Raw genomic sequence first — 139,728 nt, forward strand, 5'->3', positions numbered from 1 at the left:
ACTACTTTAAGATTAACTATCACTAGGGACATCATTAGTGGTGGAGAAACTTCAAAAGCTTTGGAATTTTGGTTCCTTTTGCAACCACAATCTCACTTGCGTTTATGAACTTCATTTGAATTTCCAGTCTGTAAACTTAAGCTGGGATAACAATATCAGCAAACTGGGATTTTGGATGCATCCTCAATAAGATGGAAAAGAAAATCATGCTCATAATATCTCAGCACTTCCAAGCCTGCCCAGTTGTTTGAACTATATGGAAAAGAAGAACCAAAACATACAGTCGAGTCAGATTCAGCAGGATTGTCTGAAGTAAAGGAATGAAAAGGAGTTTGAAGAGGACTGTACCTTCTGTGCGTATTCATTAGCCACGAATCTGACCATTAGCCTGTAGTGATGTGAAAGGAGAGATCCCTCTGCAGATCTCCCATTCTGGGAGTATGAGCAGGTAACAAACAGCTGCCTATACAAGGCGGATTCCTTTTATACTTCTAGCTCACAGGCAGAATCCCAAATCCCAGTGACTGTCTTGCACCTCGTACAAATATTTACACTGGTGCAAAGCTGGTGTCAGTTGCTGATGTGGTAAGAGTTACACCAATGGAAAGTTCTTCTGTAAGGAACCACAAGATGATTAATATCAGTCTAATATAAATTATGTTTTACAGGAGCGATGTAGAGACTTCAAGTTTTCAGTTTAGTAGGTTGCAGTGCATGTGAAAACATTTCTACAGGGAAGTGGAGAGTGAAAGAAAAGCTTTGAAAAACCATCACAGAGTTTCTGTGGGGGGGTCTCTTTTCACCCCACCTCATTTATAAGGTGTTGATCATGCCATTTAGCAAGGTTTTCATTGTGACAGAGAATGTATCTGTAATAGGTGAGCCTTTGTGACTTACCTGCATTATAATTCCCCACAACTGAGCTACTCAAATCTAACAGGAGCAACCAGCGCTTCTCAGCTCTGATAACGAAATATGGCCAAGCACCAAGGTACAAGAGTGCAGGGAGTCCAGACACCCACACCCTGGCTCAGCCCACCAAACCCCACTGCTTCCACAGAAGCTACTAGAGGCACTTCAGTCAACAGGCATTACAGCCCCATCAGGACTAACTGGGAGATTTAATGAGCACAGACATTTGTTCATCTTGCTGCACAAGCAAGGAAAATAGGGGGACTTTAATCACCTTTTTGCAGATGCATCAAGTGAAAAAGAGAAGTGCATTCAATCCCTTGAAAAGGCTTATTTTTGAGCAGTTGTTGTCTGAAACCTGATACTCAAATGCTGTCCTCAAAGAATAAATGAAAGAGGAGGTGGCTCCTCTGGAGCTGCCTGCTTCCCAAAGATAAAGGAAGATGGAGTGCAGCACTCTGCCCATGCTGTACAGGAGGGTGAGAGTCATTGAGATAACTGTGAGAATTACTGTGGTGGGGGCATCTTGTTTGATGTAAGGGGAGAACTGGGAACAGCAGTGGGTTTCTGTGTATATGAGAGTTTTCCCAGTCCTGTTTAGAGAGGCTTCTCTGTGATCATAATTGGAATGAACTCATGAATAGTGCATGTGAGCAGAAAGCAAATCTGAAGCTGCAAGCTGTTAGCTCACCCTGCTGCATGGTAAGTAAGGAGACGTGTTGCATACTCAAGATATAGGGCAGGGAAGGACAAGTTCATCTTACCAAACAGGCAGAGCACTCACTAGAAAATTCTCAAGGTTTTTGAGACCTCAGTTTGCCCCAGGTAGCTCTGTTTTCCAGGCAGGTGGAGGTATGTAGGTGTCTATTGTTGGTCAGGAGGCAAATATCTACCCCAAGAAACTGGTGGCAACCCAAGACAGCTGTGTGCATGTCATGACTGGTGAAAAATGGACAGCAACAGCAGGGTAAAACCTACAGTTCCCCACTGGCTGATTTTATCCCGCATCCTGAACTAAAAGGTATTTATTTCTCTTTTACTGAGAGAGGGATTCCAAATGACAGAAGTGAATACCGTCTATCAGGAAGGCAGAGGGACACACTGCTACAGGCCGTACTCCCCTTTTAGTCAGACAGCTGTAGCCAGTACTAACAAGAAATGCTCAGAGATGTCAAACTGAGGCTTGGGGCCTGTCACAAGACATTTCTTCCTGCTTGAAGAAAGAGCTCAGGAACAAGTGGGTGTGGAGAAAGGCATCTCTCAAGCACAGTCTTGGAGGAGAGGTAGACAGAACCTCAGCCCCACGTCTGCCCTGGGAACACAGCCCTTTGCCTGCACTCTTGCAGCTCCCAGGGAGAAGTGTCAAAGAGATGTCATCTTGTCAGATCATTACTTGAAGTTAAAGAAATACTTTTCTGATTGCTAAAAAGACTCCTAGATTATCTTGATTGCATTGCTGTGCTATTATCTGTTCTTTATAATACCATGAAATTAAACACAGAGAGTTTTATATTTTTAAAGGTTTTACAAGATTTTCGGAAAGCATAGCAATGTTAGCCAGTGACTATTAGCTTCTTCTTTGAATCATGACCCACATCAGTACATCCTGCATACACTCAAGCTCGACAGCTCTCTACATGCACCTGTTAGATTCCTCCCCCTATGCTTGCCTTTATGAGCTTCTGGGCTCCCATCACTATTCTCCTAAAACTCCAGACCCCACCTCTGGGCACCAAAATACACCTATGGGTAAGAATTCAAAGGAGGAAATGTCAGTTGAAGTAACTGTGGTAACTTGTGGAGGAATTGCAATATGTTTACCTAATTCCCTGCTCAGGCTTCGGGCTGTGTCCATGCCCAATTTCCCTGGGCTCTCAGCAGCTCGTCTGCTGCTGAGCTCTTAACCCCCAGCTTCTGCGGGCACTTGGCATAGCCAAAGTGGACAATTGGCTAGTAATGGAGATAGTCAGAGCAGCAACACAAATTTTGGCCACACTTTGAGTGTGGGCTTCTCTCTGTGAAGCACATGCTGGATATTGCTATCAGCAGAGATCCCTTCCTGGATTTTGAACTCTGCTGAATTTCGATGCACAGTTCGAAGTCAAATCAAAGCTGTCTGGGCCAATCTGTGGTAAGTCAGAATTTGTGACAGTTCAGCATGAAAAAAAAAAAAAAGTAAAGGAGGTTAGGATTAGGTTTGTTTTATTTATTGGTTTGGGTTTTTGTTCAAGAGTGCATTTACTTTCTAACTGACAGGAGATCACTTCATTTTTAGTGGGCTTAAAAATAACTTGCCAGTAATAAAAAACAAGTTTCTGTCTCTGCTTTCCGTAACAAGGAGAAGTCAAAGTAGTGATTCTGCATTCAGAGGTCTCTGCTGAATTCATTGATCGTAGTTCAAACCAAGGTGCAGCACAGCCACTGCGGGAGAAGCAGAACAAGAAGTCAGACCATCTGGAATGTCCATAGGGTGCCACCAGGGCACTCCACAATGGCTCTGGGAGAACAAGCTTGGAAAGACTGTCACCGTGTTGTAATCTGCTTTATGTTAAGGGTCCATCTGCTCTCGAACTTCATGGAAATTCTTTGCCAGGATTGGCTTCAGACAATGCAAGTGGGGCCTCTTTCAAGGCAGGACCTGTTCTGCAGGGCAAGCTGCATGGTCTTTGAAAAATTCTAGATTATGCAATGTACACTTTCAGCTAGACTTAACTAACTGTGACTGAAGGTCACGGGGCTTCCTAGCCATCTTCTTCCCTTTGAGTCAGTCCTCATCTGGAAGGATTAATTGTATAGACCTCCTGGGGTCTCTTCCAGCTGTTTCCTGAGATATATTTGTATTCTGCAAAGGGAAGACTCAAGCTGATTGTTTTTATAAAAGCTTCAACAGGAGAAATTTACATGAAAAATAAGAGGGAAAAAAGAGACCTGGAATCTTAAAAGGTCTCTTCTAGTTCTGGCAGGTTGTTCAGTTCATTCTCTGCCAGACAAGAATATTTTCTTGCTGTGTGTTTTCTGATGAGTTGACCGCTGCCCTCCAAAGCAGACAGTGAAACATACTGTGTAAGCACCTTCTCAAGAAACCTTAGGTATTTTGAGTATATAAGGTAAATGTTCATTCTACTAATTCAGACAGGTCTTCTGAGCTGAAGAGCCTTGCTACATAAAGAGATGTTTCCCTTTGAATCATTGTCATGTTTACTACTTGATTTTAAAGAAATATTCTACTCCAGTCCATTACTGTAGCTTAAAAAACATGGTATTTTAATCTGACCAACCTCACCTCTGCTAAAGAGAGCTGGACAACCCCACTCTTTTCTTTATCTAGGAGACGGAACACTTCTGAAAAGGAGAAGAGAGTAAAAAAAAAATTAGATGTAAAACACAGAGTTTGGCATGTCTGACAAAATGTAGAGGACTGGCCTTTTGCCACAATCTAGACTGGTTCTGTGAGAGAATATTACAGCTGTTCTTTCTCCTTACAAGTAATTTGTATACCACTTCATGGGGTAGAACAATTAGATTTACAGCAGCAAACTGAGAGTTTGGCAGCAGGACAAGGACAGCATCCGACGCAGTAGCATCTGATATGATACAGTAACAAACCTGTAAATCAGGTCTGAGTAAGGACTATAAATGATAAATGGTACCATTTGTAGGAGATGGGACAACTTGGTGGCCAGAGCACTGAACATAAAGTGGAGATGACTGTAAAGCAGAAGATCATGGTAGGTTATGAAAACATGTAGCCTCACACTCCATGATCATTCAGTCGGTAAAGCTTTTGCTATTTCTCTTCTGATTTGTCAGACAGATGCATTTATTCTGGCACTCTCCCATTTCCATGCAATCTGTTACATTCACAGTTAAAAAAATCAAAAACTTAATGAACCCAAAATTGTCAGGAATCCCCCTTGACTGACAAACAGAGGCACTTACTGAACAGGGTCTCCAAGCGGATCATACAGGCCACAAACCCATCAAAGTCAATGGTCAACTTGCTGCAGGCGTAGCGGATGACAATGCTGTGCTGCACCTGACTGTTAAGCGTGAAACCTGAAGACATGAGAAGGAAAAAAAATCACTGACACAGCATATTAATATGCTGTCTTTGATGTGACTTATCCATGAACTACTGCAGCTGCGGGCAGAGCTGGATTGAGGACTGTTCCTCCCAGAAGATCTGCTGGACTCCATCACTCACCTCTGCTGTGGGTCCTTTCCAAAGCCCATTGTGCTGGGTGAAGAGAGGCATGAATTTCTTCCACAGCATTTTGTCAGACTGCATATTTCACATTGTTTCACAGCATAAACAGTCCTACGTTCCCCAGATAAACCCCTAATTAGTCAGTCTTGGTGCAGCAGTGATTGCAGTAGAGCCAATTGCTCACATAGCACATTGGGTTGTATTCAGGCCCCGGGTAGAGATATTTCTGTCACTGGATCTTTCATATAGACTCCACTGAGCATGAAAGATCAAAAAATAGTGGTTCTGTAGATACCCCTGAGCTGGCAAGCACTGCTCCAAAAAAGAGGATCTGGCTGGGTCATGACTTGATCACTCTTGCACCTTCTCTATGTAGAGAAAGATGGTGGGAGGAAATGAAGTAAAAGGAAGGCTTGGGCATAGTTCTGAAAAGGAAGAACTATGTTAGGAAATAATGAGGCCAAAAATAGAACAAGCCATAATCAGATGCATAAGCAATGATCACAGCATGGACAAAAATATCAATGGTTCCGAATGCAGAACAGAGGATGGGTTTTGATGTCTATAACAGCAAAAGGACATGGCAGTGTGTGACCGTCGGGACAAGAGAATGGCAGTTGCAGTGCTGTGATCTAAGAGATGGGAGAGAAGCAAAGCCATGAAGAGTCTCTACTGTTCTGCTGGTGCTTGTTTTTAGTGGGGGACTGCATTGATCTGATGGTGTTTGTAAGCAGTGCACTCACCTGCCTCACTGAGGGCATTTTGCATCTCGTGGGCGTCGATGGTACCAGAGTAGTCACTGTCCACCTTCTTATAGATTGCCTGCAGCAGAGGAATGAGGGAATTTGGATATAGCTCTTCAATTACTTTCAGATAAAACCTCAGGTTCCTGATGTCTGGGGCGAGGGGCTGCCCCTACCAGTCAAAGCTCTTTGAAATGTTAATGAGCAAAGGAAACGTTTCAAGTAGCTACTGGCAAGTAAGGCAGACTGGGAAACACATTCCCATGGGCTGGCAGGCTGCCTGCCTCCATGTTACATGGTGGCAGGCCATTGAGGAAAATATCCTATCATTTGGCAAACACTGCAACAGACAACATCCATTTTGCTTAATATTTCAGACAAGATGACAGATGCTTCACACTGCCAGCAGGTTTATTGTCCAGAATTAGAAACTACCCAGACCTACAGCTCAGATTGGAATTGGCTCTCAAGGCTCACTCTGCAAACACCAGCCCCAGGACAAAGGAGGGATGAATGTCTCTTTGTGAGCCTCCAGGACAGATGCTCTGTGCTGACCAGCATCAAGCATGATAGCAGCAGACTTGTCTGAAAAGGATGTTATTAAACAAAGCAGGTCCAAATCTGATGTTCCTTTAGACTGCCTGATTCTGGGTGAACTTCTTGGGATATTATATCTTTTGTCAGAAAAAATAATTCTGCATTTGTGCAAGGTTTTAAAAATACAAAGACAGGTTTTTGATAGGTCCTAAAAATATGTTTCTTGTGCATGCTAGGGCTCAGCTGGCAATGTAACATACCTCAGCAGCAGAGACATGTTCATATGAGCTTTAATACAGCAGGCAGCAGAGAGAGCTGTCTTTGCCAACAACAAAAGAGCATTAATCTGGTTTTCCAGAAGGTACTGTGGATTATGGAGAACCGTGAGGCGAAAGTGAAAGAAGATCTGCTGGTGCCCTCTTAAATCAGAGATGTTTCTGAGCCCTGGAACAAACTTCAGCTATGAGAAGGAAAACTTCCATATATATATCTTAACCCTTCTCATAGTTCTGCATCTGCACTTCAGAGTTTCACGAGAAGAGGAAACAGTCAGAAATATTATGTTACCAAATACTTTTGAATCTTCATCCAAAGAGTCTTGAATTCTACAAGTCCCAAGGAGCCAGTCCCATTAGTCTGGGTACGTTAAGGAATGGTTCAAAAGTCAGGATTCGTCTATCCTTAGCAAAACAGGAGAGCAACCAGTTTAGATAAAAGTAGATCACCCATGCCCAGAGCTTTACATTTGCTTAGCTACAGGTATGCCAATAATTTCCAGGCTATCTGCAGTCTCAAAGAATGATATATGGATTGTTAAATATACAAGCACAATTTTGTATGGTTAACAGTAGGTTTAAGTCCTCTGGAAAACAAAGGACTTTGGAAAAAAAAAAAAAAAAGGATTGGCTTAGTAGTGGACAAGTGTTAGAAACCAGAGGAAGGAACTGCAGAGAGAGTCAACAGTAGGCTACACAGTGCTTCCCCATGTCTTTGAACTTCCCTTCCTACGGGAAACTACACAGAAACAGGGAGTTGGCCCCCATGATGTTGTACTTTTTGAGCTGCTCTTTTGGTTTTGGGAGGCTGTGGAGTGTAGGGCAGAGCCATCAGTTCTCCTAATAGCCAGTGCTACACAGCTGATCCCTTCTGACCTTCGCACGAACACATCACGAGAACGCTAGAGCAATCCTGGTGGCATGGCTCTTGACTCTCCCAGTGCACTAGCTGCCTTCCCCATGCATCAAAGTCGCACTGTTCAGGCAGGCTGACCTCCCCTTTCCCTCTGGCTACTCACAGCTCATTAGCTCCCATGTGTCCCACAAACTTTACAGAAGGGGGAGAGCTCTCCAGCCTGTCTCTGCTGCTTTGAGCTCTGTGGTCTGTAAGCAGTAGCTGATTTAGAGACGGAAGCTGAGGGTGTGCTTAAAACCTGTCTCCAGCCAAGCATGCTGTGCACGTATCTGAAGCTGTACCAGTGGTGCCTCCAGGCAGAAGGTTCCTGCTTCTCTTCCTCTATTTTTTTGGGAAAAGTTTAAGCAATGAGAGACACAGAGCAGGTGAGAGAAACAGCTGATGATGAAATGGTTCAGGTTTCTGACACCCTGAGCAGACAGAGCTGCTTGGCTCAATTTTACGTTCCCAGACAATAGAAGTATAAACTTAGCCTTATCTTGTTAAGAAGTTTTGCTAAGGAATTCCAGAAACTTTGAAGAAGATGAAATGACATTCAAAGGATACATCTAAAAGGCTGATCATCTCCCTGCAAGTATTAATGTTGAATCCATCACTTTTAATATCCTTTCCTGTACAAAACAGAAGTCAAAGTCAGAAATACTTTTAGACAAATACTTTTCTGCAGGCCATCCAGGCGCCAGCTGCCTTAAAATCTTGCTAGTAAAGCAAGTGCTCTGACATTTCTTCCACTATTTCCTTCCAACTGATTTAAATGGATTTTTAAACAAAGAAGCAAGAGATGCTCTTGGTTTTGGGGGTGGTAAGAGTCTATCACCCATATTAGAAGTTCAACAAGCCGGGAGAAGCCCAGGTGGGATGAAAACCTCATTTTTTACATTGTCCTCAGCTGACAGAGCTGGGTTTTGTAAGCATAGACCCCATTTGTGTGCTGAGATACTGACATGAAGATGTTCACTCTGGACCAAAGAACAAATTTATGTCTCATCACTTCAGCCCCTGCCTCTGAGCTCCACTCAATGCAAAGCACATAATAATACTCACTCTTCGCCAAAACCCTATTTAGAATAGTTTGAAGTTCAATTGCAGTCACTTCGCAGTCCTGGACAGAAAATATGTTTTAGGTGTTAACATGAAAAGCATCTGAAGCAAACTAAATTCATTCACTGTCAGACATCTGGGCATTATTTTACTTCCATCCCTACCCGAGGGCAAAACCTTCATTTTTTTTTTAACACCACCATTACCAGCTGACATCACACGGATGTTCCGCAGAAGCCGGGAATATTTCCTACCCTTTCAAATGGGAAATACAAGGTTTTTTAGGTGCCACAGGGACATGACTGAATAAATGTTAACTTTTTAGCAGGTTTGACTGAGTTGAGGATTTTTTTTCAGCTATAAAAGCTCAGAAGAGCATTTGAGATTTTCCAGGCTTATGGAAACTACAATCAAAAAATAAAATTCCCCTCTCAAAACTCACAAAAGCCTTTCTAACTAACAAGGTGTTTTCCCTCTTCATTGCCACTGGCCACTTGTTCATTAAGAGCAAATCTGAAGTGGCAGCCACAGGCTAGCACAGCAGCCTGTGGATACTGAGGTTTATCAAATACAGTGAGAGAGAGAACATTCAGCTGACAGCTTTCTGATTCCTGGACTTCTAAACCAAAAGGAAGAAATTGGCCAAATAGCCAATTGCCAGAATTATATGCTAGCTCCAAGGGCAATTTATTTCACTATGCAATAATATTTTCACAGTCCTCACTCCCATCACCCATATTTTCAGTCATTCCATGCCAGAATTACTATGGGAACAAATCACATTTTGCACCAATAAGAGGGAAAATGTAGTAGAGCTATTCTATTGTAAAATAAATTGAACTGAAGCTGTGAGTTAATAAAAGGGGAGAACTGCCTGGTTTTTGAAGACAAGACAGTAGGAGGAATTGGCAGGCCAAATATTTGCATAATCATAACAGTGAGAGGTCTCATTTTTTTAATTCCATTTTAATCCACTTACCTCTCCAGAGAGCTTTTGAAACAGAGTCTTGAACTCATCATCTATATCTTTGTTATCGACATGAGGCTACAGGAAGAAGATGACCAAGAGTGTAATTTACAACATGGTTCTAGAAAGCAAGACGGGCATATGGTAAAGCGCCTTTACTGGGAACAATCTACAGCAAGGGAAAATGAGCACTTGCTTTGTAGAAATGGCAAGACAGAAGCAAAATCAAGAACAGTCAGGGGCTGGCTTTGTTTGGGAGTAAATACTTTCTAAGGTTGATGAAAAATTTTTCTTCTGTTACCAAGATAGTCTTATAAAATAGCTGCAGATAAAATGTTCCTGCACATGTCCATGGCAATAATGTGACTGTCTTAATTCAGTACTTTCTTGGAAGTCTGCTTTTGCAGTTTCTCTCAGGCTTTGGGAATACTATTTGTTTCTATGAAAAGGATCATTCAATGCCCTCCTCACCTTCTTCTACCTGTATGGGATGAAAGGACAGTTTAATGTATTTCAACCAAGTCTACAAGGGTGCAGTTTCTGTGCCATGTGATCCTAGGTACATGAAAATACATGTGAAACTAAGCCATAGAGATAAGTAAAGAATCTCTGGAACCAAAATATATTTTTCCTGAGCATAAACACCTACTGTGATCTCAGCTCAGAAGAGAAATAAAAATCCTGCATTCATTTTGCCCCCACTATCTGAAAGAAATGTCCATTACAAAAAAACAGTCTGCCCAGTTAAGGTGTTTACCTCATACGGTTTTGCAGCCACCATATCACCAATCATCCTAAGAAAAAAGAAATAAAACAACCAGAAATGATTACTGTACCTTTTGCACTTAAAATCGTCATTAAAACAAGCTGTTTTAATAGAAGGTGTTACCAAACACACAGAACAATCCTCTAGGTTCCCTGTTTCCTGCATTCCCCATCCTTCCTCTGTCTCCGACTTTTTTGCCAATATTTTCCTTGGCAAATCCAGTCTTGTTGTTCTTATCTTGGATCCCGGCTCCTGTTTTTTTCACTCAGCAGCTGCTGCTGAAACAATCCTTCTTAAAACCATTATCCTACTCCCAAATCTTTCCTCTGCACTCTTTAATTGTGGGAACTTCTATTATACAGACCTGAGGTATCTAGTTACCACACCAGTATATGCTGTAGGCCACTTGAAGGACCATGACTTTGTAACATGGATGTGTGTGTCACATATGGTAGGCCACAGAAGAAAACAGGTCCTAAAAATGGGCCTATTTTGCTGCTTACTTGCTGGTAGATAGAGCACAGGATGCGGGTCTCTCACACAGAGTGCAACATCTGACCTTTCCATTCATGTGTCTCACCAGCAGAAGAGGAGGCTTTACAAAGAAAATACTCACTGAGTTTTAGCCTGTTTCTCAGAAAAAACTCGAAGGCAGAACTCTCCATTTTTATAAGGTTCAAATGTGGACGGCACAATGAGGTACTCTCCCTTGGGCAATTTAATACGGCTGGAGACTTCACGTAGGTTGACATAAGTCCCAGACTGGGCTATTGGTTGGTTCCTTGCGAAGAAAGCACGGTTCAGATGAATATCTGTGCTATTTTCCAGCTGTGGGAAATGCGTTTATGTTAGAAACCATTTGACAATTCACTTGCAAGCCAGACACCCCATTTAAATTTCAATGCTTAAAAGCTATCTCAAGTTTTTCTTAGCATAAAATAATAAACCCTCAAGTGATGGCATAAAAGATATCCACCAGGGTTCTGTCATGGGAAACAGTCAGGCAGATAATTAGAAGAGATACGTATTTTTCTCTATAAAGATTATCTTTTCATGTGTCTTTATAATGTGTGATATAGAATAACTAAAAAAATCATAATGTGCACTCAAACTGGTCAAACCAATACCTACTCTTACTTAAGTTGTTCATCTATTGAGCATTTTTTGCTTCCAAAGGCTTCAGGTAAAAAAGTTTAAATTGCTGAATGCCTTTAAACCATTTATGGTAAGGGGTAGATGTTCTAATTGCATAGGAGTTGTAGTCTCTAATTTCTTTAAACAGACAGAAAAGAACAGAAAACAGGACAAACTAGTAATCATAAGCGTGAGACTTTTGGAGCTAAATTAGAAGATATACCCTACTTCTGTTAGCAATACTAAAGTTACTGCTTTGGATTATACGGAAAATAGTACTTAACTTCTCCTTGATATCAATATATTATTAAATGTGAAACACTGAATAGCTCACAAAACAAAAAACTGATATAGCAAGAAACAGTAGTGTATGAATAACATCTTTGCTTTAAATCTCCTATTCATTACTTTAGCTCCACGGGGATGTCTTTCAAAAAGCGTGATTCAGTGATCCACAATAACTGCTACATTGTTGACACAGTGCATAAAACATTACATACAGATAAGATTTCTGGCTGTGTAAGATCAGAGCATAGAAAGGTGTTATCAAACATTTTAAAATAATTCAGTATTTCTGTTGTAAACTGTAGAATAATATGCCCTTTTCCCCCTCTTTTGTTCCATAGATAAGATTGGATTTGGTATTTATTCAACTTCCCACTCTACCTTAAGCTAAGTGGGGATTGCAAAGATTAAGAAGTCAGATCCCATATCTTTTTCAACATATACAGCTCATTTTCTCTTTGCATCTGCAAGGCTGTTAAAAGAACACACTTAATTGCTACAAAACCACACATTCATTAACTGAGAGGGAAGAATAGGGTTGAAAAGCCTAGGAGAAATTGGCAGTACAGAGTGCTGGACCTCAGTAATGAGTACAGACTATTCCTACTGCCAGACATCCCCGGGGTCTCTTTCTTCAGGAATGAAAAGTCTCTTTAACTTGGTATTGACATTTGGGAGGATTAGGGAAGGTTGAGCTGGTTTGTTTTTTGGTTTTTCATTACTAGGAGCCCCAGCTCGGAACTATAAAAGGAATGGATCCACAGAGTCCGGCATTTCTTCTAAACAACATCAGCTACATTTTCTCAATTTTAGAGTGCAGAGACCCTGCCTTCACCTCTCCTAAACAGGCAAATTATGACCTCTGTTGTACACAATTAGTGGAAGCCAAATTTCAACAAGTATAAATGAGATCAGGATTAGGACTTGGATGCGTGTAATAAAGCCTCATGCCCCACAGTCCCTTGGAAATGGTTATGCAGAACACGAAATAGTTATCCTGTGATAAAAGAGCAAAGCTCTCCAGAAGAACTGTCATTAGTAAGGAAGAAATCCTCCTGGTAGCTACATAGACACAGGAGGTGCTCATCCATAGGCTAGAAGTCTTCCACAGCGATCACATACCTCCTGAGGAATCTGAAAGGAAGAGAATGAGCTGATGTTAAAGGATTGGTACACAGGCACTTCTATCATTAGAAAGAAAATATCAGATAAAGTCTCCTTCAGACACTTATTTTTCATTTCCACTTAAAAACACGTTGTATAGTATCAGTTATATGTGAAGTTCTGGCTTGCACTAACTAGAGCTGTTCCAAAAGAAAAATGTGATTTTCATCCAGAGGATTCTATACAATTGCTTTTCTCCAGACACGGTATCGTGAATGATACTATCAGTTGGATATATTTCGGTAAGCCTTGAAATGTTCAGTCAGGAGAGTCAACAGGTTAGCCCTACTTTGCTAAATGAAAACAAACAGAATTTATTACAGCAGACTCTGCTAGCCTGCTGTTACTGGAATGCTGATGAAAATATAAGGCTACTGTCACCAGTAGTTAGCCTGAGGATGACTAGATTGTTATAAGGCAAATAAAACAAGTAACAAATTTCAAGATTTGGCCCTTCCTATATTAACTAAATATGTACAAATTTGTACCTTTGAATGTTAGCTTTTTCAAAATCAGTTAGTGGTCTTGGAAGCAAAGATTCCAGTGAAAGCCAAAGAGAGTGTGCACCTAAGTCTGAGAAGCTCACACAATGCTTCTGAACTGCCTGAGATGGCCCCTGGGGACCATGGGTCTTGTTCCTTTTATCCAACATACTAGAAGGCCAGAAGCTCACTGATGGGAACACCTACAGTAATTATTACTATGTAGTTTGAGCTACATAACTTACAAAATCTTTGCAGGGCAGGTAGGATTAAGCACACGCATTTTCACCTTCTCTTATACAAAGATCTGCTTTAGATCACCATCCAAGTTGTTCTAATTGGACCTTCTCAGACACAGCATCAACTGCAATGATATAAATCTGCAGCAGCGCATGGCCTGAGGAACTTGGATGATAGCTGTGTGTCTACATGAGATGATTTGGCAGCTATTTCTTTCAAAAGAAATGCTTCATCTTGTTAAGAGTCACTTAAGTCCATCCTACTATGGAAAAGGTCCCAGAGGGGGCAGATGGGATGAAATAGATGTAAAGCAGAAATGCTCTGCTATCTTCTCCAGGGTTGTACTCAGTAGTATGGGCAGGCAAACATCCTTAATGTGCAAATTCTAGGATGCCAATAGGCTGGGGTGCTTGACGTCATGCAGATAGCAACTCAGAAATGTACACAGTGAGAACCATTTCCTTCAGAAACTAGGAAAAACCCTTCCTAGTTTAGAACCATCCTTCACAAGATTTATTAATAAAAGTCAGCCATTCCCATCTGCGCCCACCTGTGATGTTTAATAATCTTTATCCAGAGGAATCTATACAACATTTAATTGCTTTTCTCCATATATGATGTTGGGAATGATAATACTGTTTGGAAATTCTTACATTTATTTCTCTGCCCTCACATCACAGAAGTTAGAGGTGGCACTGCAGATTTTTTCCCTACATTACATTTATGGAGACAGAAGCAACACTGTGAAAATCAAAATAGAAAAAAAAAAAAAAAAAGAAAACCAAAAACCTACTGAAAGAAAACCAAAAACCTACTGAAACAGAACAATAGCATCATAGACAATGAATCAAAACAATTTTCAAATAAAAGGGGAAAGAAATAAAGAAAGCGACTACTGAGCAGTAATGATAAGCTGTAATCAGAACCACTTATCTGGAATTGCCAGGCACCCTGAGCCTGTCCCCATTCAGATGCTGAAAAGAGAAGTCTCTCAATGAGACTGTTGCTAAATTAATTGCCTCCAGTTTTACACCTCTCTCCTGTTAAAATGGGACAAAAATTGAACCAATTTTTTTCTGAATCTTCCCATATTATGTGGGTCAGGAAGAAATGAGAGGTTTTCAACCATCTTGTAAAACCCAGTTCTTATTGCAGTGTAGTGCTGAATTTCAAGATGTAGCACATGGCTAATTTTTTCCAGGGTAACAGAACAGAGAATAAAACCTGAGAAATGAAAAAATGAGAAAAAAAAAAAAAAAAAACACTATACCTGGTAGAGTGAATAACCAATACTAAGTAGACCTTCTCCCATTTTCTTCTGTCTCCTGCGGTTCTTCTGCATCAAGCCCACCAGTATAGTACAGCATGGCTCATTCAAACTCCCGTCGTGGTCATCATCTGGTTCATCCAGACGGATTTTAAACTGGGGATTGATCCAGTATGTTGCTAAAAATCCCCAAGACAAGACAAAAAGGGTAAGATTTTGTTATTGTAGCCAAAGTGGTTGTCACTAGAATTACAGATACTGTTTGGAAAGACTTTTGCCTGGATTATATCCAAACCTTTACAGTACATATGTAACATATGGTTTTATGTTTTTACAGCTATGCTGAATATCAATTGGAGCCATGGCAAATCAAAGCACCAAGGTATTTCCTGGGGTGTAATGACAAAGAGGGAGGAACTGATACCATTAATTCCAGCCAGCCATTTATCTAGAGGAAATATCCTTGGCTAAGGCTGATATTGTTGCAAGAGAACCAAATGCCAGGCAGCATCTCTAGAGGTCTAACCCAAAAGCGAACGTGAAACAACACTGCCACAAATCTGTGCCACTTTCCTGGCCTTCCTTTCTCTTTGGAGGATTGCTCCAGTCAGTAGCAAAAGCTATGAAAGCAAAGAGAGCAAACAGAGGAAAAAAAAAAGAAAGGAATTATGTCATGAACTAAATGCTCAGTGAGCTGACAATCCCTGATGAGGAAATAAGTGTGAATTAGATCTTGGTTTCAATTGCCAAACTTCTGCTTGCTATCTAAACCCCACAGAAAGCACTGAACCTCCAAACCTTTCCCACCTATGGCAACCCCCTGGTTCACAAGCAGTAATTTTCATGGGTTTGTTGGTTGTTTCACCAAACTACTACTTAGCTGGGTCTCCACCTGGGTAGTTCTGGCAACCCCCAGCAGTTGAACCCCGTCTCCACTGTCCATTGAACATGGTCAGGTCCCATTTGTTGACTTGGTTGCCTGTCAGTGTGTCAGGAGTCAAATTACAGATCTCCAGTCGCGTGAACTGCCTTTGAAAATCGGAAAACGCCATCCTGGTGCATGGAAAGATCAGGGTTAGTTCATCAGCCTGTTACAGTCAAAGCAACTGCAGGTGGATGTCTCTCCCAGTGGGACAGCAAACATTGGCACTACAGAGCTGCCCAAATCCCCATTTAAGTGAACTGTTAAACTTATGATAGGCTTTTGGGAAGTGAAATTTCCCACTCCCTGAATGAGCTGTATCTTGTGAAGACAACCGTTCTCAACAGCTGTTACACATTATGGGCTCAGTTGTACCATTTTCTGTCATCCCTGGTCACGGGCAATCCCTCATGGATTTGTAAGTAAACTTAAACTCACTAAAACCAGTAGACCAAAACATGCAGTAAGATGCTACTTAGTGTGAGCAAGATTTGGTCCTTAAGAGTCACTCTGCAAAAAAATCAGCTCAGTTTGGTATTTTGTTTTAATTCACTTGTTGATGTTTGTTTTTACCATTCCTAGTAGGTCTGCATGAGTGGTAGACATTGATCACCCCATGCTGCAAGGAGAGGTCTGTTCTCCATTTTCACTGCCTTATGTCTCACACTGCTGATTGCACTGAAAGATGATGAGCAATTATCTTTCTGGTCTAGGACAGAGTGACGTGGGCTCAGTACTGACCCACAATAATCATCTAGCTGGGATGGGCTTTCCATTAGGTCTGGGTAAACAGACTCTTCCCCTGCTGACAATCTAAACTTTTTCATCAGTGTGTAGCATTTAGGAAAAAAAAAGCCTCAAAATATAGAGCATCTGAGGTTCATTCTTGCCACATCATTAATTTTATTACCATCTGGTCTCTATATTTTGGGTAAGCACTGAGTTATGCAAGCTCTAATAAAAGGTAATGTTTGAATGGGAAGGGAGATAAACAAGAGGCTAACAAACAACTCAAGCATGACACTATTAACTCTTTTGGTGCTGGCAGTTTCCCTCTATACAACCGAAAGGACTGCTTAAAAACCATACAAGCATATAAAATGTCCAAAAGAATCAGCTAACTAAATGATTCTCACCAAAACTCTCCATCATCTATTTGCTTATCCAGAGCCTGCTTTTGTTTGGGATCAATATAGTTCCATTCGGGAGCGCTGCAGACAAAAGACAAAAGCAGTATTGCTCAGCTGTATTTCATTTTGCAACAAGATCAGACAGTTTCTGCTTTCAGTCACAGCTGACAAAGGACTATGTATTTCTGCAACAACTAGACCTTCTGCTCCTTCCAGGGGAGGTACACGCTGCAACATAGCGAACAGGGCTGGAATCAGACTGCAACCATATTTTCAACAAATAAGCCTTGAATTGAATCGTCACTGTCAGGTGCCAAAATGTACATATCACAGACTGTCTGGATTAAGTAACATGCAGCCTGAAAGTTGGGTAGAGCTTCTCAATTGTAAGAGCTATTGGGTTGCCTGATATTCTCCCTAGGGAAATGATAAAAATCTCCACTGCTGGGATCACCAATGAACAAGAAAGCAAAAAAATGGAATTTGAAAATATGAAAAAAAAAAAAAAAACAGTATTGTCTCTTTCCCACTCCAATGTTACTGTGCAACAAGCCAGATTCTGATTCGATCTGCTCCCACGTGGCTGTGCAGTTTGGTGTCTGTCTCAGCAGGGTTGTCCCATGGTTAAACAGGTGCAGCAAAATCAGGGTATGGCATGTGTGTGCTGGAGGCACATTATCTTGGAATCATGGAATGGTTCGGGTTGGAAGTGACCTTAAAAATCTTCTAATTCCAACCCCTCCTTGGCATGGGCAGGGGCTGAGCAAAGCAGCTCTGATAAAGATATAAATAATTCTGGTGTTTATCTGTATTTCCTACATCAGCACCTGCACTGTGGTCAGGACGGGAATATGAGATCTCAAAATAAGTGCTTGCAAAAAATACATCTTGGCCCAAATTATAGTAAAATCCATGCCATTCTAAAAATAAAAATAAATGAGGTGGTGTCACTGCCACTCCCATGAGAATCCAAGCCCTGACAGCTTTTGATAGCTATTCAAACTTCTGGTCCTTAGCTGAGTCAACATCCCCATTTCTTTCATGATTCTCGAGTAGAAATCAAATATTTGGCAGATTTAGAGCCTAGCAAACTCAGAGCTGAAGCAGAAGTACAATGTTGTAGCCCTGCTGTATTTTTCAGCAATGGAATTAATTTGCCTGTCCTGTTAAGGTCTTGGCAGTATCAATAGGATCAGTCTGAGAAAAGTCATCTTGCAAAATGGCATGGGTATGGCTTGCATTAGACTGCTTGCAGTTAAAACTTGGACTGTTCTCTCTTATTAGAAAGCTCTGCCTGAGGCAGAACGGATCAATACCTAACTTTCCTAACAAATTAATAGTGTTTTATTCCAACTGATTTACTATCTTTCCTAAACATGCTTTGTGATTTGATTAAACTGCATACTCCTAATTTAATTTTTAAAAGATACCAAAATATACTAAAGAGGGAGAGGCAAGAGCATATAAACACCTACTTATCACTCCAGGCTCCAGTCCATTCCACTTCACCCCAGGGATTTCTAAGCCTCACAAGTTTCTCTGGCCGTCCTCGGTAATGTACCTAAAAGATCCACAACAAACAGAACCTGAGCACTCCCATTATTCCAATCATCATGGAGCAATTGCTTTTCAGAAAGGATAAAACATGATTTGTCCTTGAGTGATACAGTCCATTACAGTTTGCAATAGTTAAAAGACACCTAGAAGTCTTCCACCCTAATTTTTACATTACCCTGTACCACCAAGTGAGCCATTAGCTGCAGCACTCACCATTTCATATAATGAGAGCAACCTTCAAGGAAAAATATCAGCTACAAAACAGTAGAATATCTACATCCTTAAAAGATACTGTACAACACAGCAAGGTTGGAAAAAGATTACTTGGCACGGACATCTCTGTAATGACTCCAGTTTCAGAGAAATGTGAATATCTGTGGCAGGCTGGGCAGGTGAGACTGCTGAGGTTGTTCACTAGAGGCTTTGACTCCTTTCCCATTAGAGCTGATTGGCAAAGTACACGCTCCCACCTTATGCAGCATGAATACATGAAGCATTTTTATTTGGTCAGTCACAGAAAGACATCACAAAGTTGAAGGCACCGCAGTGTTGCAAGCTGTTTTGTATAATGGCAGGTACAAACACTTCAGCCAGTCTGGATGAGCTGCAGAAAAGCTGGCTTACCTCTTCTGCTCCAGTGACAGAATAAGCGTGTCCCTTTACCAGCTTCAGACTTGTGATTGCTTCTGTTTCAGATGCACGAGTTACCTGGGGCATTAAAAATATTCACACTTAGGGCCATGTATTGTGTACTAACACAGCTTTCATGAGCAGATTAATATGGGGGAAGATATACAAAGTGGTATGCACAACAAGTATCAATATTCCTGATGCAATGTATATTAAATAGAAGTGAGATTCACAGCAAGAGTTCACCTCCAGAGTTTCATGCCCTCAAATATGCAGTCAGAGAGTCTGCACAGCAGAGACTTCATGAAATTTAAATCTAGAACCAATTCCCTTCTTAGGTAACAGATCCAGTCACCTGCAGAGACATGTACGTGTGAACTCGGCTCAAACCCACCTTGGTTAGGATCCAGCATATCAAAATCAGAGCACTGGTAATCCTACATGCTATAAACCAGGATTCAAAACAAGATTATGAAACAGTATATGAAAGGTGTGGATTTTCCAAAACACATACATACATCATCTGTAACTTGAGAGAGTTTGTAGGTATAAATTATTTTTTTGATTGAAAAACAAAGCCAGAATCAGAGTACAAGCTACAGCAAAGTACCCGAGTCAGGTACAAATCAAAGAGTGTCTGGAGCTGACATTACACATAATTTGAATGAGAAAAGATACTCAGAGAATGAGAACAGAGTTCAGGAAGACCAGTCCCCAGCTCATTATTCTAAGCATTATAACAGGCTGTCTTGTAAAAAGGGAGGCATGTTGGGAGCTCTTTTTTTTAGAACCTTGTCCAAAGTTTTTATAACTGAAATCAATTAAGTGTCCCACTGATTTCTGTTTGCATTTAATTCAGACCTTCCTACTTATGCCTAACATTGGTTCAAGCCTTCATTACGATATGTACCTGAGCGAAGAGCAGAACAGAAGAGCAGAGCAGAGCAGAGAGCAATGGCAGTTTCTTACATCAATGGAACAGCCAAGCAGTGACCCAGCTCTCAGAGCCTTCTGGATGATTTGGTACAAGTTTGAAGGAGCCCTCCGCAGATTATAGGACTCAGAGATGCCTCCAGTAAAATCCTCAAACCCTTCTATAGTGGACCCTCCAGTGAGAGCTTCGTAAGAGCCATTTAGCCTGTGGGGGAAATGACAGAGCCATGTAAGGGGCCATCTCCACTTGTAAGCATGTGCGCTGCAGAAAGAAAGAATTATCTGTAGGTCTGTCTGATCATCAGTGTGATCAGTCAACTCCTGAACACCCAGGAGTGCTTCCTCCCAGCCAGCCACCATACTTGGCATAGGCCTTCTCCAGCAGTGCGCTCCAGAACTCGTTGCCTTCCTCCGAGTGCACGAAGAGCAGCTTCCCGTTCTTGGTGGGCAGCCGGTCATCCACCACGACATCCACCCACTCCCCGTACTGCCAGAACTAACAAAAAGAAGAGAGGAAGTTGATGATTAGGGCTGGTTGGAAAAATAATGGCTCTGCACTACCACCTTCCTCTTCCTTGTAATTGAGGCAAATCCCTGTGAAATGCTGAGCAGGCTCCTTAAACACTATTAAAGAGTTGCTGATAGGTACCATTAACAGCAACTTCTTCCACATAACATCTGGAATAGCCCATTCCCCATGCATAGATTACATAGTGAAGGGTTCAGAAAGCTAGCGAGTTGACAGGAGTCTCAGAAGTCCTATTTTCTTGTCTACTCTTTTAAGACCCAATCCACGGGGGAAAAAAATTAAAAAAAATCATGCCTCTAAAAACGCTGCAAGGAGATGTCACCCAAAAGGGGAAGCACTCAATAGTGCCAATGCCTTCTGAAAATATTGGGAAATGTGTGAAACTTTACTAAAACTAATTTTTTGCATGAGCACTTGAACCATTCAGTTCATTTACAGAATCTGATACAGTCCTGGAGGGAAAGGAAAGAGGATAATAAACACAATAACCCCTCTGTTGAGATGAGCAGGAGGAAGGTATAGGTATGGGCTCTATAACATCTGCCCTCACCCAAACACCTCCTTTAGTTTTGTAGGGTGAATCCACACTGCTCACGCTTGAGCCTAACTTCTATGGTCTGCAGACAAGGAAATCCAAACAAAGCAGTGGAGAGGGAAGGGAAGGAGAAGTAACCTCTTCAGCCTAGATTCCCTCTCAACGGTCAGCAGAGACAGAGGTTGGCATGGCTCTCATGGTATGATTGTTTGGCTCAGTTTACAAAAAATGTGTAACTTGCTAGAGCCCTATCAGCTGTAAGACAGCAGAGCCTAGCCAGTGAGTAAATGTCAATTAACATTATTTAGTATTTAACTCTGTTCTTTTCTTCACCCCATCAGTTTCACTTACACACTGTAATTCTTGGACATTCAGCCTGTGTCAATGATTGAAAGACCTGCTTTCAGCTAAATACTATGGTTTTCCTCTTTTATTCTCAATACCCCAATGAGAGAGTTACCTGGAAATGAAAGATGCCAGCATAGTCCTCCTGGAAACTTTGAGCTTTGGGAACAACACGGTACAGAACATCTGGATTCAAAGTCAGAGATGCAATGGCAGCCAGGAGCCAGCAATCACCTAAAAACATACACAATCCAAGGCAGAAAAGTTCATTAAAAAATAACATTTCACTGAGCTGGTCCTTTCACCGGTATATCACACTCCTACGTAGACTAAAATGCCAGCATTATGTGTTTTGCAAAATCCTATCAGATTCTATATTGGTTCAACAAATAATTCTTGTTTTGTTGTGTATTGTAGGGTCTCTGAGGGTGAACACGGTGGTAATTTTAATGGTCTAGTTCAGGCTTTTGCTATTTTGATTTTTTGATGAAGCTGTGAAATCAGGCAGTTTTAGCTAAGCTTTCTAATACCTTCAGGAAACAAAGAGCGTAGCCAGAGAGAGCAAGCATTTGGGTTTGTGGGTTGCAAAGCCCAGCTGGGCGGTGCAGAGTAGATGACCCGTGCTACCTTAACTAGTCCCAAACCCATGCAGCTGGGAGAGGCAGGGGCTTAGAAGGTGAGCAGAGGGCAAAAGCTTAGTGTTGGTTGAAGGAGGGTGTTGGGTTCTTCATTCCCTCTTGCCCCCCCACCCCCCTTTGGAGATTTAATTGATAAGGTGAACTTTTACCTAGCTATTTCATTTTAGTTCTTTCTTTGAAGGTCTGACTTGAACTAGCACCTAGGACTAGCACTAGGACTATTACAGCTCTGCTTGTGAGTCTGATGGAAACTGAAATCTAGCGGGAACTCTGAAAACAGGTGAGTCCTTTCTCTGGCTCACTGGCTGTCCTGAGAAGGGTAGGTATGCCTAGCCTGTGCTGGAGACTAGGTGTCTTATAGCTTGAGCTGTTTGCTGGGTTGCTAGCTTGTTGTGGATCAGAGGTTGGGTAGGTGGAAGCCTTTGCTTGCTACTGGGAAACTCAGAGGCTCATGGATTTCTCGGTGTATTTGCATATTGCAAAGAGTAGGAAGCACTTTTGTGGCTCTGTGTTGCTTTCTGAGGTGTGCACAAAGTCTAGGAAAACAAAATTGCTCTGAAGGTGCTAAAATTACCCTGGTTCCCTGTGGATTATTTGTGCCAAGACATAGTTTCTTTGTGTAGGTGCATATACTGCAGAATGAAGCAGCACAACTCTTGCTGCATTGGAAATAAGCTAATGGAGAAACCAAGGAAAGAGTTCAATACGTAGCAAGATTTAATATCTTAGAGCAATAGATAACAATTTATATTGACTTGGGCTTTATGTTTCAGTACCATGATTACTATGACTGTAAAGATAAGATACTGGGACTTGCATAGTGCTGTGTGCTTTCTGTTGCCTGTACCTCCTGGGAGGTACCTGGATGACTCCTATGAGCTGACCCAGAAACAGCTGATCCCAGCCAGGCATGCAAAAACTTGAGAAACACCTGGGAAAAGTGTCCCTGGTGTGATGGCCTGTAACCACCTGAGCTGGCTGATCTGATAGAGGTACAAAAACGTGACCCACCCAATGTGCATAGCATAGCCATTTCCAATGGGGAGGGAAAACGTATCATCAGCAGGTGAGGTGTTCCTAAGCCTTCCCCAGCACTGCTCTGTGCCATCCTGGCTGCCACATTCAGGGAACAGCATTCAAGCTGGAAGGGCGTAGAAGATGTCTGGGTTACCTGCTTATCCCCATCTATCTGCATTTCCTATTTAAAAAGTCCAAAAAAAAAAAGTGTCTTGCTCCTCCTATACAAGTTTAAAGAGGAAGTGTGAGACAGGACCTTGCAAAAAAAGCTGTTTGAGCCAAGAGCTCTTACCTGAAAGGTAAGGTTTCCCTTGTTTAAAAAAAAAAAAAAAGAAAGAAAGAAAAGAGGGATAAATCACAATAAAAGTGTCATGAGATGTTTAGACTAGAAATAGGAAGAAGTTGCTGCTGTACATATAGAAGAGAGAATCAAAAAGCTTCAGCCTCTAGAGCAGCTATGACCAAAAACCTTCTCAAGCTCACCTTCAACCTAATTATTTTTTAAATTATTATGCATTCAGTGGAACAGGACCTAATTCACTGGCTTGGAAGATTCCTCTTAGCCCTAGACATCCATGTGTGAAGTAAGTAAAACTGGAGAATTCAAGGTGGTGTGAAAAAAAAAAAGAAGAACCTTCTCTCCCAAGAAAACATAGATGCAGGGAAAAAATGAGACTGAGAATGCTCAGACTTGTTTTGTAACTATTTCTTTGAGGCTTTTCTTGGTACAGGTGTATGCCTTATGCTGTTATAATTTCTGCTTTTTCCTTGTAGATGTAGAAATAATGGTGGTAAACCTGGGAAGTGGCCCTTCAGAGGAGGAAGAAGGAAAGTTTCTAAGACCTAATTTTTCCAGCTTCTCCAGACATTCTTGTTGTTCCTGGGTTGCTGTGAAGCACAGAAGGCTGTTTCTGGGGACATGGCAGAGCAGGACTCCTGGTGTCCCTGCCATATCGTCCAGCCCGTGGTGAAACCAGGGAAGATCTGTAGCAGTGAGGAGTTGGTGCTTTCCCAACAAGCAACATCTGTAAAGGGTTCCTCTTTCCTGGTTCAGGCCCGGTTTTTACAACTGGTGAAAGGGGAATTGCTCTGGGCTTTGTTGAGGATGGTGCATGTTTGATGCACAATTAGGCAGAAGAATCAGTGAAATGAGAGGGGTATACTTAGATGTGCTATTTACTTCTCTGACTCAGGACTAAGCAATTTCAGAATCTCGTCCTTGCAAGATGCCAAATGCAGCGTGAAATCCTTTACAGCTCTCTTATGGTATGAATTAACGTCTTAGCATCTGGGAGTGTGAATGACATTGGCACTTCTGCCTCCTGCAAATTCACCGTGCAATCCAACTTCCTGCGGAAGCACTAGGGGTGAATCTGTTTAACGTGTGCTTGGGAAGAATTGTATTGGAAGAGTTGCAGCGGTGAACTTGTCCTTAAAAATATCTTTGCCTGCCTTGAGCAATGCAGAGCACCATCTCTAAACCTTACTTGGGGGCGTAATATCTTTGGTTAAGCTTGTGGCTGAGCAGCTATTAACTCTTCCCTCTGACAGGAATCAGCTGGGAATTGGCTGCTGTGCAGTAGCTTGGTAAAATAGGTTCATGTGGGGTGCCTAGATGCAAATGGTTTGGGGCCACCTTTATATACAAGTAGTGCATTACGTTCAGGTTCCTGTGATGCCAGCATTAACACAAATCACAAAAGATACAGTAAGCTGTCCATATCAAGGAGCTCCCAGAGTGGAGCCTGAATTGTACAGGTTGCCTCTTCTCATAAATCACAGTGGGATCCTGGCTTATTAATAAGGCTTCTCAGCCCTTGATAATGATAAATCCTTATGTTTTTTTTTTGTTTGTTTGTTTGTTTTTTAAGGAATATCTACTGACATCGTGTAGGGTTTATTTTATTTTGTTTTGTTTTCTCAAAGTTCACCATTGCTTTGCTGGCAGCAGCTATTACTGTTTTGTTTAGCACTAATAGTGCTGTGCCTGGAGTACAGTGTGGTAACATAAGCTTTTCGGAAAGGCAGATGATGTAGGACCCCTAAAACTTGTCGCAGTACAGCTAAAGGTTATAAGTCACTTTCCAAATTCTGAGGAAACGATTTGATTTCCTTCCTAAATGAGTGAATTTTGGAGGGAGAGCAAATGAGGCCAATTGGCCAATGAATTATATATATAATTAGACTATATTTCCCATACAATTATAGTCAGAAAAAATGACAAATTTCTGCTCACAACATACATTTGAAATTGTATCCTTTTAGCTTTTAGAAATTTAAAAAAAAAGTCTTCTCAGCATTAGACCTGTGAGGCTAAATCACCTACAGGCACATATGCTGCTTCCTGCTCAGTCTCATATTTCACGAACAAAAGTATTAGACAAGCGCCAATTACAGTGTTTACTGCTGTTACTGCTGAATGTGCTAAAAAGAAGCCAGACCGATTCCTGGATCCAAAGGCATTTGTAATGTTGGTGATGCTTTTTATTATTTTATTTTTTTTTTAAAATTTGAAATGGACAGTTATGACCTTGAGTTTGTGCTAAGGAAGGTAAATGTGAAACCTAGCTGCGCATACGCATAGATACACATACTATTTTGAAGCACTGCTTTGACTGTTAGCCTGCTTGAAATACTCTCTCTGCCTGCACACAGATGCACTGAAATGACCTTCATTCTCAGTGCTATGTAGGTGCTTCCTGGTTTAGAGACAATCAAGTTCCTGCAATGGATATAGAGTCTTTGGTGACATGGGAGCTGTGTGGCTCGTCTATGTTGATGATGTTTACCCAAGTGCACTGCTTGCACAGGAGCCATATATTTAATGAGAAATTTGATTAGTTTCAGTTGCTATAAAGCAGCACTTGGTTTCTGTTTAGCTGCTATCAAAGTGTCTACACTCAGAGCATCTGCACTTTTCAATGACATAGTAACGGAGGAGTTTAAACCAAATGTCCAAGTGTTGGGTTCCACGACCTAAACAGACAGAACAGGAACACTTCTGTACTGCATCCTAGCTTGTTGCTGTTATACCAATGCTAGGTGTTTGGAAGTGATCAAAGTACAATACTATCGCTCTTGCTTCCTGCTTTGTCAAGCAGATTTAACTCTTGACTTTACTCTCTGCTGGAAGGGCTTGTTGAGAGCCCCTAGTACCTGGAGCATGCTACCAGACACCAAAGCACTGACCCACCATCTTTGTAATTTCTGGCAGTGGAGGCTATACCTGATTTGAGGTTTCAAAGAAAGGCTTCCTGTAGTGTTTTATGGAAATTAATTAAGATCTGCAGCTGTGTACTGAACAGTAAGGGAGCACCCAGCAAAGGAACAGGTTTTATTCTCTTTGGGACCTGTAGTTAGCTGTGAATGTATTTTGGAGATCCAGGTGATCAACCCAGTAGAACAAGGATACAAAATACCCCTGGACTCATGGAGCTGAACTTCAGGAGGTACATATGTGAATGTTTATAGCAAAATTAGTGAACAAATCCAGTACTATAAAACGCTTTGCTGCCTACAGGAGCTCCAAAGTCTCCATTAACAAGTATCAGATCTATCGTAGAGCTGCTAAGCTTTGGATTGGTCTCCAATCTACCTATAATCTCCTCAAATCTGCTTTTGAGATAAAAGTAAGACAAAGCACATGGGTTGGGGTCCTCAGCTGAGGTGCACTGGCTGCAGCTGCATTGGCTAAATGGTACTTGTGGTGGCAGCCCAGGTCAAGGAAGCTGCTTCTTGCGCCTTCAAAACAAAGGTGCTCCATGAATACAACCAGTGTGGATCTGCAAAGCTATATTAATCCGAGAGGCTTTTGCATATGTTTTATATTCTTTAAATTAAATTTATGCCACTTCCTTCTTGAGACCCTCTGCAAACAATTCTGTAGTTAACTTATTCAGATAGCTGCAAGGAAACTTCCTAAGTCACCTTTAATAATGAAGACTGTGACTGCATTTCAAGTTGTTACTAGGCTATCAAAAAGATACGGTTCAAAGCACTTTTAAAATATTTCAAGTCTTTCAAGTTCCCATGAAACTTCCCAAGCTGATACTCATCTAGCTTATACTGTTGTCAAAGAAATAAGTTTAATGGAGTGAGACTGACTATGGGTTTTCTTGTTCCTTTTGTTCATATAAACCCTGACCTGCAGTGTTATTTTTAAAAGAAATGAAACATGTCACAGAAGATTATTAAAAATAGGCTCTATTTCCCTAAAGGACTTGTTAACAGGTCACATGCATGGCTTATGTACATACGTAATCAAGGTCTTTTTCAACAGAAGTGTTTCACATGACAGCTTTAATAACAAGTCCTTTGATATTTGAGGTATTGGACCAAATAACAAAAAAGCATAGGATACGCCTCTGAGATGTAAAGCAAACACCTAAACAATAAAAGGTAAGTCCCATGCCTCTATTCTGAAGTTTATTTTGTAAAGGATCAGTTTGTGTAAAAACAATTGTAAACTGCCTTTCAGAAGCAAAAGTAGATTATATTTGTCCCCTCTTTTTTGGTCTTTCTTCCTTTGTGAGAATATAGATAATATTCTTTTTCCACTTTTAGTGACAAAGGGAAGCTTGTAATAAAAGCAGAAGTAGATTATTGGACTTTTCCTCCAGGCCTGGGGGTATTTTTCAGGACCAGCATTCGGGCTTCAGCCCACCAAAGGCTGGTTGGAGAAATCCCAGGAACAGGCACCCTCCCCAGCTGCACAGGAGCCATTTGGGCCCAGATTCATTGCCACCACTATTTGGGTCCCTTGGGCACTGCCCTGTGAAATGAAAGCCCGTTTAGCACAAAGGCCTGGGACTCCAAAGAGATGTTCAGGAAGTGACAGAATTGAAAAGGGGCTGAGGGTATTTGCATTCAGCTTCTAGGCTTAACACAAATAGCGTGTTAACCTCTTCTAGTTGGAGAGCAGGTAGCGTTCTTCAGTCCTTTAACCTGTAAGCTGTCAAGGAAAATGAGGTTTCACTTCAGTTGTATGTTTTTTTTTAATACTGTTACAGAAAATTTATGAATTGGAGATGACAAGAAATGTTGCTTTTATTACTTGTCTGAACAATTCTCCTAGAATACAGTAAGTGATTCCCTGTATTCTGCTCCAGCATCCACTGAATAAATATCCTGGAGCTAGCAGATTGGGCATCTTATTTTTAGCAGCTAGAATACAGGCCCACACACCAGGGAATTTCTTGGTGATTGCTTTAATGGTGCTGTGTTTACAGGAACAGCACTGGTATTATTTATCGTCAATAACTTGCTGAAATTGTTTGAATCTCATTTGCACAACAGATGGGATGGAGGAGCAGTAAGGTCAGGAGTACTGTGGTAAGCAACGAAAAAGGGAGAAAGGCTGATTTCTCTGTTTCTCATCTATTGAATTCTCATTACAAGAGTTTCAGCCTTTTTGGCTCTGTATGCAGTCAGGAGAGGGTGCTGCTGCTGTCTCCTGCAGCTGGATCTTATCAACGAGGCAGGCAGGAAAGAGGCCAATGCATCAGCTCTTGGGAGGCAGTGGGAGGAGGCGGATAAAAACTGTTTGCATAGGAGCTTTGTTTAGATGATGGCAAGAACTGGAGAAAAACAGGTAAGAAAGATGGTTTTGCTGTGGTGGGTCCAGGAGAGGGTGACTGCTGTATGAGAGACATCTTGTCAGCATCAGGCCCCAATTCATAGAGCTGGGCAGCATTGCCTTTTTTTTGTTGTTGTTGTATTTTTGCCCCGTGTGCATGGTTGCTCCTTCCTCTGTTTGCTCACAGCTCTACACACAACACCGTATGAACAGTAGGAGCATTCAACATGAAGGGCTTGGAAAAAATTGCTTGTTGTGGATGACTACAAAGCTGATGTGCTCCATTCATTTTTTATTTTTTTATGGTGTTGTCCATGTTCCTAACTCATGGGCCATCCTGCTTGGCTTGAAATGGCACATTACAGCTCCAGCCCCTGTACTAAACCAGTTCCTACTCTGTTTCTTGGTGATTGTGTATTTTCCTTGTGTGAAACTGTGGCTGGATCTTGTTCTGCCTCCCATATAAAAATCCTCAATGACAAGGCTGAAGGGTGAAATTTCCTCAGTGTCTCTTGAGTTTCTGGAGACTGTTTTCCTAGGACAGGCATGAAACCAAGTCTCTTGCTTCAGGGCAAGTGCTATAATTATAAGGTTAGTGTCCAGCTCTGTCTTAAGAGGTTAAAAAAGCAAGGAAGTCTTGCAGTCCACCAGGGATAATTAGCTTACTACCTGCAGGAGACAGTTTGGTGAGTGCCAGCTTTGACACAGCTCTTAAAAACCTATGTGTACCCTGTCCTAGGCAGCAGTGCTGGTTGTTTAAGCCCCTTGCGGGGAAATGAGCACCCTCGTTGGGTGTCTGCCTTTTTTCATACTACAGCCAGGGCACCTGACTCGGGGCTGTGAACTAGGTGCTGGGACGCTCAGCCTTAACCTGTCTATAAGTAGACAAGAAAATCATCTGTCTATGAGGAATTTTTAAGTTAAGCTTCATGTTTTGGAAGAAGAAGGAAAAAACGTGCTGTACGTACCCAGCTCTCCTTGGCAGACATCTGTTCGAGTAGCTCCTCCAACTATAAACTGAGGGTTGGCACATAACTCCTGAAAAGACACGTTTTCAAAGTATGCATTACCCCTTCTGGTCTGAAAAGTTCCTACTTCTTGTTCATTGTTTCCGTGTAAAGGTTCAATAAATATTAATCACTTTCATCATTCCTGAAAGTATTTATATAACTTTTGTCCTCAGGAAACAAAAGCCTCCCCTTCCTCCTAGGCGTTCCCCATGAGTTTATTTCTAGATGGCAGCAATGGTCAGTCCCCAGGAAGCTTAACTTGGTGTCTTATGTTGAAAGCAGCTCAGGCAGCCACCTAAACTCGCTGAAAGCAATAGTTGTCGGCTATGAGAACAGCACGCCCGTGTGTCTGGGCTGTGGAGGCAGCAACAACCCAGGGCTTCTTTTTTCACGTGCGTGAGGAGGAGTCAGATCGTGAAGTCTACAACGGTGGAGTGTCTGGCACTTGCCGTCTGCAAACCATCAGTCACAACCCACTGGGAGATGACATTAGCAGTAGATGTTTATTTTGCAGGGGGCCATTCCTACAGCAGGTCTCCTCCAGGCCCTGCACAACTGAACAGCGGTCCCACCAGCCTGCAACCACGCGCACTGTTTGCAGAAGGAAAGCTGGGAGGGCTGGGATTCATAACCCTGCTAGAGTTCAGCCCTCAGGCATTCCTAGCCATGCTACGTTTGTAATGGCCTCCACCTGCAGCAGACACAACAATTTTCTTGCATGGGGAGCAAGATAGAATTTAGTGAGTTATCTGAGGTTTCCATTTGCCCAAGACAGGCAAAATCAAGGGGTACGTTCACAGTGCTTGTTGCTGAATCATCTGGTGACGTGTTGAAGTGGGTTTGCAAGGGCGGAAACTTGGAGTTACTGAATCTGCAAATTTCTTTTTCTAACTTTTAGGTAGGGAAAAAAAATTAGGCCATGAACTTTTCCTGTATACTCCTACCTCCTATCCCCCATCAGAGGAAGGTAAGTTATTTTTGTTGTTATTTTTTCCTTCCTCCCTCTTTTCTTACTTTTTCTTGATGTTGCCAGGAGGGGAAAAATGATGGAGGAGGAGCAAAGTACGTACAGAAACAAATAACTGAAAAATGAAAGTGCGTAAAAATCTTTGAAGCCCAGATTTTGTGGCTTAAAAAAAAAGTGTCTTAAAAATTCAGTGCACTTTTTTTTTCCTGATGAAAATTACTATTTTAAATGAAAAGCCATTTAGGGGATGTAAGTGTCTGGGCAATAAGTTTCAGTCAGCTGCTTTTCATCTGTTATAGGTAGCTTAAAGTGGGGCAGATGGCTTTATTGAAGTATTAGTTTAATTTCCTGGGGTGCCCAGCAGAAGGACCATGGTGTGGGTAGTGTTACAACTGATGGTCAGTGGCTCCTGGGCTGCCCTGCACTGCCTGGATATGCAGAGGGAGTTTGCGTCCTTCCTGGATTGCACTCTGAGCGTGTAGCTCTGAGGAGCCAGGATCAAAAGGGAGAAATCAGATTCCCAAGAGGCAGTTATAGGATTCCTTGCTTTACAAAAGGCTTAGAAAATGCTGGGTTTTGTGTTTTGTTTGCTTTCCCCCTTTTCAACCCTGCTTCTGTTTACAACCATGAAGATAAGGCAGGATAGAATAAAACAAAGAAACAAAACATAAAGGAAGAGCAGGGATTCAGCATCAGCTCTGTTCTAGCGTGGATGCGTTCAGGTGAGTGTTGGTTAGACCTGACCCCAACCAAACATGCCATGATAAAGCACTCTTACCGTGGGGCGCTTCCAGATTATCCCCTGGGTCTTGAAGGAGTAGGGTCCCAGGTCACAGTAGCCCAGCGCAGACGGACAGGCTGGGAACTCCTCATCCTTGAAGAGAGCACCAGCCTGAAGGCACCGCTGCTTCAGGACCTCATAGTCCTGGTTCAGATACCTGACCGCCTTCCCATAGGAGCCCAGCCCCTCCGGGGCTGCTCTGTCTTGGCACAGCCTTGCTGCCACCCTGGCCATGTCTGCCTGGCAGGGCTCCCTCCGTCCGTCTCTGCTGGGCAGGAGGAGGACGATGGAAGCAGGTCGCAGGCTGGGGTGGAGCTGGAGCTGGGGCTGCCCCAAGGGAGGAGGCTTAAGAAGTGCAAATATGTACCTGAGGCAAGCAGGCAGCCAGCCTGTGCTGCTGGGGGAACGGGCACTGGTTTGTGTGACTGCTCAACGGTCTGCTTAAAAGCTTGTGAACTCCCGGCTCATTTCTAAAGCACGCTTTTAACAAGGAGCAAGGGAAAATGTTTTTGCAGGCACACCTGTTTGCACATTGAAATAATTGTATGCTGAATGTCAAGCTCCAGGGTCAGGTCTTTAGGTGCCCAGGTGCGGATGCTTCAGACCTCCTTTCCTTCCTTCCAGCATCTGTCTCTAGGCTGTTGGAGGACAGAACAACCACAAAACCTAGGGCTGGATGTCATCTGCATGGCTGTGGAGATGCCAGTGAGTTTTAAAAAACTGAGTAGCAGCAGCACTAGGAACTAGTTTCTGGCTTAGATGATCTTATTCTAAATAACGGTCTTTGGCGCTCTGAAAGTGAAGCATCGGTATGAATGAATTTATTGGCAACAAAAGGTACAGAAGGCTTTTTGGACCTTAAAGAGAAGTGGTTCCTGTTTGTGTCATTCATCTTGTACTGATACATGGGTGCACACCTCCCTGCTAAGGTGGCTTGAAACATATGTAGGCTAGAGAACTGAAGCAGGAGCAACTTTCTGCAGGGCAGAGCACAGCTGCACTCTGCTTTCCTATTCCATGGTCAGTTTTCCCTAGGAAAGCCCACTGCTTGTACAGCTGGGAGCTGGGTAAACTGTTGCTTTGTTTGCAGGAGGACATGGTTGATGACTACCCCTTGGTACATTTAAACAGAAGGTGTGGGGAAGGGAAGAGCAAATTTTTAAGGCAAGAAACTTGTTGAGATAAGAAGTCCAAACATAGGCTAGCCGAGTTACTTGTCTGCAAATATTTGAAGAGCATGAATGCAAGAGAGGAAGTGAAATGACTCGGTCAGTCCCAAGTGGGCACCGGTAGGAAAGACTGGGCTGGGGGAATTATGCTGGATATCAAAAAACTAAATGAGATGCCGTTGAAATTGAGTAAAGAAGAGTGGTCAGGATTTAATTTCTGTTACGTTTCAGTATTTCTACGTCCGTTTGTGTATTGAATCAGAATGAAAAGTCGAATAAGAAAGGGCTGAAAAGGGTGGATTTTTTTCCAGAATGGATTTTTTTCCTGAAAAATAGACTCATTTGGAGTTACCCCCCTTTCTCTGATCATGGGGCAGAATACTTGTCTCATTCCTTCCCTGCACCAAATTCTTACTCTGATATTTCCTCTGTTTCTGTGGCCCAGAGACAAGCTTCCATTTTGCTGTGATTGCTGCAAGCCTTGGCAATGTTGTACATGGAAAAGCAAGGTGCTCTGGTATTTTAAAATTGCCATTTTTGTCAAGAATTCCTTGTTTCCCATGTATGGTTTTGGACATACAGATCATGCAGCATAACAAATATAACTCCAGTTGCCACTGGATGTGAGCGGGCACAGAAGGGATGAAACCTAGAGCATCACCATCACGCTAAAGTGTGATGTGATGCAAATATGATCAAATTTTAATCTTCAGAAATGGCAGTAAAATATGCCATAGGATTTTTCCTATTCTGTATCTCACATCTGGGAAGAGGCTGAGGACAATTATTTTCTCTGATGGAGGCTTGAAGCGGGTAGCCACCCAGCATGTCCACCACAAACCACTGTTCCCAGTAATCTGTAGGAGTGCATTTTAAATCCATTTCCAAGCTTGATTAGTAGCAGCATGACCTACATATGATACACAAGCACCATCTAGAGGATATAAAGAAGAAGAAAAGGTGATGACACAGTACAGTTGGCTTCTCTTAGCAACTAACACTTGTGCTATAGCAGGAGAAAGGTTTTAGGTTTTCCATGATTCAAAATTGCTGCTAGAGTGGTATTAACCCCGAGGGGAAATAGGAACCAGGAAAAAAAAAAAGATAGAAAGATTAAAAATATATATATATTCTAATGTGTTACTTCTGGGACTTACATATTTTTGTCTCTCTTCATGCTTTTCTTCTTCTCCCTTTATTGATAATAGCGAGAGGGTGAGATAAATAGGGAAGAACAGAATGAACCAGGAAAAGGCATCATCTTGGTTTCAAAGAAGAATCTGCAAATTACATTAAATCAAAACTGTTCCATATCTGTGGAAATCCTTAGAAGAAAATAACTGCCAATTCTCTAATGGTTCTAGACATTTTTACTGTAGTGCATTAGAGGGAAATGTCATAGCCCTCCTGCACTGCAGCACTCCGCTAAAGAGAATTAAAGCAGCTTAGCACTATTGTAGACCTTACACTGTGAAAAGGGATTAGCTTGACTTAAAGAGCTTGCATCCTTGTGTTCTGGATATATGGGCTCCTATGAATCATTTTACTCTGAAAATGGAGTGGCTATTAATAGGCAGAAACAGCCTAAACATTTATCTATAAGGTTATTCTTTTAGAGTCATTGCCCAAGGTATGAAGTTCCACAACACAGAGGGGCTGATCCAAGAGTGGAGTTACAGCCCTGTAGGGAGCTGGGAAGTGCATTTCACAAGATGACCCAGGCCTTGCCACCACCTCTTGCTCCCTTGGCTGGTGCTGCAGTCTTGCACTGATGAAGAAACCTCTGGCTCCAGAGGAGAAAGCAATTCTCTTTGTTGTGAAACATCACTGCTGCAAGCCTCCTCCTTTGGGACACCACCCTCATCCTACTGTGCTCCTGGGGGAGGAGAGCGGGAGCCCAGCAGGTGCATAGCCCCGTTTTCCCCTTCCCTGGACCATTGGCTGTATTTTCTCCTCCATCCTCACAATACCTGTATACTGTATAGGGCAGAGAGAGGAACAGGAGGGCAGGTGAGAAGAGGGAGGGAGGCTGTGAGGTGGAGCAGCACTAAACTGCTCACAATTGATGAATGAGGATGAGGACATAAGGAAGGAAGGGCATGCACATCCTGTCTGGGACTCCAGGCTGTGACTGGTAGCTGGATGCCCCTTGTCAGCTTCTGCAGCAACAGCCAAAATCACTTCACTTGGGAAATGAGAGTCAGTTTTGTTTTGTTTTTTTCTTTTTCTTTTGAAGTGCTGCATGTGTGCTGAGATCTTAAGGAAAAAGTCAAATTTCTTTTTCCTTCTAAAGTTGCTAGATGCTGGTGGGTAACTTCTTAGAGCTGCTATCTTGCCTAGGACTATTACAGTGGTCTAACATACAAGTGGAAATTACCCCTTTCTTTAAGGAAAACAGGTGTATTTTGGGGGTATATAGAACACGAAAGGACTGACTCAAGTAGTGCTCAAAAACACTTCCCTTTCCCTAACTGTAGACTCACATAACCACGCCTGCTGCTAGGCTGGGAGCAGTTGACTTGTCAACATAGCTTGTTGCTGAGGGCTTAGTGGGTAGGCTGCTCAGTTGGCTATTTAGACAGTCAGCTTCCCATATAGTGAGTGAAATTCTGCAATACACCAACATGTCCTTGTCTGTCATCAAACCACCTGGGATAGTACAGTCCCTGAATGCTTGGGGCCACCCTAACAAGCCTTGATGGCTAATGTCCTTCTTCTCTGTACCGTCTCAGGGACCTCTCCCACTGCCTCCTGGTTGAGGTCTTGCTGGCTCAGTTTCCTTCTGCCTTTGCTTCCTTCTGTTCTCCTCTCTTTGGTTCTGTCTTAGCCCCTGTCCCACTGCAGAGATTCTAAGAAAACTCTGGTAACTGACCACACAGAGAGGGCATGTAAGTTTCTTGTACACACTTGATCTTCTTAATCATTTTCCAAGCAAAGGCATTGGGCATGCTGTCAGCAGACCCTAGAGTGGTCTGTGAATGTCACCTATGGGGTGCAGAGTAGATGACTAAGAAAAAGAACCATTATGTGACAAATCTTAACCTAACTGAGACTTCTGCATCTACTGGAAACTGGCCAGAGGAGTTCACAAACCAAAACTGGTTTTGTAGGCCAGTGAAAACCACTGCTTTAAACTGACTTTAGTTTGCTTTTGCTGTGGCTCTGGAAAAATCAGAGGTCTGATCTGTGGTAGCTGTACAGATTTGAGCCACTGTGTGGAGCCAAACAAATGCCTTTTGAGCAGCACTATGGTTACTGGATCCCTCGCACTAGGATGCAACTGGCTCGTTGGTTAAATTATAAGGTGGTAAGTTGCTATTGTCTGTTTTTTTTCCGGATTAAGTAAGTGGCCTTCTTGCTTATGAAATAACTAGCAGTGCTTCGATCAAGTTACTGAAGTCCAAAGCCACCAAGCAAGTGGACAGAAAGTGGCATCAAGGAAGCCTGTCTCATCAATGAAGAAAAACAACCGATTTGCAGTTTTCAAGGAACAACTCCCACCACATCTCAGCACATGGTACAGCCAGGTATTTTATGATTCTTTACACATTTTTCAATCAACAGGATTAATTTTAATCCACTAGAATGGCTCTGAACAGTTCTTTAGTGCATACAGGTCTCAGGACGTGCTACACCACATGCCATGCCTGTCCTTCGGAGGCAGACAGCCGCCGGGTGCAGGTGGTGGGTGCAGCTACCAAGTGCTATTAGCCTCGCCACCACTGCCTGGGGAGTGCTCTCCGGCTCTTAAGACGTGAGTCAGACCTGAAATATGAAACAAACAGTTTGAACTCTCCCTCGGAGGAATGCAGTGTTATGCTGGTGCCAGCAGCAGCATTTACAGGCAGCAGCGCGCACCTGAGCTGAAGCCCCCCTCGCAGAGCCCCAGCTGCGCGTGGTTCAGGCTGCACGAAGGGCTGTGGGCGGACGAGCACTGGCAGCGACAGGAAAACCTGCTGCGCTTACTGCCAGCACGGCAGACTGTAACTGATTGATGCTGCGTGCGATATTAGCGATTATCATTTACGTATCGCCAGAGCTTGGTTTGATTTCCACGCGCCCCCCCCCCCCCCCTCCCGTGACGCGAGGTGACGGCCTGGGCCCGGCCCGGGGCGGGGCAGGCCGGGGCGATGGCGGGCATGGCGGAGGCGCTGGCGAAGGAGCGGGCGGCGGCGCTGGGCGCGGGGCGACACGGCCACGCCGTCCCCTACCTGGGCCAGCGCTTCGGGGAGCTGCGGCAGGAGTGCCTGCAGGCGGGGCGCCTCTTCCACGACCCCTCCTTCCCCGCCGGCCCCGCCGCGCTCGGGTACAACGAGCTGGGGCCCAGCTCCTACAAGACGCGGGGCGTCGAGTGGCGCAGACCCACGGTAGGTGCCGGCCCCGGGTGGGTGCCTCCCGGTGGTTCCCCCCCCCCCGGTGCCGCGGGTGCAGTGATGCCGGGCTTGCTGTCGTCCCCAGGAGCTGTGTGCCAGCCCGCAGTTCATAGCCGGCGGAGCCACGCGTACGGACATCTGCCAAGGGGCCCTAGGTAAGGTTGGGGGGAACGCAGAAATCCGAGTTTTCCGCCCGAGTGCTGCCTACGTCTTCCTGCACCCTACCGGATTTCTTCACGTCGGATTCGAGCAGGAGTGCTGCAGAGCGGTTTTCCGGTGCTTCTCTGATTGCTGCCGGCCCTTGGCTGGTGCTCCGCAGCTCAGCGTCTTGTTCTTGCTGTTGAAGCGGCATTTCTGCTGGCAGCACGCTGCTGAGGAGAGCAGCTGTGCCTGTAGCGTGGCGCTTCTTTGCCCAGCGAGAGAGCGTGCTGCGGGGCAGGCAGCAGCCCTGCAAACCCGGCAAGTCGCAGAATGCGGACAAGAAATCACAAGAAGGGATTCCCTGCTGCTTGCCAGCTCTCAGGGACAACAAAACTGGGCTGTTTGGGGAGAAACGGGCGTGCATGCCCAGCCCCACCTGCAAGCTCTCTGCTTTTGCCGTGCATGCTACTGAGTTTGTGCGGCAGCGTTTTATTTATATGAAAGCAGCATTTATTACAGGGAGAGCTTTCAGGATTCTGGATTCGACTGATAGTGCAGTTGAGGAAAGCTCTTGGTCTCTGTGTGAGGAAACGTGAGTAATATGTTCCGTTCATTGTGCTTTCTCAGTGCGAGTGGCAAAAGAATGAAGTTGGCGGGTCTGTCTGTTTGCTTTTCATCAGCATAAAGTTAGGTATGTTGTGGCTGGTTAGTTTTGTGTCCTAGTCCTAGTTCTTGCTGCAGCTATTTGTGTTTTATTGTACAAAACTAGGATAGGGAACCTTATTTCTAATGTTTCATGCTCGTGTTTTCTTTCAGAAGTTATTTGGGTTGGTACTTTAACAGTAAGATCCAATTTGTATAAAAAGCACTGAGACTTAAAGAAACCCTTATGTTGTCAATTCAATTCTCCTCATACCCCAGTATCACCAGTTGCATGGATGAGGCTCCGTTGTGTGTCTCAGGTCCTTAGCGTGTCACTGGCATTCCTATGTCAGAAAAGCAAGCTATGAGCTTTCTGTCAGCCTCCTTCATGTGTTCTTTTTCTGCTTGGTAACACGATGACTGCTTTGGCATAATACATGTTCAGGTGCATAACACACATGCCAGATACCTGTCCTCTATTTTTGTTGTGAAACTTTACAGCTAAGTTACTGTTCAACTTGAAATTGTAGTCTATTGTCATTCCATTTCAACAGCTAGCATTTTGCAGAGATGAGCATTTCCAAAGGCACTTAGTTGCTTTCTGCCTTCTGCAGGCTTCCAGCTTTTCTATTCCAATGCTGTCAAGCGGCAGTACTGCGGGGGGGGGGGGGGGGGGGAAGTAACTTAGTTTTCAAATTGTGGAGTTGCTGTTGCTAATGCTGAGCCTTGCTGTAAGTTGAAGAAAGCATTTGTTGCCATAGTTTGCCAGTCAGACGTTTTCATGAGGTTGTATTGTACCACCGAAGAACATGAACTGAGTCACAGCTTGTATTCCTTTACCTCCTGAAATAATATTTGAATAGGGTATTAGTGTTCGTGTGTGTTTTCCTGTTTTCAGTGTGACTAACTATTGCTGTGACTCACCTCACTATCTTCATATGAATCTAGGCAGAGGAGTTGTCTTCTGTGTCAGCCGTTGATTAAAAATCAGGTGCTATTGATCTTTCCTCTGCATAGCCATCAAGTTACTAAGACCTTGTGCCGAATCTGTGCTTTTTCACGCAGTGAGACTAACAACTGTCCCATGCAAATGCATTTTTTTTGCCACTGCTTCACTCGACAATCACATTTATACTGAGACATTTGCTAGAACTTCGTGTGTTGACACTGATGTCCCATCATGTTTTGGGATATTCCGGAGGACATTGTACTGGAAGACTTCAGGTGCTCTTAGAAACCCATACTTGGTGTTATTATGCTTCTTTTTTCATAGAAAACTTTTGTAGTCTATTTATCACCCGGAAGGCTTGACCACAAAGCAACAGACCTGTGCTCACAGGGAGTTCTACAGCTGTTGCTAAGCCATTCGGAGCATCTGAGAGTATTGAAGGGTCAGATCAGGTGTCCAAAGCACATGTGCCCATCCCTGCTGTGACAGGCTTCTTGGCACAGGCCATGTAACCAAACAGTTTTATCAGTGAGCGGAGGTCATAAATTTTTTTTTTTACCCAAGAGCCTTTGGTCTATGGGCCAGATGCAGCCGACAGATTTGTTTCATTGGTTTTGATGGGTGCTGGATGATGCTCTGACTCAGAAAAGGCATCCTGGATTGCTAACGCAGAGCAATAAGCTCATTACTTTCACTAGACACCGAAGTTCTTCCCCTTCAGCTTTGGGTTATCCTTTATTCTGTTCTTGAATGTTGATTTTTATAAGAAGCTCTTTAAGACAGTTTTGGAATCAGTTTTGCAGTATCAGGTCTGAAGTCAATTATGGTATTTGGCCAAGAACGGCTGCAAATGGGATTGGTGACTCATTACAGCAGAGGGAAGAAGCCAAAGTCACTGCAGAGAGGAAGCTTATTCACCCTTAACCCTGTTCTTTGGAGGGGATGTCACCATGGTATCACAACACTGGGGCGTACAGAGCACAGTATCTCTTAGTTGCTGTTAGACACAGATGTCTCCTCCTTCAATACAAACATGTGGAAAAGATAGTACATTCAGTAGGATGAATTTAGAAAATTATATGCATGTTTTTCCAACACTGGGAACCACTGTACTGCTAGTGTGTTGCCACAGCCTATTGTTTCTAACCAGACAGCTTCCTAGAGTCCCAGGGCGTTAATATAAATACATTCAGCCATTGATGTAGTTGCTAAGCTATAGTATGAGTGTTTTAAAATATTTTTTTTGAGGATGGATGAATGTACGTTTTTCCTTTGACCCCTTGCATGGGGTCCATGGCACCCCTTTGACTCTTTCGTGGGCTACCCTCCCATTGCTCCCTCCAGATGCTTTACTGGGAAGCTTTGCCTCTCGTAGCTCTCCAGAATCGCCTGTTTCAAACCAAACACTTTGTGGCTATGTATGCTTGCTTTGCCATAGCATTTTTTTGTTAACATTGTTTATAGCTGGAGATTAGGTAAATAAATAGGTGAATGTATAGAAATAAGAAATAAAATATTGACAGCAGCACACAGGAAGCAAGCAAGGAAAAAAAATCCTACTTCTCATTAATATAAATAAACTCACAAACTGATAATATTCCCATTTTGATAACTTTGTTCTGCCTGTTTTACTGTGCATTTACACACATTCTCTGTGGTTAGCCTAGCCTGGCTGACAACCCTTTCGAGTACTCCATATGCAGGACCTGTCTGCTAGTTGCCTCTTGGACTTTACTTCTCTAAGGAAAGCCACTGTCAAGAGCCATACGGAAGTACCAGCTCTCATTGCTAGGACTACTTGGTAAAGACCCTACTCAGGCTTGTTTACTGGAGGCTAAAACTCTATGTGCTCTCACAAAATCTGTCCTCATTCAGGCTTTGAATTATCAGGTCTGCTTTTAGTGATGTCTGTTCAGAAAGGCAGAGCTTATGTCCTGACTGCTGAGCACTTTTACATGTGGAAACCAGGGGGTGGTGAGTCTTCTTATACATACTCTATCTGCCTTTTAACCTCAAGAAGCTACTTCCCAAAGTTGTCCAGGATAAGATCTATGGTTGTCTGACTCCAGATCCCTGTTACCAACCAGTATAAAGCTCAACAGAGAGGCTTTACAACAAAATGCCGTTTTCTTCTCTTCTGTCTGTCTTGATGGGACAGCTAGAAAGTAAAGAAAATTCTTCCTAAATTGTGCTTAAGGGCTTAGAAGTCCTCCGTGATTTTTCTGAGATTAGTAACACCAATGTCAGATGCTTTGGAAGCCTCTTGTAGCGGCCAGGTTTGCCTGGCTGAGCAAAGCTCTGCAGTATGGGAAACTCAGGTTTATGCTACAGGTTGAGCAACTGGGAGGAAAGACACCCCCAGCAGGAGGAGCAGCAGCATCTTTGTTCTGCTGTGTAGATATACTCTGGATGCTGCTTATAAAGTTTAGGACTGTCAGCTCAGATAAAGATATGTCTAGCTCCTATATACAGTCCTGCTGATAAACTTTAATCCAGGGACTTGTAACTCTGAGACTGGTAGGTTATTTGGCAGCAGTGCTGAGGTGAGACCAGTTAACCTATCAATTTGTGTTTGTTTTTTTTTTTTTTTTTGATGTGTTTCACGAATGTTCCTAGTGTCCAGGGTGCTTTGAGATTGCCTGTTTGTTAGAAATTAAATGTTGCACTGAGGCTTGCTGACTTTCCCCAGGTATGAATGTGTGTTCCTGCTTGAGGGGCAGCAGCACAAATGAGAGGATGAAGATCCCAGTTCTCTTTCTTCTTTTAGGATTATGTTAGTCTTAAAAACACCCTAATTTGTAGCTGTTCCTGCAGCGCTTTGCTGTGCTTAGGCTGCTGGTCTGGTGTACGTGTATATATGTACATCCAACCCCTTCTCCCACTGCCCACAGTGTCTCTGGTGTATAACATTTCTACTGTAAGTCCATAATAACCCGCTGTTCTCTTGTGGTAACCTCCTTTAACTCAGTAAGCCAACAGAAGGACTTTTTTGTCTGAGTTAATGAATTGACTTGTTGTGCAGTGAGTGCCAGTGGGATGAAAAAAATGTTAAGGAGGAAGGGGAGGAGACAATAAGGTATTAATTCAGAGGTGGTAAGGTGTTCATACAGAGGTGGTAAGGAATTAATTCAGTTCAGCCACGCAAGAGCTCCACAGTGCCAGGGTTGTTCTCTGGCAGCAAGTTGTCTCTAGGACTCTGTTTCTGTACAAGTGCTGAAGTTCACAATCTGTTTCGGAGATTTAATAAAACAGGGATCCTTGGTACCGAACAGGTCTCTGGGCATCGTCTCCCAGGTGCTTACTGTGTTGCCAGGTTTGTTTGAAAACACCTTTGTCGAAACAAACAAAACCCAGCAATCCTTCACTTTGTGTGGGCAGGCCGTGCACGGGAGAGCACGGGCCTGGGCTGCAGTTGAAGTCCCGTTCCCTTTTGATCCAAGAGTGTGCTTGCAGAGCCCTGTAACATCCTCCTCTGTAAGAACTGCCATGAAGGGTCACTACTAAGGCCCTCGTGCAGCTGCAGGAAAGAGGGTCATGCCCATGGCTGAACTGAAAGGTAGCCGCTTTGTTAAAATAACGTTTGTTTCTGAAAATAATTACAGAAAAACAGAGGTAATGTTTATACAGTTGCAGTCTCCTGCTCCGTAAGAGATGGTGTGGAAAAGTACTGTCCAGGCAACCGGGACCCTGGGGTTCTGGCCTGCGGGCTTGGTGTATGTTGGCTCCATCCCAAGAAGGACGAAGAGGTGTGTAAGACTGGCAAACAGTGCCTGCCTTCAGAGCTCTCCTGATTCTCTGGTGGCCAGCGCCAGAGTTGGATGTTGGACTAGACGAAGAGGTCTCTAGCAAGAGCCTCCAGAGGTGTATAAAATCAAAGGAGCTCCTGTTTGGTAGGAGGCTGGCAAGGAGCTCATCCCTAGGGTAGACTTCTAGATGGCAAGTGAATAAGCATTTATGAAGCATGGAGGACGGAAAAGAAAGCAGCCTATGCTTGAGAAAACACTGGTCTTTTGAGGAAAAAACTGTACCTCAGAGTACCTGTGTGTGCCCACAGTCCCTGCTCTTCGCCTTTTTAGCATGCTGCTTCCTAACCTGCAGGTACTCTGTTGAATATTAAATCTTCTTTTGAATAGTCCCAGCATGGGTGCTGATTGCCTGTTTGTTTGTTTGTTTTGGTCTTGATGAAATACCACATTTGCCTGGAAATGGCATGTATTTGTGTACGTACTGTTTCAGAGGTAAACTGATGGAAGAGATCGTCTCATCACGGCTGCAGCGATTCATCTTCTGAGTGGTGATCAATCACCTCAGCAGTCATGGTGATCCTCATGCTAGTTAAAATGATCAATCCCTATGCAGTACGTAAGTTAGAGAATAATTTTGAATAATGAGTTGTCGATTCTGTTTTTTTCTTACAGGGGACTGCTGGCTCTTGGCAGCTATTGCCTCTCTCACCCTGAATGAGGAAATTCTGGCCCGTGTTGTTCCCAACGACCAAAGCTTCCAGGATGAATATGCAGGAATCTTCCACTTCCAGGTATGAAGAAAATGGGGTCTTGCCTTCCCCCAGGTGCTGCTGGCTAGGAACCTGTGTGGTTGGCCAGGTCTGTTTGTGGGGCACCTCTTGCAACATGTTAAGGAATGTTGAAAAGACAGGCTGAAAAACAGAGAAACCCTAGGAGAGCGACAATGGTGGAAGGAAAAAGGCCACTGATCAAAGAGCCAGGGGAGCAGAATCTCTCTCTGGGGTCTGTCCTCTATTGCAGATCCAGCTTTTAGGACATGTACAGCATTGGCAAAATTACTGCCAGGAGGCTTGCTTTTCCTCTAGGAAAGTGGTGTTGGTGGACATGGGACAGTGACAAGGTGTCTGCGCTCTCTTCCAGTTCTGGCAGTACGGGGAGTGGGTGGATGTTGTGGTGGATGACCGGCTGCCCACCAAGAACGGGGAGCTGCTCTTCGTGCACTCAGCAGAGGGCAGTGAGTTCTGGAGCGCACTGCTGGAGAAAGCCTATGCCAAGTGAGTAAGGGCCAGGGTGGACATCTTCGGGCAAGGGAGGCTGCTGTGCTCTGCTCGAGAACTCCTCGTGCCTCTATTTCACCATAGCATCTGCCACTGTGCAGATACTACGCATTTGTAGCTGCCACGGTGCTGCTGGAAGCAGAAATGCTGTGACAGTTCGCACAACTGAATGCCTGTCTCCAAGAGAAAAGGAGAATAGAGAACCTGATGTGTGTGCATGTGTTTTCATGCAGGCTGAACGGATCGTATGAGGCTCTCTCTGGTGGCACCACCACTGAAGGCTTTGAGGACTTCACTGGTGGAATTGCAGAATGGTATGAGCTGCAGAAGGCACCACCCAACCTCTTCAAAATCATTCAGAAAGCACTGGAGAAAGGCTCTCTCCTGGGCTGCTCCATCGATGTGAGTTAGTGTGCTTACTGCTGGACGCTTGGCTGCTGTATGAGTGGTTGGCTGGAAGGTGGACCTGCGCTCCATCTGCAGGAGGTGCACAGAGGATGTTTTTCTCCTCTGCCTCTTGAAGACCAGTTCTCTGCTCACCCTTATGCCTGGAGAATTTGACCCATTGTGCATGACACAGGTCAAAGGTTGAACAGAGAATAGGTTGAATCATAGATTTCATTAGTTCATTTGTAAAAGCTCATTGCCTCACTTGTTGTTCTTCCTTGAGACCGAAAGTTACTGCTGTTTCATAGGTTCATGGTGAAGAACCATATGGGTAACTCATTAGGGATCCTGATCGAAGTCTTTGTTCTCAAGAAAGACTGTTGGCAGCAGGTTATCACAGGCTAAGTGGCTTTGGACAGAAAGCTGCTGCTAATGGTTCCTCCAGTTGTGCTCAGATGTAGCAACCTCAGCTCACAGCCTGTTTGTTGCACGGATTGTGCCAAAAGGTTCCAAAAAAACAACCTGGGGTATGTTCTCCAAGCAGGGAGGCTAGGGCTGTTGCCAGCCACTTGAAGGCTTGATCAGAAAACATGTTGCCAAAATCTGAATCTGCACTATAACAGGAGCTTTGGCTATGCCTACAGCAATTGAGCATCACTTTTAGCGTCAGTGAGATGAATTTGAGTATTGTTATGGTAACCAACATGCTCAAAGGAGTTTAGATCTTAGTTATGGCTAAAGGGAAGGTAAACTGTTGACAAGAACTCCATTCATAATGCAAACTCAGGTGTTTCTTCCTGGTTTTTATGTTAAATCCGAGTCATAAGAGAGGAAAACTTCACAGCAGGACAAGCACTTTGTTAATGTCAGCATGTGACTTTACAGGACTTTACAGGCCTGTTTTGCTAGTCTACATTTATACAAGAATCTGACATCTGGATTTTTGCCCCAGAATGGTACAAATCTCTCGCTGGGGGTGGCAGGAAGTAAACATATTCCTTTGTGGGTGATGGCTGACACTTTACATATTGCAAACTGATTATTGGTGACTTTAGTCTTTGAAAAATCCTCTAAAATCTCTTCTTGTCTGTCAGAGAAACACAAGTTAAGCTCTGTGGATCAATAATAGGGCAGGAATTGGCAGCAGGAATCCTGTCTGCTAGATCCCACCCTCTTTTTTATTTTTTTAAGCATCAAGCTTGTTTAAGCATTAAGCTATGCTTGTTTAAAGATCATACATTTTCTGAAAAGGTAGAAGGAGAATTGCAAACGTTTAATAGAGGTTGAAGTGGCTTTAGAGCAGGATATCAAGCAGTCACTTTCTAGCAAGAAGCGATTTTCTCTGCAGTTTTTATAGGCCAGACTGCACAATTATTGCAATAGTCACAAAAAGGAGAGACAGTGATGTGCCTTCAGGTATGAGTGGCATTCAAAGTGCAGCCTTCTCCCTTGTCACTGTGTGTGGCAGGCCCTAGGATGCTGGGGAAGGGAAGGGGAGCTTCCCACCCCACTGTGGAGCTGAAGGAGGTGTTTTGACCTAGAAACAAAGCACTGGGGCTTACTGGATCTGGGTGTGATCCCTGGTGACACCTTGGCAGCCTCAGACTGGTTATCCCCTGTGTTCCTTCTGGTCCCTTGAAAACACTCTGGATTGCTCTCATTGCTCCTGTGCAGCAGCCAAACCACCCCTGCCACATCCCAGTGAGATGAAAGCTCCTGTAGAGGCTGGAGTTTCACCTCATTGAGTCCCCCGGCACCAGGCATGCTGAGTTTCTTTGCTCTTCCAGATCACCAGTGCGGCCGAAACGGAGGCAGTCACATCCCAGAAGCTGGTGAAGGGACACGCGTACTCTGTCACCGGGGCAGAAGAGGTAGGTGCTCTGCCCTGACAGGGTCAAACGCAGCAAGCCCTCAGCATAGTCCTCCCTGGGCTGTAGCAGCAACAGATTTGCCTTCAAAGACACAAATTCTTCAGTCTAACGCTTTTTGCACAACCAGGTTTTTGAGTCTCTTTCTGAAGAAATACGGAGTTAATCTGTGTGTTTTGGAAAAACACAAACTTGACTTCTTGGAGTCTTCGACCAAAAAAATAATATATGTGTATTATATAAAATAATATATACACACTCACACACACACATATATATATTATAATGTAATACATATATGTGTATATATTCCCTGCTGATTCCTAGTAAGCAGGGAGGTGGGAAGCTGTCTGCAGAGGGCACACTACCCTCTGGTGGCAATGTGGTCCTCAACAAGTCTTTGTAGTGGGCAGCCTTAAATATACAGCAAGGTGTGTGAGACAGGTGCCAAGCAAAAAAAAAAAAAAAAATCAATTATTTTTGTCCCTTAAATAATAGCGAGCAGTGTCTTTCAGCAGAGCACAGTGTTTGAAAGGCAGGTACCTATCCAAGAGTAGGTGACTGGTGAAGTTAAGGTGAGCAAAACCAGAAGAAAGCAGACAGGTCATGGCTTCCTTCATATGTGTAAAGGACTTTTGGTCACCTCAGTCATTATTTGCGAAGTCGCTGAAACAGAGTGAGATGCGGTTAGTCAGCAGCCACGATGCTGCGTGGGGGTGACCAGTGTTAGCAGGCAGGTTGGTGTGCTTGTACTAGGTCCTCCTCTCACAGCAGCAGCAGTGAAGAGGGAATTTGGCCTTAATTCACAAATGGACGTGACTTATGCAAGCTTTTCCTTTGGAGATATTTGCAGGCTTTGTAAGGAGACTTCATCTTGGACACTGGAGCCCCATCCCTGGACTTCTGTGCTCTGCCTATTCTCTGCTGTTTGCTTTGCTTCAAGCTCTAGCAGTGCCCCAGCTCCTGCCTCCAGTTGGTGCTGTGTGTTCCCAAAAATAATGGCTGTTCCTATTGAAACTCCTAAAGCTTTGTTTGGCCCGGGCTCTGTGTGCACAGCGATCAGCAGATAACACGCCAGGGCCTCTTCAAAGAGCAAGAAGGTACTGCTGCACTGCGGGTCGCATGAGTGGTCAGAGGGCTTGTGGCTGGTGGCACCAGGGCCACGCTGAGTACCCTGTCCCTTGTAATTGATCAGTTCAGGTCGGGGGGGGAACATTTCAACGTGAGCGGGCAGTTTATAGAAAGACAATGATTATTGAGAAATATCCCCTTGCACGTGCTTTCTGCCAGTCTTGTAGTAGCTTTACTTGACCTCTGCTTGAAATCCTCTAAGAGGTATTTCCTTAGCAGCACAAAATGGATATTTTGGTTGACTTGAGCTTTGATTTGTGCATGCCGTAAACCTTCTCTGGACATGCTTGGGTGCTCATTCAAAATCAGTTTGACTCAGGACTTAGGTCTGTGGACTAGCTGAGTGTGTGCTTGTGTATATACGTTGTCATGTGTAGCACTGAAATATTTACTCTGCCATGTCCTTTAACTCCTGTTAGAAAGATGGAGGGGAGCACAGTGCTGAGTCCCTGGGTAACTCTACATACATTTCTGATCCCCTCAGGTGAACTTCAGAGGAAGTGTCCAAAGGCTGATCAGAATCCGAAATCCCTGGGGGGAAGTGGAGTGGACTGGGAAATGGAATGACAAGTGAGTCAGAGGTTTGCGTGTTGCCTATCAGTGTTGGCTGCAGGGATATGAATCTGTTCCTGCTGGTTGTGATGATCACTTTGAGCTATTTAAAAGAAGCATCCCACCACTGTATCTCCCACCAGTCCAGCACCCTCTGTGCAAACGCCTGCTTTTGTGCTAGCTGCAGTGATTTGGTTGGTGATTCCTGCAAGCGTTTGTGTAGTTTCTGCTTCTTTAACAGCCCAGATTCAGTGGTGAACTTCTGAAAACTTGAGGATATGTAATTGTTGTGCCAGATCAGCTACATTAGGATTTATCCTTTACTAATCTATAGCTAATGTGGGTTTGTCTTTCAGCTGCCCAAACTGGAGTGGCGTTGACCCGGAGGTGCGGGAGCGTCTGACGAGGAGACACGAAGATGGGGAGTTTTGGTAAGTAAGCCTTTTTCCCCACACATAGTACCTTCTCCCACCACACTCTCCAAAATGAGTGAGCAAATTCATCCAAAATCTTAGTGCTAAATTGCAGCAGGAGAGGGGGAAGATGGACAAGGTGGCTGGCTGGAAAAACTGTCCATGCTAAGGAGATGCTCTCTTTGGCATTGCCTCCCACAGGATGGCGTTCAACGACTTCTTGAGGCATTACTCCCGCCTGGAGATCTGCAATTTGACTCCAGATACCCTGGCAAGTGACAGGTACAAGAAGTGGAGCCTGCTGAAGCTGGATGGGAACTGGAGGCGAGGAGCTACTGCAGGGGGCTGCAGGAATTACCCGAGTAAGAATGTGGTGTCACTGCTCTCCTGGAGAAATGCTTGCTCACCTGCTTGTTCTTGCTCTGGGAGCTTCAGTCTCCGGGTGGTTGTTCTCCCAGTGCAAAGGGCTGGGTTAAAGCCATGGTCCTGGTGAAGCAGTGAGAGACCTTTCTGGATCTGACCTGGTGCTGACTTTGTGGCATGGTCAGCCCTGCATGCCTGACATATCCCTCCCGGCCTGTTGCTGCAAATTCCTGTCCTTCGTGTTCACTGGTTTGGGGCGTAGTGTGGATGTGGCTGTGAGGTAGTGGGGACTGATGTCCAAAAAGTGTAAGTTCATGGAAGACATAGCTCCCTGATAAGGGTCTAGCTGTGGTTGCAAGGCTTGGGAGGAGAGTGTTTGTCAGAGCTTGATTTGGAAGCCAGAGCTGCATCTGTCCTAGCTGACATCTTTGAAGGCAGCCGTGCTGATAAACAAGGCTCTGAGCAGTTTGCATAAATCCACTTCCCAGACACTTTCTGGACGAATCCACAGTATTTAATCAAGCTGGAGGAAGAAGATGAGGATCCTGATGATCCTGAGAGGGGCTGCACTTTCCTCATTGGCCTGATTCAGAAGCATCGGAGGAAGCAGAGGAAGATGGGAGAGGACATGCACACTATCGGCTTTGCAATTTATGAGGCAAGTAAGGTACACGGGGAGGAAAAGGAAAAAAAACCTGGGCTTTTCACCCAAACGCAGCAGGGCTGAGTCAGACACCAGCAGACACGAGGAAAATTCCACTTAGATGTTTAGAAAATTAACCTCCACCAAAATACTGGTCAAGCACAGGGACAGGAACCCAGAGAGCGTGGAATTTGTGTTCTTGGAGATATTCAAATCTAGCCTGGCCAAGGTCCAGCCCCATCCAACATCAGTATTGGCCTTGATTTGAGTAGGGGTTTGAACCAGATGACACAGAGACCCCCTCCCACCTATTATTCTGTGCTTCTACATGGAGGAGCAGAAGAATTATTTTTAAAATAAAATTTAAAAAAAACACCTGTAAAGTACAGAAATACAGTTTGAGCTTCATTTGTCAGGCTGTGGTAAAGAGAGGCTGAAGAAGAGCAGTTGTAATAGGGATGTGATGCTCGCTGGGACACCTACACAGGTTGGGAAGTGTGTACCCAACAGCAGAACCAGCTAAAACACCTGCAGAACTGTTTCTGCTGAATAAAGGTTCAGGGGTGTGTCTGTGGTAGCTCCTTAACCAGGACATTTTGTTCAGAAGTACAAAGCAGCACTTACCTGCCACTGGAAGTAGGAATAATGGTCTTGCCTGGGGGTTTGCTCTGTAGCTGTAGGTGATATATGTAATTGCTTGCTTTCTCGGTATCCCAGTTTAGGAAAAGGTTTTCCAAAGTATCTGGTACCCAGAGGCAAATAAGGTTTAATGCAGAAATAGGTTCCCTGGTCCTGTAAGGAAGCAGAAAACTGCAAGGAAACACGGGCTCAGTACTCACCTTCACTCTCAAGCTCTTTTTTTTTTTCTTGTTTGGATGTAGCTGGTAACCAGCAATGAAAAGCAGTAGCCCTGGAGCTGCTGTTCAATGCACAAATAACACCATTCCTTTCTCCTTGCAGGTGCCCCCAGAGGTACGTAGTGTGCATTGGCGTTCAAGGTGTGGAGTTGGGGCTGAATGACTTGTGGGAAGAAACAGTTAAGAGGATCCTCCTTCACTGAAGGACCATATTGGCTATGCAGAGCCTAAAATTAGTGGCCTTTTATTCTGGTGGTGGGCTTGAGCCCATGTTGCATTTTCAAAATGTCCTGGGTTGAGGTAAGAGCTCTCTGTACGGCAGAAACTCACAAAAGCTGCTCTTTTGTGGGTTTTCTCACAATCCAGACCCACACTTGTTCCTGGTTTCAACAGAGTTCACGCCTGACACAAAATTAATGTTCCACAGAGGTGTTTATTCTCATTTCCCTAAGCACTGTCTTTCTTTTCTTCTCTCAGGTTGTACCTTCAGGTGGTTAATAGCATGCCCCAGAGATCAGAGAGGGGTGGTATAGCTGTGCAATACGAGGCAGGGCTGTAGACACCTCTGGGTCATTGCTCCTCAAAAGAATGAATGAGGTTGAGCAAAATGGCAGGGTGACCTCAGGACATGGCTTGCTGCACCTGCGTGGGTGCACACAAATCCCTCTTGAGGCACAGGAACAGCATGTGGCATAAGTGGCTGTTATGTAAAACATGGTTTCACCAGAAAGGAAATGCTGTGCTTTTGGAATGCTTTACCAATATTCTGTCAGCCCCTCAACTCTTAACATAGTGGTTCAAAAACCCGATTTGCATTTAAAAAAAAAAAAAGACTTGAACTACACTACAGTCCCTTAAGTCTCCTCTCCCAACATCACCACAAACAGGTCTGAGGGGTTTTGCATTCTTAAAAATCTGGGCAGAGGGGAAGGGGAGGTTTCTGAGCAGTGCGCATTGCTAGTGTTTACTTCTAGATCTGAGACAGCCAGACATTAAAACCCTGCGTATTCTGCATGTCACACTCCAAATACACTTTTATAATATGCAACATTTATTTTATTCTCCGAGCCCTGCATAACTGGGCTCTCTGCCAGAAGGCAGCCTGACTTTGCAAGTGGAGCAGAGCTGCAGTACCCTGGTGGCACCAGCTCTGGGGCTCGCAGAGACATCAGCCATAAGACATCCAGCCTTCAAGATGTGCTATGGAAGAGTTTGCCAAATGTCTTCACAATCTGCAAAATAAAAGCATGGCCTGAATATCTTAGTGAGATGATCAATGAGATAGATAGTTTGCACCCACAGCTCAGGAGTGTTGTGGTGTGAGACACCTGCTCTCTTCCTCTTTTCTCTTTCATTTTGGAGGAATGGACATCTTTCTTTTCAGACCTAGCTGTCATCTCTATTTTATTTGTCATTTATAAATGCAAATACATGCAAACAGTGTGTTTTCTGGTTTTTTGCTTTTCATAAGTTTTCTGGCCAGACGAATATTCATCTGAGCAAAAACTTTTTCCTGACAAACAAAGCAAGAGAAAAATCCAATACCTTTATCAACCTCCGAGAAGTGCTGAACCGGTTCAAGCTCCCTGCAGGAGAATATATTGTTGTGCCATCTACCTTCGAACCCAACAAAAATGGAGACTTCTGCCTCCGAGTCTTCTCTGAAAAAAATGCGAACTCAAAGTACGTAGCTTTTTACTTCGGATTATTTACTAGGAATGGGATGAATTGTTATTTTTTTATGGTAATTCTTGTCTGGGCAGATGCGTTTAGTCATTGGACTGTAGCCAGCTGGGTCCCAGAGCACAGGTTACAAACAAAAAAGCCCCAGGGAGAGGGAGCAACACATGTGCTTTCTGTTGTTCGTGAGCACACTGACCACAAGAAACAGCTTGCACCTTTGAAATCATGCTGGAAAAAAATTCAAATGAATTGCTCAGTCAGATGCTATCTTTGATAACGCTAAACTGGGTTTCAGTAGGGCTGGTTGAAAGCACACCTTTAGCTGAAGATGTGTCTTATCCTATAGAGCATGTGGGCTGAGGCCCTGGGAAGGGGTATGGGGTCTTCCATAGCAACTTCCCAGCAAGCACTAATCTTTCTACTATTCTATAATCTATCCTTGCATATTTTCCATAGCAGTGAAAAAAATGGGATGCCAGCTGTGTGTCTGTGGTTCATCACTCCAGCTTTGGACATGCATTGTTACTACCATAATTAAAAGAGTTTAAATATTGAAGCAAAGGTATCAGAAAAGTGACTTTTTTGTTTTTAATATCAGTTTCTTTATCTTTCTAGGGTTATAGATGATGAAATTGAGGCCAATTTTGAAGAGGTATATCTTAAATATTTTAAATTGAGATACCTTCGCCATAAATAAATGGGTTTGGACTGTCTTGTTCCCTGCATGGCCCAGTCAGGTGACATTTTTTTGCAGGCATTTTCAAGAACTGTTATCCCACTTTGGAAACAAATCTTTGGATATGCGTAGTTCAATGTCCAAAAAAGAGAGACATAAGCAATAATGGAAACAAATGTTGTCCCTTTTCTGTGATGGTGAACTTGGACCTTCCAGGTGCCCAGGATCAGGTGCTGTCTGCAAACGTAACTGAAGCCATGGAAAATTCCCTTTGCTCTCAGGAACCTGGAAGCACAGGCCTTTAGCCATAGGTGTGCTTTTGCATGGGATTTTGTTTCCATGAATAAGAATTGGATCACTGTTTTTTCAGTCTTGCCAGGGCTGAGAATGTCTTGCCTTGTAATGTGTCTCTGTATGTCTATAGGATTTCTTTTTTTAATGAGAGCTTAAATTTTGCAATCTTTTCTTAAAACGAGGACAGCTAGTCCAACAGTAGTAGCAGCAACAGTAAAGTTCTGTAGTTGGTTGTAATTTTAATTTTTTTTTAGTGAAAGCCACTGCAAAAGTTCTTAGTTCCTGCAGTGTTTGCAACACCAGCATTCTGAAGAACCCCTAAAAAAAAATAATGATTAAAATCAAAGTAAAAGCACTCCATACCTTCAACTTTGCCATTTAAATTGTGTTTTATTGGGGGCAAGGAAATGTGTCAAGTCCTTCTCAGGCAGAAAAGTTCCTCCTTTCCATATTCTGCGTTTGTCTCTCTCTTCTAGACTGAGATCAGTGAAGATGACATTGAACCTAGCTTCAAAAAGCTTTTTGGACAGCTAGCAGGAAGTGTGAGTATTTTGTTATGTCTTAACTGGGGGCACAGCTGAGTGGGTAAGATGAACAGCTCTCAGCCACTTCAGGGCCAGTGGGGTCCAAACTGTCCAATGCACGTGGTGCAGGTGGGTTTCGTGGGAGGTAAAGGTAGACCCACATTACTGACAGAAACTCCAAGAGATGCTAATCTCAACCACCAAACCCAAAGATGTAGGATGCTTATGACATGGTGTCCACAGCTCCTAGTGAAGGCTTCTTCTTTTCCACAGGATGCGGAGATCTCTGCCTTCGAGCTGCGCAGTATCTTGAATAAAATCATGGCTAAACGTAAGTACCTTGCTCCAACAGTGACTTCAGCTGGACACCAGTAGGTCCCTGCTGTGGCCATGAGAGCACCACGTGAGCAGAGATTGTCTATATGGCCAAGGCCACACGTTCCGCTCCTTCAGGGGGTTGCAGAGAAATTTGGACTGTGCCTGAGCTGTTTCACAGGTTGTGCGCTTCAGTGAGGTGTGTTTGGAGACTTAGTGCATATGGGTGCCTTTTATCCCAGTGCCTGCTACAGGGAATTGACTGCCAGCAAGAGGGACTGATTAAGTGATGGGACTTGGTAGGTCAAGCTGGATGGTTGGACTTGAGGATCTTGAAGGTCTTTTCCTACCTAGATGATTCTGTGATTAGAGCTTGATAGTAATCAAGGGATGCTATTGCTGGTACTTGGTATTGAATCATCCAGGACTCAAATCAGACATGAAACATTGCATGATAAGTTGGTACTCGGGCTACCAGCCAAACCAGCTGGTGCCATCTCTACGTCCTTGCAGAATCCTGCTGTGAGAGCACTGTGGGGTGATGGCCACAAGGGCACCTCTTGCTGCTAGTGCCTCAGTGACTGTAGTTAGCATCCCAATTTGTGTAGTTGCAGAGTCCGTCTATGCCTCTGCATAAAGGGTGAAAAAAAAGAGAAGAAAGAAGAAACAATATTAAGAAACAATAATCCTGTCTCTTGCTCTTTCTTTACAGGCCAAGATATTAAATCTGATGGCTTTAGTATCGAGACATGCAAAATAATGGTGGACATGTTAGATGTATCCTTTAAGGCTGTTCCTAGATGCAATTTTTCTGCCTGAAGTAGGTGAGCTGCTGCCTTTGCAGCAGCAGGTCCATACTAATATATCGGTGCCTCCTGAGGCAGCAAAGCTATTTTTGCCCTGGTTCCCCTAAATAAAAATGGTAGCCCTTATTTTAGCTGCTGACCATGGTAAGCGAATCCTTTTGGGTGGTGGAAAAGTCCATTTCCAGACAGGGCCATCTGCTTTAAAGTATTCCCAGCTGTTGCGTGTTATGGTTTATCTGGTGACAGAGTTTGTGCTGGGAGAAGGCACTGGCTTTCAGCGTGGTGCGAATAGCCTTGGCTGATAGAGTTTGAACATGCACTTAACTGCTTTTTTATCTGGCTGGGGTTAGTAAGGGCATTACAACATCAAAAGGACCTGGCAAATAGAAAATGAGGCAAACAAATACCAGGAGCCAGAGAGTATGCTGGCTTTTAGGAGCTTCTGCATCTAAGAATAAGTGCGAAAGTGTAGGATGAAAGTCTCAAGCCTAAGAATAGCTGTGTCTGGCTTCTCTGTACAGCGGGAGTTGAACTGTGTACTCAGGGAAAAAAGGGAAAATTACCAAAACGGATTGATGCCCTGCTACAATTTGGTGTAAAATACAGCATTCAGTAGGGACTCTTCAGTGGTTTTAGGGAGAGAATCAATGAGTGCCCAAGTTCTTTTGTTAGCTGTTTGTGCAAGAAATCTCAAAATAGAAGGCTTGATTGTGGCTTTTCCCATTTATAACCCAGACTTACAAGTCATGCACCTACAACTGCAGATGTTGACCAACTATGCAGAGCAAAATGGCATCATCTCTGCTGCTTTATATGTGTATTGAAGAGATAGAAAATTGCTGGAGGAGCAGGAAGGGCTTTTGAACTGATCATAGTTTAAATTAATCAGTCACCGTATTGGTTTAGAAAGACTAGAAGCCTTGGAGAACAGCTGTGTAGTTACAGGATAAGTTTGTTCAAACAAAGCATACAAACAAAAAATGTACACTTCAGAGAGGACTTGCATCCTTTTCTTAATTGCATTTTTTTTAAATTGTCATGTGTGTCCATGCAAATAAACCCAGCACAGAGAGGGAAAATCCTTTTCCTTCCTTCCAAAGAGATTACCTTGACTCAAACAAGAATGATGGGAGTGGAAAACTGGGACTGAAGGAGTTCCACACACTCTGGACAAAGATTCAGAAATATCAGGTAAGACAGCTTTTTGGGGCGAACATACAATAAAATGTGTAGGTGGTCGTAGATTGCTTTGTCTCGTACAATATATAGGTATTAGAGAGTTTAACTGTGAGTTTCTGTATGCTGCACCTTTGTATATGGTCACTGCAAACTGTGTTTTACTCAATCAAAGCGTCAGTAAATGTCTTTCAGTCTGAGAGAGATGAAGCCTCTCCCCTGCTAGTGATGTTAGTTTCTGAGGATCAGGGCAGAATGGAAAAGGAAACAAGAACAGCAGTTAAATGTATATAGTAAACCCAGAGTTATATAACTCCCACATCGGTCCTACTAATTGACCAAGTCAATTACCTAGCAAAACCAAAAGTGCAACCAAAAACTCCCCCCAAACAGAGTCCACCAAAACACAAGGCAGTAGGAAATAAAAATTAAGTTTTCTTGGGGTGTTTTGCTTGGCAGCCCGCTGTCTGCTTGAGGCCAGAAGTTGGGTGGCAGTCACAGCTCCCAAGGCAGGGACGCTGTTGGGCAGGTTCAGAACTCACCTCCCACCATCCATCGTGTGTCCTCAGTCCCCAAGGTTTTAGCCCTCAGTGCCCATGGCTATGTCCGCTTTGCCTTCAGTCTTCTGACTAAAGCCAAAACACACTCTGAATTGTTGACAACATTTGACTTTGCATTTTGTGTCCTGCAGAAAATTTACAGGGAAATTGATGTGGATAAATCCGGTACCATGAATTCGTATGAGATGAGGAGAGCACTGGAAGCAGCAGGTATTTGTATTCGTAGAATGGATCGGGTTGGAGGGGACCTTAAAGATCGTGTTGCTATGATCCATACAACCATATTGCTATCTCTTTTCAGGGTTTACATCAGTTTCAAGCTGAGTTGACAGATGCTCGCTGGTCTCATATCACTTATGAGCTGAAAAATCTTGTGTTCTCAGACCTGAAAGGCCTCCGTTTAGTCTAGATGCTTAGCTAGGGATACTGTGACCTAGGGAGTGGAAGTGGCTAGTCCAAGGGGTGATGCTCACAGAGCTAGAAGAGTCAGTTTGCTACTGCAAATGGGGGAGCACACACCAGAGGAAGAGCAAACATGACACGGTCACAGTTCATATTGCTCCAAGTGCAGAAGAGGTTGTTGGCAGTTTCCAAAATGGAGTAGATACTCTTCAGAATTAGAGAGTTTAACCCAGAGTAGCTCACTGAATTTCTGGCAGTGTATAAATGTTTGTTTGTTTGTTTGTTTGTTTGTTTGTTTTTCCCCTGGTTTTCATTTGTTTGTTTTGTTTCAAATCCTTGTCATTGTATTTTAGGGTTCAAGTTGAACTGCCAGTTGCATCAAATCATCGTGGCTCGTTTTGCTGACGAAGATCTCATCATTGACTTTGATAACTTTGTCCGGTGTTTGATTCGGCTGGAAACCTTGTTCAGTGCGTACAGGTTTAATAACTAAACAGATTTCTGCTGCTTTGCATTTTCAAGTCCAGGCTATTTTATGCAGAAAGTTTTGTACTGGAACCAAGGCAGCTTCAAAGCTGAGATACAAATCCTGCAGCCCATCCCACATGCTACTTCTAGAACCAGGCATCAGTATTTTAGGCCAGGCTGCAGAATCAGGGCCAGTCTTCCATGCACACAACTAAATGCTGATTTAAAAATATAAATATGCTTCTTAATAGCTTTATGTTGACAAATAGTGTTAATATTACAGACTGAACCATGAAAAACATTCAGTCTCCTTTTCTGCCTGTTTGGCAGGTAGTTCACGTACACTGTCTTGCAGTTACAATACTTCTGTCTGAAGTGAGGTGACTTCATAGTGGCCCTTTCTGGCTTGGGTTGTAGACTGTTGTCATAAACTTGTAATCTGGGAAAAAATTCCTCACAGGGAAGAGAAAATCTTTCCAGTTATTGTTCCTGTATTCATTCTTGTCTGTCATCTCTCTCTACTACCACAGAAATGTTTAGAAAATTGGATACTGAGAAAACTGGAACAATAGAATTGAACCTCGTGACTGTAAGTTCATTTAGCTCTAAAATGTTCTCTTATTTTTGGGGTGGGTGGTGGGGATTAACAGCAGAGACTGTTCTGCTCTATTCTGACTAGTTACGGTTGGTTATGTGTTCACATGTATGACGGATTTATATAGCTTGTGTATTTATGAGCAGCTTGAAGAAAGATTAGCCTTTTTTAAACCGTACCTACATCACATCGTATTCAGGATGGGTTATTTTAACCAGAAGTCACTCGTGATTTACTGGAAGTAACGTTGGCTGAAACGTATGCACGTCTCTTCTCTGCCTTTTCTGTTAGTAACACAGTAAAAATGTAGGCATGGTAGTGACTCATGGTATTGACCACATAAGCTTTCTTCACCATGTGTGACCTGCAGAGGACTGTGCTAGGAGAAAACTACCCTCCTGCATGTGTTTGACTTGCTTATTACCTGAACCTAACTTATTTCTGGACCTAAATGAGGAACGTGCCCATCATTCCAAAATTCCTCTGCCTTAACTGAGATATATAATCAAATCATTCAGGCAATATCCTAAAATTACTCCTGTGATAATATTTATTTGGTCAGCTTGGCTGAACAGGGTTCTTCTAGTGCTTAGGCATGAAAAAAAAGTGTGAGGCCCCCTGGAACTGAGGTTGGGCGATATGGGAGGACTACAGAGATTCTGTTTGCCATTGTAGGGAGAAAATTTGTGTGGCCAAAGTTCAAATAGTTGAAGCTGGCCAGTACTATGGGGGTCAATAAAAAGGGTGGGTTTTAAATATGTTAACTGCAAAAGGAGGACCAGAGATAACATCAGTTTGTTACTTGATGAGGACGGTCACCTCACAAGTAGGACACAGACAAAGCAGAGAAGTTTAATGCCTTCTCTGCTTCTGTTGTCTTCAACACCGATGATAGACTGTGGGACCCCTGAGCAAGAGGACTATGTGGTAATGATAAAACTCCCAACCAACCCCAAACTTGTGCAAGATTTTGCTGCTTCAGCTGGATGCATATGAGTTTGTGTCATTGGTCACAGCCAACATGGGTTCACTAGGGGAAGCTCCTATTTAACGAACTTAATTTCCTTTTATGGCAAGGTCACCCATCTTGGTTGACCAAGAGAAGCCAGTTGTGATCTTTTTGGATTTCAGCAAAGCTTTTGATACCATTTTTCACAGTCTCCTTCTGGACAAAATGTCTAGCATACAGCTAGATGAACACATACCTAATACAACAGGTGAACAAGTGGCTGATGTGATGGGTTGGGCTCAAAACATTATAGTAAATGGGGTTACACTGGGCTGGTAGCCCGTCACTAGTGGGGTTCTGTGGGACTAGAGAAGAGGAGACCTCATCATGGCTGACAGCTTCTTCAGGAGGGCGAGCAGAAGGGCAGGCACTCTTAATGATGACAGCATGAAGCTATGGCAGGGGAGGCTCAGGCTGAGTGTTATGAAAAGGTTCTTCACTGAAAGGGTAGTCGGGCACTGGACCAGGCTCTCCAGGGAACCTGCCAGAGTTCAAGAAGTGTTTGGACAACGCTTTCAAGCATATGGTTTGCTTTTTTGGGAGGTCCTTTGTGGAGCCAGGAGTTGGACTTGATGAGCTCTGTGGGTCCCATCCAATTCAGGCTATTCTATGATTCTCTAACTTAAGACTTTCCTCATTATTCTAAAGGTGGAAACATGCATACTTGCTACAGTTTTTTTGTTTTTTTTTTTTTAACTCACCTTAACTTCATGTCATTTTCCTCTCTCATAGTGGCTGTGCTTCACTGTCATTTGAGCTACTGCCATCAGCCCAAGATGCTTCAAAAAGATCAGGTGGAGGTAATCAAGCAACATACAACATAAAAACAGTAATATCCTAAAGTGAATGTGCCTTAACTTACAAATAGGAGTTTTGCATATCATTAGAAAGAAGAAAGAGGGCTAGTGCAACAGCAGAAGAATCTGCAACCTCATTTTATAGGCTTAACAGTCTTTATTTGCTACTATATATCCTCTGTACAGCTTTAATTCAGTATAAATTCTCAGTGTACCTTTTGAAAATATTGCTTTGCTAATATCTTTATATTTAAAATGTTTTACATGAATTCTGGAAGAAAGCTCAGACTAATGGGCTGGTTGAGTAAGTGCTTTTTGCATAGCAGCACCACAAGGTCCCACCTATCTGAAGTTAGAAAACGGATGGTGTTGTATTATCTCAGCACACAGATAGTTGGACAAGGTCTAGGTCCCCTGTGTGTTTTCTGTTAAGGTCTAGCATTATTTGGGTTATTCTTTGAAGGCTTTGACTAACAAGTACACACTTTAACAAACTGAAGACAAGTCTTTGCATCCTGACCCTTTATGTCCCTGTAGCAGGAGGCTGTTGGCAACCAGACTCTTGCACGATAAAGCATGTGCTCTCAGGTTTTGAGTTCCTGTATCTTATTTATCTTCCTCTGAAATACAAGAAAGTACTTAAATAAAAAAGATAACAGTGGAAATAAGGTTTGCAAGACTGTTATTCCTTCTGAAAAATAAGCGTTTTCCTTAGAGAGAGGCTTACAGAGCATATGCAGAGCTTCAGTTATACAGGACAGTAAGTTTGCTTTTAAGAGGGAAAAACAACAACATTCCAGAGCTGATGAGGCACTAACAAGACACTGAATGTATATCAGTTAATGCAGTGTTAGCCTGACACGTGATCAATGCACAAAAGGTCAATGCTCAAAAAAATGTTTCCAGGAAAGATTATCACTAATATATACCCCATTCCTGACCTATTAAAATTATGAAGTTGTGAACATGAGCAGAGTTCTCACTACAGCTGATATAATTCCTTAAGTGGATGAAATTACATCTTCCTTCCTATGATTTCTTGTATTTAGGGGCACCCTTTCAGAAAGTAGTAAATACCTATTAAGAAAACACGAGCCTGAAGGAAGGTAAATTCTCTACCTTTAAGGAAAGATTAGATCTTCTGTATTAAATAATATTCATTACCAAATGGTTATTTCTGAATAGATAGCTATAAACAATGTTTTTTCTTTTGCATTTGGAAAATACTTGTACCACGTTTTTTTTGTTGGTTTTTGTTTTTTTTTTTTTTTGTAAAATGTGTCCTTTAGAAGCTAAGGTTAACAACGATTACATGCAAGTATCAGCTATGGCTTAATTTTAAATGCAGAAAGACCGTTTTAATGAATGGGAGAGGAGGGGTTCAATTTAATACAGAAAGTAGTCAAATGTTAGCATAATGTAGAACAGCAGTACGACATCGTTAACAGCTTCAGATGATCTAATAAAAACTTAACAGGCAAACACACAGAGTTAAAGAGGAGACAAAAGTTTAATGGTATCACAGTAAAATAAAAACAAGTTGTCAAGGACTACAGAAAATTTCTACATTTAGTTTTAAAAGTAAAAAAAGTAATAAATACATGAGTCTCTGTAAAAAGAGGAATCTAAAACTACATTGTTATAATATTTTGAATACATGGAATTACTAAGATACTACAGTATTTTAAAAGTTATTGCTTAATGGATAGGTCATGTTTTTCACTATTCAGATGCACTTCAATCTTAGCTTCTGTAGCAAATGTTCTGCTTCCGGCAATAAGCATTTGGGTGCTGTGCACGTACTTTCATTTCTCCCATCTGGAAAAAAGCCTCAGGATAGATTTGGACAAAGCTAGTTGTCTGTTTTATGACAATCCCTCCAACAGTAAACTGAAAGGATCCTTGTATTTAATGCAGAAAAATGTGAAATTCTTTTCTGCCATGTTTGAAGAAATCAGAGTGGGTACTTGAACATTAGGTTTGCTTAGGCCAAAGGCAGAAGAATTTCATTCGCTTGTAAGAGCGTTATTTCAGCTTGTAGAATGCCCTCATCCATTTGCTAATGTATCAATCCTTCATTTGTTTTCAAAGCACATTCTTCATAGCTTTCAAATTACATTGTCATTGAAATAAGTCTCATGATACTGGAGCCAACACAAAATGAATTTTTTCTTTGTAAGTCATCCATGATTAGTACTTCAAGAATCTGGCTTCTGTACTATTTCATGCCAAGCTTCTTTGTCTAGGCTTAATCCTCGGGTACAGCTGAGGGTAAAACAGAAATGAGATAAAATTTTAGTGCTTAAAAAGGTTACTTTTTTTACACCTCTCTTTGGGGATACACTACTATAATATAATCTCTAGTGGCAAAAGCATGCTTATAAAAAACACCCAGAACACTAACAAAAGTAAATTCAGCATTCTCAGGCAAGCGGAAAGAAATACTTACCTTGTCAGTACCAATGAAGGCACTGAAAAGTACATATACTTCAGTGCCTTCCTCTCTACGCAGATGGGTGGTCTAGGAAAAGCGTGTGGCTTTGTAAGTTGAGAGATTTTTGTGTTCAATCAGCTATGGGATTTTATCCTGCTCTATAAATGGAAATAGAGAGGTATTAAAGTGTTTTTTTTCTCTCTCTCAGTGCGTACCAGCTTTTATAGATCTATAGCTTTGGGCAAGCTGGAAACAGCTGTCTGCATACAGACCCTGAAATGTAGACGGCATGCTTTAGTGGGCGGCCAGTTGAATTCACTTCGCTGCCTGGCTGTAAATCACTATCTGCCACTCTGTGGCCCTTGAGCTGTGTGCCATTTACATGTTCTGGCTGCACACATGTATGTATGGAGGCTGCCCCTGCTTCAGCTGCAGGATGATGATGATGGAAGATGGCTTGACACAGCACACAGCAGTGTCAGGCGCTTGGGAAGCTCTTAGATCTCAGTTGCAAAGGGCTTTGGGAACACTTCCTGTTCTGTAAAGCATAGCTACTGCATACAAAAATAGAAGGATGAACTTCATACAGTTAGGAAGGATGCATCCTCCATGCTCTAAGCTGTGATAAGTGTCCACATTACATCTTGCTGTTTTTCAGGTAAAGTTCTCCTTAAAGATACCCTCTTCCCTATACAACCAGAATTTAGCTTTCTTCTTTCTCCTAGTCAGCTCCTGATGATTAATAGAAGACCAACAACTTCACCCAGCAAAGACTTATCAGCCAGTTCAGAGACTGACTTCAGAGATGAAGTCAGTAAGTTACAGTAGCAGAACACCTGACAGTTTTCAAAAGATTTCATTTAGTATTGAGAATTCAGTATTTTGACAGTATTTTCCTATTTGCATTTAGTTTTAGAGCTCTTGCACAGTTTAGGGAGCTAGTGAGTCACTAAGGGCAGAGAGAGTACAGAGGCAGATTAATTCATCCTTGTTTTTCTCCAGTGCACCTAACTGCAAAAGGATAAAAAAAGCTGTGATAAAAGTACAGCTTAATATAAGAATACAGTGAACTACCAAATGTTTTTCTCTGGGCTGAACAGCTTTTCCTAGATTTCAGGTGCAACATGAAGAGTCTAGTAGTGTTATATTTGAGACTAACCATCAAATACTTAGGTAGAACAACTGAACAGACACAGGAGCATAACACTTAACGCTGGGTTGGGGCAGTGCTCCCAAAGGTTCTGTTGGGATTGTGTTGTGCAAGGAAGGAGAAGTGATCCCCAGGCTGAGCTCTGCTGCTTTGTGCTTTTCATTACAGAAGTACAAGGGCTCCTCATGCACTCCATGCACACCTGCACTCAAGGCCGAGTGCATGAGTTCATGAAGAAGCTGCATGTGCACAATTTACCCTGGGACAGAAAAACAAAGGAAAAAGCTTGTGTTTCTGACCTTATTATGTAGGGCTGATGACTGCTCTCAGTTTAGAAATGTTTACATTTACATGAAAAACTAAGCAGAAGTACTATGTTAGGGCAAATTTAAGGGTACATCGTGGGTAAGCGTGACCTGAAAGTGATACAGGAACGAAAACTGATTTTGCATTAGATAGAGTAGCCCTGCAAAATCTAACCAGCTTAGGAGTACAAATTATCTGCATGAGGAGAGAGGTTCAGCCTCCTTCAGGCATCATACATCAATCAGCTGAAATTCACGGTAGTTAATCCTTAGCATCAGCAGAACCTCTCATCTCCTGCAGCAGGGCTAGTGGATATGTCAAAAAAAAATCTTAATGGAATTTTTATACATGTCCATCCGCTGCAGTTTTCTAGCAGCACGAGGAGATACATGGGGAGATAACTGCAAATACCTATTATCATGTGTACACTGTTATTTAAAAAAAAAAAAAGAGGTAGCACAGAAAAGGGTGAGGAAGGGAAAGGCCACTAACTCAAGGCTTTTGACATACAGTAAAAATATTATTTAGGACAAAACCTAGACTATGATCTGTATTTGACAATCTGATTGCTTTTTCAATGCTAGAGAAAAGATAACCATAGAATTTTGCAGCACGTTTCTTTTAAATCTCTCTGTGAAACTATCTCACAGCACAAGATGCACCCTGAATACAGACAGGGATGGACTTAAGACTCATTCTTAATACAAGTGGCAGTTCTGAAGGTCCTTTGTGCCCATGTATCACTTCTGAAAAGTGAGGAAACCCGTTTCAACAAAACCTTATGCACACATCATGTTCAGCTAAAAGTTATTTTTTTTCCTGAGATGGTGAGACAAGGTTAGTATTACAATCTGATATGGGTAACAGGGTGATGATACATGTGCTTTTATGCACCTCTTAATATAATCTGTTAGGTATCTAAACAAAGAGTGTTAATCTGCTCTCCCAAGGTATTCATCTCCTTCCACTGAATAAATGGAGAACTTCAACTCCTGTCTTTGAACTTCAGAAACTGCACCTAACCTAGATGCATGAGAAGAATCCAGTGAATACTCCACATAGTGCTTTTTCTTTTTTGACTCCAGAAATGCCAAGCACTCACCCCAAGCAGGTTGCGGGGAACATAGCCTTCCTTGTCATTCAGCCGTGCCCACCACCACTCAATTTCATCTTCATCTTCCCGGCGCAGGATTGTCATGCAGTCTCCCTCTTTCATTGAGAGCTCATCATCATTCTGAGCCTCATAATCCCACAGTCCATAAATCACTCCTTTGTTCATTATTCCCATTTTCTCCTGGACTCCTGCAAAATGATAAAAAACACAGCTCAATATAAAAACAAGACAGCTGGAAAGACTGCTGTACTCTTACTGGATAGCAGTCTATGAAAAAATACCTCAACACCTGTCACGCTTAGCTTCTTGTTGTCATCAGTCTACTGGAAGTCAGTCCTGGAACAGGGGGTACGGCAGTTAGCCACTGCACACAGCAGACATTCCTTCCTTACATCGTGTTCAGAGAACACAAGGTAAACAGGGAGGGTGCATGAGAGGAGCACTGATTGGTAAAAGGTAAGATTTTCATGCCAGCATTCACATTTCCTGTATGTAAGTGAGCAAGAACCACTTGCCTGTACTCTTAGTTCATCAGTCATCTCTTTCTGTCAGAAGGAGCAATACCCGCATATGCTGACCACCATTTTCATTTTGCTTCTTGGGTGTCATTTTTCTGCCAGTGTCACTTTTATTTCTGAACTTTAAAACGAGTTGCATCTCAGAGCTGTGCCTGAAAGATCTGCCTGCTTTTGTTTAAGTCAAACACTTAACTCACCAGTTCTTATTTTCTGCCACTATGTTAATGATTATTTAAACACTGACATCAGAAACACAAGTCTGTTAAATTGCTGCTAGACCAAGGCATTTCAGAGTTACGTGCACAGATGTTTTTTTTAGAATTTTTTCATTTTCCAGCTGTAAGGTGAAAAATTATTCTCTGTACACATTCATCAGCTTATAAGCAGAAAATAGAAAAGGGTATTTTAATCAACTGTTATATAAAATCCTTTTAGCTAATTATTCCATTTTAAAATAGTGAATCCTGTGTTTTTTTTGTTTGGTATTGACAGGAGCAAAGTACATGGTACATGGTATCACAAAAAGTGTCATTTCCCTTTCTGTCATTTACTCAATACAACCTTTTTTTTTCTTACCGATGTCTGAAAGAGAAAGTATCTGTTCAATTGAAGTTCTTCATTTCTGCTAATACCAGCTAATTATGTAAAATTAAATCACTCCCCATGAGATTTTGTGAGCTCTTAACCTGAATTTGAGAATTAGAAAAAAATCACAAAAGAAGAATCTCAAGGCCTACTGAACACAAAGACACTATCTCTTAACTCATGTCAGAGTTAAAACCAGTACGAAGTATTGGATAACTGTTATGATTTTTAATTTAGTCCTATAACTTTCCTTGGGCATTTACTGTTGATGAGCACCCATTGGAATCTGGATACTTAATTACTGTATTTTTGTTTAACACACAGATTTTGCTGCTAGTTAGATAAGCTTCTTCCTTTCATAGGGAAAACTGTATATTTGGCACCGAGCCCTGTGAGGACAGCTTGGGCTGTTTTGAAATACACTGTCTGAGCAGCTTACACAAACTCAGACTTCTCCTGTTACACAAAAACAAAAAGCTGGTATTTTCACTGCCACAACTCTAACCTCTTACCTACAGATGATACTCTAGCTGGTGAATGACAAGGTGGGGGGAGGACACAAGAACTACATACAAAACACACAGAAAAGTAATCTAAAACCTCACTGACTCATCATCACACTCATTCACTCTCTCCGATAAAAAGGAATCTTCCTGTACTCTTGAATAAAACCTAAATTTAATATGGGATTTTTTTTTTTAATGTAAAGAAAAGAAAAACAGCAGAAAGTCAAATTCAGTGCTTATTATCCTCAGTTCACGCAGAAATTTGTCAATACTTTTCCTGGTTCTAAAGTTCACTTTAGGAAATACTTCTCATTTAAAAGACACTAGGCAGCGCATACAAACTGCCTACGAAGTGATTTATACCACCTTTTTTTTTTGGTATGTAAAAGTACTTATGTGCTAGAGTTCACCTAACCATCATCTCATATAAATGTACTTGTTGATGCACATACTTAACCCATTTCAAGGTTGTATTAAAATAGGAGAATGTTGTTACTCAGATGTTCTTCACAGGCCCAGTGTTATGAAGCTAGTCTCAGTGGGCCTCATTCTGTCACAGTAACATGGGCAAAACCTCTCTTTCCCAGAGGAATTTGAGGCATGGGCACACAAGCTAAGTATATGCAACTTACCACTTCTCATCCAAAAACATACCAACAAGTGCCAAGTCCCTAACAAGCTCCAGTACTCAGCTATCATCAACATACCATATAAGAACTGGGAGCACTGCGTGTAGCCTTCCTCCATTTCCTCACACTTGTCTGCTGCTGTCTGCATGTCACTGTAGGTCATAGCAAATACAGCTGCACCCGATTCCACCAGGAATTTGCACACCTGCACATTATTGCAAGATGCTGCACAGTGTAATGGGGTCCTGCAAGCCAAGAAGAAAAAGATGACACAATTACTTTTATTGCTCACAGAAGTGTTTACACGCTCCCTTGGGCAAACCACCCTCATGTGTGACCTCCAGCAATTGGTACTGTATCACTGAAAGCTTCCTACCCAAACTACTTAAACCAGGATTTTCAAAAGCAATTGCTTTTCACAGGTAAGGGGTTACTAAGAGCTGCCTGAGCCTTAAAGCTGGGTTTCCAAATGGATCTCTAGTTATTCTATCCTTTTCTAATCCATCAACATTTTAAGAATATTCACCAGGGCAAGAAAGGAGAAAGAAAACTTCAAACAAAAACAAAACCCCACGCTCAGAAATCCTCCTGAAATCAAGCCTATTACAATCTAGACAATGACTTCAAAACCTGACTTGGTGACAAGTACAGATAATTGGAGTAACTACTGAGGTTGAGGAACAACAAGCACCTGTATTCAGTTTTGGGCCTTAGATGCTTCTGTAATAGGTAAAAATAAATCACTGCCCTCCCATAGCCTTTTAATCGATAAGCTACCTAGTACCCTTTAGGACATGTTTGTAACTCATTAGCAGTAACAGGACTGGCTTGTAGGTTGTAGGCTTTCTGCTTTGTTTCATTTTTAAGTTGTCTGTGTGTTGGACAGAAAACTGAGGAAAGTTTGCGGGGCTGTACAGTACTGCCCAGAGCCTGCAGCTTATATGGCTATCACACAGAAAGGACACTGGGAATTTCAGCAAATGGCTCATTATGCATAATTTGCCTTCAATATTTAAAATAAATTGTTATGTCTATTTCCTGAAAACTGGGCCTCAAACACATACTTTTTTCATATAAGGAGTGTCACTATAATTTACCTATTTTCCTCTCTATGCATTTTCATATAATACACCATAGAAAGTTGCTGTTGCTCTACTGTAGAAAGTTGTTCCCAGCTCTATAGGAGCAAACTGAAAACAAAAGCTCAATTTTTTTCCCCTAAATCCTCTTTTGATGTTGTAGCAGTTAAGTCCCTTTCCCCAGGAAAGAGGAAAATGTTGTCTTTTACGACAGGCAAAAAGCTAGCCAGACAATCCTCATCACCGCTACCTTCAGAGGGAGCTATGGTAGCCCCACGCCGCAGCTCTGTTGCGGACAGGATTCATAAGGAAGCACTAAAAGCCTTACCATCCATCACTGTCTGCAGCATTCACATTCACACCAAATTGCACCAGGAACTTCACGATCTCTGTGTGCCCAGCACACACAGCGTTGTGCAGTGCAGTAATCCCTTCATCGTTGGGCATGCTAGGATCTTCAACCTATTCAGCCAGAGAAAGGAACCATTTGCATTCTGGTGAAATTATAATAAATTAATATCCTTGTACAAAAAATCAGTTGGCCTATTCTGAAATAGGATTTTGAACCGTAATTCTCTTAAGTATTTGAGCAACAGGAAGAAAACTACAGCAGTAACCAATCCCACAAGAAGATTCATGTATAAGCTTGTAGGCTCCCTTAAATAGCAAGAACCTGAAGTGGTTCAGAGAAATAGTATCCTGATAACTTAGCAAAAACTTTTATAACAAATTTCAGAAACTTTCCTATTTAAGCAAAATCCAAGTAAATTTTGTTTATCAAATGATTTGATAACATGCCAGATAGGGGGACAGAACACTACATAAGAAAATGAGAAGAAATTGTCCTGCAAATTTACTGTCCTGGTGCTAAATATCCACTTTGAATTTAACACGTATAAAAAACAGCCTTCAAATGGCCACATCATGCTGGGTTTGCTTATCATCTCAAGGGCAGACCTCCATTGTGCACTATTATTTTAGGTTCTCAGCCCAGTCCAGAAAAGCTACGGCTTCCCAGTTTGAACTGGGATTGCTGTTCCTTCTCTTATAAGACAGCATTTGTACCTCATAAATGATTCTCTGCACAAGATCAAACTCCCCCTCCAAAGATGAATCCAGAAGCAATGCAAGGGGGTTGAACTTCACTCTCATTCCATGCGCGATTCTCTCAGAGCCAGTTTTACGCAAGTTCGTCCTCTTCCCCTGTGAAAAGGGTAACAGAATTACAGGAAATTTTTTACAGGTAGAACAAGAATATAAAATTGTGTATATGAGAATGACAGCAGAAACAACCAATTAAGGCAGTGAAATTATTAAATTTAGACAATTTTTAACCACTTCCCCAAAACATTACAAATATAGGAGGTTATGAACATTACGAAAGATCTCTGCCTTCATCTCCAGGCAAGGACTTTAAAGTCATCAAAATCATAAAATTCCCAAACACCTGATGGTCAGGAAAACAATGCCTATTTTTTGTATTCAAATTATTTTAGCATTAACTCTCAGGTATGTTACACAAACCAAAAAACCTGAAAGGCTCTACGCAAAGTACACTTTTTTCTTAAGCACGGATGCTTAGTTCCTAACCTTTTGCTAAGCTTAGCAGAGGTTAACAGGAACAAAACCAGGGAAAATGGTTTGGGAAAGAATGTAGAACCAAGTGTAGAACAGCTTTAGATGCTCCCAATGATACTGGAAAGAAATTATTTCTTTAGCTGAATTTGTCCTCTTTCCTATAGAGAATGTGCATACATTAGATCAGCGCTCTCCCCAGCTGGCTGTGCAGCAGCAATAAACACTATTCATACGGCTATGCAAATTTCCAACAGATGTCCAAGCAAAGATGAATAGAAATGAGTCATGTTTTGCAAAAGCAAACATGAAAATAAGTTTTATAAGAGATTCCTAGAAAATACTCTCTTGCCTGTGATTTATACGCATATCAAAAGTACAGGCTTTTTAAAGAACGACTCTGTCAGCACAACCCAAGTCTTTAAATACAAAATTAAGAAATTGGTCCACTTTCTTCTCATCATCACAGAATTATTACAAAACCAACCAGAACAGAGTTCTTACAATTTAAGAAATCCTACCACTCAAGTTTCCTTGTAAAAGGCAGCAAGGACACAGTCCTGAAAGCATGAAAACTTGCAATGACTATTCCAAGGCTAAAAAAGCATGCTAAAGCTTTCAGCTCCTCTGCACTGAAATGATGGAGGAATAAACACTTTCATGTACCTAGTTAAAAACTATCATAAGTACAATTTTAATAAAGAAACTATGAGGAACCAAAAGCATTAAGCATTTCGGATGTACAGCCGTGAGATAACACCATACCACACACGTATATACAAACTTCCAAAACCAAACAAGACTGTAAGATGCCGCCTACCCTTAGCCCAAAGGGCTCCATTTTGATGCAATCTGAGAATTAATTGGTGTCAAATTCAAGTTCCAAACAAACAAAAATAATCAGAAAACATTTGAAAAGTTTGCGCTTGAGAAAGTGTAAGCAGCTGATGTCTACAAAGACCTACTAGAGCAGAAACTAAATAAGGCAGTTTCCCCATACTTTTCAAGGAATGCACTTTCAAATAAACAAGTGCAATCCAGGATTAAGATAGTTAGTTTCTATACCAGCACTAGAGGGAAACACTCTGAAATCTGTATGGCTCAAAAAAAAAAAAAAGTTTTGATTTGGTATAATAGGCAAACTTCTGTGAGGGATGCTTTTTACAGCACAGAAGTTTGCATATAAAATTTCATTTGAAACTTTTCATCATGTCATTCATTTTAGAGACAGAGCTTTTCATTACTGTCATTCATTTCGGAGATACAAGTATCACACAGCCAGAGCAGACACCCAAAGAGAGACTTCTAGCCTGTTTGTGCACCTGTTCTCCCGCATACGCTTCATCTCTGCAATAGACACAGGATATATGGCAAAGCTTAAGCTGACTTACAGAGCACTGAAGTTGTAGGCTAGCTAATACTCACAGGAGGCAAGGAAAACTGTCCAGTAACTTCAGGAGGCCGCATATTGAATGAGTCCTCTCCCAAACTCTCTGGTTCCCCTGATGGATATGGGGGTGGTGGGTATGGAGGATACTCCTCTATGTATACCTCCAGTGGCAGTGAAGCCTCCAGGCTTGGTTCTTCCATTTTGGGCTGTGCGGGTTCGTCAACATCCGAAACTCCCTCAGGTACTGTCTCCAAAGCTGAGGAGGGAAGAACAACTTCGCTCTCGTCCACTGGTGTGTTCTCTGCTTCCTCAGCAATGGCTGGTTCTGGCATTGAAGAAACCGTTTCTTTCTCTGATTCTGCACTTGCATAGGGGTTTGGGATTTCCACTGGGCTTTCAGGACTGACAGCTGATGACATCTGTTTGGAGGGATGTGATGGAGCTGAGATAGTCTCCATAGCAGCCAGAGTTGTCCTCTGATACAACAGCTTCTGAATGTTTGGGCCATTAGGTCCTTCTGGCTCGGTAATGGAGCTACGTTTCTTCAGTGGTCTGGGTGCATTAGAGAGCTTTTTCCGTAGTGCTTCCAAATCAGCATCGCTCTGGTTGCGGTACGGATTGGACAGGAAAGGCAGCAGTTTGGTTGGGCTAAGGGGACGGGGTATTCGCTCGGTTTCATGATTCTCATGAGCAGACGTTGTTGTTTCCATCTCGGGCTCTGGACTGCCTGGCTTGCCTTGGAGGTTTGAGTAGACATTCTCCGACAGCGGCAGCTGATTCTGCACACCAGCTCCTGCCATGACAGGCTTTCCATACACTAGAGAGCAGTTCAGAGAGGGGTAGAGAAAAAAAAAAACAACTGTGAGTATCTGATCAACAAACATAACAAGAATATGCAACCTGATTCACCTACCTAACGCAGAAAAGCACAACAGTAGAATCAACCAAACAGAACTAAATCATTAACAAGGCTTACTGTTAGTACTTAATTAACTTGCAAACACAATACAGATGCTCTGCGCTCCTTGTTAATGCTTACATACAACAGCCAAGATCCACCCAAGATTCTTACAGCTGCACTAACCTGCTTAATCCCCCCAAGAACAGCTTTGTATCCACAGATCAGGTGGAAAGTATCTCTCCCTGAGGCTTACGAAGACAGAAGAGAGGTAGAGAGCTACAGGCTTACCACTTGGGAAGTGTGGTCCTCTGGTCTGCGCTCTCGTCAAAGCACTTTGCACTGCCTGCTGGAAGTTCTTCCCTGGAGTCTGCTGTTGTGTGTACATGCTATAAATTGAACTTGCAGCCACAGTTTGAGGCTTTCGAAATGGTGGCAGTGAGGTCTCTTTGGATGGCTGAGGGGTGAAAGGTCTCACAGCTGCTGCTGGGGGACTTTCCTGTTTGGAGGAGGGAAGGATTTGTTCCTGGCTAGAAGAAGGACCTACAGGTGGTACAGAAATTCTTTGCTGTATCTGCTGGGAAGGATGAGAGGGCTGCTGTGCCACTGGTTTTTGTTTGTTCCCCATAGTTACAACAGCCAAAGGCAGCTTCTGCACATTTCCATCCAGCTTAGTATCAGAAAGTTGCAGGTGACTGGCTTGACCAAAATAAGGCAAGTTTATCTGTTTTGGTTTAGTGGGGACAGGTGGTGGTACCTTTGTTACATTTTTATTGGCTGTCTGAAAGAAGAAAAAAGTTAATTAAGATCAAACTGAAAAAAAAACCACACGTTTTAAGAGATCTGCCAGGAAGGATCAAAGATCCCCAAAAAATTACACGGTATCTAGCACTTACACTATTTCTGCAATACTGTTTACAACCTCCTGGGAATCAGAGGCTTCTCAGAATGTATTATCATAGTTATTTATACTTTGGAACCTGTTCTCCATAATTCCTCCTGTAGCAGCCATGCTTAAAACATCAAGCGATGACTGGGCACAGTAACTTCTCTAAAAGCAGAGGTGGGCAAGAATCTGTAGGCAAGAAGCTTGCTCTCCAGTGGAGCAAAAGCTCAGAGCTGAGCAGTAGCTTGTGTTCCCTGCATACCTGTGCTTCTCGCAAGAGATCTTCGCTGCTCTGGTTCTTCCGCAATGTGCCCAGCCCAGCAGACTGATCCACCGAATCAAACATTGAAAACGGCCGCACTTTCTTCTCTTTGTCTCGCAAGAAAGCTTCTCCTTCAGCTGTTAGAGAGGGAGGAAGATTTTTTTTAAATGACAACACAATTATAAGAATTAGAATCCTGTTCTGTGCAAAAATCAAGACTGTGTTTATAAGGGATGCTTATTGCCCTGTGCTAAGGACCCAAGGCCATGACAAATGCTCTGTCTTGCAAATTGAACAGTAGCAGTTTTGAAGGCATTAGTATCCACTTCACCATCTGAAATAAGGTATTTAAAAAAAATCCCTGCAACACCACGCTACGGTTTGCATTGCGGTATTATTTGACTTTTTTGTGCTCTCAAATTAATTTTACTTTTTACTGAGGCATTTAGGAAAAATAGATGTCATTAACTTGGTTGTTCATATTTGAAGATTAGCCAAGCACATAAGAGCATACCTTGACCTTCACCAGCCACAATTCCTTTTCCTGAAGTTAAGGCTGATCCTTGAGTAACATGATTGTCTGCATTTAAGCTATTCCAGTCTGAAGCAGACAGGGAAGGTTTTGAACTGGGGACCACAGAACCTAGAAGAGAACAAATGAAACAGGTTTGCTCAGTCAGATAATGACAGGACAAGGGGGAAGGGTTTTAAACTAAAAGAGGGAAGATTTAGATTAGAGGTTAGGAGGAAATTCTTCACTCAGAAGCCGGTGAGGCACAGGCACAGGCTGCCCAGAGAAGCTGTGGATGCCCCATCACTGGAGGTGTTCAAAGCAAGGTTGGATGGGGCTTTGGGCAACCTGATTTAGTGGCAGGTGTACTTGCCCATGGCAGGGGTGTTGGAACTAGGTGAGACCTTCAAGGTCTCATCCAACCCAAGCCATTCTATGATTCTATGAGGTTACGCTAAAATACTGCTTTGTTGACTTATTAATTACAGGATTTTGTTTTGTTTGTTGTTTTTTTTGGTAGTACTCAGGTCTAGACAGTATACAAGTATCATGCCCAGGTTAACTGCTACAAAACCTATCACTTAAGGTTTTAGTTCATTTCAGAGAATCATAGAATCATTTAGGTTGGAAAAGACTCTTAAGACCACCAAGTCCAATTCACCTAACTTGCCAAATCCACCACTAAATCATATCCCTGAGCACCACAAACACACATCTCAAACACCTCCAGAGATGGCGACTTCACCACTTCCCTGGGCAGCCCATTCCAATGCCTAACCTCCCTTACCATGAAGAAATTCTTCCTGATATTCAATCTAAACCTACTCTGGCACAATTTGGTGCTGTTTCCTCACATCCTATCACTTGTCACTTGAGAAGAGGCCAACACCCTCCTCACTGCAACCTCCTTTCAGGCACTTGTATAAAGAGCAATGAAGTCTCCCCTCAGGCTCCTCTTCTACAGACTAAACAACCCCAATTCCTTCAACCGCCCCTCTTAAGTCTCGTTTTCTAGTCCCTTCACCAGCTTCATTGCTCTTCTCTGCACTTGCTTGGGTAACTCAATATCCTTCTTGCAGTGAGGAGCCCAAAACTGAACACAGCCCTCACGATGTGGTCTCACCAGTGCCAAGCGCAGAGGGACAGTTACTTCCCTAGTTCTGCTGGCCACGCTATTTCTGATGCAGGCCAGGATGCTCTCAGCTTTCTTGGCCTCCTGGGCACACTGCTGGCTCATATTCAGCTACTTGTTGACCCCCAGGTCCTTTTCTGGGGGGCAATTTTCCAGCCATTCCTCCCCAAGCCCATATAGGTGCATGGGGTTATTATAGTGTCCAGTACTTAGTTTTGTTGAATGTGATGTGATTAGACGTGGTCCACCAATCCAGCCTATCCAGATTTCCCTGCAAAGCCTTCCTACCCCTCAAGCAGATCAACACCCGAGACCAAGTTTGTTTGTTTTAAAAAGAGAATGCAAAGCCCAGCTCAAAAGCAGATACTAAACTAGCAGCAAAGCTACCTGTCCTAGTATGTGCCTGCACTTGCAAGCATTCATACCAGAAACCTCTATACTGCTTCTTTCCAGTTAGTAAGGAACTTTCCACGGATATTTACAGTATGGTAAAAGTGACAGGATAGTAAGAAGTGATGGGGAAGATCATGCTTCAAAGTAAAACACGATGCATTAAAGTAGAAACAAATCCTGCTAGTGATATCCATAACAGCAGAAAACCTGTGTGTTCAGTGTGTAATGCTGCAGCACTGCATTAAAGTCCATCTTCACATTCACTGGAGTAAACATCCAGTCTGCTTCAAAATACTAAGATGATGTCTGCAACTTGCAACCAAATACTCTCCTAAACACTAATCCTCTATTACAGTAAGTTGTATCCAGCTCCATACTAGTGATGAGGAGAAGGAGAGAAGTTTCAGTCTGATGAAGTACTGGACACTATTTCTCTAGGAAAGCAGTCGTTTTGCCCAAATGCTAGAAAGGTAAGGAGTGCTGGTTTAGTTTAACTAGCACACCACCATGTACTTCTGTAGCAAACATTTAGATTTTGTATGGACCAGAGCTAAAATCCATACCAGTAGTTTTACAATCTAAACCTAGATAAAACAAAATTGTTCCCCATCCTCCAGCAGAGCAAAAGAAACGTGGTATTTCATAAACATTTGCTGACACCGGAGAGAGGGGAGGGAGAGAAAGGAACAAAACTGCTCTACTAGCACAGCCTCCATTTTTCCTTTTGGGAAGATTTGAGTTTCTCCTATCTCCCCACTGAAAAGCAAGTCTGAAAGATATCACAGAAGAGATATCTGCATCTCTCCAGTTTCTCCTGACTTTCACTGAGCTGAACTTTATCTCATAGGAGAAAGATAGAGAAGCTAGGCAAACCTCCATCAATGCTTGAAGCAACGGAGGCCAAGCCTCACATCAGTTGTTGGATTTATGTCTCTCTATACTCCCATGTCACCAACATGTCAGCAAGCTTATTGCTATTTCTGTGCTACAATCAACTACAAGAAATGTTATAAAGAGGGCAATGTTTGTTAATCTTTTACATGTCATTTCAAAAATGCATGATCAGAAAACTTGTCTTTGTCAGTTTTTAAGCCCAGTCAACATGTTGTTAACCATGTCTGCCCTAAGACTGTCTAGAAAGACGACCAAACACTATTGTACAGTTTTTAGGAGTAAAAAAACCACAAGGGATCACCAATTTACAGAAGAATCCTCCTATGTTCTATGCTGTATACCAACTCAAATTATAAATTAAGTAATTGTCCTAGTGAATAACACGTTGAATCCTATAGCCTCTGTTTATAAAATATATTCACTGGGTCAGGAAAATTGCAAGAAGACTTTCACATAAAATAGTATTTTGTTTAAAAAGAAAAAAACATATCAGGGCTGGTAAATTAGAAGAAAATGAAACAGTTCTGGAGAAGAAATCTTAATTTCAAGCTATTACCTGCAAGAGCTTTAGCTTGTGAACTGCTCCCGGCTCGCATGTTCGGCAGAGTTTGTGTTTTTAGCGGACCATCAGGTGCCTGCAAAGTTTGTGTCCCATCTGAAAATGCTGGCTTCACCAAAAGTTCAGGTCTGGAAGCAATACGTGGCATAGTAGAGGACTGGATGTAAGGACCAACTGCTGCCACTCGACTTGGAGCAGAAGCCACTGGCTGGGGCAAGTTCCCATCTGAAGAAACCTTAAAACATTTAAGAAAAAAAGAATTTTATGCTGTAGCTTCCATCCATCAGAGAGTTAGAGCTATAAGTCAAAAAGGTTAAAGCAAGTAAAAAAAATATATTCCAGTACATAAAATGAAGCTTTTTTTAAAACTTTAACAGATATAAATATGATGCAGTAATAACAACAACAAAAAAGATTCCATGACAGCATAAGAAGACTTCTTGTCCGTAAAGAGTAAGTAGGTTAACATCAATGTACCATGAAAAGTACTTTAATAATACAAGACTTCCACCACGAATAGATAAAAATCGCAGTTCTAACGTCTGAACAGCCCTCCCCACAAGCAAGTTGTTACTTCAGTCCATATGTGCCCCAAACAACACATACATGTTTTTAATTAAAACATCCAGCACTTACCGGTACATTCTCTTTCTGTTGCAGAGCTGCCTTTTTCTTCCAGAGGCGCTCCCGCAGCTCATTAACACGCTTATCCATGACTGCCACCTCCGAGTTGCGCTTGTTCAAACACTCCCTCTGTTGCTGCAGCTTGGCATTCTGCTCCTGGTTCAGTTTGTTCCTCAGCTGAATAAATTCACGGGGCGGGGGGGATGGGGGGAGGACAACAAAACCAAAACAAATTAACTAAACTAACTTTCAGGATGAAGGACAGGAAACAGCTACAAAGGGAAAACCCTTCTAAAAAGTCAAGCCTTGCCTGCAAACTCCTGAGATTATATTCTGCTGAGAAAATGCTGGGTAGTCTCCAAACAGTGCTCAGGGAAGAGGTGCAGACTGAAAACCCCATCCCCTGCCTGCCTCGAGCACAGTGCCTCCAGTCCTCCATCTGCAGCACCTGGGCAACCGCGCGGCTCTGCCCAGAGCGAGAGCGCCGGGATCTCTTCCCAGCAAGGCAAGAAGCGACCCAACCAACAACTTTCCACCCTTCGAGCTGTGGGTCGCCCACAAGCCCTGCGTTACCTGCAGCTCCTTGTACAGGCGGTCGAGCTCGGCTACAGCTGACTGGTTGTCGTGGTAGCCATCAATTCGGCCGTTCTTCAGCATCTCCAGCTGCCTGGTGAGTTCCTCTACCTTTGACACGGCCAGCACTAGCTCACGCTGCTTTTGCTGGAACAGGCTGTTCATCTGTTCAATCTCCTCCACTGAAGAGGGCGAGAGAGCACAATAGTCGCCCTGAGAAACAGCTGAGCGTGGGCTGCTTCCCAAGCAGCGCAGCGGGGGCAGAGAGCGCCCTGCCGTCCCCTGGAGCAGCGCGGCACAAAGGCTGCGGCCGGCTGCTGCAAGCCCGTGGCCCCTGGCAAACCATCTCTTCCTTGTGGGAGCTGCACATGCAAACTTGGTAGCGGGATTATGGAAATCCCATCTACTTAAAGTACTCATGGGGGAGGTTGCTAAAATTTATGTAACGCTCAGGCTCCACAAGAGGACACTCACTCAGCCACAAGCCATATTTACGATGCTTAAAACCCTTGAATTTCAGTCATAGGAAAGACAAATGACATAATGATAAAACACTCGAGCTGTTACATTAAACAAAGCCTTTTTAGGGTTTACTACACACAGCTGTCATCAGCTGTTCTCACTGTCCAAAACTGTTGTATTTCAGACCAAAATCCAAAGCAGTAGCTGTTCAAGCAAGTGCCAAGACCAGACCTTCTGGGGATGGCACAGGGAAGCATGCTCACACATGCTCTGAGATCTCAACTCGTGTCTTTTGTGTTACACTGTGGTGCTCTTCCTTCAAACTGAGCTGTATCGCACAAGATAAATATCAAACAGATAATGCATTCTCCCCACAGAAAATCTTTTGTTTTTATCTGGAAAACACTACACTATTTTTATCTTTTTACTCTAATAAGGCAGTATATTTTCATTTCAGTGCACATGAAAATGCCAAGTTCTGTATGACACAGACACGGAGGCAGGAAGAAAAGAGAGGCAAAAGAACATATGTTGACATGAAGTCTGAAATAAAATATTTAATACTGCACCAACTTGCTGAACTGCAATCACCCGACTAGTACTGTAGAAAGACAGACACTAGTGTAATTTTTGTAATTGAAAAGAAAATACACAGCCACTTCGGTCATTAAGTTACCTCTTGCGTAAGAGGCAACACAGGTAACATGCCAGTCAGATCTTTTTCTTTGTTCTTCAGGCCAAGAAGAAAATAACAGTCTAAATATATGCGTAGTTTTAACATAAAGAATGGAAAAAGTTTCTGTGGTACACAAAGGTATTCAAGTAAGGAAACAACCTACACTGAAATTAAAGAGCAGAAATGCTAGGCTAAAAACAGACTAGAAATGCATTTATGGGATATTTTGAAATACGATAAGAGAATACTTTTTGTTCTTGGTCATTCAGGATTTCTCTTGGTAAATGTGAGATGTGAAAACAAAGATTAATTTGTCTTGGAATACTGCAAATACCTCTTCTAAATCACTGGAATCACCACAGATTTTAGAGTTCCAAGAGCCATGCTCCATGAAAAATCACAGCCTACTTTCTCCAAGCAGCAACTCACCTAACTTTCCATTGCTGAGTCTTTTTTGCTCCACATGCCCTTTCAGTGCTCTCACTTTCTTAAGTTTGGCTTCCTGATTCTCAGCAATTTCCTTTAATCGCTTAAGTTTTTCCTGCTCAGCAGCTTGCTGTTGCTGTCGCTGATCTTGCTGCTTGAGGAATTTCAGACGCTGTTCCTATAGACGAGATAAGGAATTTATTTATTTACTTATTTTAAAAAAGAAATTATGGTAAGGTATTGACAGCTACAGTGTCAGAACTTGTATACAATTGCCATTGCAGCTCAGATCATCAGTTGCTACAGCCCAGTATCCTGACTTCCCAGAGTGACAAGGGGAGCCTGTGAGAACAGGGCAAGCACTTCCTGATGCCCAATACATGTGCTCCGATACCATCCTCCAGGTACCACCATTCAGTAGTCAAGAACCTACTGAAACAAAGGCAGTATCCATGTCTAACAGCCCTTAGTACATTTTTCTTCCATGAAATTGCTCAAATCCTTTTAAGCTAAGAAAAAAATTAGCATTCATGTTCTATGATGTTTGCCAGTTTCATTTAATCACTACTTTGTTCTTCATTTGCAAGAACTAGTGGTTATTTCCTCTCTACTTTCTCCATGCTGTACTTTATGCTTCTCTATCATATGCTACATTTTAGTGTTTTCCAACATGACCTATAGTCATTTATATATTTTATATATAGAAGGTATTCCATAAATTATTGATCACTCTCTCTTTCTACTCACTCTTTCTACTTTTTTCCAGTTCAATTAGAACTTCCTTAAGCTGGGGAATGACTGCACAGCAAAGCTCTGGAATTTTACCATTTCCAGGTAATAATCACCAACATCACAAAACAGAATTCAAGACATAGGAAAACCTTTATACTGACCTAGCCCCACTTACACAACAGACATCATCTCAATGGAGAGGATTCTTTTACCTCTCCAAGAGTGTATGAGTAGGGCTGTGCACTATTAGTCTCCATATATATAGACGTCTATAGTTCAGAGCTAAAAGAAACCACTAGGTCATCTGTAGATGATCCTTTAAGTACTGGCCTTCCTTTAAGTTACTGGCTGCTAGGTATGACTGTCAGTTCTGGAGATTATAGGTTATTCTAATGGTAGGAGAACTACTAAGACTTTCCCAAGCATCCAGCCAAAGACCAACAGCCACAACTTTCAGCGGCTACTAACATTAGAACACTTCCTCCAAAAGAAAATATAAAAAATAATTTGTGGGGAAAAAAAAAGAAAACAAAACACATACCCAGTCATATTTAGAAACATGGGTTCTTGTGCATTTTGATTAAAAAAGAAAGAAAAGTGAGCTTGCTCAGAGAAAACCAGGCAGCACCTGCAGTATCTGCACTATATACAGTATACACTGTATTTTCCCATACAGGAAAAAAAGTAAAAAAATATATTACAGCCCATGTCTAAAAAGAAGCATCTTTTTCCTTCGGAATCTATTTTTAATACTGCATCTGATTTCAGAAGGCAGGAAAGAAGCAACGGAAAGCCTCTCTTTGGAACAAAAGAATGAAAAATTAATGAAAAATTCCCCAGTGGGACAACCACAAGGCCACTCTGCTTGCTACCAACCGCAGGCAACAGACACCTACCTGATGGGTGGCCATCCATACTCAAACTCTTTAACTTTTTTTTTTTTTGATGTCTTGTATGGCTTCCTTTACACCAAGTGTATAAAATGTTTCTATTTCTGGTTCTATATACACAGTGACTACAATTTCAGAGCTATTACAAAGACCTCAGAGCTATCTTACAAAGATTATCTTACTTTCAGAGCTATCTTACAAAGACCAGGTTCTATTATCATCACCTGAGTGAATCAGCCAAGAGAGACAGGGCTTCCAAGAGAGGAAGAGGAGTGAGACAGGAGCCCCAGCAGCCTTCTTTGCCAGCAAAGCACATTCTGAAGGGCCTGGGAACTCATCCACCCAGATAGTCAAACGCTCCTTAGGACGGGCTTCCATGTAAAGATTCTCTGCCAACAGCAGCACTGACAGTGGTATTTTCAAGAGTAGCGTGCAGCAAAAATGCTAAAGCCAAATACAAAATCCATGCTACCCTTCTGCAGATGTGTTCAGAATATTTTTTCCCTAAACAATTCAGGAGCAACCCATGTGCCATCATTAGCTTTTCTGTTATTGTTCAGCAAGCATTTTATAAATCATTGTCCTAGTTACTTCTATCACATGCACGCCGTCTTTTCCAGACAGTTGCCCCAGGAAACCAGGCACACTGAACTCTATCAGTAAAAAGCGAGATATCATTACAGGACAGCATTATACCCAGAGACAAAAGCATTGTTCAGTGATCAAGCTGGTGAATGGCTGGTCACCACACGGAACAAACAGGGCTGGCAGAGGCACCAGGATGAATGACAATATTAATGCTATACGCTCCATCATTTTAGTAAGCTACAGGGTCACTTCAATCACTGGCATTATTTTAATCTTTTACTACTGGATATTTGTATAGATTGACTTGCAAATTTAAGAAGTGGGAGCCAGAGAAAGGGAGCCACCTGTTTTGAAGAGGTGGGAAAAAAAACAACACACAAATCTCTAACCCTCCCTCTACCTCATACAACTCCTACTACCTTTGTTCTTGGCTGTAAACAATCTTATTCCAAACTCACCTTGTTAGCCAGCATTTGCTGTTGAGCCTCAATTTGTTGCTGCTGACGTGATGCCATTTCCTGAAGTTCAGCCAGTGTCATATCCATCCTTGGAGCGCTGACCTGTCAATGAAAATCCAGAGCATTCTAGAATTTCAAATTTGGCTAGCATGCAATTCAACAGAGCTACTATAATAGAGAAAACTATGATTAAAGTCTTTAAAAATAGTAACAACCAAGTATTCAGTAGAATAATTAGAAAGAAATGGCGTATTTCTACTTTAAAGAAATAACTACTTTTAAGCCTGTACACGTGTGCCCCAATCCAGCAACACATATAAGCTAACATTCTTGAAAAATTAATATTTCCAGCAAAATCCCAGCAGCATTTTAAAGTGGCGTTTCAGAGCCGTTTATAATTAAGCTCAGCATGACTCAGCTTTGACTGACTGAGCCCGGAATGATCAGCCCATGGCAGGATGGATTGGTGGTTGCAGGTACATCATTGCAATTCAAAGCACTTCAACTTAAGATGAAGCATCTGGAAAAATTAACTTGGGGATGGGGCACGTGGGGAAATCAAAGGTAGTACTATTACATTAGTCATCTGTTCACGTCTTTTCTTAATCTAGATTCAATCACATATCCATAATTGTATCTTCTAGAGCAAGAATAAATGACAGACAAGATTCAATTCTAAGACACTAACTGGTTTCAACTTGAAAGCTAGAACCAAGTCAGGCCATTTCTCTGACACCAAACTGAATGTGGAAAGGATCAGTGAACTGAAGAAAAATAAGAGAATTGTGAATGGGAGTAGAGGAGGGAAAGTGGTGCTGAATTTGCTGCTCTAAGATCACTCAGAAACACATATCTGGCAGCTAACAGATCTCAGAGAGGTCTTAAGAACTGAAAACAAGGGTGGTAGTTGTTAGAGGCTTCATGTCTTATTTTAGAGCAGTCATTAGAAATTTCTCCAATATCTTCTCTTAGTTTCCAGGGTAGGGTTTGCACAAGTATCTCAAAGGAAGGGAAGCCTCTGTTTTTGCTGTGCTGTACGTTACATCAAGCACTTACTCCATTCTCCATTCTTCGATCACCAGGCACTTTCACACCATTTCTTTTTAGGGATGGATCTTGAGACCTCTGTCCAGTCCCTAGACAGAAATACAGGATAACATAAACAGTAAGACATTTTTGGATTTTTCTTATCCTTTTAGACAGAGCATTCAAATATAAAAAAAGGAGAAAAGGCTCAACAATTCTTCGTTTATAATCTGAACTATTCTTCCCATGTTCTTATCTCTAAGATAAGCTTAAATGATGACACAAGATATTTTATGAAGAGGCTGCTGTTCAACGTCAATATTTATTTTAAACCATAAAGCTGTTCAAAAACAGACAAATGAGAACAGCTTAACCAAAGGCAGGATATTTCAGTATTTCTCTTGTGATCAATAGGCAGCTGGCCCCTCCTAAGTCTGCATTAGAAAAGCATTGTCACAAAACTGGGTTGCCGTCTGCAAATGACATTGCAAATGCATTTGGACCACAGTGTCTTAAAACCCAGCATCTAGATGTTTGGATGTGTTGTGCTTGTTTTTTTTTTAAACTGTCTCACAGAGAATACGAACAATAACAGTTAACAGTTATTACAAAATGTTTTCATCCTGACAGTCATTCTGACAGGAGAGATGCTACTTAACTAGAATCCTACTTAAATGCTTCCATCAAATCATGTACAAATGGTGCTTAGATGTCTAATACCAAGCTCACTAATTTCCCTGTAGCACATACATGCACTACAGGATGAAGCCATCTTATGTTAGCTTTTTGCCTATCTGAGCAAATCCCTGTAAGACTAATAAGTACAGCAGAGCTCCTAACTATTCCTTTGGTCCTCTTCAAACATAGTGCTTAGCTATGTTATGGACAATAAAATGCCTATAATACTTATATTCAGAGTACTAAGCACATTGAGCTTGAAAAAAATACAACCTGACAACTAAACTGTGCCATAGGACCTCTACTATACGGAAGTGGCATAGCTTTAACTTTTCACGAACTCATTCCATCATCATTACACATTTCAAACAAAAATATGTTCATCTATTTTAAAGTACACTGGGTACAATGCCACTTAACACAAATACAATGTTTCCAAAACATGGGAAGATTTCTGAAGACCAAAAGTGGAGGAGGAAGAACCCAACAGATGGATGTAAAGGTAAACGTCTTAAGGATGCTTCTACTGAAAAGATTAATATGTGATGTATGGAAAACCTTGAAAAGCAAAATATCTTATTTTTTATAGGATTCAAACTTAAGATTTACAATGCAGTGTTATTACATTTGTAGAGAACTTAGAGACTAACCATTTTGTTTAATTCTATTCCTGAAACTAATACAAATGTGTTGATTGTGGGAGAAACACCAAAGAACTCTACTTTTTGCTAACTATGCTAAGTTTATCCCCCCTGTAAAATACTATCCAGGTGAAATACACTAAGCTCACATAATAAATGACATTACCAGAAAACAATTTAGTTACTAAATTAAATGGAAGAGACTTCCTTTTTTTTTTTAGGAGATTAATCACAGATCTCTAGATATTTAACTGTGGCTAATACATGTAAACACAGTATGCCCCTGGATGCTGTGGTAATTCTGAGCTCTAGAAAAGCTACTAACTTTTCCATTCAGATATAACATGCCCAGACCGGGCAAGGGAGGAAGAAGTCTTTACTAAAAATGACTAAGAACCCAAAGGAGAGCAAATAGTAAGAGCAGTTTTCTGTTACTAGCATTCCCTATTCATAAGAAAATAAAGGTCAGACCAGAAAGGGTTGTAACACCATACTGACTAGCAACACTAACATATAATATATGTATGGCGTTCCCTTAACCTTGAGAAATGAAATTAAATTTTACTTCAGCAAATAAACCAGCTGAGACCAACACATACCTGATTCCCAGCAGGGAGAGCGCTCATGTCGAAGAAAGAAACGAACCTCACTTCTCTGCATCCCAAAGCGCTGCAAAATATCCAGCATCCGTTCATTATCGGCTATAGGACGTTCTGAAAGATAAAAAGGCAGCTTACTATTGCATCCCTATGTAGCTAGGGCATGTAACAAAACAAAAATATCTGTTCATCATCTTTCACTCGAGCACTGTTATTACTCAGGTTCAGTGTGGTCCTAACCCTTGCCCTCATCCAAGGCATTTCTAACTTTTCTTTGGCTCTGCGCCACACCCTTGCTTCTGAAGGTGAACCAACACCTCTGAAAAGTAGATAGAGCCCTTTAGAAGTCTAAAGGAAGGAAAAGCTGAGGCACCATCACAGCCCAAGGGAACGCAAACAGGCAATCTAGAGCTTTTGGCTGAAGTACCTTAGTTTCGTATTTGCAAATCACTGTACGTACTCACCGCCGCAGGAGCAAAACTGGTGGACCTGTTGCCCTACTTTTGTGGTACCTCAGACAAACTTACTGTTCCATCATTCCTCTTCAAGGGCTCTTCACCCCAATTCCTACAGGTGCCAATTTGCTTTGTGAGACAACACAGTGACTCAGGTAAGAACCAGCTATTCTTTTCAGACAGTTGAGATAAAGTTTCTTAAAGTTACATACATGAGTTCCACTGAATTGGTTTTCTTGCTCTTGTTCCCAAGTTCAGGATTCAGTCCCATCTTAATTTTTAAGCCTTACTCTTTGCCTTTTGATATTGCAAAAATCCAATGGGAGCCTAAGCCAACGGCTTTCATTTACTGGTACTCCTTTTCTGAAACACTGTTCTTTCAAATTTTACACACTTCATAGCTGAGCATTCACAGGCTGGATATAATTACAATTGCTTACTGTCCTTCAGATATTTATATAAAGGCAATTGCTTTTGTTATTCTAAACATTTTAATATATGTTTTTATGCCTGTGTTAAAAGTGATGGCAGCTATGCAGTTGACTAATATGTTATAGAGGTCAACTTTATGTAGTCAGGATGTTGTCACAGTATCTGAGAGGCTCGTGATCAGGTTAGATCCATTTGCATGGGGTACCAGATGAACAAGAGATATTGCTCCCATTCTGAGAAATAAGGCAAGCAGACAAAGAATTAAATTAAACACCACTAGTTCCATTTGTTCTGACAATGGTTTTGTTGGCTATTTCCTTTCATTATTTAGGCAAGGGAAAAAAAAAAGAAGAAATCAGAGTAGAATTCATTCATATCCAGTAGAGAGTCTTTCAAAGCAACTATCTTAATAAAGAATAATCATTTCACGGACAAAATTGTTGGTGTTAAGAATACATATTTTCATTTTCATAAGAAGAGGAGTTACTAACACGTTTGCAGCATGTGAAGAGCTTTTTTCAACATAAAAGGGTTTCTTTAAATGAAATGAAAATGCTGCAGCTGCGCTCAAGCAATCTAGGGAGGAAAATTTCTGGAGTCACTGTCAAAAGAGATTAGCTTTACAGAATAAGCAAGTAGGTCACTGTTACAGAAGAAGCAATCTCTTGGCAGTTACTTGTCTAGACAGCTAAAAAAGCTCTTCATCTGCTAAACCTTAATTCCCCCCTTGAAGAAAAAAAAAAAAAAAAGAAGCACGACTGTCAGATTTCCATCTTAAAGAATATACAACAGGCTTATGAGATAGCTTTCTAGCAGCTAGGCAGTACTTCAACTGAAACTCTATCATCAAGGGAGATGCCCTTTACCCAAGGATTCTGTCAATACCACTCAGTGACTTCAAAGGAAGGTCAAGGAGATTTCCAAATACGAAACAAAACCACATTTGAAAAGTTCAAGAAGAAAAGAAATTATCAGACCTCAGTTTTTATTCCCTGCCCCCTTGGAGGGGAAAAAAAAAAAAAAAGAAAAAAAAAGACAAAAGCCTTTACATATAGACACACACTTTCTGTGCTTTCTGTGGTCAAGATAGTCATCTAACAGAATTCTGATGATAACAGAAAGATCAAGCAAGCTTGCTCTGATACTCATCAAATTTCAAGCAAAACTGGGAGGACAGGGAGAGCAGTAAACTTGCCCTCATTCAGCAAACTGAGTGCCTCAAGCTAACTTGCAGCAATGTTTCAAAGTATGTTTAATACGGTCTGACAACAGAAGCTAAAATTCCTCAGCATGCATCAGGAGAGAGGGACAAGCTACCTCAGAACGATGTTAGTAATTGAAGTCTAAGCACTCATTTTTCAGCATACATCTTCTGTTTCTACCTTGTAAGGATGGCTGGCATGTGCCATGTTTATTTTAAAATTAAGTTTAACTTGTTCAGTGTAATAGAATCCATGATACCATCTTGGCAAAACGAGACAGTGACACCAAAACGCTGACACCTAAAGCAAAATAAGGTAAAGTTGAGAGGTTTTTTTTGTTTGTTTCCAAAAAAATAAATCCAAAATATACATTAAAATATATTTTGCAAATGTTTGCTGCTGGACGTTATGCAGATGTTTAAGAAATGACTTCTTTTTTTAGAAATATGCATATACTTCACCCAGTATTCAAGTCTTTATGGCATATGATTTGAAACTACTGCATTTGTTACCAAGTATAATCTGAAACTGTACAGTGTTGCATGCACACACACATGCACCGGTGTCCGTATAAAGAAATATATAATTAGTAAATATGACAGGACCAGTGAAGGGAACAGAAGTAATTTGATTTCTAAAAGGAGTGCCAATATTTTAACTGTATAAACAAACAATACTTTTTGTTGTTTTTTTTTGGTCTTCTGACAATAAACTGTGCCAGTAACCAATAATAACCAAATAATAACCAAATAACATAATGAGAATAGGCTTTGCAAAGAAAAGAAATTTTGCTAATCTCAGAAAAAAATTCTCCACTTCACTTTGTTTCTGTATTCTAACTATTTTCTTTTATCTCCTCCAGTACCAGACAGGCTGACAACTTGATTTTGTAACTGTAAACAGGCTGTCCTTGACATATCCTACGCAGGCACCTCAAAAGTAGATCAAGAAGCCAGGTGTGGGGAAATAAGTGAGAAACTGCCCACACTTCAGTAGGAATCCAACTTTGGTAAGGAGGTTTTGGGGGACACTTTGGTTTTGGAGGACATTTACTCCTTTCCATCACAACGTCTGCTCTATAATAGAGCATGGAGCTAAGACTAACTATAATTTCAGTTTATGAAACTACACATACACCTAAACCTTTATTTTACTTGTCTTCCACTGTAGAATTTGGTACTGCATTGATTTAGACAGACCTAGACAGAGATATACAGTAAAACCACCTTCCTAAAATATCTCTTTCCACCTTGGATTGCGGATTTTATTTTAGTATCATTTATACAGAAAAAATGTTTTTTCTTTTTTTTTTTAAAGGAAAAAAAAATCTATTGTATTTTTTAAAACTTAGAAATATCAAAAACGTTACATCTCTACCAGAAAGGACTAAAAATCAGAGACCAGACTTGAGTATCTCATGCAAATATCCATCTCACCAAAGACTTCTTTAAAGAGAAATAGGCCTGAGACAACAGCAGAGAGACAGGAACATTTGTCCTTGTCGTCTAATTATTTTATAATTTTTTTTAAAGCATCTCAAAATAGCTGGATCAAATAACATAATTTTTCATGACTTAAAAATCCTGACAGTGACTCATCTTTTCTACACCTCTGTGTGGCTACCAGGATCTAATGATCTACCATGGAGACAAGAGATAAGAGTCCCTTCATATTTAAGCCAGACAAGTTAGCCATACTTTAGCTTTTGGGTTGCTTGTTGACATGTTCTTCAGTCCCAGCAGAGCACTACAAGTTATGGAGACCTGAATTTCCAAAACAAAAATCAGCAAGAACACAGAAAAAGAGGGAGGCGGGAGGGAGGGAAGACAACCAACCACAATCACAAAACCCTCTTCCACCAGCTCAAAGGACAAACTACTTTACTGTCCCGTCCTCATCTCACCCCTCCTATCCACTATATACCTTCTTTAGAAGTACTTCATATAATTGCAGCTGCTTCTGATAACACTCCTTCCCTCCCAGAATCAATTAATGCCATCGTGAACAACAAAGTCAACATCTGCAAAAGGAAGTTTTCCTTTGCCAAAGCACTTGAAAATGCCTATGGAATTTAGAAGACTGTCCACAGAACTAACAATATTTACCACTGCAAAAAGCCCATGCAACCCACTTGGATTATACCGCTGGGGAGAAGAATAAATAAAGAACAACTCCCCTACACCCTTCACAGACTCATTTGAGTTGGAGAAGAGCTGCCCATGCGTAAGAACATCCACATGCTTGGCTGGCTTCTTTTATTTTCAATCATTTTTTGTATGTGTGTACCTTCCTGTAGATGTGTTATTATACACCAGTTTTGATGAAGAGATTAACAAAAACGTAAGGCAGAAACTCTCTGGGACAGAACCATGTCTTTCACGTCTCTGCACCCTACGACAACAGAAGCAGTGAATGCCCAGCAGCTCACAAAGCAGGAGTTTAACCTACCTGAGCCACACCACACTTCAGCCAGGTGGCACTCACTTTCACCAGGCTCCTTGCACAGCTCCACCACATCTCGGCATGTTGTCTCTGGGGTGACTGGCACCTCTGTGAAGTGTTGTTCATTGTTGCTGAGGTATACTGTCAGAAACATCTGGAAAAGACAAAGACAACAGCATACGTAACACAAAACCAGGCTGCATATCGAAGGCGCAATTTTCATTAATTGCATTATTTTCAACATAATAGTATCATTCATCATGAACTACCGTGCATATTGAATTTCAAAACAAACCCAGATTTCCTTTTCAGGTACAAGCCAGTGAGATGTTAGAAGTAATCCTCTGCGCACCTCGATTATGTTACTGAAGTATTGTTTCTTTCTTTATTTTATTTTTTTTAATAACTGGGCCTCCTGCTCCTTCCTTCTCTTTTAAGGTGATGTTATCGTATTTCTTCTACCTTACCATACTTAAATACTGCACACCCATTTGACACGACAGATACCTAGAGTTCAGAAGTTTTCTTTATTGCGAAAAACAAGGGAAGTAACGTCTGTAGAAGATGACTGGACCTTCCAAATAGGAATTGGAATCAATTTGCACTTCCGTAACACTTGGCATTAAAAAGTTTCTCAGAAACACAAGCTGACTTTCCCTGCTCAGGGACATGACTTAGTGGTAGACTTGGCAGTGCTAGGTTAACGGTTGGACTTGATGATCTTAGAGGTCTCTTCCAACCAAAACGATTCTATGAACACAAGGTCTACCCCCCAAGTGCCACTAAGAGGAAAGCAGTACTATTTTACTTGGCTTTCTCTTCACTGCTGTAGATGGATCCTTTATCTTTGGTTGTTATTCTGTATAAACACACCACACAGCTAGATGTTATCCTTGCTCAGGTCTTTCCTGCCACAACTAGAAGACACACATTTTAAAAATTAGTTTCTTTATTTAATCTTTGATAAAACATATTGATCATTACTGCCTCTGAACACCAGTTGCCTTGCTGTATGCTATTAATATTAAAGTTAATATAAAGCTAGCTAAAAATGAACATCAGTTTTCTTCTGAAATCTATTCTGAACATCAGTACCAACTGCCTGCTCATCATGTAACTCCCAGCATCACAAAAATCAGCTAAATGTCTCCAGAAAGCAATTACTCTACTACAAATTTCAAGCAATAGAAACCTTATCAAAAGGCTACACAATTCAGCCTTTTCCACACAGATGGAAAACCTGTCTTTGCCAGAAAAAGACACAAATATAATGTTAGAGAATCTTTGTGCCTCCTCGTTTTTATAGAGGGTAGAAGGGGCCTACATCTTCATGAACAACGGTTCAAAGGTCAAAAAAAGAGTCTGATTCAAACAAGGCAAGAGGGACGTATAAAACGTTCTTCTGAGTTTAAAGAAGAGGTCATTGCTACAAGCATTTATTCTGTGATTTTGTGGGAATACTCTGGAACAAGTCATTTTTGATGAAAGTGGAATCTAGCCCATTGTCTTCATGGTTTTACAAAGCTCCCCTCAGTGACTCTGCCAGCGTACAAACGCAAACATCTCTTAAGTCTCCAAAGCCTTTCCAGTGGTCTTGCAAATGCCAAGACCCCCTCCACTCCTATGAGAGAAGCCACCTTTATTCTTTTAAAGAACTTCTATTAAAACATTTCCACACTCAAAAATGTGGTGTTATACAGAGCACAAACATTTGTCCCACTTTTGGCAGCACAAACACTTCAGAAGAGTGTTTCAGGCCTTGGGACTGCACCAGATTCAGCATCAACAGCATACACAGTTTCTGATCTCTGATTTTACGCAGTTCCCCAAGACAACGCTTTCTGATAAATTCCTAAAGACCTTCTACAAATACTCACAAAAAGCCTGCAGAAGGAGAGCTCAAAACTGCCCCTAGTCCTTTGGAAACCATTCAGACCCCTCAACCATTTCCTTGTCATGTTACGGCAAAAAGTAATAACAACTCAGAGCTTGTAAGGGGAGGAATGAGTAGAGAGAATGTGGAAAAAAATGCAAAGGTAGCAAAAATTTTTTTGTTTTGCTGACCCAGCGAATCCCGAGGAGGGCAGGAAGGCCGATGGAGTGGGACATGCCGACTTCAGCTGGACTGAGGGCTGCTGTTCAGGCAGAGGGGAGCATCCCATGCACCCCACCTGCCACCGGGACCACAGCTGCTCACCCACATGCCTCAGCTCAGAGGTTTGTTTGCTGCTACTCCCTCCCTGGTATGCTTTGTGTGGGCCAGAAACACACCGCAGGCATGCTGGTAAGATCAGCTTACCACATGCCTCTTATTACTCTGGGAAGACAGGCACAACTGTTGTGCTGTTTACTGCGTAGCATGCTGATGTACTGACCTAAATTAGGAGACAAAGCTTTCCAAATAGCACCTCCGATATTCTGCTTCAGTCTTTCAGCACCGAACACTTGTGGTTTTTTAGATTTAGTATTTCACAAGGCTGACAGCGAGAGATGTCATACGCAACCAGGTAAAAAACGCCATTTAATCACAGAAACTAGGGCAGAGAAGTATAATATAAAAAACAGGCTCTCAAATAGCTTTAGAGCAGGATTACACAGGAACACAAAACACAAATGCTTCACATTTAACGCTAGATAATCTTATACTCACAACAACGCTAAACTGCACAGGTAGTGTGTCAGCAGTAAGATTTGTTGGTTTTAAAAGAAGAGCTTATAGATGAAAATTAAAAAATTATACAGAAACATGGCATTACACACAAAGCAGACCTAATTTGACCCTAGCACGGCTGTTCACTCTCCAGTGTGCCTGTTTATCTCCAGCCATTAATCCTTAGGATTTACCAGCACAGACAGCTACAGAGGAAGGATCACGAGTAGGGATTTCCATCCACAATGCTCAAGATAATTACTAACGCATTAGGCCACAAGCACTCAAACCTGCTATGTGGAGGCCATTTCTGAGACTTGGTGGTATCTGCATTAAATCTACCACATGTGTTCTAGGTATTGGGGATGAGAGGGAAACACCACTCCATGCAAATTCCCTAAAAACATGTCCCAAATTCTGAAAAGTCTGAAGTAATTAAAAAGAATGCAAAATGGATACGACTTTTGCAGGTACCTCCTTCCTCCTCCCCCTAGCTCCAGGACAACTCTGAGACCACGTGGAAGTCCACCAAGCAGTTGTGCCCCTCCTCTCTCACCCAAGTGGCGGTGACATTTATCACCATGCCTCCTCCGCTATCCACATTTCCGTGAGGACTCCAGCCAGGGGTAGTCTGCTTCAGACTGGCTATGTCCGAGCCGAGGGAAAGGATTTAGCCGGCAGCATGAATCACTGAGATTTCTATCTCCCCAGAGAGGGCTGGTAAAAGGTAAAGAACCAAAGGCATGAACCAGAACCTTGCTATGGCTTCTCAGTGCAGCTCGAAACCCTTGGTGGCTTATCTGGCATGTGCCACCTCACATTGGGATCCCAATAATCATCCTTCCCCTTGGAACATTTCAAATAAAACATCCACTAACCACCCTACCGGCTAGTTTATATTCCTGTTTGATTGTTGTGCAGCAACAAAAGAGGAAAACAAAAAAAAAAAAAAAAAAAAGACAACTCTTGTGACATCTTGTTTGGAAGTTTGAATCCTGTACCTTCCATCAAGTTAGATTAAAGTGGTCATTTGTTGCTCCCTGAAACTGAAGATGTTAAAACAGTTACAAATAAAAACCCAGAAATATGGAAAGGAAAAAAAAAATAACAACAACATGCAAAAGGTAAAAAAATCAAATTCAGTTTCAAGGTAGGCCTAAGTAAGGCACGTACTCAGCAGTGGTGAGGCCACACCTGGCATGCTGTGTCCCATTCTGAGTTCCCCAGCACAAAAGAGATTTGGACATATTGGAAAGAGTACAATGAAGGGCCACCAAGGTGATCAAGGGCCTGGAGCACCTCTCCTATGAGGAGAGGCTGAGAGTTGGGACTGTTCAGCCTGGAAAAGAGAAGGCTTAGGGGGAATCTGATTAATGCATCTAAATACCTGAAGGGAGGACGCAAAGATTGATCCAGGCTCTTTTCAGTGGTACTCAGTGACAGGACAAGAGGCAATGGGGGCAGACTGGAACATAAGGGTTTCCATCCAAACATCAGGAAACGCTTCTTTACTACGAAGGTGACAGAGCACTGGCGCAGGTCACCCAGACAGTTTTTGGAGTCTCCCGCCTTGGAGATCCTCAAAAGCTGCTTGGACATGGTCCTGGGCAACCTGCTTTTGGCAAGGGTTGGACCAGATGACCTCCAGAAGTCCTTCCAACCTCAGCCATTCTGTGGTTTTACAGAGCAGACATACTAAAGACATACTAAAACAAGGGGAAGACAAACCTCATTCAGACCTTACACCTTCTTTCAAAGACAGCATCGAGGCAAATGCTGAAATACCTGACAATTCCATATTGTCTTGGATTATGTTTTTTCACTCTTTCTGACTTCTAAGGATTGAGTTTTAGGAATGCCCAGAGAAAGCTGAGAACTTTTATTTTAGAATTTAGAGTCAGGTCCCTAATTAAGGGTTTAAATTCTAAACCAAGGATCCCTCCAGCCTACCTCCTCCCCCCGAGATGTATTCACCGTTTATAAGTACTGAAAGGCTTTACACCGCAGAAGCATCCCAGTACTGTGGCACACTTGCAAGGAACCAGGGATGTGTTGTACATCTAGCAAAGAGGTTCCTTTTAAAGTCACACCACAAATTTCAGCTGACTCGGCTACAGCCTAGAAAATAAAGTTTGCAGTTATGGAGCCACCAAATGAGGCAGTTCGATCGGGTGCACCAAGGGCAAACGGATGACCAAGGGCACATGAACTAAAGCAAGAGATCATTTTTGCAAGGAATGACTGTGATGAATGACTTACAAGCAACTGGATGGGAAAGCAGAGTACCAGACATAAAGGAAGACTAAGTCTCAAAAAAGCCTGACATTTAAGACACAAGCCTAAGAAAATCCAAATTGTCGTGAATTACAACTTCAAGTCTTCTCAGCATAAAATGTATTATTTTGTTCCAACCTGTATTATTTATGCATCACCTCCAAATATAGCCACGAAGTCTGGACTGTAACACACCCGGGAACAGGAAGAGAATGTAGCAAAAAAAGCAACCAAAATAAAGGAGGACAGAAGAAGGTATCAATTAAAGCAAGTCACACCCCACCTTATAATCCTCCACCTCTCTCCTGCACGTCAGTTCCAAATAGCCTTACACTTGACAATCAGACACATGTGCTGTAAGCTCATCAACAGGATCATTTCATACAATTGCACTGACATTAAATAAACTGTGACAGGTCTCAACAGCTGCAAATTAGTTTTCAACTTAAAGTGAAATATTAAGAACAGATAGCTCTACAAAAGCAATAGTCTATGAACACACTGCATTTTGGCTCCTACTTGGTGACATTAAAAACAAAGAACAGCTTCCAGAACTATTTGGAATACAAGTCTGAGCAAACACATGCCTTAAAATTTACATCTATCCAGACAGATACCATTTTTTAATCAATCTCTCCCTTAGGTCAGAAGGCCTCAATTATTGATTAAGACGGAGGAAACACAGAAATGCAACTTACTTTTCTCTTGAGCTTTGAGACTGTGTCTGAAAGGATCCAAAATCTCTTACTCCTTAACTTTTTGTAAAAGTGATATCATACATCTTAGGTATCAAAAGGCTCTGAAGTTGGACATTTTCCAATTAATATACAAATAATATTAAATTATACTGCTTAAATTATTTAAGCAGTAATCTCAGAGTGCACATATTCAGTAGAAAACTCCATTATTTTGTATGATATGGTTTAAAATACAAGGTCTTAGTGAATTCCTGAAACTACCCTTGTTTAAAGGATAAACGTACTATTTTCCCCCCAAAGATCTAATTCAGATCATTAAATTTCAGCAATGGACAACAATCTTCTAGAGCAAAACTCACTATCTTATAAAATATTACACACAAATAGATGGTCCATTAAAAACTTACCCATTTTTCACTATTTCCTTAATTCCTAATCTAATGCAATCTTTTCCTGCATACCATGCAATATACAATATGAACAGTGGCATCTATTCATGTAGTATTTTTCATCTTCAAAGCGTTTTATAACCAGGAAGTCCTGACACAAGCAAGCAGTTTCCTACTTTACAGACCGGGAGACTGAGGCATACAAGGCAATGACAGAGACAAAAACGTTATTTGCTTGCCAAACAAGCATACTGCCTCTGAAATCATGATTCATTTTATTATCTTGCCTTAGAGCTAATAATATAATTTTTGTGCCACATTTCATATTCTCTGTGTTTTTGAGTGATCATTAATATTCTTGAATCACACAATACTCCTGTTGCTGGCTGGTTTTTTGTTTCCATACATAACACAGCTAAATAATGTCTTAGCTTGCCTAACAAATTTTTAGATCTCATCTTTAAGGATGCATTAAAAGTCACTCTTAAGGTTGACAATGCAATGTTTTACAGTAATATTCTCTCTGTTGTTATCTGAGTTATACCTATTATATTAAGCTGCAAATGGTTCAGGATAGACAATATATTTTCCTACAACATGGAGAGCATATACACCTGACGTGCTGTACAAACAAGCCTCCAAAAAAGAGCTCATCGCATGTCCTTCAACGACTTCACCACAAAGTATGATTACAAAGCAGCAATATATACCACTGAAAAGCCATTGTTTCAAATGCAAAATAGCTTTCTGAACAGCATATGGGATGGAGAAGAATGACAACACAATTTACATCCTGAAATAAAATATATTTTTAGAAGATAATTTTAGCTGGCTGAAAAATTAGCACCACAGTTTTTACAATGAATAGATTATCAGATTTTAAGTACAGATAACAGAAATGAGAAATAACTGATTCCACCCACAGACCTGATACCTAAAGTTTTAACTACAAGTCAGTTTTTTCTAATACAAAATCCCTTCAAACAAAGAGTTTTACAAGGAAGCATCTTACCTAATAGGAACACTGACACTGCACCTTCCTAGATTGCCATGAAGAAATCAGCTGCTAAAAGAGGTATTTTTGCTGACTTGATGCAACTTTCTAAACAACAGAAGACAGGCTGCACAACGGCAGATTTTCATCATCTGAAAAACAGCATTCAGAACTGGCATGCAGTTGCGGGCCTCAATTTGATTTTTAATGCAAAATATACCTTAATAAAGCAAATCAGTGAGCCTTTCACATGAAGTTCCTCAGAACCTTAAACCAGTCCTTTAGTAGGCAACGTAGTCACTTATTGTACCAGAAGATTAAGGTAAGCAAAAGATTATATAATAGACTTACTGGAAGACAGGCATACAGGACGATTGCTATCCCTGATTTTTTCGTATGCAGCTGTTCAATAAAGTTAGGTTCAACAGAAACACAGAGTAAAGTTTAATATTTACCTATAGCCACACCTAAATACAGGGAGTCAGGTTCCTTCTGTCTCATCTGCAGCACACACTAGTCCGTTTATATTGTACTGGCTCTTAGCCATAAATGTGAGAAAGGAAGTTATGATGCAAGGTAGGTGGAGTACTGTAGGAAGCACCATAGAATTGTTCAAATTATTCCCAGTCTATATAAAGCATGGCCTTTTTCCCTTTCAATTGTATCGCAGGAGAAAACAGGACTCAGCCTTTACTCTCAAAGGCATGGTAGTTACTGCTTGTATACTTTAAAGATAAAATACAAATACATAATAAACTTATCTTTGGTAAATGTGTCAGTTTTTCCAGGATTTAAAACATAATGTACACTTACATGCACTTCTGGGCACGAAAAAGGGAGTAGGAAACAGCAAAGAGAAAGCTGCTTGTTTTTTTTTCCCTCCTTTTTGTTTTTAAATCCTTAAAGTAGAGACAACAGAAAGAAAGCCATCTGCTTTTAGTATACACTAGTACACTGGGCAAAAGCTATAGCACAAACATCAATCTCTGCCATATTACATCTCACTATCAGGCATGTTTCTGAATCATCATTAAGGGAATGTGAAGATCTGCATGGAAAACAGACTGAGTTCTGGCCAAGCATTGTTACCATCTGAAGTTACTGGATGTGGGTTTGGGACCCACCTACTTCATGGGCTGCAACTCCAAAGACAAAATTCAGTGCTTCAGTTCAGACCTACTGAGGAGGAAGATAAAATTACAATCTTCCTGCCAAATTTAACAGAAAATCATCATCATCCCAGTTTAGCTGGTTTAGTTTTGTAAAATCTGTCAGACGTAGCTTGTGACTGGTAAATACAGGGTTCCTGACCTACACCCTCCTCTTTCAGTAGTGCATTACACATGAGGTCATTGAGAGGAGATCTTTCCAAACCAAGAATTTCACCTTGAATCCACATTACATTTTTCCTGACCTATTTTCTTCCATCATCCTTAGACACAAGAACAGAGCAAAAGTCCTCCCAGAGATCCGAAAGATCCAGACAAACAAAGCTTACGATTTTGGATGAACACCAAAACCAGGAGCACCACGCTTCTACACACTCCGCATGCCCAGGGTTAAACCACCACATATCACTGAAGGCAAGGGTGTCGCAATTCAGGGGGAGCTTTTAAAGCCACTTGTACGTTAACGCTGCAGGTATTTATCACAACCTTGGCACTGAGCAGAAGGAAATGTTCCAAAACATATGGGCCAGTTTGTTTGTTTTAAGGGAGAAACAAAATTGGTTCCATTAACATATGTAAGAAACCACAGCCTTTTACTGAGCACCCATAGCTGCCAACATGTCACGCATAGCTTATTCTGTTCAGACCTGAATCCACGCTTTCCACGCTTGGATTTACACCAATTTCGTTAAACAACTGCAAGAATTCAGGGTAAACAGATCCTGACAACGGTCTTTACATCGTACAACACCACAGCATGTTCACAGGTCTCTTCCCGTTACCATCTGTGCGTTGGGGTTCCTCACTTTCACATGTTCCCCTCAAGTGTTCTTCCCCTTTCTCCACGCAGAAGCTCTCTCCCCGTATCCTTCCGGATGGCTCCTTCAAGCCACCACTTCCATGCTTCTAGGCTTTTCACAAAAAAACACTGCAAGCTGACAGGCAGAAAAGTCAGCCTACACACAGTGTTTGGACTGCCGATGCTGGTGTCCTGCTTGGAGCTTGCTCCTCCTCCTCCTCGTGGAGTCAGTGAAAGGAGGATTGGATCTTTGGAGACGGGCCCCTTCAGTCAGGCTCTGCCTTGTCATCGGTGTTCAACACCGTCAGGAAGGCTTGGTACACATGAGGAATTTCTTGTGTGCCTGCAAGCGATACACGTCCACGTAATTCTTACCATAGCTACTACACTGGAAAACAGTAACTGTCTAAATCCTGTAAACTACAGTGAGGTTTACATTTGTTTCTCATCCGATTCCTCAGTATCGCAACACTTTGCACCTAGCAGAAGAGCCTAAAGCCAAGACAACGTCCATGCATAATGAATGGGGTTAAGAACTCAAGGCTGAATCATCTCAATTTTCAGTGCTTGCACCAAACCCAGAGACGGTCTTTGTAGTAAATAAAAAATTAATTAAATAAAAAAGAAACATTATATCCTCCCGTTGGGAATAAGCATTCTTGTTAGCTCAGCTTCCTGGACAGCTAGAGGCCTCTGAGAAGCCATACCAAGTGCTCCCCATTGGGACACTTGAGAATGACACCTCTCAAAATACCCCATTAAGATGCATGTATATTCTTACAGTGGAAATATATAAATATGTATATATATATTTTATTTTTTTTCCTGCTAGAAGAAGCAGACTTTGCATGAGACAGAACTCTTTCACAAAGGAAAGTGAAGGTAGACCTGTACCAGGGATGAAGGCATATTTAACAACCTACGCCTCAAAAGAACAGGTAGGCTACCACAGCAAAGTGGCAACTCTACCACCCACACCATACTGCCTGCTGGCTAAGGCAGCAATTTGTTCTTGGGTTTAAAAATACCAGTTTTCTACTCTTCCAGCCAACGTATAATAACCTCACCAATTAAAAGATGAGCAGCGTTCGTACCCGGGAGCACTGTGCCTCAGCCCACCAGAACGCGCAGGTCAAACCCACGTTCATCAGGTGACAAGTGCCCAGCCCACACACCGAGCTCATTTATCACCTTCTGCTTACCTTCTTTTCTTCTGTGAGTTGGTATCTGTATCAAACAGACTTAAAAAAAAAAAGTTCTGCAATTTAATAGTAAAACAAAGCAAATTATGTAGCAGGTTGGGGATGGGGAGGTGTGCAGAATACTGGTTTACTCCATTCCCAACTACTTCACAGAGATGAACACCAGACATCTCTGAAAATACCACTCCTTACATCACGTTAAGACACTCCTCCAGGAACACAGCTGTCAAAATCTTGAGTCCTACTTCCATGACAGATCTCTCACAAAACGAAATGCTCATGACCTGCAGAGGTAGGTCAGCGAACACACCATTTCTGGAACCTGAAAAAATGACACACGTTTAACCATGCGGGTAATTTTGGTGTGGGGAGAGTTATTGGATATACTGTTTGGGCTGCTCTATGATACAGGCTGACCAGTTTGGTATCCAAAAGTGCATTACGATGTGAAACTCGGGCATTTTAGTAATGTCTCCTTTATGCTGCAACTCTAGAACATGCTGTTCCATCACCTTCCTTCAGGACAAATGGTAATGAAAAAACAGGAATTTCAGACCCCAGAGCACAAGCCTGAATGCTTTACTGCTTTCAAGGTCAGCTCTGGCTTCCTATACACTTGCTGCCAGGGAGAGGAGGCTTCCTGCTATATAAGCTTCTCAAACTCACCAAGATAAACATATGTTTTAGTCCAACTTAATCCTTGCAGCAAGTGAGAATACCCAAAGATGGTGGAGAAACACCCTCTGTTACCATCTCTCAAGACAAGACGGAAGTCGAGGAAAGCATGCGGCAGCAGCATCTGGCTGCTACAGCTTAGCCCACCTAAACGGTGAGCTGCCAGAGGCAACAGTCATGTCCTTCTCTAATTCCGCCATTAGGTCAGATCACGCAGCCACATGGCAAAACACTTCCATCATTTGAACTTTTTTTGTTCAAAACACTTCCATCATTTGAACTTTTTTTGTTCCTTTCTGCCTTTAGAGTCGGTGTTTTTTCCTCCCACTCTACTGTCACCCAGCACCTTGCTACGTTCAAGGGGAAGCTACAAAAGACATGTGGCTTTGGGTGGGGATGGAAATCAAAGGAACAAGAGTATCCATTTGAGCAGCACCCTACTATTAAATTAATTAGGTGTAACATCACACCATACCCTTGGAGTAGGGTAACCCTTTCCAATTTACCACCAGTTCTGGGTGGGAGCACACTCCTGTTTCGATGGGAGTGTACCCTGAAGAATGACCTTCACTTGTCAAACTCAGATGACTGCTACTGTGCTAAAGAGCTATCTGTCCATGCATGGTAATGCAGGCAACCAACATAGCCACCAGTAGTGTCAGAGACAATCCCCAGAAATGTCTATGCTTGGTGACCGTATCTTTTTTACGACAACTGCACTTCTTATTCAAAGTCATAAAGAGAAGCTTCTGTCCTAACACTTCTGGGCTGCAAACATGCAGGAAGTCATTAGCAACCATGAATAAAACTGCACTAGAGTGGTACGCATTCAACAGGCACAGAAGACACATCGAGCTTTTGCACCAAAACAGAGGGGATCTTTTTGTTATTTTGGAAGAAAAAAGGGACTGGTGGGGAAATGATGGATAGTCAACCACATTATAACAGGATATGTACAACTTACCAACTATAGCAGAACCACAGGAGAAACCTTCCCCACCAATCCCTCTGTCACCCCACCAAGCACCTCACTCGATCAAACCCTTGCTCCTTTAACACAGAGCTTCTCTAGCGTTCATGCTTTAACTTTCATCAGCAAACATTCAGCTTCTACAGCACTACGACAGCAGCTGCAGAAGGCTGGCAGATTGTGCAGCTGATCAGCGTCTGACAGGTTTTATTTAAGTACCGCTCACTCCCAGGGCCCTCTCCAGGCAGTACCAGGCCGTACACAGACACCAGCTGAGAAGGCGAGGAAGGGAGAGCAGTTCACCAGTGCGAGGCAGCGTGGCACACTGTCACGAGCAAAGTCACGACAGAGATCCTCACAGATGGCTGTGTGCGAAATGGTGGGCACTGAGGTGATGTCGCAGCAACTTTTAATGATCATAAAGAGGAGATTAATTAAATCAACATTTGTACTATGCAGGGTTCTTCAACTGGCTGCATTCACCCCAAGAACTCCAGAAATCATCCCCCTCAGCCCATTACTATTTGGTCATTCTTTCAGCTTCCCTGGAGGTAGAAAATATTTTCTCTACCCCAACTTCACTGACTGCTGTTTGCACAGAGCTCTCTAAACAGCAATGGTTTTGTGCAATACTGGGAAACCACCCTGCAGAAAGGCCTCGTGGGCAAGACCTATGCACAACAGCACAGGAACAATGCTGCGTGGACAAGAGGCATGCAGTTCTGTTCCCACAGCTTCCCCACACCAACCTTTACTTGTAGTAAAGTCTGTTCTCAAAGTGCTGGAAGATACACCACAGGTAGGGGTGACGAGGGGATCATGTTTGTGGTGTAGGGGGCCGCAGGACGGGGAGGTAACATTTGTCAGGAATGCTGCTCACACTTGAGCCGCGGCAGTGTTGCTTTGTTGTTTTTCCTATTTCACAATAGAGCTTCATGGAGACCTCCAAGGAGGTCTGGAATACTTTGCTTGGCCCCTGAGCACCCTGCTTTTCATGACTCTGTGACACCTCTTCCCTTCCCCATCCGCTTGCCTCTTTTGCAGCCAGAAATCAGTCACATTTACTGCTAGGTAAGACAGGCTTTCCTGTAACGCTCCATTACCTTGAGAAACAGTCTGACTGCAGCTGAGATCAGAGCATCTTTAACAGGTTGCAGGAATCCCACTTTACAGGGTCTTCCCAGCCCTGCAATGCTCTAAGCCTCTCAGTTTCCTGAGAAGCCAGGGCAGGAGCTGTGGATCACTGCCCTGCGCGACCCAGATAGCAGTTTGGGTGAGGTTCTGCATTTGGGGCAGCATACACTTATGTAAGGAGGAAAGCGGAGCGAAGAGAAGTGTCCAGACACACTGCAAAAAACAAACCGTCAGACAGACTGCCACTTTCAAGCAGCAAGGAAATCATCACTGATTTATAACTGTGCACAGGTATGACAGGAGCAGCTGAAGAACAGCCCCAGCTACAGGGAGTAAGATTCTTCTTGGACATTTCTGCATAGTTTGTTGGCCCAGCCCATTTGCACAACTTTGCAATCCCTTTTGCAATAGGGATGCTCTACATCAGTGCCTGTGTCTGGTCATGCTTCTGATTTGCATGTTGCAGCATACAGCTAGTTCAGTGCAGCATTGGACTCAAACGGGATAACAAAGACTTCACTAAAAAAGAACCCTCTGAAGGTCTAAGAAAACATGATTTTCCTCTTTTAATGACAGAAGGAAACTTAAGATAAGAAAAATACACAACTCCTGAGACTCTGCCTTAACTTTCAATTTAAAGAAACAATGGGATTTATTGCAATAGAGGGAAACTGGTAATCTCAGCCAAGATCTAAACTGTTCCTTAAGCAGTTAAGCCTCACAAAATAAAAGTATTAGAGAACAAGAAAAAAATCATAGCTTGACAAAAACAACAAAAGAAAAACCATACACATGCTTCTTATACAGTAAAAGGGGAACATTCCCTTTACACACATGTAAAAGATAAATGATCAAACATCTCTTTTGTGGACTGATCTCAAGCATGAACAGAATGAACTACCATCAGGCTTTTTTGCCCTACAGAAGGAGAGACACAGGAGATGTAGGCGCCGAGGAGACATAATTACTGTAAATAAGTTCATTTAATACTTTACACTGGACATGGCAGACTCGTGTTCCTGCTGCACAACATCATACCAGTTTGTTTGACTCTATGGGAATTCTGGTCACCCAAATCCCAGCCTGACCTTGCTGCATGACCTTTAACAAGTAGCTTCAGTTCCCTTTATTAAATGCTCTGATACATAGCATTTAGTATTTTAGAGACTAGATGTTTGATATTAAACAACTCAAAATAATAAAACCAGAAGTGTTTATAAAGTCAGCAGTGTGAAAGTGTCCATGTTTTTACTTTAGTGCAGGTACAATAACTATAATCCAGGTACATTGCAGAAAAAGAGTTTTCTGAGGTGATTTCATAATCAGAGAACTATGCAGAAAGATAGATAACCGCAGTACATATTTGATTTTAACATTTGTGTGTCTTAATTTGTAAAAATATGAAATAAAAATGTGAGAGTAGGATTTACATAAAAGGTCAAGGCAAGAAGTGTTCCAACTCCCCTTTTTTCAATTAGATGCCAATAAAAGTTAGGTTACAACACAGCCATTCATCAAAGGTTCGGATCACATGAAGACCTGGAAGCATCACTGTAGCACAGAAGAAATTGCTTCCGAAACAAGGTTACCATCTCACTAATGAAATACTTGGCATTAATGCCACAGCAATGACAACAAAAAGGCTCATCATTTATACATAACTGGATTTGAGTTAAACATCCACGTAACACTATTACTATGGTGAAACAACTGATGAGGACACGGGCATGACTAATTAAATACTCACAGAGAGAACCGGAATATTAATGATTAACAAAAAGCAAATAACAAAAAAGTGGAAAAATGCTTTCTGCCTTTTAGCCTGCCCAGCGTCACGACAGTGTCATGATTACTGCTCCTTCCCAATTCATTTACTGTGCCCTCTCCCTAAGTGTTAATCCCAAACCACAGCATGAGTTATCTAACACTGTTTTAAACAGTGTTTCAGGTCTTTCATGTTCCACTGAAACTTCTAAAACAGGTAAGCAACAGTGACTAAGGTAATTAGGTCTCCTTCACATGACGTCCAGGAGTTCTGGTGACCTTTATACACATATCATCTGACGCTCTGAGAACTGGAGATCAAAAAAAAAAAATGTTTTGCCTGACTCAGAAGTGACTCAGCTGCGAGAAAGCAGGCCTGAAGATAATAAAACTGAGAGCAAGGAGGAGAGCTTTATCTGCTCATTACCTTGTTATGTAATTACAAGTTTCTTCCAGTTTCCAGAGCATTAAATAAGTTTCTGCAGGAAGCTGAGGGTGCCCAGCTGAGAAGAGCCCTGAGGTGCCCCTGTGAACCCAGGCAGAAGCAGCCCTCCACGAGCTCTGCCACCCAGCCTCGCAGGGCAGCTGGAGTCAGCCTCCTCGGGGTGACGGCGCTGCCTCCTCCGAGAGGCTGCACGGCAGGACTCTGCGCGGCGTTAAACAAGCTCGGGAACAACGTGCTCTGTGGGAGAGAAAGGAGAGTCCCCGAGGCAGACTGCTAACAGGGACAGAGGGCTAGGCGAACGGGGCATTTCCGAGACTGCTTCTCGATCGATAATCTGAAGAGGAATGCTAGGCACAACGCCATTTCCACTCTGCTGGTTTATTCCTCTGAGGTAACCTTTATACCTGCCTCCTTCAAAGTCCAACTGACTTGCATGTAAATTAATCTCACAAAACAGACTTGATCACTAATAAAGCAGAAATCCCATCTGGTTAACACTAGAGGGGGGAAAATAAATCCCATAAATTATCCATCCATCCCTAACCTCATCTCTGCATGCTAGCCCTTGAAACAGTAAATGCAGGAGTCCCACAGGGCACTCACACCCTGAACTGTTGAACAAATCAGAAGCAGCATAATTAACAACTCTCCTGACCTACACAGCTTGATCTGGCATGAATTTGCAATATTACCCTTCCCCCATTTCTGATAAAAGCCACACAAAGAAACAAAAGGTGTTCAACATACAGCTGAGTAATTTGGCTCAAACATTTCAGATGGAGGGCTAACATGTTTAAGAAAGCCACCTGAGAAACTAAAAGCATTTCATATTAATCATGAAACAGAAAAGATCATATTGTAACAACATGAAAGAAAAAAAAGTACCCTAGAAAACTCAAGGCAATGTTCTTCTATCATGAATAATGACAGTCTGTAAGAGAAGCGTGAGAGGTAAGAAAGCTCACCAAAACAGCCACCTAAGTGTCATTCAGCATTCCAGACAAAATACTTTAAACACTGAATACCACATTAAAATGTCTGAATACAACTGCAATACTGCAACTTTTAAATGTCTAACAATAACTAGAAATTCAGTTAAAGGAACATATAACAGATACTAAATGCTTCAATCAAATTAGGAGATGAGGCGTATTCCTAGGAGAGCTCACTCTGAAGTTCCATTTACGCACTGAAATCCATGCAGGCAGATGAGAAAAACAGTGCTATGTGGTTGATAAACTTGATCACAGCTTAAATAATTAATAGACTACAGGGAACGGGACTGAGATGCTACAGATGACTTACTGGTATCATAGCAATCTGTTAAACTCTACCTGGGGGTCAGTTTATTTATAGACTTATAGATGACACTCGCCTCAACATGAGCCGGCAGTGTGCCCAGGTGGCCCAGAAGGCCAACGGCATCCTGGCTCGTGTCAGGGACAGTGCAGCCAGCAGGAGCAGGGAGGTGATCGTCCCCCTGTACTCGGCTCTGGTGAGGCCGCACCTCGAGTGCTGTGTTCAGCTTTGGGCCCCTCACTACAAGAAGGACATCGAGGCCCTGGAGCACGTCCAGAGAAGGGCTACGGAGCTGGTGAGGGGCCTGGAGCACAAGTCCTGTGAGGAGCGGCTGAGGGAACCGGGGTTGTTTGGCCTGGAGAAGAGGAGGCTCAGGGGAGACCTCATTGCTCTCTGCAGCTGCCTGAAAGGAAGCTGTGGGGAGCTGGGGGTCGGCCTCTTCTCACAGATAACTAGTGATAGGACCAGAGGGAATGGCCTCAAGTTGCGCCACGGGAGGTTCAGGTTGCAAATGAGGAGACATTTCTTCTCAGAAAGAGCAGTCAGGCACTGGGACGGGTTGCCCAGGGAGGTGGTGGAGTCACCGTCCCTGGGGGTGTTCAAGGAGAGTTTGGACATGGTGCTTAGGGACATGGTTTAGTGGGTGATGCTGGTGGTAGGGGGATGGTTGGACCAGATGATCTTGGAGGTCTTTTCCAACCTTAATGGTTCTATGTTCATCTTGCAAAGTACAAGACATTCACTTCTGTTAAGATTTCTTTAGTTAAACAGTAAGAAAAGCATTTCCAAAGAAAATTGCCATAGACGGGCTAGCACTACGCTATTTCAGTAATTCAGGATCTATATGGCAGTTCCAATTTACTGGCCATTGGAACAAGCAAAAAAAAGTATATGTTTTTATATATATAAAATTAACCTTTTACATATATTATATATATATATAAGGTTTAAAATGTCTTTTTAAAATGCACATGTCCACAAACTGGTGAGTATTCTGCAATGAAACTCCCTATTTTAATCCCTACTTTTAAAAAAGTCCAGTGCCTACTGGGCATAGCAGTTTAGAGAAGACCACTGAGAACGACTGGAATCTTGTCTAGATATTCAAGGTGTTTTGATCCAAAAACTTCACTGGGCATTAAAGGGTAACTTAACCTCTGTTACCTCCTGCTATCTGAGAAAAGCCTTTATCCAGCATGCATAACGACACAAATTATTTTTCAATACATATTCATCTTTAGGGTAATAATGTAAAACCAGGGAGAGAGACCAATTATGCTGCAAAAAATATGCTATTTTTGAAAGCGTTTCCAATTCCTTTTCACTACTTAGCAGTACCAGTCACACTCCCACAAGCCTTTGGCAGATGAAAGGTGAGACAACTTCACACAGCTCGACAGTGTTAACCCTGTTATTACCTTCATCAGTACAGCTACACACAAATTACTTCGTATTACACTCTTACGCAGACTATTAATCACATTGTCTTGACATATGGTTAGAGCAGCAGTTTAGCTCCTATCTGTCATCACCACAAGGAAAACGTTCCAATTTCAGGGAAGTCTCCAAAGAGTACAAGTAGTTATGTTTGTTACAGCAGTTTCCAAGCTTTTCAGAAGCAACCAGTACAGAGGTGAATTCCTGCTGGGCTTGTGATTACTGTATTCCCTACTCGGGGTCACAAGCCCTGCTATGCTATTTAATCCCTTGTCCACATTACCTTCTAGAGCAGAGGAGAGGTGGACATAGAGCAGAAAATTAATATCTTACACAAACAATTTCATTTGGAGGGTGGAGAAGAGGAAGAGATATAGCAAGAAACATTAAGCAAGAAACAAATATTATATATGTAATGCAGATTGTTTAGGGCCAGCCTACAACTTCTCATTCACAAATGACATATAGACTCTCAAGTCTACAAAGACCTCATTACAGCATAAGAGCACTCAGATACCCTGCTCCCTCCTGACTTTCTTTGTACCTTCCTTTTCTTCCCACACCAAACTCTTTCAATTTCTTTGTAAAGAGAAATGAGAATGAGTGCAGCCAAAAAAAAAAAAAAAAAGCATAGAAAATAAGAGGATTTGAAAATCTGCATAAATACTTCATTAAAATACTACAAATTACTTTGGGCATTATCTCTTCCACACTTTTGTATCCATGTGAGTATATTTACTATAAAATGATGTTTTCAAAGCAGCAAGTAGCTGTTTAGGCACCCTACAGCCAACGGACCAGAAAACTTTTGAAATACCCTTTTGTACTCTAATTGTTGGAAACCATAACTCTCTGAAGACTATACCAAAATTCAATTTGTTTGGGTTTTCAGTTTGATTTGGTTTTGGTTTTTTGTTTTGTTTTGAAATAGGTGGATTAAAGTAGTAATATTCATAACACTTGTGTTTTTAATTCCTGTAGTCACATTCAACTTTCGCCAATCTTTTATTATCCACAGTAAGTGCGATGTGAAAAGGCTGTATCCGTCCCTTTGTTTAGGGGTTAAAAACCAGAATCACTAATGAGTTGAGTCATCTGCCAAAGAAAAGCCTGAGCCACAAGGGCAGTGCGTGCTCTGGAACTTGCCACCTGCCCGTGCTGATGGGCTAACACTGCTCCTGCTTGTTTTCTCCCTTATTTGAGCTCAGTGGCATGGAACTGGCCAGTAGCAGCACCTCTTGGAGGTTTTGATTTTATACAAGGGTGCCTACCTAGCTCGGTTTCGACGTGGGTTGAATTAACACCTCGTTATACTTACTGCTTGTTTTCTTTTGAGTTTTCACGTGTAGACAACACCACAGTTGCACAACACGTTGGCTGTTTCACCTGCAGTTAAGCTCATATTTTGTCTGTTCCTCCCTCATCAGTTACAGCAATAAAGTCACCCAGCCCAGTCTTCGGTGTTCCATGCGATTAAATTATCACTCATTATTTCCTCCTAATTGCGCAGGAAGAACCTCACGCCGATAGTAAAACAAGGAGGTCACAGCATCCCTGCAACACCCTTGCCCTTACAGCACGGATTCTTCACCTCCTGGTACAGACAGATCATCCTTCGCCGGCTTCAGCCAGCTCCTGGGAGAGTTAAAATGGAAATACCCTTTAATAAAGGGGTGCTCTTCATGGGCTAGCTCTGCCTGCAGAGCTACTAGCTGCCGGCAGCTGTAAGGCAGGCCGTGCCGCCGGGGGGGGGGAACATTTTGAAGCACCCTCAACTCGGACTAAGCGGGTGTTGAGCTCGCTGACGGTTTCTGTGCGTTTTTTTTAACCTCTCAGAACAACACGGACGCACTCGGAGACAGGCACCTGAAACGCTAAGTACCCTGTGCCGTCGCCTTTACGCATTTTGCGCCGAGGATCGCACGAAGCCGTCGTGCCGAGCTTCCGTCCAACGACAGCTGGCTGGAGCGGCGTGCTTTCAAAGCCCACCCCGCAGCTCCCCCAGGGACGCGGTGCTCCCCGTCCCTCACGGGGTGCCCGCACAGCCCCCCCGGCACCGCGGCCCGGCCCCGGGAGCGCCGCCTCACGCCGCCGCCAACATGGACACCATCTTCCGCCGGGAGCTGGGAGACAAAGCCACCCCCCGCCGGCAGACGCGGCACTTTCCGAGCCAACTTTTAACAACTTTTATCACAAGATTTATTACTTGTTTTTTTTTTTTTTTTTTTAATAAAGCGAACAATAAAGCAGCGTGCAGAGGCGCCCGCTCACGACGCGGCCAGCAGCCCCGGCGGGACAGGAGGGGCGAGGGGGGGGGAAAAGTTTGCGCGCGGTGCGGGGCCCGCTCCCTCCCCCGGTTGCCCCCCGGCGCTGGCTCCGCTCCAAAAAGCCCGTCTAACGAGTCGGGCCCAGCGCGAAAGAGCAAGAAAATCTGGAGAGAAGGAAGAAAAAAAGACACCGAAAACACAAAGGAAGAAAAGCAGAAGGGGGAGGGGAAGTCCCTGCCCGGGGCCGAAGAGGGGAGGGGAGGGGAGGCAGGGTCTCCCGGAGCCCCGCGGGATCCATTTTCTCCCCCGCTCCAACTTTCCCCCGGAGCGGCGCCGTCCCCCGCGCCCTCCCGGCACTCACCGGCATCATCTTGGAGCCGAACCGCATGGGGGCGGCCGGTGCCGGCCCCGCCGCCCGGAGCGGGAGACCGCCGAGCTGGGAAGCGTAGGGCCTGCGCTGCCGCCGCCGCCGGGACGCGCGGGGGGAACCTGTTGCGGGGCCGCCCTGCCCGGCTTCGCTGCGCCGCCCGCCCGCTCCTCCGCTTTGTTCCGCCCCCGGCTCCGCTCCGAAGCGAACCCCGAGCCGGCGAGGAGGAGCCGCCGCGCCGTGCAGCGCCCCCCCGCCTCGCCTCCCTCCTTCCCTCCCTCCCGCCTCCGGGAGGGGCCGAAAGTCCGGGAAAGCCGCGTTCGTTCGGGCTGCCCGGGGCGAGCCCGTGAATGTTAGATCGGCTCGGGGGGTAGAAGTTCGGCTCCCCGGGGGCGCCGTGCGGAGGGCTCGGAGGAACGGCGGGCAGCGCCGGCAGCCGTCGCGGGGCCCGGCAGGGGAACCGGCTCCGGCTGCTCCTCCTACTGGTGTTCAACCTTCCCCGTAACGAGACGGGGTGGAGGAGGACCAGAAGTTCCCGGGTGAGGGGAGAACAAAACCCAGGCCGAATTTGTATAAACGTTTATTTTCTAAAGCGGTTAAAACAAGGCGCCCCGCGCCCGGCCGGAGGGCGGCGGGGCCCCGCGGCGTCGGGGTTGGGGCCGGGGTTGGGGCCGCCCGCTGGGCCCCGTCCCCCTCTCTCCCCGCCCGGCCCCGCTGCCAGGGCCGGCCAATGAGGCGGCGCCGCCAGGGCCATGACATCACCTCCCGCACCGCCCATTGGGCGCCGGGTGACACCAGCCCCACGCCCGCCGAGGGAATGGAGCCCCGAGGGGTGCGCGCGGTGCTCCCGGTGTAGGTCCGGGTCCTGTGAGGCGCGGGCTGCGAGGGGGGCTCGCGGTGCCATCTGGCAGCGCGCTTCGGAGAGCAGCTTCCCTCCCGCAACGCTCAGCGGGTTTGCAGGTGAAATAGGGTCACGGAAACGGAGAGGGAGAGGGGAGGGGAGGGGAGGGGAGGGGAGGGGAGGGGAGGGGAGGGGAGGGGAGGGGAGGGGAGGAGAGGACGAAAGGAAAAGGAAAGACAAAGAAAAGAAAAGGAAAAGGAAAGGAAAAGGAAAAGAAGGAAAAAGAAAAGGAAAAAGAAAGACAAGGAAAGGAAAAGGAAAAAGACAAGGAAATGAAAAGGAAAAGGAAAAAGACAAGGAAAGGAAAAGGAAAAAGACAAGGAAAGGAAAAGGAAAAGGAAAAGGAAAAAGAAAGGAAAAGGAAAAGGAAAAAGAAAGGAAAAGGAAAGACGAGGAAAGGAAAAGGAAGGCAAGGAAAAGGAAGACAAGGAAAGGAAAAGGAAAAAGACAAGGAAAAGGAAAGATGAGGAAAAGGAAAAGGAAAGACGAGGAAAGGAAAAGGAAGACAAGGAAAAGGAAAGATGAGGAAAAGGAAAAGAAAGACGAGGAAAAGGAAAAGAAAGACGAGGAAAAGGAAAAGGAAAGACGAGGAAAAGGAAAGACGAGGAACGGAAAAGGAAGACAAGGAAAAGGAAAGATGAGGAAAAGGAAAAGGAAAGACGAGGAAAAGGAACAGGAAAATAAAGACGAGGAAAAGGAAAAGGAAAGACGAGGAAAAGGAAAAGAGACGAGGAAAAGGAAAAGGAAAGACGAGGAAAAGGAAAGACGAGGAAAAGGAAAGACGAGGAAAAGGAAAAGGAAAAGGAAAGACGAGGAAAAGGAAAAGGAAAAGGAAAGACGAGGAAAAGGAAAGACGAGGAAAAGGAAAGACGAGGAAAAGGAAAGACGAGGAAAAGGAAAAGAAAGATGAGGAAAAGGAAAAGGAAAAGAAAGATGAGGAAAAGGAAAGATGGGGAAAAGGAAAAGAAAGACGAGGAAAAGGAAAAGAAAGACGAGGAAAAGGAAAGATGTACCAGAATCGTTCTTTTTCTCTCTGTGAGTGATCTGCTTGGTCTGAACTACAGAAACTTGCAAAAGCAGAAAGGTGTTACAGACAATAGTTGTAGTGATGGTAAGTAGAAATAAATATCATCAGCATTTCTTGCCCTTAGTCTTTTCATACGATGGATCAAGGCGGGAGGCTGGGAGACACTGCTGTATTTCATGCCTTCACCACGCTACTCCAAAACTTCAGTTAATTTTCTCAGAGCAGTATCTAAACAATTTTAACAGTAACTTCTCACACTCTTTTCTTCTTCAGTGTGCCTAAAACTGTCTCCAGACCAGTCTTCTTTTACAGTCCCTGACACAACCATGAGAATTATCAAACAGCAGACATCAGACGACATCTCTTTGTAATATCTTGTAATCATTTGCAATATCTTGTAAACTTTTTTATTATTATTATTTTTAAATGCTGTGCCTGTCAGTGGTTTATATTGCTATAACCTCTTGAATTCTTCAGGATAAAGGTGGTGAACCTGGTTCTAACACTGTTTCTAAGACGGTAAGTTGAGAAACAGTTTGTCAGAAATCAACACAACATCAATGCAACAGGAGGAGGAGGTCAACCGCTTTAGCTTTGCTACCCATTGCCACCTACTGTTGAAATTGCACCATATCGAACTTCAGAGCTTTCATTTCTGAAGGATAAAGCTTAAGACTACAGAAAGAAGGGAAAGCTTCTAAAATAAGAAAGCTGGGAGAAGAAGGGAACAAGGCAAGAGAATTGCTCATCAGAACTCAGTGAGCTGGGGCACAGCAATCTTCAGAACAAGAAACCTAACCATAACCCAACAGCTAACCCAAAACCCGACACCAACTCTAATCCTAACTCTAACCATAATGACTTTAAACACTAATCTTAACCCTAACACAAAATGAACCTACCCCTAATGCCTAACACTAACCCTACAAACTAATACTAACCCCTAACCGTAAACTAACCCAAAACCCAACACCTAACCCTAAACCCTAGCCTTAACACTTAACAACACTAACCCTAACTCCTAATGCCTAGGAATAACCAGAATCCAGTCATAACTCAAACCCTAACCCTAGCCCTAATCCTAAACATAAACCCTAACTTTTAACCTAATCCTAACCAGAAACCATAACCCTGCCTCTGACACTGACAAACCCTAAACCAAACCAAACTCATAACCCTAACCCTAAGACTAACACCTAACGCTAACCCTAACCGTAACCCTAACCCTAAACCCTCATCTCTAACCCTAACTCTAACACTAAACCCTATACCCAACACCTAACCCTAACAACCCTAACAATAACACCTAACCTAAGCCCCTAAATCTAAACCCTAACACTGACCATAACCCTTACCCTAACCCTAACACCTAACCCTAAAGGCCCTAACCAAAACCCTAAACCTAATCCTAACCATAAAAAAAACCCTAACCCTAAAACTAAAACTTAACCATAACCCTGACCCAAACTCTACCTATATAATAATGAGAAACATAACCTTGAAACAAATCTTCAACTTAATCCTAGCCCTAGCCCTAGCTCTAAAACTAACAAAATTTTCCCTAAGCCAAAATGTAATTATAAAAGCGTAAACATAAAACTAAACCTAAACCTAGCCCTAAAATTAACCCTATGTCTAAACCCCAGTCCTAGCCATAACACTACTACTAGACATAGACCTAACACTACCTCTAACCCTAACTCCATCCTAACACTAACCCTAACCCTAAGCCAAACCCTAAAATAAACACAAAACACAACCCTAAACCTAGCTCTAGCCCTAGCCCTAAATCTAAAACTAAACCAAGCCCTAACCCTAAATTTATCCTAACCCTAAAACTAACACTAACAATAAACCTAAAGCCAAAATTTATCAATAACACTAACTCTAATTCTAGACCTAACCCTAGCCCTAGCGCTAACCCCAACTATAACTCTTTCCCTAAACCAAAACCTAATCCTAAACAAACCCTAAATATAAAGCTAACCCTAAACTTAGCTCTAACTACAATCCTTTCACTAAAAAAAATAAATAAATAAACCTAAGCAAAACATAAATATAAACCTAATGCTAAACCTAGTCCTAAAAATACTCCTAAAACTAAACCCTACTCCTAGCCCTAACACCACTTCCACTAATACTAATCCTAAAGCAAACCCTTACACCAAAACATAACCAAAACCCTAACCCTAACAATAAACCTAACCTTAACCCTAAAACAAATGCTAATCCCCCCCAAAAATATTCAAAATCTGAACTCTGACCACAGACACAGAAAATCCTAACTCTAAACTAAAAACAAAACCTAGCCGAAACCATACACCAAAACCTTCTTCTAACCCTAGGACTAACACTAACCATTACCCTAACACTAAAACCTAACTTTAACCCTAACCCTAAGCCTAAACAGAACCCTAAAACCTAACCCTAAACCTATCCCTAACTTTAACCCTAACTTTAACACTCAGACAAAAACAAACACATAAGCCTAACCAAAAAACTTGCCCTAGCGCTAACCCTAACCTTAACCCCCTAACCCTAAATCTATCCCTTACATAAACATACCCTAATTCTAACCTTAATCCTACTGACCATAAGCTAACGATAAAAGCTAACACTAACCCCAACCCTAAGGCTAACCCTTATGCTAGCAGTCACCATTACAACTAACCTTAATGACGCAACCCTAACCATAACCCTAACCTCTAATTCGAACACCTGATTTCTAGTACTAACTGTAAAACCTAACACTAAATGCTAATTTTAACCCTAACCATAGCCCTAACCCTAAAACGAACCCTACTCCTTACATTAACCCTAACATTTACACCAGTAAATCCACAGCCTTTCTGACTTGCATCTCGAGGCTGGGCAAGCCTTTTGTGGCCAAGGCTCTCTGCTACCAGACACCCTCTGGGGCTTCACCAGATGCTGTGTTGCCCGTGTTCCTGAACAGGTAGGTTCTGAGACCAGCCGCTACACCAGACCAGGCAAGCAGCACTGTGCAAGCACATCCAGGCTTCTCTTTCTCTGCTGCACATATCACTTTTGTGTACAGTTCCCTGAGCCCAGCTGATAAGCCAGTGCTGAGCAAGCAGCTATGTGTGAGAGTCCCCAAGCCCTGCCAGTTTACCGTAACAGAGTGGTGAGGTGTCCGAGGTTCAAGAGCCCTGCCTCCAGCTCAGGTTGCATTCTCTGATGTCCATGATGGTTGTGGTGGTTTCACACTGATAGCTAACTACCACGGCGCTCTCTCACTCCCTCTCCTCAAAAGACCAGGGGGAGAAAATATGATGAAAAAAAAAAAAAAGGCTCACAGGTTGAGATAAGGACAGCTTAATTAAAGGAAAATTTGGGAGAGCAAACTTTGGCCTCTTCAGGGATCTACTTGGAAGAATTCCATGGGTTAGGGCCCTGGAAGGAAGGGGGATCCAAGACGGCTGGTCAGTATTCAAGCATCACTTCCTCCAAGCACAAGATCGGTGCATCCCTATGAGTAAGAAGGCAAACAAATGGGGCAGGAGACCTGCATGGATGAATAGAGAGCTCCTAGCAAAGCTCAGACAGAAGAAGGAAGTTTACAGCATGTGGAAACATGGACAGGCCACTTGGGAGGAATATAAGGACACAGATTATGCAGGGATGCGACAAGGAAGGCCAAGGCCTACTTGGAATTAGACCTGGCAAGGAATGTCAAGGACAACAAGAAGGGCTTCTTCAAATACATCAGCAGAAAAAGGAAGACTGGGGAAAATGTCGGACCGCTGCTGAATGGGGTGGGTGCCCTGGTGACAAAGGATACAGAGAAGGCAGAGCTGCTGAGTGCCTTTTTTGCTTCAGCCTTTACTGCTAAGACCAGCCCTCAGGAATCTCAGACCCTGCAGACAAGAGAGGAAATCCAGAGAAAGGAGGACTTTCCCTTTGTCGAAAAGGATCAGGTCAGAGATCATGTAAGCAAACCTGACATCCACGAATCCATGGGCCCCAACAGAATGCACCCACAGGTGCTGAAGGAGCTGGCTGATGTTATTGCTAGGCCACTCTCCATCATCTCTGAAAGGTCATGGAGAACAGGAGCGGTGCCTGAGGACTGGGAGAAAGCCAATGTCACGCCAGTTTTCAAAAAGGGCAAGAAGGAGGACCCAGGCAACTGCAGGCCAGTCAGCCTCACCTCCATCCCTGGAAAGGTGATGGAACAGCTCATCCTGGAGGTCATCTCCAACAAGGTGATCAGGAATAGTCAGCATGGATTCACCAAGGGGAAATCATGTTTAACCAATCTGATACCCTTCTATGATGAGGTGACTGGCTGGGTAGATGAGGGGAGGCCTCCACGTGCTCTGTGGCAGCACACAACTGCCTCAGAACCGATCACATGGCAAGCGGCTGTGAAATGGCGGCGACACCTGATTTAAATGGCCTGCCGCTGCTGCTGCTGCTGGCTCTGCCCTCGAGAGGGCTGCCGGGGCCTGGTGGCTCCCTCAGCTGCCTTGAGCGGCCTCAATGCAGAGAAGTGCCCGCCCGCCTCAATCCCCTGCTCCACAGCACCATGGGACTGCCTCGCTGAAAGTATATCTCAGCTGGACGGAAGAGCATGTGGAGAGTTAAATTATTACTGCTGTTTTATTGTTGCTGCGTCCCTATTTCTCAGCTGCCAAGAAGTCAGCTAGCTCAGGCTAGCAGTCCCTCTGGAGTCAAGAGAGAAAGAAACTAGAAGGATTCCAGGAAACACACGACTTTACACTCCAGCATACACTTGTTAAAAACAATTTAAAAGGAAATTTCAGTGTGGTTTCTTTTTATTTATTTTATTTTTTTAGTTCAGGCTCAAAAGTCACAGTCCCTGGATATATCCAGATGTAACTGTTCTCCATTATAAGCCAGCCAGGCCCTATATTTTGTCTGAGCCTTGGACTTTACTCCACCTCAGTATCCAGCAGCCTGAATGAAAATATGACTTTTCAAATATAAGTCTGCTTTCAAATTTAGCACCTCCTAAAAAAAAAAAAAAAAAGGTAAGATTCATAAAGTGAGCAAACTGCTGACACCCCAGAAAAGAAAACCTGCCTTGTGGGAAGGCATTTTCTATTTTTCTATTGATTACACTAACTTGATAAAACAAATCTGTTTTCCTCCCACCCAACTTCTGCTCTTAGCCTTGATTTCTGAGCACATTACTCCTCTTTGCTCCTGTATTCCCCATTAAGATCCCTGTTCTTGACCTAGCTACACACCTTCCTTCAACCTCAGCTCCTGCTACTAGAATTCTTTCCTTTATTGTTGTCTTCCTAGATGTCCACTTGTTAGCTCCTGCCTCTCACTCTCTTTTTTTCCCTTCACTGAATTCCTCCCTTTTCTCACATTTGATATTTACAACTTTCCTTGTATTTCAGGTAGGCTCCCTCTGCTTCCCCCCCGTGCCTCTTGGCAATGCTTGCTGCCACACAGAGCACGAAGAAAATATTCTATGTAGGTAAAATATTCTATGTAGGTTCAGTAAAATTTCACAGTCCCTGCTGTTCCGAACAGACCATAATCAAATAAGTTGGGAACACAATAAACATGGTTTTATAAGCATGTAGTAAGCTGCAAGAGGCTGAATCTATTCAGAATATGCATGCCTAAGAATTTCATCAACAAATACTTAGAAAACTAATGAGATTTGACAGAGACTTCTGACTGCAAAAAATGCGCAGATTATTACAAAGAAAGTAAAATACATACTCTTGGCCCAAGTGGCCTTCCCCTTAAATCTCATATTCCTAGTCCAAAGTGCAGATACATCTTTAAAGGGGCAAAATAATACATTCCCCCTAACATCTTTCTTGTGAGTCACTGAAATGTTCCCCTCAAAACTCGGTCCAAGTATATTTATCATTATAATATGGTATAATGAGAACAAAGGTTATTTCAAGAATTTTAAAAATCTTACAAGCACTGCAGAAACCTAAATGAGCAGTAACCCAAATAAAAGTATGTATCCTGCATTAACTGCAAATATTGTCTACAGAGTTTGCATGTTACTTCATATGCAATAGAATCTACATAACATGATATCATCCCTTTCAGGGACTATTAAAGTTATCTGGCTTCACCCTAACCCATAGTAACTGGAAAGATAAGCCACAAGTGAATCTGTGACAAGGATTTTGTGAAAGTATGTGTGGTGTGCATTTCTGCAAATTAAGACAGTGATGTATGCTTAGAAAAATGATACAAGATACCACATACAATTATGTGAATCAGAACCTGGAAGACAGAAGAATTATCTTACGTGCTGAGACAGACTTACTAAACAAAAAGTTATTTATATAGTTGTAGCTAATAATATAAAATATATAGTTTATATCATTAATACACTGTACTTACTAACACAATAAACATATAGATAATGCAGTTTATATATTATTAAACATAACATAAAACATAAAGGAGGACCTCAAAATCTCAAATTTCTCAAATTACATGACAAAACAAAAAGCATTCTTGAAACTATTTTAAATTATATATGCTTAAGAAGAGGGAGAAAAACACTTGCTTTTAAAATATTAATGGACTGCCAGCACAAACTTCCTGTGCCAAGTCACAAGTTTATTAAGAATTCTCCTAAGTGTGTTTTAAACTGCTGAGTATGCATATGAAAGGAGATCAGGTCCTAAAACTATAGCCATAAAAAAAATCTTGTTCTAAGATAGCCAATTTTACAGCAGCATTGACGAGTTGGGGTGGGGGAGAGAGGAAAAACATTTCCAAATACATACATGGCACAAATTGTTCTGCTTCAAAAAAGGAAATATCGAGTGTACATTTTTGGAGTTCCATTAGGATGACACACAGCAAGGCTTACCCTTGCATTTCCCCTGCTTCCAAGTCAATTTTTTTTTCAGTGAATTTCTTTCGTTTAAGAGGGAGGTTCCAGGTGGGTTTCTGAGGAAAGGGGGAAGTTGCAAACGAAAGAGGTCACAATAAAACTTCGAGGAGAAGAAGCCTACTTAAAAAAAAAAAAAAAAGTGCAGGGATGCTCCAGGCAGTTAGTGCTTTAGTTCTGTAACAATTAAAGCTGTTCTACCTTGGAGTACAATTATTGTAATGAGCAGTCCCATTCGCCATGAACATTTTATGACTTTTTCCCATATGCTTTTCTACTGTCACTTCCAGCATTCATAGTGATTTTCTTTGTTAAGTCAGTTTTAAGGAGCACCAGTTTCCTAAGGAAACGTGCATGTTCAACACTACTGACTTAAAAAAGGAAAACACCAAAGAGCGGCAGCTGAAGGAAAAGAGGAGACTGGCACTGTACTTTTAAACAGCTGTGCCTGGCTCTGTCAGACATAAATGGCTGTGAAGCTATGGTGCAAGTGCCCATGACCATACTTGGAATTATCGAGGAATATTCTAGAAACAGCCCCTGGTCCCATCCCTTTGCTGCTCCAGATACAGCTATTATGACCAAGAAACCTCACTAATGTCTACATAACACACTGGTAAGAGTTATGTAGTTGCACCTCACTTAGGAGGTGCAGAAATATTTCTCCATACTGCAGCTCACTCTCTGGAATTCAACCTTATTTTACTGGGTTGCAGCTTTGTCTGTGCAGCCGCTGCTATTCCTATAGTGTTGGGGCAGCATTGTTGGCTTCCTGCTCAACAGCAACTAGATCTCTTCGCAGCTGCTACATCTTTGGAGGCCCTTCTCACACAGTTCCACAGTGTCCTTGACCGCCTTACTCTTGCTCCTGTTCCTCTGTAGAGTGGAAATAAAAATAAAAATAAAAAACACAAAAACCTGTAGCTTTATGACTGGTGTTAAGACTAACAAGGACAAAAACCAAACCAACAAACAGGGTCGTGCTGCTGGTTTATTGAGCTCAGTGTGCCATTTCCAACTGCAGCGGTTGCTTTACGTGCCTGGTGTGAGGGACCCACCAGACACACAGCGCTATTTCCCAGTGCTTCCACACACCGCTATCAAACTGGCTGTCCTTTAAAAAAAAATCAATTTGTGCTTTTATCCTCCACCACACTCGCTGACATGGGGCATACTGGTTTCAGGGCACGCTATGCTCAAGACTGCTTCCAGTTGTTCCTTCCAAATCCACTCGTGGTACGTGGCCCGTTACTTCAGAGAAGCTTCACGCAGCCCCCCACGCCCGTGCCACTACGGGCCCCCTTCTGCAGCGGCCCCACAGAGGTCTCAGCGCCCCGCCGTGCCTGCTCGTCCCCCCCCTTCCCCTCCGGGTCCCCCCGCAGCCCGCGTGAGGAGCCCCCGGCTCCGCCCCTGCCCCGCCGCCCTCTGCCGCCCCCAGCGGCGGGGCGGGGCGGGGCGGGGCGGCGCCGTCACGGGGAGCGGAAGTGGCGTCATAGGAAGCCCCGCGCTCCGCCCCCAGTGGAGGCAGGACGGGCTGTAAGATGGCGGCGGCGGAGGAGCGGCTCCTGTCGGAGGGGGAAGGCGGCGCCCTGTGCTCGGCGCGGCTCTCCCCGCCCCCGCTCCCGCAGGCTCCCGAGGCCTCGGCGCTGCTGGAGCAGCCTCCTCAGAGCAACACGCTCATGGGGCTGCCCATCGTGGCCATCGAGAGCATCCTCAGCTTCCTGTCCTACGACGAGACGAGCCAGCTCCGCCTGGTAGGGGCCGGGCCGGGCCGGGCTTGGGGGGGCCCTGTGGCGGCCGGGCCCCGTGCCCGGAGGTGGGGAGGTGGCGGCGGCCGGCGGGGAAGGGGTGGGTTGGGGCTCGTGGTCTTATTTCTTACAGCGACCGCTGTTTTCTAGCGGGGGGCGCGGTGGTGGAAGGGGGTCAGCGCGCCGCGCCTCGCCTGTGTGTTTATTTCTGCTCAGAAAGGTGAGGCCCGCAGGTGTAGGGGGTCGCCGCCCTACGTGCGGGGCAGGGAAGGGAGACTTAAAGCCTTTGCCTGCCTGAGAGGCAGCCTGCTCCTCGCGGTCGTACTGGAAGATCTAATAAAAGATATTACTTGCGCTTGCAAGCATCATAATGTCAAAAAAAAGCTCACGTGTCAGCGAAAAAAAAAGCTCACGGGACCGGTGTTTAACAGTCTTGAACTGCCTGTAAGGAGCCTCGTGTAAACCATGGTCATAGTATGATCATAATGCGATCAGCTGCTGTCTTGCTCAATTTCTTAGGAGATCATAAATGGAAAAACAGTGATGGAACTAATATGAGGCTTATGTAGCCCTCGGTAAACTTGCCTGTACTGCTTCTATTTTAAGAACTCATTAGCTTAAACTAGGTAGTATTATGAGCACATTTCTGTAGAGAATTAGGCTGTGGTTGTCCTTGATCAGCAACCTGAAGTGTAGCAAGCTGACTCTAACTTCAAACTGAAAGCTCTTCTAGCAGAAACGCTGTTTTTATTTGTACTGCACCAAACACGCTGTACCTAAATATTTCTAGCATGCTGTCAGCCTAGTAATCTCAAAAGACTTTCGCTTCTTCTCTAAGAGTAGGTAGGGGATTTGTGGAAAAATATTCAGTACGGCTTTTTTGGATTGCAGCATTTACAGCTTGGATGACAAGAAGTATGTGTGCTGTTTGGGTATGCTTAGTGTTGTATGGTCTGTATTGCCACACTAGGCACTGTTCTTCGCTGCAGTTTTCCTGTTGCATTTTATAAGTGGTAGCTGTGAGAACTGTCACTAGTCAGTAGGAGGATTTTTCTTCTTGCAAGGCTGACTTAGTGTTTGTAAGCAATGCTTTGTCGGCAGTGAAATTCAGAGTAGGAAAGATGGTGGTGTAAGGACTAAAAGAACTGTTTAACTCTTTGCGCTTCTTAACAAGTGAAACACCTCTTTTATGTAACACTTACAAGTCTGTTATTCAAGAAGACTGTCACTTGCAGAAGCTTCAGAAATGGCAAAACCAGACTGGATAAATATCAACTTAGACACATGTGGAGCAATACTAGATGTAAAGCGAAGGAAACTATTCAGTTGATCTTCTCCTGTTTTTATTTTTGAGTAAGTGACAGCCAAGAAACTTAATTACCATCAAATTCCATTTTTTACCCCTAAGACACATCAGAAAACGTGAGAATTACTCTGAGATGAAAGTACACTTGTCTTTGTTAATCGGCACTAATGTCAAGAATCACTGCCCTTCTGGTTTGACCTAGTCAAAAATGTGGCTCATAAGTACACCTACTTGGATCAGCTAGGTCTTCTAGTTTGCCATGCAGAACTAAAAGTGTTCTTTTGGCAACTCATGCAAGTTAAGTGTGCCCCGAAATGGATTCATTATTGCATGTAATGCCACATCATAAGGGGTTAAAGTACCTTGGGGAAGGTAGGAGGATGTGATCCAGGACATCAATTGACCTAAATAAAGCTTGATCATACATACATTTGACAATAAATGTGGGTTCCCTAAACAGATCAATTTGAACGTGTTTTCTGGGTCTCAGCATTGAAAATGGATGTCCTAATCCTTCTTTTTCTGGATCATCTTGACAGATGCAAACAAAGTCTTTTGAGTTGAATGGGTGTTGAAGCTAGAGCATGCGCAAAAAGGTAGACTAAGGAGTTGGCTGGGTGGGAGGACGCAGAACGCCAGCAAGTTTTCAGATTAAAATAGAGATAGGAACCTGCATTGTTTGTGTGGAGTGTAATGAGGTGTATAATCTAAGGATTAAGATATATAAGTCTGTTTCAGTCACTGAAGAATGTGGTAAAGGACGTTACCTGCTTATGATTACCGTTGGGCAAAGCAAGACCATGGGCCTGCCCGTGTACGAAGAAGCACTTGTTATACTTAACATAATGCCTTCTGCTGTTCCTGATGTTACAGCATTTTAAAGCATAAATGAGGTACCTAACTGGTTAAGCAGAGGAGTGGATCTAGACTAGTGGAGACTAAACAAGTAGGTATTCAGAATGCAGTCATGTCTGAAATTATGCCTTAATGCAAATCTTGAGGTATCAAACTTCTGTTTGGAGAAAGTGAATGAGAAGAAAAGGAGCAGCATTTTACTTTCTGACGTTTTGAATATTTACTTAACCTACTTCCTTTGATATCTTGTCATAAGAGAAATGCAGAAGCCCCAGAGATAATTATGGCTGAAGCTGTAATGTTCAGGAGGTAAAGCCTAGCATGCAGGCTGATGTGGAAGCTAGTGTACCTTCCAGCTTTTGATTGGTTATTTTGCTGTAATATTTTTTAATGTCTGTACAGAAGCTTTAGAATTTTGACCATGTTTTTGAGATGGTAGAGCAGTTCTGAGATAACAAGATCATTGGAAGGCAGTCAGAAAAGCGAGTAACGCGTGGTTATTCAGGTTATAAGCATGACAGGGAAACACACTTGCTCTATTCTATGCTTATATGATCTGGAAAGGAGAATGGCTGTAGGTTTTCATTCATGCTTTGGCATCATCCTGGAACAAATCATTTTACTTAATTATGCCTTATTCTACTTATTCTACTGATAAATGTATGTGTGTGATTTCTTTCTATTAAATAGGGTGACATCATGTTTGGAAGAAACACTCCTCATTTTGAGATGCAACATTTGAAATGCCAAGCAATGCTCGTTCTAGTGAAGGACGATTGGTTTTGAGCATGGATACCATATAACAGTTTACAACGGTGGTGATACCACGATGAACTTTGATCAGTTGACCTGAAACAGTAGAATGGGCTTGTGCTGCTTTGTTATCTTTAAAGATGCAGTCAGCTAAGAGGATGAGAGCTGGATACTTTCAAAGTGGGGTAATAATAAAATCCTTAGTCTGAGCTTGGAAATAGCACTTCCATTCAGGCTATTACTACAGTGAGCATGACAGAAAACAAACACTCCATGATTAAAAACGATCTATAAACACCTCCTATGAACACGTTGAAGATAAGGTTATCTTGGATTCTGACATGCATCACGAGAGTCTTAAATTCTACAGCAAACCTGCATTACTGTTCTGCAGAGCACAAATAAGGACGGATATCCTTTGGACGGCACAGCTTTAATCTTCACACAGTTTCAGTAAATCTGTATTTCCAGGCATTTCTATTTTCAGGCTTCACGTTGAAGTCATTAGCATTTTGTCACTTACTTGTTCTTCAACTTAGAAAGGCATTATGAAATAAGGGTCTGCGCAGCCTCTAAATACCTGATAAATATAACACGTAATGAACCTAAATAATTTAGTATATTTTTGCTTTCTGTTTTGACAGTGGTCATCTGTTAGTGAAGCTGGGAAGAAGTAAGACATGCTTGAGGAAAGGGAAGCTGGTAGTCCTCTACTAAATTGTGTCAGTTTGGTCACAAATGAAGTGGAAAATCAGTTCTTCTATAGAAGTTGTTATTGTATACAAGTCACCATGCTGAGAAGCAGCCACCTTCTCATTCTGGATTTCATGTGGACCTTGGAATAACTTTCTAACACTGAAATTTGAACGCAGTGTTCTAGTTGGACCTGACATTTGAGGAAGCTTGTACTGTTATAGTTTTATGGCTAGAATAAGAAAACATTCCAAAAATTGGCAAAAACAAATGTGAGCAAATTTGAACGTTTAAATTTCTTGCAGTCCATTGACATAGCAAGTATTAGTAACCGTCTTGGACCAATACGAACACTTAAGTGTGATAATGCTACTTTGTGGATGACTGCTGACTGTGCAGTCTAAAAAGTGTATTGTTCTTATAACTTCAGATGCCGTGTTTTTAAATGGTGTGATCAAGAACCAGCTGACAAGTAAGAGGTGACTGGTAAAATAAGCTGCAAAAACTGCTGTTTTCTGGTGGTATCTGTTTAGTCTCTTAGGGTTCTAGTCTGTTTATATGACAAATATGGGCAGTGTCCAGAAACTGGAGCAAATAATTCTTCATGCTGAGAAGCGTAAGCAAATGAGTAAGATTGGAAAAGGCAATATTTAAAAATCTAGTGCAGTTTGTCTTACCCATGGCGGCCTGCCTGCTCGCTTGGATGTGGGAGAGCTTCAACACAGTAAAAGGTACTTTCTGCCACCAGATGTCAGTATAAACATGATTGATATCTCTGCGCTTCTAAAGTTTGTCACTAATAATGTATCTAGGATTGCGTGTTCATTTTGTTTTTCTTCTGCTGAATAATTGCATAGTTAACGTAGCCCTTGTGCAAGTACTCGTTCGTATTTCGGTTGTTTGATATCATTAGAACTAAATGTAAGCTGTGAAGTCTTATACTTAAATATGGTGTCAGATCTAAGCATCACTAATGCAGTTAATATCTTAGAAGAAATGTGACGATTTCATCCTTCCTGGAATTGAATTGCTAGCATTATGTTTCATCCACTGGAAATAATCAGTTAATTCTAGTGAATGTAAGGGACAAGTATACGGAGACTACCTCTGGAGTTAGCCTGACTGGTTATCCTCCTTTGACTACTAACAAGGAAGATCTAATATGAAGGAACACGGACAGACTGACAACAATTACTTAATGGTCTCTTAAGACAGAGGTGTTTGAAAAGAGTCAGTGCTTACTCAGAGAACTTAGACTAGCTGTGACTAGAGAGATTCTCTGTGATTCAGAGAAAGCAGAACTTCTGTAAAGTAGTACCTTCCTTATAAGCAAAAAATAATCGGTGGCTTTTCTAGAAGTGAGAACCTTCTTTCTCAAGAAACAAACTATGTAGATTTCAAAGCTATGAAATGAGTACTGTATGGAGAGGAAGGAGTGTTTGTTTAAATAAAAAAAAAAAGGAAAGAGCAAAGCTGTTCTGTTGGAAAGTGTGGTCACACTTGGAGGTGTGCACTTTAATGTTAAAAAAAAAAGGCAGTTTGAAAGAATAGAGCTGGTTAACCAATCTCTTGCATCATCAGAGCTGTGAATTGCAAATACTTTAAACTTTTGTACACATTGGCTTTGTCTCGTGACTGGTTACTTCTTAAGGTTTAAATGTAGTAGCTCATTATTCCATCTGCAGCTATTAATGTCCTTTCTCCCTAAAGCTGTGAAAAAATTGAGGCTACCAGTATGCAACATAGCCAATAAGGGAATCTCTTAAATAGAGAGGACTTCTTACACAAAACAGAATCTTGCTTCATGTGCACTGTAGTGCTTAATTCTTTAATTTTGTCTGTCTCCAGAAACATAAGTGCTAAATGTTGAAGGAAAAAAACATACTTTCTTGGTTTTAAGGCATCTTTTTGAGACAACAAAATATTAACTTCATCTACCAAAATCACTCTGGAGAACAAGTTGGAAGCTAGACGCAGGCATTTGAAATTTTGATTATTATCACAGGGAAATCATGTCTGCTTATATACGGGTGGAATTTGGACTACTGACACTTGTTAGGCAGTATCAGAAGATTCGTTTATTAACTGTGTGGAACGTAGTTGCTTCTTTATGGGGAGTATCATGATTGCTGTTAGAGATGGTGATACCTTAAGTTGCACTGCAGTTTCTGTGTCTTGAAATGGAAGAAAGAGAATCTTTCCAAGAAAATCCAGTAAGAGAATCTTGTACTGCTCAGCAAGTATGGATAAGGTAATACTAAAAGTGACTTGTGGCATTATTTGAAACTTAAGGGGTGTTTTTGTGTGTGTTTTGTTTTACTTAAATACAGGTTTGTAAACGAATGGACTTGGTTTGCCAGCGAATGCTGAATCAGGGATTTCTAAAAGTGGAAAGATACCACAACTTGTGTCAAAAGCAAGTTAAAGCTCAGCTTCCAAGGTATGTACCAGTTAAAACCGTAGCTAAACCTCAGTGTGCTAGATTCTTATCAGCATAATGCTAAAAAGGAATTTCTTGCTGGCTAATTCAGCTTAAATATCTTGAAAATTTGAATCTTTTTTTCCTCTTTTTTTCCCAAAAGTACCATAAACCTAAGATCTAATAACAAAATAATGCTGTGCATGAATGTAACTTGTGGTGTACAGTACTAGGAGCTGGAATATTGCAAAATGTGTCATAGAAAAGAAGGGTCGTATATTACTCAACCCTTCTGGCAAAGCCAGGAGGGGCTCTTAGGAATGGATAGATGCCATGCTTTTACAAGACAAACTGCCTTTGGTGATGATTTGTCTATGACTGATTAAAAAAGCAAGGTTCTTCAGTGCCAAGGGTTAAATCAGGGAAAGGGAGGGGGGTTGATGCGTGAGTGTTACTGGGAGCTTAAGGTTCTCACTAAGGCATTGTCTTTTCTCGTCTTTCCAGAGAGGAAGTGCAGTTGCTTCTGCTATGTCCTATCAGGTTTCCCATTCAGGGTGAAGAAACTAAATGCTACTTACTGTTGTGATCCTTTCTCAAAAACTTGTACCTCAACTTATATTTTGTAGCAAGCAGTAATATTATATTAAATTTGTGTATTACATTGAGATACTAACTGTAGGCATATGCGAGGATAAAAATATGCACCATGACTCAGTGTCTACTGCTGAAAGCCTGTTCTTAAGAGTCCTAAATTACATACAGAGTTTATGGATCGTGTAAGATGTGGTAATTATTTAGAGAAAATACTGTCTTAAAAAAAGTGTGCTACATAATTGCTAGCTGATTTTTAATCTATATCACTTTTTTCCCATGCAGACAGAACAATGTTAGTGGTTGTTTTCAAGCCTCTAAAGGGTTTTAAGGATGAATGAGTGTTAGAGTTTTATTTTGTTGACTCACTGTTAAATTACTCTCACTTAATGGTCTGTCTTCTAGGCGGGAGTCAGAAAGAAGAAACCATTCATTAGCTCGTCATGCAGACATCCTTGCTGCTGTAGAAACAAGACTTTCTCTGTTAAATATGACTTTCATGAAGTATGTGGATTCCAATCTGTGCTGCTTCATACCTGGAAAGGTAAAATGTAGACTAAATTATGTGAATGTTTATGTTTTTACAAAACATGATCATGTAACTTAAAGTAAATTTGTCCTGTCTGTCCCAGATTATATAATGTGTGTTCATACTAAAACTGTTTCTGATACTTAAAACACAGAAGCCAATACTCTGCTATAGCAGTCAGTCTGAAATGAAAGAACCAGACTATATCTCAGCACTATTTTAAACTTGATTTGTATTTTCCCTTAGGATTTTTACGAGAAACCAGGATACATAGGGTTTAATTCTGAATTGTAACTGTACAAAACAGTTGGAGGCTAGGTCATCAGAAGATGTAATAGTTTAGACCATGTGTACACTAGAGACTTGGTCAATCAGGAAGACTTTAAGGACCTTTCTTAAGGGTTTGAGTACTTCAAGTTAATTAAATTAAGATGCATAGTATGCGGAAACACTGTTCATTTTGATAATGAATTAATTATTTCTGTACATTAGATGGAATAAAAGTTTTAAGTGTAGATAAACTTTGTTAAATGTTACTACTACTAAACAATTCTGGTAGTTCAGACTCCTGCCCCAACATAAAGTATAAATTATCCAAATGAGATGTATGACAGTAATACCATTATTTTATAAGCTGTGAAAACAAAGGTATACAGAAGTGAATTGACAAAATCATGATCTGAGGAAGACTGTTACAACTTAGGGTTGAAATGAGATCTGTGAGCATAAGCCTGATGTTCTATTCATTGATCTTTCTATGTGAGGTTTGGATTTGTTGATATAAATTTTTAAAGGACAGAAAATTGAATTGCACTGGGACGAATGCAAGTTAGCTGTTGGGTTGAGATGAAGCATGGCAGGCATTTCTACATACAGTCTACATTTCTACAGCAGGATAGGCTATCAGCATGATTATTTTTAAATCTTGAAGAGGTAACAATTTCTATACACAGTTGTTGCCTTGATACTAAAATTATTATAGTTTATTATATTTACATTTATTTACATTTATTTTTATAGATACTGTATGTATATATATTTTAAAACACTAATTTAATATAAAGTCAAATAAACTGAAGGCCTTGATACTCACTTGATAAGTAAAAAGAAATACTGCCCTACTTTTTTGGGGGATAGATAAAAAAGCAATGCTCAAGCTAGACCTAGGGTGTGCAGGAGCTGTGCAAATGAGCTTACCAGCTGTTTTCATTCTGGGCACTGAGTCATAAAGGCCTTGTTTGTATTCTGATGTAACAGCTAAAGAGATTTTTATAAATTATTTACTTGGTATACAAGCCTGATGCTGCTGCTTTCTCTGCACAGCTATCAATTCACCAGAAAGTCATGTTTTGGTCAAGCCTACTCAAGGCTTAGCGTTTACTTAAAGTGTGTGGTTTCCCTTACCTGTCCTGTTTCCCTCAGGAAATTTTCATTTGAATGAAGGATGCAGAACTTTCAGGATGTTAATTTGTGTTAGAATATGTGAATATTCTGGTGGATAAAATTAGAGAAGTCTTTAGTAAGATTGTTGCATGATGGCACATTTCAGTCACATCTAGCTTTTGCAACTTTTTAGCTAAGCTTCCTTTATTAAAACACAAGATGCAGCTGTGTTGTCTTAATGATGATTCTAAATTCTTATGATCGTAAGCCATTCTTAATCATGTGCAAAATACCTGGCTCGGTAGTTTCTGTAATAAGAAGCCAGCACTCCTATCTGGACCTCCTCAGACTATAATTCGTTAGATCAGCAAGGCAACTTTCATCTCTTCTAAACAAAGGGCTTGCTTTTCAAGCATATAAAGAAGCTGTTTATGTTCTCTGCTAGTTGTGGATTGATATTTCGTAAATTAATACATTTTGCATGTAATCTGAATTCGCAACATTTTGGGATCGTGCAACTGAATTCAAGTAAATACATACAGCTCTTCAGACCGATGTGACTATAATTATTGCTATTCCATTCATATGTTTTATATGTCTCACGATTGGCTGTGGGAGTGACTGCTCTGTTGCGTGGCTTCCAGTGTCTTGGTTATCCAAAAATAAATCGTTATGCTCCACTGAGCACATAAAAGTCAAGTATGGATGCAGTAAAACAATTTCACACAAAATGTGTTATTTCATGAATTTGAAGAGAGTCGTGATATATCAAGTGAATGGTTTCTCTGGTATATCACAAACAGGACTTAATTTCAAAACACTGATAAAGAGCTAAAGTACATAGTGATATGCAAGAGTAACAGTTATGTAGTAAAGTATGATATAAATATCATATTTGATTTTCCATTGTTATTGGTGCTGCAGAAGGTCCTGGAACTGGAATATGCCTGAATATGCCAACACTTTTAGAATGATGTGAAATAATCTTGCCTTTATCAGAAAAACCTAAATATTCTTAAATGTTTTAGGTAATAGATGAAATTTACCGTGTGCTAAGATACGTAAACTCTACAAGAGCTCCTCAGAGAGCTCATGAAGTTCTTCAGGAACTAAGGGACATTTCTTCCATGGCTATGGAATATTTTGATGAGAAGATTGTTCCAATACTGAAAAGGAAGCTGCCTGGGTCAGATGTATCAGGACGTCTGATAGGAGCTGCCCCAGGTATTAATTCCAACGTATAGTTGAGGTGTTTTTGTGTGTTGTTTTTTTTTGTGTGTGTGTATGCAAAAACTCACAGCACTATCTTTTTAAAGCGTCATTCCTTAAATAAGTGAGCTTTATCACATAAGTATTAATGATACTTGTTTCTTAAGAATGCCAACTGTGGAATTCATTTGCTTTGTAATTTAAGGAGGCTTTGTATTACCAAAAGAACGGTCACTTGAATGTATGTTATAATTATGCATAGTGTGTATTCGTTAAACAAACGCTTTTGTGCCACCAATGAATGAGACTTTATTATTGCACTTGGTTGAAATTTGGCACGTGAGATAACAACTCAAGATGCCTTTTATATTTAGTATGATCAGCAAATTAGCCTAAGATGTTATAGTGCATACAGAGCTAGAATATACTTGAATGTGCTTTTTTTTCACTTTGCCAGGACACTAAGGTATATATTAACAAGCAAAATACTTGTGAATAATGCTGAAAAGGCAATTAAAATAAGTCTATAAATAAATAAGCTGTTTCTTTGTATGACCTGTCAGACTTTCCATAATTTATGTCAACCAAAGTTTAACATAGTTACCCCATATAATGGCCAAAAGCAAAAGGTTAGTAGAACTGCAGTGTTTTCCCTTTACTGAATTTATTTCCACACCGTTGGAGAACTTTAGGAATTGTGAAGTAAATTCTCTGAAAGGATAACTTAATAAATAAATAGACCCTAACCAAAAATGATAGGCCTAACTGTAGGAGCTGCTTGTTGTTTCTGGTATGTCCTGTCAATCCTTTTAGCCATAATTGTGTATACCACCTCTTAATTATATCCCATTAATTATATCTCAATTTCATTGAGTCTCTCAGCTGTGGGAGCAGTGCCCAAAACTGGTATCAATTGGTTCGCCAAACCCAAGGCTTTATGTGGCATAAACATGCCTACCTTGGGTTGAGGGAAGAAATAATCTACCTAATGGCAACCCTTTAGTGTCAAATAACCATAACTATGCTGTCATCTTAAAGAAAAAAGAGGAGGAGGATGCCTGTTCAAGGCTGTTCCAGATTGTTCTGTCTTTGTAGTGCTTAAAAGTTGTATCTTACTTGCACTGCACTGGTGGAAGAGTAAAATGATAGAAAAAGCGATAGAGATATAAGTTATGATAGAATCAGCGATAGAGATATAAGTTATGATAGAATCAGCGATAGAGATATAAGTTATGATAGAATCTAAAGCGATAGAGATATAAGTTATGATAGAATCTAAAGCGATAGAGATATAAGTTATGATAGAATCTAAAGCGATAGAGATATAAGTTATGATAGAATCTAAAGCGATAGAGATATAAGTTATGATAGAATCTAAAGCGATAGAGATATAAGTTATGATAGAATCTAAAGCGATAGAGATATAAGTTATGATAGAATCTAAAGCGATAGAGATATAAGTTATGATAGAATCTAAAGCGATAGAGATATAAGTTATGATAGAATCTAAAGCGATAGAGATATAAGTTATGATAGAATCTAAAGCGATAGAGATATAAGTTATGATAGAATCTAAAGCGATAGAGATATAAGTTATGATAGAATCTAAAGCGATAGAGATATAAGTTATGATAGAATCTAAAGCGATAGAGATATAAGTTATGATAGAATCTAAAGCGATAGAGATATAAGTTATGATAGAATCTAAAGCGATAGAGATATAAGTTATGATAGAATCTAAAGCGATAGAGATATAAGTTATGATAGAATCTAAAGCGATAGAGATATAAGTTATGATAGAATCTAAAGCGATAGAGATATAAGTTATGATAGAATCTAAAGCGATAGAGATATAAGTTATGATAGAATCTAAAGCGATAGAGATATAAGTTATGATAGAATCTAAAGCGATAGAGATATAAGTTATGATAGATAGAATCTAAAGCGATAGAGATATAAGTTATGATAGATAGAATCTAAAGCGATAGAGATATAAGTTATGATAGATAGAATCTAAAGCGATAGAGATATAAGTTATGATAGATAGAATCTAAAGCGATAGAGATATAAGTTATGATAGATAGAATCTAAAGCGATAGAGATATAAGTTATGATAGATAGAAAAAGTGAAAGAAATGATGCAGCAGCTGTCAGTGTCCTTGATTTGCAGGAACTTTAACAAAAACAAGCCCAAGCTCAAAACCCCGTATAGTTTTAGTGTTTAGGAGGAATAAGCATACAGCAGTGTGGGAAACTATTCCCCTTCCTGAAGAAAGTAAGTTAAAACCGAAATACCCTGTTAAGCCCTGAAACATAATTTTTTAGATTTTAGCTGTATAGAACTATGACAGCAGAATTGTATACAACTATAACAGCAGAATTGTACTGCTGTATTGAAATATTTAATATAGCAATTGTGCAATACACTTAATTTATGGCCATGTTGCTGTGGGTTTTTGACATAACATTTGTGACCCTAAGTCTAGCTGAGAGCATAATCTCTCTATAATTTTTGATCCAGCAAAAGGGGGGTGGGGGGTCATACTTAGATTTTCAGTAGTACGGAAAACAACTTATCATTCATTTTCTAAGTATTTTATATTAAAGTAGTTGGGCCCTGAAATACCATATGCTCTCGTTAGACACTTAAGTAGCTGTAAATCAGTTTACATGTTCACCGAACTTCCAGCCAGTATTCAGATTCCTATTTGGGGTGTAGAGATAAAGAAAATATGAAAACTGGGACACAATTTCTACTTTTGACTAGAACCCCATGTGTCCCCCCATCCTCCTCTGGAACCCAGCGCCCCCCCCCCAGCCCCGCACCTTCTGGAACCCAGCGCCCCCCCCAGCCCCGCACCTTCTGGAACCCAGCGCCCCCCCCAGCCCCGCACCTTCTGGAACCCAGCGCCCCCCCCCAGCCTCGCACCCTCTGGAACCCAGCGTGCCCTGCATCCCCAGCCCCGCGTCCCCTGGAACCCAGTCCCCCGTCCCCCCCCCCCAGCCCTGCGTCCCCTGGAACCCAGCGCCCCCCCGCCACACACCCTCTGGAACCCAGCGCCCCCCCCCAGTTCCGTGTCCCCGCCCCCCCCCCCCCAGCCCCGCGTCCCCTGGAACCCAGTGTGCCCCCCCCCCCCAGCCCTGCATCCCCAGGCCCACATCCCCTGGAACCCAGCACCGCCCCCCAGGCCTGCATCCTCTGGAACCCAGTGCCCCCCCCAATCCTGCGTGCCCCCCCCACCTAGAACCCAGTGCCCACCATCCTCTAGAACCTAGCGCCGCCCATTTTTAAGAGAAAAAGCAGAAATTGTCCCAGTTTTCATTTTTTTTTGTTCCCAGTTCTCTCTCTCTCTCTTCTTTTTTTAATCCCAACTGTCTCTGAAGTTCCAGGGCCCTCAGCAGCACTAACCACCATGCAGCTGTTCTCCAAGCAGAACCCTTCGAGACAGGAAGTCACCAAACTCCAGCAGCAAGTAAAAGCGAATGGTGCCAGCGTGACAGTGCTAAAGCGCGAAATCTCAGAGCTTCGCACCAAAGTGCAGGAGCAACAGAAACAGCTCCAGGATCAAGATCAGAAACTGCTAGAGCAAACACAAATCATAGGTGAACAGAACGCCCGACTGGCTGAGCTTGAACGCAAGCTGCGAGAGGTGATGGAGAGCGCAGTAGGAAATTCTTCAGGCTCTGGCTCAAACGAACAATCTCCAAGAAAGAGGAGGAAGGCGGTTGAATCCACAGACTGTCCTAGGAAATCTAAACGCCTTCGAAACAGAAAATAACTTGGGAGTAAATGACACCTTCAGGAGGATACACTGCTTCAGTAGCCCAAGCAGGTCTGCTTGTGTGGATCCTGTGACTAGTTTCATGGTGTCTGTTAGGCTGCTGGCTCTTCAAAACACCACTTAGACTCAAACAGTAATTTTCTCTCATTGAGACTTTTCCCCTGCTTTCTGTATGGGTGGGCCTAATGCACAGGATCTTTAAGATTTGCAATAGATACGTACTAACCAGACCTGCTCTGTTACATTTTGAAGGGTTAATTTTTTTCTGTGCAGATGTGTTGAAAGTAAACTTATTTGTGTTTATGCATATGTTCACATAAACTCTTAAATAAATTCAGTCTTAACTGACAAAAAAGTTAAGCTTAAAAACAGATGTCCTGTTCACTTGAAGAAAAGACCCGCTTTTAAAATCCTGTTTTAGAGAACTTGACCTTTTTTGTTACAAGTGACCTTGTCTGGAATGTCTGAAAAGTAGTTAATACTTTTTTGGGATCTCTGTAATGAGTAAAACTGACTTCTTAAGCTACAGTACTGGCTATATATTTTTGTAAACTTAACAAGGAAGGGCCTTCTATCCAGTCTTCGTGTGCGCACACCCTAGTAATTCTTAGGTCCTGGGAGCCATATTCTACGTTTGCATGGATAGATGCATGTCCAGCTCAGCCTGCTAAAAGCTCTTGCCTGAAATTGTTCTAAATTCTGGGAGAGAGTACAGAGACCTACGAAGCAATTTCTTTGTTCCTCAGCCATAACTTAGCATCAGCTTTCAGCACAACGGCTTTCGTCAGATGAGGTTGTCTTATGAAGCTAGTTGCAGGAGGACTTGAACCCAGGCTATCTGCCACTTTCACTGCCTGTAAATTGCAGGTGTCGCTAGCCAAAGCTGGAGAACTGAGAAGCTGCCTATGCATCGCTTGATTTATAGGCCAACATCTAAATAAATATTAGACAAATTGTCCCTACGATAACCAAACTCAGGGGGACATGATTTGAATGAAATGCTGTATTATGGAAAAACTTAAACTATTTTGTGTGTATGTGTGTGGGGCGGGGTGGGGTGGAGATTTCCTCTGTAATACTGATGACAATATTCTAGCTTTCTTTATCCTAAAAGGTAAATCACTTCAGACAAAGCTTTAATTTCTTTTGCACTTCTGTTTTGAGCTTGTAACTGGAAAAGCATGTCTTGCACTGTTCAGTCTCTCTGGTCACTTTAACAACCTCAGAGTTGTGTACAGTGATTTTTTTCCCATCTGTATATTTTTGGAACCTTATACAAATACCATTGTCCTTGTTTTTGTTTTATTGTACTAAACTATGTAGCTTTATCATATGACTTGTTTTTTTTTTTTTAAATCAGCTGCTGGTTTGGGTTTAGGTGGTACTGAATTCACCTTGATGTAGCATTGAAAAACACAGACGCTGCTTTCACAGCTGTTCAAAATCCTAATACTATAACCAGAGGTTAAAGTGCAGGTTTTTCTTAAGGTTTATGTAGCTGTCAGCATAACACAGTAGTTATACTTAAATCACCAAACAAATCAGAAATCTTCTGATCAAATGTTCTGGAATTGTAGAACTAATTGTTCCTGAAACTGAAACTACAGCTTTTGCTTCTGGAACGTAGTGACTCGTATCAGAAGTAACACTGCAAATGCCTAAGTTTTAGCAGGCATTTAATTTTCAAATAACCTTGTTTGCCAGATTGAGGCTTTTAAAAAAGTACGTTTCGTAAGAAAAGCATGAAGCAAATGGTACAAGGCTATCTGGGGGAGAAGTTGAACTGTTAAAAGGATGATTTGCTATTAGTGGTCTTCCATGGCTCTTAACTTTTTACTGTTACAGGTCTTTTGAAGAGAGGTATCAGCTGTTCGGTTTTAAAATACTGGCATATACTTTTTTTTTTTAACCGTAATTTTGAATGGTTCTAAAGGTCAGCATAAGAGCTGTAATTACATTGTATCACTCGGTGCAAATTCACTTAATGGTCTTTCATGATGACAAATTCATGTAATGGTCTAATTACCAGATGTTTGTGGTTAAATACTTCTAAACAAGTATAAACCTGTGAACTACATTTATTGAAAAGGCTTATTCGTACCGATCTTAATTTACCTCATTTTTAGATTCTTTATTCACTTGTACAAGATGCAAACAACGTTCCTCCCTTCACAACATACAAATAGTTTCAGGTTAATCGGGAGTACTGTTTATTTGTATGTCGGTCGACCTCTGGCTGTGGAAACTGAGGTGGAAAGAACATCCGTGTATTTATTGTTACACGAAATATTCTCTATGAACAGTGCCAAGTTGGAACCTTCAACTCAAGGAAGTGTTGTGTGCTGCAAGTCAGCAGGTGCATCCTGCTCCTCTGCACCCTGCCAAGTACAGTAAAATTGAACCAAGCCCACTGAACTTCATGGGTAAAGGGAAGGCTTACAAACAAGCTCTGAGAAGTGCCATCAAGTACACAACAAAGGTGTACAGCCTATTTAATTTCCACTTCCCGGGGAGGGGGAGAGAGGTCAGTATTGGATGGTCCTGAAAAGATGGGAAAATATACCAGTAGTACAGAAGTAATAATAGTTTAGACTAACAGTTAATAGCTAATAGTTTAGACAAAATAGCTGGAACGTGAACTTCTGACGCTGTCTTGTCACTCATTAAATAAAAAAAAAGCATGCATTTTGCAATATATGAACAAGTTGATAAATAGGCTGAAGTAAAACTAAATCACTTTTGACTTTACAGATTTCTGTGCAAATTTACAAGGCTTAGGATGTCAACATACAAAAGTGCAGTGATAGCAGCAATCAGTGATTGTATCAAGGAAGAATCGCTAGGGAGACTAAGATGTTTTTATGAAGTAACATTAAAAAATTGTTTTATTTGCAGCCAACTATCAGCTTGTGCAAGAAGTTTTATGACTTGGAGCAAGGGCTGAAACAGCTCCTCAGAGTTGAAAGAGAAAGTGATAGTACTGGTCTTCTGGAGTTAGTTTCTGAGAATTGCTTAAAACTGAGGCTGGCCTTCCTTTTTGAGCTTTTTTTTTAAATAAAAATAATAATAATAAAATAGAAGCTTTTTGTTTCATCGGTTTTGATTTTTTTTTGACTTTTTTTAAAGTTTGGGTATCTAATGAACATGGTGAAAATGATATCAGAAGACTAGAAGCTGCACAGTGATCCTTTTTTTTGAGGGAAAAGCTGTTTGCAATCACATCTTTCTCCTCAAATTGAACAACCCGTGATTTTTCTGTGAATATGTAAATATAGAAATACAATCACCTTCTGAACAAAGGCTAACAGATGTAATAGGTGAAAGCCCTGAAGGAAGACAGACACTATCTGCTTAACAAAATAAATTTCTCGGATTAAAGAACAGATAGAAATAGTAACTTCTTAAATTTCTAATACTCTTAGCATAGCACGTTAATTTAATCACATACGTTTATTAATGTTATGAGGATGTCTTTTCATAATTTCTTAATGTGAAAGTTAAGGCTGCATTGAACAGAAACTTAGTTGCTCTTACTGCGATCTTGTAAGAGGTAACTATGGGGAGCGCTTAGATTACCTAGGGAATTCTCAACGTTAAGGGCCTCTGGAAAACAGCATGGCATAGGAGCTCGTAAAATCTATCTCCAGAACAGAGAAGACTACCCAGTTTGCTGGTAATCCCGAAGGTTTTAAAAACGTAACCGATCAATTACAGTGATACATTGTTCATACATTCACCAGTAAATTTAGTTTGGGATACTTAATAGTAATTTTTCTGCTAGCTGTGAGCTGTTCTGATACTCTCCAGTTCCATTCGTGTGCTGCTTTATGCTGTATCCGGACCAGCCCTGTTGTCCACATGCTCTCTGCTGTTGCAGAGTCGTGCTGACTGCATCACACCTTCCTGGTTAAGCAGGGATGTGCTGCCAGGTTTGGTTTATGTGTAACTAAACACTCTGGGATTTCTGTTCTAGCCTTGTGCTGGCTGAAGACGTGCTAGGTACTGGACCTCCCTGTCTTCTGAAGAGAAAATGTCAGGAACAAAAACTGTTCGCTTGCCGAAGACCTAATAAATCTGGATTTGTTACACGGACTGCTTTAACCAGAGAAAGACTTAGTGATTAAATAGAAAAAAAAAAAAAAAAATTTGCACTTTAAGACACTTGGGCAACTAAATTTTCTAAAACTTTCCTATTTGATCTTTCTCAGCTATTTAAGCCATGTTTGTCTGATAGGACTATTTAGTTTATAAATCTGGAATCTTTTATCAATTTTCCCTCTGAAACTTGTGACTTCAGAAACCTGCAGTGCAGTACATATGCCTCTGTGTACTGAATGATCATATTCTCCCCCTCCTCCAGCTACCACCTTTCTTATCGGCAGACGTTCATACTTTTAGCAGTATCATTCCAATGGACGAGAAGGTCCTTGGTGCAATGACGGATAGCAGTGCTAATTCTGGAACTACAGCCATAAGGGAAAATTTTCAGAAGCATTACATACAGTGTTTAGAGTGCAGTTGAGTGAAACACCTCTGATCTTGGCAACTTTGCAGTCAGTCGTGGTACTGATAGCACAAAAGTACTTCCTGGTCTACTGTGAAGGAGTCAGTGAACAAGAAGTAAAACTTTTTCTAGACGTCCCTTGCCAGGACAAAATGCCGTGATGAAATTTAGACATCTGTTTATGCTGCAGCAGTCCTCAGAAAGACTACAAAATTCAGATCATGTGGCTAAGCAAAGAAAAGCTGTGAATTAACTTATCTGTTCTCTGCTCCTTTTTTTTTTCATTTCTAATTCACATTTTAACATACGCAGATTAAAAATGCATGTAAACAAATCCATTTGCTGTTATGTTTTACAGATCCTGAGCTTCGTCCGTTACTTTAGATCATACCATCTTCAAATGGGGATCGTATTTCCCCTATTTTCACAGCTGCACCTGTGACTTTTAGCAGCTTGCATGGAATAGCCCTTTTTATTATTATCAATAAATTTTAAGTGAGTCAACATGAGCCTTGAGATATTCATGACATTAACAGATAAGGTCTTACTTTCGTTGTAATAACTTTTTCTGTTGTTTTTATCACTTCTATTGATTATTTTAATACCAATGGATTTATGGACAACTAAAATTCCAAGCAATAGTCATTTAACTTCTACATAAAGTAATCTTTGTAGTCGAACTGCTCACAGTAAGTGTAATAAGAAAAATAGAAGCAGGTGCAGATTACATTGAGTTTAGTTCTTACGGAACAGTTTGTCAATGAAGTTCCTAAAATATAGAATCATTAAGGCTGGAAAAGACCTCCAAGATCATCTGGTCCAGCCATACCCCTACCACCAATGTCACCCACTAAGCCATGTCCCTAAGCACCACGTCCAACCTCTCCTTGAACACCCCCAGGGACGGTGACTCCACCACCTCCCTGGGCAACCCGTCCCAGTGCCTGACTGCTCTTTCTGAGAAGAAATGTCTCCTCATTTCCAACCTCCCCTGGTGGAACTTGAGGCCGTTCCCTTTTGTGCTATTGCTTATCTGCAAGAAGATAAGCAATCTTCTCAGCTCCCCACCCTTCCAATTAGTTATCTTCACAATATGTGAATAAAAAAGACCTTGGTGCAGGCATTTTGAATGGTAATTAGATACCTTTAGGCACCTTACAGAAAATGGTATTTTGGCCAGAGACAGCTAGTCCTTACAGCCACACATGGCTTACCTTTGGAAAAGAGAAAGTATTTTTTCAGGAACCACTACGTATTGCTGTAACATGCTTTTCCTATTTTCAGTCTTGCTTCCTAAGAAAATGAGTCATATGGGACTTTATTGTCTACCCATGTATGCCTAATGACTTTTGGACACATTGGCTGAACAATTGGAGGGGACAGAAATCTCACAGATAGTTGAAGCCGTACAGGTTTAACTGAAGCTAGCAGGCGGGTGGGACAGTGGGATCAGATCAGCGTCTAACCAAAAGGAAAGGCAGCACTCCGGCACGGAAACCATCCTGCTGTGCCTCAGACACCCGCCAGCTTCAGAGCTGCTGCAACACATCCATCTGTGCCTCCTGCCCTGCTGGAAAGCCG

At 42.1% G+C, this 139,728-nt stretch overlaps 4 protein-coding genes and 2 long non-coding RNA genes across 9 annotated transcripts; 3 read left to right on the forward strand and 3 right to left on the reverse strand.

Annotated features, from left to right (window-relative positions):
* Positions 1 to 2,100: 2,100 nt before the first annotated feature.
* Positions 2,101 to 31,882, reverse strand: CAPN8 (calpain 8). The gene is made up of 21 exons (XM_013173951.3): positions 31,503 to 31,882; positions 29,716 to 29,785; positions 21,633 to 21,751; positions 20,471 to 20,604; positions 20,145 to 20,313; positions 19,170 to 19,253; positions 18,464 to 18,549; positions 16,995 to 17,069; positions 15,829 to 15,989; positions 14,940 to 15,115; positions 12,906 to 12,917; positions 10,981 to 11,192; positions 10,356 to 10,392; positions 9,611 to 9,676; positions 8,635 to 8,692; positions 8,137 to 8,201; positions 6,967 to 7,035; positions 5,863 to 5,941; positions 4,852 to 4,968; positions 4,196 to 4,254; positions 2,101 to 3,333 (listed from the first exon to the last, which is right to left on the reverse strand). The coding sequence occupies exons 1-21, from the start codon at positions 31,737 to 31,739 to the stop codon at positions 3,310 to 3,312; spliced, it is 2,109 nt and encodes a 702-aa protein (XP_013029405.3). The 5' UTR covers positions 31,740 to 31,882; the 3' UTR covers positions 2,101 to 3,309.
* Positions 31,883 to 36,173: 4,291 nt separating this feature from the next.
* Positions 36,174 to 59,908, forward strand: LOC106031621 (calpain-2 catalytic subunit). Of its 2 annotated transcripts, XM_048057486.2 has the most exons (21): positions 36,517 to 37,041; positions 37,133 to 37,202; positions 43,198 to 43,316; positions 43,666 to 43,799; positions 44,036 to 44,204; positions 45,977 to 46,060; positions 47,673 to 47,758; positions 48,097 to 48,171; positions 48,355 to 48,515; positions 49,005 to 49,174; positions 50,120 to 50,131; positions 51,488 to 51,699; positions 52,315 to 52,351; positions 53,146 to 53,211; positions 53,467 to 53,524; positions 54,221 to 54,285; positions 55,437 to 55,505; positions 56,182 to 56,260; positions 56,806 to 56,922; positions 57,451 to 57,509; positions 59,257 to 59,908. In XM_048057486.2, the coding sequence occupies exons 1-21, from the start codon at positions 36,805 to 36,807 to the stop codon at positions 59,278 to 59,280; spliced, it is 2,103 nt and encodes a 700-aa protein (XP_047913443.1). In that variant the 5' UTR covers positions 36,517 to 36,804; the 3' UTR covers positions 59,281 to 59,908. The 2 variants fall into 2 exon arrangements, with proteins under 2 accessions (XP_066849796.1, XP_047913443.1); XM_066993695.1 differs by lacking the exons at positions 36,517 to 37,041; positions 37,133 to 37,202 and adding an exon at positions 36,174 to 36,201.
* Positions 36,193 to 37,725, reverse strand: LOC136790353 (uncharacterized). Its single transcript, XR_010830120.1, has 2 exons — positions 37,273 to 37,725; positions 36,193 to 36,439 (listed from the first exon to the last, which is right to left on the reverse strand). It is a non-coding gene; the product is annotated as an uncharacterized lncRNA (long non-coding RNA).
* Positions 59,909 to 60,571: 663 nt separating the features above from the next.
* TP53BP2 (tumor protein p53 binding protein 2) lies at positions 60,572 to 109,948 on the reverse strand. Of its 2 annotated transcripts, none has more exons than XM_048057482.2 (18): positions 109,574 to 109,948; positions 89,053 to 89,200; positions 84,516 to 84,629; positions 82,628 to 82,707; positions 81,572 to 81,673; positions 78,907 to 79,081; positions 77,340 to 77,521; positions 76,779 to 76,943; positions 76,140 to 76,377; positions 73,168 to 73,296; positions 72,654 to 72,790; positions 71,797 to 72,286; positions 70,643 to 71,424; positions 68,708 to 68,845; positions 67,971 to 68,104; positions 66,642 to 66,808; positions 64,314 to 64,513; positions 60,572 to 61,586 (listed from the first exon to the last, which is right to left on the reverse strand). In XM_048057482.2, the coding sequence occupies exons 1-18, from the start codon at positions 109,598 to 109,600 to the stop codon at positions 61,545 to 61,547; spliced, it is 3,450 nt and encodes a 1,149-aa protein (XP_047913439.2). In that variant the 5' UTR covers positions 109,601 to 109,948; the 3' UTR covers positions 60,572 to 61,544. The 2 variants fall into 2 exon arrangements, with proteins under 2 accessions (XP_047913439.2, XP_066849794.1); XM_066993693.1 differs by lacking the exon at positions 109,574 to 109,948 and adding an exon at positions 96,507 to 96,523.
* On the forward strand, positions 109,948 to 112,970 carry LOC136790354 (uncharacterized). Its single transcript, XR_010830121.1, has 2 exons — positions 109,948 to 110,539; positions 111,781 to 112,970. It is a non-coding gene; the product is annotated as an uncharacterized lncRNA (long non-coding RNA).
* Positions 112,971 to 119,873: 6,903 nt separating this feature from the next.
* Positions 119,874 to 135,720, forward strand: FBXO28 (F-box protein 28). Of its 2 annotated transcripts, XM_048057708.2 has the most exons (6): positions 119,874 to 120,129; positions 126,061 to 126,170; positions 127,146 to 127,284; positions 129,681 to 129,876; positions 132,032 to 132,136; positions 133,246 to 135,720. In XM_048057708.2, the coding sequence occupies exons 1-6, from the start codon at positions 119,917 to 119,919 to the stop codon at positions 133,638 to 133,640; spliced, it is 1,158 nt and encodes a 385-aa protein (XP_047913665.2). In that variant the 5' UTR covers positions 119,874 to 119,916; the 3' UTR covers positions 133,641 to 135,720. The 2 variants fall into 2 exon arrangements, with proteins under 2 accessions (XP_047913665.2, XP_047913666.2); XM_048057709.2 differs by lacking the exon at positions 132,032 to 132,136 and having other exon boundaries at positions 119,880 to 120,129.
* The last annotated feature ends 4,008 nt before the right edge of the window (positions 135,721 to 139,728 follow it).

Source organism: Anser cygnoides, chromosome 3 (assembly GCF_040182565.1).
Source record: "Anser cygnoides isolate HZ-2024a breed goose chromosome 3, Taihu_goose_T2T_genome, whole genome shotgun sequence".
In the NCBI taxonomy this organism is placed as follows: Eukaryota; Metazoa; Chordata; class Aves; order Anseriformes; family Anatidae; genus Anser; species Anser cygnoides.

Coding starts and splice junctions, on each gene's coding strand:
- TP53BP2 (XM_048057482.2), bottom strand. CDS start 109,600: ATGCGGTTCGGCTCCAAGATGATGCCG. Junction 89,201..109,573: donor TCGGCTCCAAGATGATGCCG/GTGAGTGCCGGG, acceptor TGTCTTTTCCAG/ATGTTTCTGACAGTATACCT. Junction 61,587..64,313: donor TTCCCCGCAACCTGCTTGGG/GTGAGTGCTTGG, acceptor TTTTACCCTCAG/CTGTACCCGAGGATTAAGCC.
- CAPN8 (XM_013173951.3), bottom strand. CDS start 31,739: ATGGCCAGGGTGGCAGCAAGGCTGTGCCAAGACAGAGCAGCCCCGGAG. Junction 29,786..31,502: donor TAATCTGGAAGCGCCCCACG/GTAAGAGTGCTT, acceptor GTGTCTTTTCAG/GAGTTATGTGCCAACCCTCA. Junction 4,255..4,851: donor CCGCTTGGAGACCCTGTTCA/GTAAGTGCCTCT, acceptor TCTCCTTTTCAG/AAGTGTTCCGTCTCCTAGAT.
- FBXO28 (XM_048057708.2), top strand. CDS start 119,917: ATGGCGGCGGCGGAGGAGCGGCTCCTGTCGGAGGGGGAAGGCGGCGCC. Junction 120,130..126,060: donor AGACGAGCCAGCTCCGCCTG/GTAGGGGCCGGG, acceptor ACTTAAATACAG/GTTTGTAAACGAATGGACTT. Junction 126,171..127,145: donor GTTAAAGCTCAGCTTCCAAG/GTATGTACCAGT, acceptor TCTGTCTTCTAG/GCGGGAGTCAGAAAGAAGAA.
- LOC106031621 (XM_048057486.2), top strand. CDS start 36,805: ATGGCGGGCATGGCGGAGGCGCTGGCGAAGGAGCGGGCGGCGGCGCTG. Junction 52,352..53,145: donor TTGAGGCCAATTTTGAAGAG/GTATATCTTAAA, acceptor TCTCTCTTCTAG/ACTGAGATCAGTGAAGATGA. Junction 54,286..55,436: donor TAATGGTGGACATGTTAGAT/GTATCCTTTAAG, acceptor GACTCAAACAAG/AATGATGGGAGTGGAAAACT.